Raw genomic sequence first — 144,179 nt, forward strand, 5'->3', positions numbered from 1 at the left:
GAGACTATTCCTACTACTTTAGTTCACAATCTCCCATGAGTGTGCTTCCCATCAAAAGTTAATTAAAAGACATAATTAGCTCTAAGAAAGACATTTAATAATATGATAAATAAAAAGAACAGTTACAAAATATTTCAGTTATAAAACTGAGATAAACTCTCCCAAAAATACATATATCATCTGTATTAAAAGTGAGCATAAAAAGAATGCCAACAGTAGTGAGGCAATTTGTAAAAAACAAACAAACAAAAAACAAAAACAAACATGTGGCTAAGGTTAATCCTCTTCTGGTAGCACAAGGCCTTGAAATTTTTTCTCTCTCTTTAAAGTCCTATCTTTAGTCCATCTTTGATTAATAGGGCTATTTATCTTTTGAGTCTATGAAAGGTAAGTTGTCTTTTAACAATTTTTGGAAGATCTTATTCCTTATACAATCCAAGTCATCTGCAATTGATAAATGGTTAAAGAATAAGAAGAGGAAGTTTTCAAATGGAGAAGTCTAAACTATGTAGACTCATACAAAAAAATGTTCCAAATTACTATTGACTGTGGAGTTCTGAGGCAGAGGTAAGATGGCAGTATGAAGCTAGGAAGCTGCTCCAGTTTTCCCAGTTTCCCTTAAAAACCATATGAAATAAAGCCTCTGAATAAAGTCTGAGGGAATTAAACCAATCTCCAGCTCAAAATAGATTGAGACGACTTCAAGAAAGGTCAGTCTCACTGGGATGAAAGGAATGGTCAGCCCAACTCAGACAGAGTCTGGGAAAGCCAGCAAAAGAATCTTAAACAAAGCAGATCAACAACTGAAACCCTTGGTCCTGGCTCAATAGTAAAGCAGACCAGGGGGTTAGCCTACAATCCCGGCTTAGAAGACAAATTCTGGGAAACTGGACTGTTTCCAGGAAAGAGCAAGTAAGCTAACTTCCTGGTGTGAGCAAAGTGCCAAACACAAAGAGGTGTGTGCTCAAAGCCAAGACTTAGAGCTTCATAGAAAGCTTGGGACAGTGTCCCCTTTATCCCAGGAGCTCAGCTCAACCATAAGTTATGAAAGAGGAAATACAAAAAGAAAAGGAAAGAAAATGAACAAGAAATAGGAAAGAACCTTAATCATAGAAAGCTACTATGATGACAGGGAAGACCTAAACACCAACCCAGATGAGAACAAAAAGCCCAAAGATGCTTTTTGGAAGTATTCATAAAGGATTTTAAAAGAGAAATAAGAGAGGTAGAAGAAAAATAAGAAAAGAAATGAGAGGTATGCAAGAGAATGTCAACAGCTTGGAAAAGGAAGGAAACAATTGGCCAAATGCAAAAAAAAAAAAAAAAAAAAAAAAATCCACTGAAGAAATCAATTACTTAAAAAACACAATAGACCAAAAGGAAAAAAAAATCAACTGAAGAAAACAACACCTTGAAAAGTAGAATTAACCAACTGGAAAAAGAGATACATAGAATTGAAGAAAATCAAACATTAAAAACTAGAATGGGCCAAATGGAAGCAAATTATCCTATAAGACATCAAGAATCAGTCAAACTAAAAAGAATGAAAAAATGGAAGAAAATGTATATTATCTCATTGGAAAAAACAGCTGATCTGTAAAACAGATCCAGTAGAGACAATTTAAAAATAATTGGTCTATCTGAAGGCCATGACCAAAAAAAAAGAACTTGGATAACATTCTTCAAGAGATCATCAAGGAAAACTACTCTGATATAGTAGAAGCAGAGGGAGAAATAGTAATTAAAAGAATCCATTAGTCACTTCCAGAAAGGGATCACATAAGGAAAACCCCAGGGAACATTGTTGCAAAACTCCAGAACTACAATCTCAATGGAAAAAAATCTCAAACTGCCATACAAAAATAATTCAAATATGAAGGAGCAATAGTCAGAATTATCCAGGATCTAGCATTATCTATAATAAAGGATCAGAGGACCTGGAATACCATATTCTAGAAAGCAAAAAACCTGGGATTACAACCAAGAATTAACTATTCAGCAAGACTGAACATTATTTTTCAAAAGGGGAGATAGGTTTTCAATGAAATAAGAGACTTTCAATTTTTTTTGTTGAAAAAACTAGAACTAAATCGTCAAACACAGGATTCAAGAAAAGCATAGAAAGATAAACAAGGGAAAATATATATTATTTAAAGGTTAAGCTGATTACATCCCTAGATGGGAAAATGATATCTGTAACTCTTGAGAACCATATCTGTTACTGAGGCAGATAAGAGGAGCATCAATGGAGAGAGTGTGTGATTATAAATGGACTTTGATGTGATGGTATTGAAAAAAAAAAGACAGTAAGGGGTGGAAAAATAATTGAAATGGGAGAAGAGGAAAGGGGAGGTATAACAGGACAAATTAGATAACATGAAGAGGCACATTAAGACCAATTGCAATTGAGGGAAAGAACAGAAGAGGATGAGCACTGTCTGAAGCTTAATCTCATTACTGTTGAATATAAAAATTTATAGAGGAAATTAATGAAAAAAATATGAAATATGGTGACCTGTCTATAAACTAGACATAAAACTACATTTTAAAGCAGCAGTCATCAAAACATTTGGGACTGGCTAAAAAAAATAGAATGGTCAATCAGCGGAATAGGTTAGATACACATGACACAATATCCAATAACTATAGTAATTTAGTATTTGATAAACCCCTAAACTCAAGCTTCTGGGATAAGAACTCACTATTTGACAATAATTTCTGGAAAAACTGGGAAAAAACTGCCAGAAACTCAGCATAAACCTAAATCTCACACCTTATACCAAAATATGGTCAAATTGAGTACATTCTTTGGGTATAAAGGGTGATACCATAAACAAATTGGGAGAACAAGGAATAATTTACCTATGAGATCTTTGGAGAAGGGAGGAATTTATGACTAAAGAACTTCAGAACATTATGAAATACAAAGTGAACAATTTTGATTATATTAAATTAAAAACTTTTATCACAAACAAAACCCATACAAACAAGATTAAGAAAGGAATTATAAAACTGGGGGGAAATTTTTACAGCCAGTGTTTCTGATAAAGGTCTAATTTCTAAAACATATAAAGAACTGTGTCAAATTTGTAAGAATACAAGTCATTCCCCAATTGCTAAATAGTCAAAGGATATGAACAGACCATTTTCAAATGATGAAATTAAAGCCATCTATAGTCATGAAAAAATGCTCTAAATCATTACTGATTAGAAAAATATAAATCAAAACAACTCTGAGGTACCACCTCACAACTCTCATATGGCTAAAATGGCAGGAAAAGATAATGATAAATGTTGGAGAGGACATGGGAAAACTAGGACACTAATGCATTGTTGGTGGAATTGTGACTTGATCCAACCATTCTGGAGAGAAACTTGGAACTATACCCAAAGGACTATAAAACTGTGCATACCTTTTGATTGAGCAATATCACTACTGGGCCTATATTTCAAGGAAATTATAAAGTAGGAAAAGAACCCACAAATTCAAAAATGTTTGTAACAACTCTTTTTGTGATAGCAAAGAATTGGAAAATGAGCAGATGTCCATCAATTGGGAAATGACTGAATAAGTTGTGATATATGAAGGTAATGAAATATTATTGTTCTGTAAAAAACGATAAACAAGCTGATTTTAGAAAGGCCTGGAAAGATTTGCATGAACTAATGATGATTGAAACAAGCAGAACCAGGAATATATTGTATACAGTAACTGAAAGATTGTGAGATAATAAACTTTGAAAGATTCAGTTCCTCTCAGTTATTCAGTGATTCAAGGTAATCTCAATAACTTTGTATGGAAAACATCACTTGCATTCAGAAAGAGAGCCATGGAGTTTGTATGTAAATCAACACATGCTATGTTAGCTTCTTTTTTCTGTTTTGTTTTTTCATGGTTTTTCCCTTTTCTTCTGAGTTTTCTCTCCCAACATAAATCATAAAGAAATGTGTATTAAAAAGGTTAATATACATGTATCATGAGAAAAAAAGTAAAACGATTATTTTTTAAAAAGAGAACTCCTCACCTCCTACCACCTATTCTATATTTGGATAACTCCAATTGTAAGGCAGATTTTCTTTGTGTCAAAATTATTTCTCAAATGCCTCCCACAGCACTTTGAATATGAGAGACACATAATAAATGTTTGTTGATTGATTGAAAAAATAAATAACTATTGACTAAAGAAAGGTAAATTAAAATGACTCTAAGGTACCACCTCACACCTATTAATTAGTTAATATTTTTTAAAAATGATAAGTGCTATAGAGGGTGTGGGGAAATTGGGGCACTGGTGCATTGTTAGTAAAGCTGTGAAATGATCCAACCATTCTGGAGAACAATTTGGAATTATGCCCAAAGAACTATAAAATTATGTATACCCTTTGATCCAACAACACATTACTAGGTTTGTATCCCAACAGATTAACACAGTGGGGCAGAGGAACTTATTTTTATAAAACATATTTATAGATAGATAGATAGATAGATAGATAATAAAGGATTAGAAATTGAGAGGATAACTATCAATTGGGGAATAGCTGAATAAGTTGTGGTATATGGTTGTAATGGAATACTATTCTTGTATAAGAAATGACATATAAGATACTGGAAAATTTGCAGAACTAGGAGAACTTTGTGTACAGTGATAGCAATATTGTACAATGATCGATTGTGAATGACGGCTATTCTCAGCAATATAATGATTCAAAACAGTTCTAAAAGTCTTAAGATGAAAAATGCTTCTCTCTACCAGAGAAAGAATTGATGCAATCTGAATGTAGATCAAAGCATTTTGGGGGGAGCTGAGGCAATTGGGGTTAAGTGACTTGCCCAGAGTCACACAGCTAGGAAGTGTTAAGTGTCTGAGGCCAAATTTGAATGCTAGTCCTCCTGACTTCAGGACTGGTGCTCTATTCACTATACCAACTAGCTGCCCCCACACCAACTAGCTCCCCCCAAAAGCATAATATTTTTCACTTCATTTTTTCATGTTATTTAGTTTGTAATTTCTTTTACAATATATCTTATATGAAAATAAGTTTATCATGGTTTACATGTATCAATTGATAATTGTCTAAGAGTAGGGGGAGGGAGGAAGAGAATTTGGAACTCAAAAAAATTAATACATATTAATTGATTTTATATACAATTGGGAAAAAGAAAAAAAAATAATAGCAATCCTCATTGTTCATGGTTATGGAAGATTCAAAGATAAGATTATTTTTAGATCTCTGAAGACATTTTCAGGATTAGGACTAACAGGCATATTTTCTTAGCACTCACAGTTTGGAAAGGAATGTCTATGAAATCATGAGGAAGTCTGGTCAAATTTCTAAAGTCAAATAGTTGAGTCAGATTAAAAGAGCATAATAGAGTTTCTCTAAATTATTTTTGTAGTCCTTTAAGTCAGTTAACAAATAAACATTTATTAGGTCCCTATTATACTGTGCTAAGCACTAAGAATGCACAAAATACTAAAATATAGTTCCTATCTCGAAGCTAATGAACACAGATATGGATCCCCTTTTTTCAGCTCTAAAAATTCTATGGGAATTCCAGAGGAAATAAAGAGACTAGCACATCTTCATGTCTTTTTATGCTAATCTTTTATCTTGCTCTTAATGGAAATAAGAATCATGATATTTTCAAGCCTTTGGAGACCTTAAAGACTGTCTACTTTATAACTCTTATCCCCTATGGCTCATGGAGAAAACTTCCCCCAAAAGGAGCTCTCACTCTGTATTTAAGCATACTTGAATTCAATACTGAAGGTACCCAACTCCAAAGACATGGATAAGACTTTTTTCAAACTCTCTGGCTCAATAATCCACATCATAGAAATTCCAGAGAAAATATCTCAAATAAACATAAGAATGCCTCATTTCTAGTTTCTTTCTTAAAAGATATTATGAGATTGATTACTCTAAAGGAATTTCATGTAAAAAGTAGTTATTACATATAGGATAGCTATTTATTTCTTCCATTACAAAAGCTTTGCTTAAAACACAAAAAAAGACTCATAAATGTGTAATAATAAGTATTTAAAACAGAAAATAATAATCTAATATTACTATTATACTTTCTCAGAAAGTAAAGACAACTTTGTAGAAAATTTCAACAGATATTTCACATTCACATCAAATGTGTGTGTATGAGAAAATTGGAAGTATAGATCTAGCCAGGTATGTCCTTTTAACTCCTAGTACACTTTTTTCCCCTAAAAAGTCATGCAAATGACCTACTGACACAAAACAGCAGAGGCAGTTAAGGTCCAGACTCAGGCTATCCCAAACAAACATATGTTCTTAATGCCATGTGTTTACATTTCTCATTGCTCTAGGGAGAAGAAGGGGTGAGAGGAAGAAGAGAAATCTCCTTCCTCTTTCTGGAAGTTCAAAAGTGAGCTGGTGTTAGCCTCGTCAAAAGAAAGAATCTGGAAGTTATCTTTACTCCTTATGGTCCATAAAGTGAATGACTTCTTTCTGGGTCAGTCACTAATGATGACCATTTAAGAGCAACTTGTCTTTTAGTAAGGACCCAGAACAAATATCTCAGCAAGTAGACTGAATACATGTCCAGCTTCATGAGAAATGTTCTAGTACTCATTCACAAGTGAGGAAAACTCAGCCAATATAATTTATTAAGTACATTAAGATTAATAATGCTAAAAGTTTTATGGAAATATAAAACATCGGCTACTTTTTCCCATTGACATTAAGAAGGTAGTGATAAGTACAGAGAGAAACCAATGGTAATATTCTCTCCTAGGAAAAAAAAGAAATTTGAATTTTGAGAGCAGAATTGTGGCAAGAAACTGTCTGTGGACAAGCAATATTATGCATGGAGTGAAAGGCAGCGTGATACAGCCTAGCAGAAAGACAACTAGCTTTGGAGCCTGGATTACCTGGATTTAAATCCTGCTTCAGCTACCTAATACCTGTAGAACCCAGACCATGCCATTTAAACTGTCTAAACCAGTTTCCTCATTAATAAATGAGAATGACAACAATAATAACAACAACAATAATCATAATGATAACAACACTGATCTCACAGAATCATTGTGAACATGAGGTAATGCAGTAAAGTGCTTTTGAAACTTGAAATCACTTTATAAATGCCAGATATTCTGATTAATTTGGAGAGGTATAAAGTTAAGTATGAATGAATGAAAGAACAGAGAACTTATACTATTACTACATGATTACTATATGTGATTACTATATGTAAATCACTGTGCTAAGCTTTGGTGATACAAAGACATAAAAAAGTAAAATAGCTTCTGCTATTCAAGGAATTCTCAATCTGAGGTGTGATGTCTGCCCTCAAGGAGCTTATAGAAAGAAGATTGTGTATAAAATAACTGAAATACAAAGTAGAATTTTATAAGAAAGGCACAGATGACTTTGTTGGGAAGGGAAAGAGAGAGATCACTTTCCAATTACAAAATTATAGAAACCTTTATGAATCAATCAATAATTAACTATCAAGCATTTAAATGTGCCTATGCTAAATACTATGGCTACAAAGAAAAAACAAAAATACACCCTGCTTTCAAAGAGTTTATAAAAACCATGTGAGAAAGGATTAGAAGAATGAATGATAAGGCAACATTTAGGTGCTTTCCTGTAACCGTTGGGTGGATCTTTAGTTCTATGCTACAATAGATTAAGAATAATATAACACCAATATAGTGAGCACCTTCTTCTCCAAGGAAGAGATAAGAGAACAGGAGACCAGGTTGCCTAAAGTAGAGTAAATTGACACAGGTCAGAAATGCAGAAATAGAGCACCTCAGAGTTGACATGCCTATCAACAGTGGAATTGGCCTGTAGGTTGCCACTGCTTTTCCAGTCTGGGTAAGATAATGAGCAAGTTGCAAAAATCAATAAATAAAAATAAAATATTAAGGACAAAAGAATTTTAGGCATTGGAAACATCATCAGCAAAAGCCTTGGGAAGAAAGGGCCCAATATTTGTATTCTCACAAACTAAATCCTACCCTAAACCTAACAGTGAGATTCAAGAAAAGTGAAAGAGTCATTCCTCAATTTTAAATGTATATACATTTTTCTCCCCTACCATAATGTGTATGCAAAATCTAAGACAACAACTCTACTTTCAACTCTTTCCTCACTTGGCACACAGGAAAAAAAAAAATCAATTCACTGATAACCAGTCATAATTTAACAGAGGAAAATAGTATCTGCCTTTCTACTACACCAATAGATTCAAATATAAAATCAACAGAAGATAATATTATTTAAAAATTACAAAGTAAAAGTGAAACAAGTAAGTCCTACAGGAATATTTTAGTATAACTCTGTGAGTCTTTCAAAATGAAATATGAATTATGCACTATCAAGAAAGTTCAAAGCCCTTCAACTGAGTTTGTTTGACCTGATTGGCAGAAAAATAAATATGTTGGGTGGTCTGTTTCAGGCTCCTATCCAAGTCCAATCACATTACATTTTCATAGTATCAACATTTGAAAACACCATAGCTGTTGCATCAACAAAAGTACTTGGGAACATCTCCAAAGCAGATGGCCACCAGCATGTTGTTAAAACATGAAGCTTGGCAAGTCATTGTCTATAAATGAAGGGCAATTATGTTCCCAGAAAAAAACACAAGGAACATTTGCATATCAAAACTCCTTGTCTGACTACTTGAAATACAATTCTCATGCAGTGGGAAAGTGACCAATTCCTTTAGTAATGTTAAATTGATCATCATGTAATTGAAAGACTAGAAATTAGAAGACCTTGGTTTTACTACTGATTCTACCACTACCACTAGAAAAATGACTTTAGTCTCCATTTCTTAATCTATAGAATGGGATTAATATCATAACTGTGTTTGTATAAAATATTTTGTATCAAATTATTATGATTAACAATGAGATGCTGAATGTGAACATATTTTGAAAACTTTAAAGCACTATATAAATGTAAGGTTTATTATTTATTATTTCCAATAAATATTTGTTAAAGGAGTAAATGAGTTAATGAATACCATTGAGTAATCATCAGGATTGATTTACATTCATGCTTCACCATCATATGCCCTGTTTATTTTCTTTGGCATAATATACTTGCTTAGAGAGTTAGTATTTACTATTTATAAAGATTGTGAGATCTTTAGAGAAATAATCAAAGCCCAGAGATATGTTGAGGGAAGAGGAATGCCTTGAGCATTGAAAGAGGTAGGAAATAATGATGTCTTCCACCATCTGCCTTGACAGAACTTTTCTTGTTACCATAGTGATCAGGATACTTCTTTTAGAGCGCTAATGGGGATGTATAACCAGCTTTTCTGAATGAGTTAGGCCAGAGAATACTCATTCCAACTAAATCTAAAGCCTATGGACCACAGGGGACAGGCATTTTTTTTCTTTGAAAATATACATTTATTTAAAAGTACTATTAACAAATTTTCACATCTTCATTGGATATTTCACCTGGGAAGCTATCTACTTTTCATACTTCCAGATCTGGTTATATTGCTGAAAAGTGGATAGCTGTTTGCCAGGACAATTATATAAGAAATGTGTGAATTAAGTAAGAGACTGTACTAAAAGACTCTAAGGTCTTTTCTAATGCTAGGATTGTAGAACAAAATGGATTCTGTAATTTTCCCAAAACAACAAAGGGAAATATTTTTAGCAAAAACTCTAGTTTATAAATATGTAATTAAAATGCTGCCATCAGACAATTATTTCTAGCAAATTTCTCATTACTTTTAGTTCCTACTGATCTGGTATGGTTCTAAGTCAATTACACAGTTAAACTCATTTAAAATTTTCATTAATCCACATTTTTTCCACTATCCAAAGTAAGTAGTTGTGATTTTTATTATTACTGGTAAAGTTTATGTAACATAAAATACTTTCTCTTGGACAGTTGTCTGGAGTGAATTTGGAAGATGTCCCATATTTTAATTCACTAGAAAATAAAATTATATTTAATACTTGCTTTTCAAAGATCTTGTCAGGCCACTATGGTAAGGACTATATATGAAAAGAAAAGCAAATTTTAGGGTTCTTTTCAATGTAGAGATTTTTAAAATGTATAATTACATCTGTGTGCATATACTTGTGTGTCTGTGTGTATTAGGTTTCTCTGTGACCTTCAGAAAGACAGTGAACTGTTTGTTTTAAATGAGTCACCCAATTTTTGACCTCTATGTAGCAGGATAAAGTGTCTGCTGCTATTGTTTTCCATTAGTATATAGCTAGGTCACATGGCAATTTTAATAATGGAAAACTGCATGATATTAATCCAGTTTGTGAGTTTGGGGGCAGTCTATTGTTTCAGAACACATTTGTTTTCCACATTATAAGTGCAAAATGCTTAAGCCACACTCAAGCAGAGCCTGTTGGGTGGTGTTAAACAAACAGAAATGCTTCATGGTCTTAGACTGGTTCATGCTGGCTCAATTTTCTACTTCCTAGCATCCCAATATCTGCTTGACCTAAGGGAAGTAAAACTAGATTTAGATCTTCCTTGGCTTCCATTATTTATTGATTAACTGCTTTTAATTGTCCTTTAAGCCAACCCTCCTAAAATCTTTCTGACTTGGTTAATGGATCAAGTTTCCAAATTTCTGGTGGGGATAGATTTGCATTGGTAAGGCCACAGTGATTCCCAACAGCTCTTTCAGTTCATTTCCAATTCTTATCTTCAACTACAGGGGCCTTGGGTTTAGAAAGTCATTTCTTTACAAGGGCCTTAAAGATTCCTCCTATGGATTTCAAGATGTTAACCTTCATTTTCTTCACCTTCACTGGTAGTACCAATGGTCTTGCCAAAGAAGAAAGTCTTTGTTATTATTGTTGTTGTTGTTTTTGACTCAATCCCAACAAAATCTGTCCCTATTAATTTCGTCATATATTGAAGAAAACCTAAGACCTGAGATGAGGTGCCTTAGAAAAGTGCTGAGTTTTACTTTAAAATTGACTCAGTCATTTACTATCAATGTGACTTTGCAAATCTCTTAAATCTCTGGGCCTTAAATCTATAAAATGAGGATTGAGCTTCATGATCTCTAAGATCTACCAACTCCATGTCCTATGATATAGCTGAAGGAGCCATACAGAAGAAGAAGAAGGAAGAAGAAGAAGAAGAAGAAGAAGAAGAAGAAGAAGAAGAAGAGAAAGAAGAAGAAGAAGGAAGAAGAAGAAGAAGAAGGAAGAAGAAGAAGAATGGTGTGACCCAGAAAAAAATTGCTCCCAGACAAAAATAGCCCTCTCCCCAATAAATTTCTCAATATTCCCAGCTTTAAAAAAAGGTTTCAAAACAACTCTGAGATATTACTTCAGATCTCTCAGACTGGGTAAGATGACAGGCAAAGATAATGATAAATCCTGGAGGGGATGTGGGAAAACTAATGCGGTGTTGGTGGAGTTATAAAATGATTCAACCATTTTGAAGAGCCATCTGGAACTATGCCCAAAGGCCTACAAAACTGTGCATATTCTTTGACCCAGAAGTACCATTACTATATTCCAAGGAAATCATAAAGGAAGGAAAAGGATTCACATGTGCAAAAATGTTTGTAGCAACTCTTTTTGTGGTAGCATTCATCAGTTGGGGAATGGCTGAATAAGTTGTAGTGTATGAATGTAATGAAATATTACTGTTCTAAAAAAATTGATGAACAAGCTGATTTTAGAAAGCCTAGAAGGATTTACATGAACTGATGCTGAGTAAAACAAGCAGAGTCAGGAATACATTGTACACAATAACAGCAAGAATGTTTAATGATCATCTGTGAGGGATTTCACAGTTCAGTGATTCAAAACAATCCCAATAGACTTTGGACAGAAAATGTCATTTGCATCCAGAAAAAGAACTAAGGAAACTGAATGTAAGTCAACACATCCTGTAGTCACTTTTTTTATCTCTTCGATGGTTTTTCCCTTTTGCTCTGATTTTTCTCTCCCAACATGATTCATAAAGCAATGTGTTAAACAAACAAACAAACAAAAAAGATTTCAGGATTTCAGTGCATGAGATAGTAAGGTACTGGTAGATCCAGGAGAATGTGGGGGCAAAGGTTGGGATCCAGTTGTCAGTACATCTGTAGGAAGCCAGGTCAGCCTAGTGGAAAGGTGAGAAGTATAATTATCCCAATTACCAAGCATCAAGGCTGATGACCAAAAGTGTTGATGATGATGATAATGATGATGATGAGTTGGTAAAGATGGCACAAATTGTATATACACTTGTATTTATATATACATATGTAAACATACACATAAGTAAAAGTATATATACAGTATATATGTTTATGTGTAGGTAGATACATATATTTACATAAATTTGAGAAGGATCTTTGATTTTATTGATATAGGAAACTCATTTTGGGGAGTAATTACCTACTATATATAACAGATAAAATCATAGAGTAATAAGAAAGCACTCTATCAGAATACTAACAGGGAGAAGTAATAAATCCTAATAATGGAATTCTGGATAAAGATGTGTTTTGAAAGGTCTCACATTTGAGAAATATTTCAAAGGTGAAATTAATAGAACTCAGAATCTTATATCAATTCTGTCCAAAATTCCTATCTATTATTCTTTTAAAGATGTTTCTTAGAGTTAGGAAACTTTCTCAGTCTTTTTTTTAATTATAGCTATTCTCTGCCATTCCACATCACTGCAAACTTGGATCCCATTCCTGAGCCTCTTGGCTCTTATAAGTGAGTTTTTAATCTTTTATTGGGGTCCAAGTTTCCATGACAATTTTCTTTGGTCTCCTCTCCATCTCTTTTTACAATAGACATCTTCCTCCCTCCTTTTTCAAAATTCTTTATGTGCTGTCTTTCTCCATTAGAATATAAAATCAATGAGAACAGAAACTGTCTTACTTGCTTATATGTATATCCTCAACACTTAGTATATGATACCTTGGCTAATAGTAAGCACTTAATAGGCACTTTATCTATCTATCTATCTTAGATTTATCCTTTTGTGTCTATTATTATGGCTACTACTATAATCCAGGCAGTCATCACTTCATGCCTGGATTATGGCAAAAATATTGTTTGTGTTGGTTTCACATATTCTAGGCTTTCCCCTTTCCATTCTAATCTACAAATCACCTAAAATTCCCTCATTTAGTAATTTTTGATGGCTCCTTATGGTCTACTTCAATAACTCAATAAATTCCTTGATCCCAGGATCGAGGTTCCCAATAAGCCATACATATCTAACTTTCTTTCCTGATATTTTTCAAGGGGAACTCATTGCTCCATCAGGCCAATCTCCTCACTCTTGCCTATACACTCCATTTCAATTCACTTTTCTATTACTTTGCTCATATTATATTCTCTCTGTATCTTTCTCTACCTATTCAACCAGTTGCCTTTTAAAATTCTAGTTAATTAAATTTAGAAAACAAATGTCATGTTAAAACTCAATGACTTCTGTTGTGCAAAGCTTTAAGATAGGCCCTGAGTACACAAAAACCAAACACCAATAACAATAACAGTACAACAGCAACAACAAAACAGTATCTATCCTTAAGTTGTTAAAATTTTACTAAGTTTAGGTAAGATCAATTTTCTTCCAGGAAAACCCATTTTGGTCTCTCTCTTCTCTAGACTTATTGTATTGTTTTGTATTGTTCTTTAATTTGATGTGTTTTACCTCTTGTTAAGTCAGAGACTATTAGGTTTATTTGTTTCAATCAACAATCAATCAGCAAATGACTTTCTGAATACTAAATGGTATTCTAGTAGCATCATTTGTATCAAAAGGCACCATTTTTGTGTAATTTAACTATAAAATTTGGCTAGCCGGACAAGTTTGTGTTTTTCTTCATATTTTGAAGAATATATTTACAAATCTACATGAGCATATACACATAAGTATAATATATGCATATATACATATTCCAGGGATTTATTAGAGCTGATTGTTCAATTTTCAGTATTATTATTTTCACTCCTAAAAATTGGTAAAAACTACAAAACATGGCTTTGATTGATTGTTTCTAGGCTTAAGAAACTAATGGAGAAAATGTTACTAATGAAGGCCGAACTTAAAAAAATATTGTGAGTACACTTTTTTTCAGAGAGCCAGTTCTTATATATTTACTAGCTTGCTTTTATGTGCGTGCATACATGTGTGAGAGTACAACAAAAACAAAAACATGACAATAAACATGAAGAACAAAGTTCTAGTGCCAGTCTTATCTTTTACAAACTGAATGACTTTGATCAAATATCTTTTCACTTTTAAAAAACTGGGATGATAATACTTGCACTAAAAATCTGAAAGGGTAATTATGAAGATGGGAGAAGATAATGTACATAAATACTTTTTAACCATAGGGTGCTTTATTATTGAATAATCAGAATCATTATTTGAAAGTCACACCATTTTCATATGTGGTTATGATGAATTATTGTTCTACAACAACTGCCTTTTTCTTTTCTTTCCTTTTTTTTTTTTTTTTTGCCATTCTAGTAGATGTTTATTGTGTCCATCACTGTTTGAAAATGTGACTATACACGATAGTATACAAATATGAAGCTTTGCTCAATTTAGCCTATAGGAGTTAATAGTCTTCTCAAAAAATCTTATTTATGCCCTGAGGATAGCTTTCTTTCCCTGGCAGGCTTTAGGTCTTTCTTGCAAAAGTAAAACTTTATATTGCTTATTTTAAAATTGCTTTTCAGGAGCCCAGTATCCTATCTTTGTGGGAGAAAGTTAAACTTTAGCTTTGGGATTTAAAAGAAAGCCACCTAAGAGGGGTTAACTTGAGATTTCTGAGATTATTATGAAACATATAATTGTGTATTTAAAGTCATCTCTAATTTACCTTGTCAGCACTGGATGGCACTTATTCACTATCAGTGCCAGCCTTGACTACATTCGTTTTGACTTGCAATTTTTTTCTTTAATGACTGGAGAAGTCTAGACATATTTTACAAGCCCTTATTATGATTCACATTCTCAAAGGATGCTCCTTTTCTCTACCTTATACCATGAATCCAGATATTGTTCAGTATAAGACAAAAAAACTTTTTTGGGGCTAACATCTAAGTCTTTCACACAAAATAAATAAAAGGAGCTTTATTTGAGTGTAATGGGCTGAGGTTTGAGTTGATGCACTGAGGTCCCAAGTATGTGAGGCTAAATAGTAATTGGGCTATACTCTATTAATATACATGATTGGATAAAGAATGGTCCCTGCCCACTCTCCGTGCAAGTCCTGATGTGTTGTATAGGAAATGATGATTTTGGTGGGTGGAGGCAGAGAGACAGGAAGAGAAGCTGAGAGAGGTTGGGCCTGGGTTTGATACTCCTAGCTGCTGGTTGTGTGGCTGCTGGTCTTGCTAGCGTCTTGACTCAGCTGCACACATTGCTACAGCCGATTCTCTTCCACCTCCGATCCTTCTTCACTGAGAATAAAGATAGACGATTTTTCCCCTAACCTGAATTCCTGACTCCTGCTGATTTAAAAATATGCGGTCTTCACATTTGAGTTCATTTGTGCTGATATAGTATGCACTTGGACAATCTCACTCAGGATGAGTCTTAAAATACTTGCAAGTTTCCCTCACTTGCTTGCTACATGTTAGGGTATATATAAAAGTAGGGGAAGAAAAGCCAAGGATTAAGTTTATCTTAAATCTTGCAAATCATTTCATTTTAACATGCCTCAACATGTATTGGTAATTGTTTTAACTCTTGTTCTGCTGGTTATTAAATAAGTATAAACCGATTCATTTTCAGCCAAGAGAAAACTCATCTCTTCATATCTATCAACCCAGACAAAAACAAATCAATCTGATATAGTATTTGGGCACCTATGTTAAGACTTCTACTACTTAGGATGAAGTGTGATATTGGTTTTAATTTTCCAGGCTTATTTCTATATCAATTAAGTTGCAAAACATTACATTATTACTATTCTTAACCAATTAATCACCAAATTTTCTTGACCCTATTTCCTTGATATCTCTCCTATTGATCTCTCTATATATGCTATAGTTGCTGAACTTCTAGTCTTTATTATTTCTTTCTTCATTGGTATCTCTGCATCCAATCTTTCCCCTTTCCTCCACATAGCTGCCAAACTAATGACCATTCCTAAAGTACAAATCTGAGCATATCAGTTATTCCCCACTGCTTTTAGGATAAAATACAACTACCTTGTTTGATAATTAAGGTCCTTCTTTGCAGCCTGTACTTTCAGGTTATCTACAAGTAATTCCCCATCAGGAACTCTGTACTCTAGCAAGACTAGTTAACTTGTTCTCCACACATTCTATTCCTACTTGTATTTCTGTATCTCTGCATTTCACACCATAAAATTTCTCCTTCTTTATCTATATCTTTCTCTGGGCATCAGCCATCTCTTCAGAGGATATCTAAGGTCCTTTACATCTCTAAGTCTGTTATATTCCACTGGGTGAATGCAGAGCACAAAGCCCATCTTACTTTTCTGTTTGTATTCCCTAATCTTGTACACTGTCGGACATATAGCATCCATTTAATAAGATCATGGAGGTGGAATTAGAAATAACTTCCCAATACTTCGAATCCAACCCTATCCTTTTACAAGTGAAAAAATTAAGGAACAAAGAGGTTAAACTGTGATTCAAGTATTAAATGGCAAAAGCTAGGTTTGAATTCTGGTCTTCAGACTTCAGCTCCAGTATTCCTTCCATTGTACATAGGGCATACCTTGTTGAGTCACTGGTTGATTGATTGATTAACTACCTCCTTACCTTACTTTTCTCAAGTATTCGCAAGTATTTCTTAAATATTCTCAAGTATTCTCTCTGTCTTTGTCCTGTCTCTGTCTGTCTCTCTCTCACACTCTATTTCTCTTTTTCTTCGTCTCAGCCTCTTGTAATCACTAACTCTTTTTCAGCCACAAGAATTTCATTCCCCCACTGAAATCTTTAAGTGCCCACAAGCTGTTTTTGTATTTACTTTGTGTATACTTTATATTATTTATTTATCAAACAGGATATATATGTATATTGTATATATGATATATATATACATATTTATATACACATATATAAATTTGAAGATAATCAACAGAAGGAAAGCTTCAACATTTAATAGGATTTTTTCATAAGTGTTTGCTGAACTTGAATTTATTGGATTATCTGGATGATTGTTCAACTTGCTCTTTCCAACAATCAGTGTTCCTTTAGGAAAGATAAATATTATGTATTGATTATCAGGGTATAAACTGTTCTCCACCCCCCAAATGCCAAGGTACTGTGGATTGAACTCAAAACTTGCAAGATTGCATTAAGTCCATAAAGAAAAAAATCTTTTTTTTTCCCTTCCTCACAAACGAAAAGCTATAAATTTAGGCCAATATAAACTTGTCAGAGTTATCCCTCTCAATTTCACACCAGGGTGTGGTGCTACACAGCTGGGGAGCTGAGCTAATAAGTGTTGAAAAATGAAAAATGCTGCTTTATGGCATCATATAAACTGGCAAAAAAAAAAACCAAAAAAAAAAACCATCCACCTCCACCCCAATTTTTGACAAACAAATGGCAAAATCTGGATGTCAGAAGAATGAAGCTTCTTGGGACTAGATACATAGAAGCAAACAGAATGGCCTGTATGGGCATATATTTTCCTAAAATACTATATGTATTATGAAGTAGCACACATTTGTAAAAACCTAACCACATTTGGTGCCTGTTTGATCCCCAAAGGGGCCATTTCCAGAAATGTTGGAAATACTGCATAATGATCTATTTATCCAGTAGTGAAGCTGGTTTATCCCCTTTATAAAGGAACTGAACTTTTCTTAACAATATAAATTATGTAGTATGAGTATCCAAATTGAGGTTTTTGAGGAATAGTAACAAATATTAAGTGATCATGAAATAGCATATGATACCATATGAAGTACTCTTGACTTATTTATAAGAAGTAACATCCTCCACACCAGAGGTTTCTGGGCTCTGTGAATTTGAGTAGATAATGGATTAATAGATAGGTAAACTATTTTCACATAATTGCTTGATAATATCCTATGTATTTCATTTTATGCCCTTAAAACAATCTAAGAAACAGTCAAAAAGCTTTATCAGAATGCTAAATGAATCCACTACACAAAAAAAAAAGTACTCCTGCTTTAGACTCAGCTGTGATACTGAGGCTAGTGTCCTAACTGCCACAGTTAGAGAGAAATAAATAGAAGAGTTGTCCCCTAAATGTTATTGAGAGGGATTTCATTTTAATTTTCTTCTGGCCCTTCTTCTTGGTGCTGGAATGAGATCTGGCTATCACTAAGACCCTAACTAGGACAAAGGAAGAGACATTGCTTTAGTCTTCTCACTGGGATTCCCTGAACACTGAGATAATGAGGGCATCTCAAAAAATGGGGAGCAATAGAGATAGAGTTTTAATGAAAGCAATCAACCTGAAAATCTATGCAAATTTAAGATCTATTGCTGAAAATTGTTTATAATTCTTAGATCTCTCTAGTTTTAATATTTAGTGAATATAATACATCATGTAATAATTTGTTTAGGCAATTGAGTTAACTAGTGCATAAGCAAATACTCAACATTTTAAAAATAATATTAATAGCACTGGTAAGTGAAGGAATTTACTATCATCACAAAATTATACTTTCTTTAGAGTTCAAAGGGAACAAAGAAAATATCTAGTACAACTTCTCACCCAGCATCAAAATTATCTTGTAGGTAGTCATCTAGCTTCTGCTATAATACTTCTAATAACAATGAGCCCATTATCTTATTAAAAAGATTATTTCATTTTTGGATAGTTCTTAGAGAAAGTTCTTGAGATTTACTTTGATGGATCCTGAATTTATCAGCATAAGTGTTTTCTCTACAATTGAAAATCAAAACTACTCTCACAGTATCTCATCTTGTCTGATTCTTGTCTACATATTTCTATAAATCTTCTACACAGATTCTATCCAATTAATCAGTTTTAGTTGTTTTAATGTCTAAAGAATACCAAGGTAGCACTCAAATTTTCTTTCAGTTCTCCTTCTTTCGTACTACATGTCAGTCTCACTTCCTGTATCTTACATTATATCTCAAAGGTCAGATTTTGCATGGAAATCATCATGTGTAGCTTGTAACTTAGCTTGGCTCAAACATACATCTTTCCATTTCATTGCCTTTGAGTTAATTATAATTTTGATTCTTGTGTGACCTATTCTTTTTTATAAACCAAAATTTTGTTTGTTTCTTCTATCCATGATTACTTTTGTCATTACTTTATGTCATGAGGAACATACAACAAAAAAAGGAGCAGTTAGGTCTCCAGACTCACTATTCAAAACTTGGGATTCTTCTGCCTCTTCCCCTCTCTGTAATGCTTTCTTTAATTTCTCAAAACTTGCAACCCAAAATTTGCATTTCCAAAGATAAAACTGACATTGTAGTCTTTCTAAAGTCCTTAGGAAAAGCAGGCAACTAGTTCTATCAGCCTTGTTACTCAAACCTCCTCAGTACCCTCTACCCTTCTAATTTGAGGGTAGAGTCATGAACTGCTTCAGTTAAGAAGGGACAAGACAAACATCTGGTTTCTAACCTTTCTGTATTTATCTTGGTCTTCTTTGACTTCTTTACCCTACTGGCTCCTAACAGGGTGTCTATTCTTCCTTCTTCTCAGTTTTCTTATGTGTGTTGTGTAAGATCCTTGACAATAAGGTTTGACTTTTTCATATTTGTATCCCCAAGCCTTAATACAATGCCTGGCACTTAATAGGCACTTACGATTTATTGACTATTGACTGATTTTTAAAAATGTGCTTCCCAGTTCCAAACACAATAGTATCATCTTGATTTGGCCATTATTCTTCTCTACATTTAATCTAAAATTGCATGTGTTTTTAAGCAATAAGACTTTTAGTTAACATTAAGCTTAGCAAGTCATTTATAATCACCCATGTATTTTTCACTTCTTTCCTACCAACACCATGAGGAGCAGTTGGGCCCCAAGTTTTTATTTTTATTTTTATTTTTATTTATTTATTTTTTTTTAAGAATACAAAATACTGCTGGGTTTATTGTTTGTTGATTATAAAAAAGCATTTGACTTGGAAGAACAAAAGGGAGCATTACAGACTGGCCTCTAGCAAAGTGTCTCACATACATATGTTCAGATCATACAAGATTCCTTAATGGAAGTAAGATGGGGAAGGACTTTCAATGTCAAACAGAGCACCAAATACAACACTGGGCCCGGAGTCAGAAAAATCTGAGTTTAAATCTAATCTCAGACACTTACTGGCTGTGTTACCCTGCTCATGTCATTTCTTTTTTTTTTTTTTTTTTTTTTTGTAATTCAATGTAATGGTTTATTAGTCATCTCCCAGAGTTCTTTTTCTGGGCATAGCTAGTTCAGTTCATTACTGCTCCATTAGAAATGATTTGGTTGATCTCGTTGCTGAGGATGGCCTGGTCCATCAGAACTGGGTCATCATATAGTATTGTTGTTGAAGTATATAATGATCTCCTGGTCCTGCTCATTTCACTCAGCATCAGTTCGTGTAAGTCTCTCCAGGCCTTTCTGAAATCATCCTGTTGGTCATTTCTTACAGAACAGTAATATTCCATAATATTCATATACCACAATTTATTCAGCCATTCTCCAACTGATGGACATCCATTCAGTTTCCAGTTTTTAGCCACTACAAAAAGGGCTGCCACAAACATTCGTGCACATACAGGTCCCTTTCCCTTCTTTATAATCTCTTTGGGATATAATCCCAGTAGTAACACTGCTGGATCAAAGGGTATGCACAGTTTGATAACTTTTTGAGCATAGTTCCAAACTACTCTCCAAAATGGTTGGATTCGTTCACAACTCCACCAACAATGCATCAATGTCCCAGTTTTCCCGCATCCCCTCCAACAATCATCATTATTTTTTCCTGTCATCTTAGCCAATCTGACAGGTGTGTAGTGGTATCTTAGAGTTGTCTTAATTTGCATTTCTCTGATTAATAATGACTTGGAGCATCTTTTCATATGACTAGAAATAGTTTCAATTTCTTCATCTGAGAATTGTCTGTTCATATCCTTTGACCATTTTTCAATTGGAGAATGGCTTGATTTTTTATAAATTAGAGTTAATTCTCTATATATTTTGGAAATGAGGCCTTTATCAGAACCTTTGACTGTAAAAATATTTTCCCAGTTTATTGCTTCCCTTCTAATCTTGTCTGCATTAGTTTTGTTTGTACAAAAACTTTTCAGTTTGGTATAATCGAAATTTTCTATTTTGTGATCAGTAATGATCTCTAGTTCTGCTTTGGTCATAAAGACCTTCCCCTTCCACAGGTCTGAGAGGTAAACTATCCTATGTTCCTCTAATTTATTAATAATTTCATTCTTTATGCCTAGGTCATGAACCCATTTTGACCTTATCTTGGTGTACGGCGTTAAGTATGGATCAATGCCTAGTTTCTGCCATATTAGTTTCCAATTTTCCCAGCAATTTTTATCAAACAGTAAGTTCTTATCCCAAAAGCTGGGATCTTTGGGTTTGTCAAAGACTAGGTTGCTATATTTGTTGACTGTTTTATCCCTTGAACCTAATCTATTCCACTGATCAACTAATCTATTCCTTAGCCAATACCAAATAGTTTTGGTAACTGCTGCTCTATAATATAATTTTAGATCTGGTACAGCTAAGCCACCATCATTTGATTTTTTTTTCATTAATTCCCTTGAAATTCTTGACCTTTTGTTTTTCCATATGAACTTTGTTGTTATTTTTTCTAGGTCATTAAAATAGTTTTTTGGGAGTCTGATTGGTATAGCGCTAAATAAATAGATTAGTTTAGGTAATATTGTCATCTTTATTATATTTGCTCGCCCTATCCAAGAGCATTTAATATTTTTCCAATTGGTTAGATCAGACTTAATTTGTGTGAAAAGTGGTCTGTAATTTTGCTCATAAAGTTTCTGATTTTCCCTTGGCAGATAGATTCCTAAATATTTTATATTATCAGTAGTTACTTTAAATGGAATTTCTCTTTGTAACTCTGACTGTTGGATTTTGTTAGTGATATATAAGAATGCTGATGACTTATGTGGGTTTATTTTATAACCAGCAACTTTGCTAAAGTTGTGGATTATTTCTAATAACTTTTTAGCAGAATCTCTGGGGTTCTCTAAGTATACCATCATGTCATCGGCAAAGAGTGATAATTTGGCTTCCTCATTGCCTATTCTTATTCCTTTAATCTCTTTCTCAGCTCTTATTGCTATAGCTAGCGTTTCTAATACAATATTAAATAGTAACGGTGATAGTGGGCAACCTTGTTTCACTCCAGATCTTATTGGGAATGGTTGCAGTTTGTCTCCATTACATATGATGCTTACTGATGGTTTTAAATAGATGCTGCTGATTATTTTAAGGAAAAGTCCATTTATTCCTATACTCTCAAGTGTTTTTAATAGGAATGGATGTTGGATTTTATCAAATGCTTTTTCTGCATCTATTGAGATGATCATATGGTTTTTGTTAATTTGGTTATTAACATGGCCAATTATATTGATAGTTTTCCTAATATTGAACCAGCCCTGCATTCCTGGTATAAATCCTACTTGATCATAGTGTATTATCTTGGAGATGATTTTCTGTAGTCTTTTTGCTAATATCTTATTTAAGATTTTAGCATCAATATTCATTAGGGAGATTGGTCTATAATTTTCTTTCTCTGTTTTCAGCCTACCTGGTTTAGGTATCAGTACCATGTCTGTGTCATAGAAGGAATTTGGTAGGACTCCTTCATTCCCTATTTTATCAAATAATTTATATAGCATTGGGGCCAATTGTTCTTTAAATGTTTGGTAAAATTCACATGTAAATCCATCTGGTCCTGGGGATTTTTTCTTAGGGAGTTGTTTAATTGCCTGTTCTATTTCTTTTTCTGAAATGGGACTATTCAAGCAATTTACTTCCTCCTCTGTTAGTCTGGGAAGTCTATATTTTTGGAGGTAGTCATCCATTTCACTTAGGTTATCAAATTTATTGGCATAAAGTTGAGCAAAATAACTCCTTATTATTTCTCTAATTTCCTCTTCATTGGTGGAAAGTTCTCCCTTTTCATTTTTAAGACTACTAATTTCATTTTCCTCCCTCCTTTTTCTAATCAGATTTACCAAAGGCTTATCTATTTTATTGGCTTTTTCATAGAACCAACTCTTAGTTTTATTAATTAGTTCAATAGTTTTTTTACTTTCAATATTTTTAATTTCTCCTTTTAATTTTAGAATTTCCAATTTAGTATTTGATTGGGGGTTTTTAATTTGGTCTTTTTTTAGTTTTTTTAGTTGCAAGCCCAATTCATTAATCTTTTCTTTCTCTGTTTTATTCAAGTAAGCCTCTAAGGATATAAAATTCCCTCTTATTACCGCTTTGGCTGCATCCCACAAATTTTGGTATGATGTCTCATCATTGTCATTATCTTGAGTGAAATTATTAATTGTATCTATAATTTGCTGCTTCACCCAATCATTCTTTAAGATGAGATTGTTTAGTTTCCAATTACTTTTTGGTCTATTTCCCCCTAACTTTTTGTTGAATGTAGTTTTTATTGCATCATGATCTGAAAAGAAAGCATTTACTATTTCTGCTTTCTTGCATTTAATTTTGAGGTCTTTATGTCCTAATATATGGTCAATTTTTGAATAGGTTCCATGAACTGCTGAGAAGAAAGTATATTCCCTTCTATCTCCATTCAATTTTCTCCAAAGATCCAACATACCTAATTTTTCTAATATTCTATTTACTTCTTTAATTTCTTTCTTATTTGTTTTGTGGTTTGATTTGTCTAATTCTGAGAGTGCAAGGTTGAGATCTCCTACTATTACAGTTTTGTTGTCTATTTCTTCTTGCAACTCTCTTAACTTCTCCTTTAGGAAGTTGAGTGCCATACCACTTGGTGCATATATGTTTAATATTGATATTGCTTCGTTGTTTATGCTACCCTTTAGCAGGATGTAGTTTCCTTCCTTATCTCTTTTAATTAGATCAATTTTTACTTTTGCTTGATCTGAGATAAGGATGGCTACCCCTGCTTTTTTGACTTCACCTGAAGCATAATAGATTTTGCTCCAGCCTTTTACCTTTACTCTATATGTATCCCCCTGCTTTAAATGTGTTTCTTGTAAACAACATATTGTAGGGTTCTGACTTTTGATCCAGTCTGCTATCTGCCTCCTCTTTATGGGGGAGTTCATCCCATTCACATTTACGGTTAGAATTACTAAATCTGTATTTCCTGCCATCCTAATAACCCCAGATTGTGCTTTACTTATTCTTGCCTCCCCCAACCCTCTTTCCCCCTTTTAAACTTATGTACCCCTCTTGTATCACGATACTTATCCTCTTTATAATCCCTCCCTCCCCCCCTTTGAGTCTTTCCCCCTTCCTTCCCTTATTACTCTTTTTCTTTTCCCTTTTCCTCTCCCCCGTTTTTAATGAGGCGAGAGAGAATTTTCTCTAAAACAAATGTCAATTATTTTTTCTTTGAGCCAACTCTGATGAGAGTAAGATTCACACAATGTTCCTCCCCCTCTCTAAATTCCCTCAGATATGATAAGTTTCCTTAGCCTCTTTGTGGGATGTGGTTTCCCTCTTTTTATCCCTCCTTCCCACCTTATTCTGCCATCATCCCTTTTCCATATCTACTTCCCTTTTTTATGTTATATCAGTACAATCAAATTATACATGTATTCTTTTTGTATATCCACAACAGAAATACAATTCTCAAGAGTTATTTTTACCTTTTCTGCATCTCTTGAGTTCTATTCTTGGAGATCAAATTTTTTGTTTAGTTCTGGTTTTTTCTTCAGAAACAAATGGAATTCATTTGTTTCATTAAATGTCCATCTTCTTCCCTGGAAGAAAATGCTCAGCTTAGCTGGGTAGTTTATTCTTGGCTGCATCCCAAGTTCTTGTGCCTTTCGGAATATCATATTCCAGGCCCTTCTTTCCTTTAATGTAGAGGCAGCCAGATCTTGGGTGATCCTTATTGTGGCACCTCGGTATTTAAATGGTTTTTTTTTGGCTGCTTGTAAAATTTTTTCCTTAATCTGATAGTTCTGAAATTTTGCCACAATATTCCTTGGGGTTTTTATTTTAGGGTTTCTTTCAGAAGGTGTTCGATGAATTCTTTCAATGCCTATTTTACCTTCTGATTCTATTACATCTGGGCAGTTCTCTTTGATGATTTCTTGTAAAATAGTATCTAGGCTCTTTTTTTCATCATAGTTTTCAGAAAGTCCAATAATCCTCAGATTATCTCTCCTAGATCTATTTTCCAAGTCTGTCGTTTTTGCAAGTAGATAATTCATGGTTTTTTCCAGTTTGTCATTTTTTTGTTTTTGCTTGACTGATTCTTGCTGTCTCAATGAATCATTAGTTTCTATTTGTTCAGTTCTAATTTTTAAAGAATTATTTTCTTCATTAGCTTTTTTTACTTCTTTCTGTATATGTCCAATTGAGTTTTTGAATGTATTGTTTTGGTCTGTGGAATTTTTTTCCATTTCACTAATTTTTTTTTTTAGTGAATTATTTTCTTTTTCCAATTCACAGATCCTACTTTCTTGCGTGTTCTTTGTCTTTTCCAATTCACGGATCCTACTTTCTTGCGAGTTCTTTGTCTTTTCCAATTCACAAATCCTACTTTCTAGTGAATTCTTTATTTTTTCCAATTCACAATTCTTACTTTCCTGAGATTTTTTTACTTTTTCCAATTCATATTTCAGGAAGTTGTTGCTCTCTTGTAAGGCTTCTCTTTCCTTTCCCCATTTATCTTCTAACTCTCTTTTGAGACTTTTAATGGTCTCTTCTATGAGAGCATCATGTAAAGGAGGACAGTCTGATGCATTTTTGCTGTTTGAGGTCTCTTCAGGTTTGCTGACCTGCTCTTTTTCTGCATAGAAGCTGTAGATGGTTCTTTTCATCTTTTTATTCATGTTTTAAAGCCTTTAGGGTATGTCTCCTAGGCAAGGGGGTTACCAGCTTCCTCTGCAGAGCAGGGAGAGATGTAAACTGATTTCTGGCTCCGAGGTTTGGGAGTGCTCTGAGTGAGAGTCTTCCCTTCCCCCAACAGGAAGTGGATTCAGCACTGGCCGAGCGATCAAAGTGCCCAGTTGGGCTGAGTGGGTTAGCGATTGCCCTCGGCTACAGACTAAGGTAAGGGATGAAAGTGTCACTGCCCCAGGCCGGAGCCTCTTGTGGGACTGTGAGTATTAGCAGCTGACCGCAGACCGCAGACCACGAACTCTGCCCCAGCGTCTCTACCTGATGCAAATCGGCCCTGGAAAAGCTCTCTGGCCCCAAGCCAAGCTCCCCACTGCGCAGATTGGAGGCTAACCCGGGCTGCGTCCTCCTGCCGTGGAGGATCACAACTGCCCCAAGGAAAAGCCCTGTACTGCGGGTTGGGGCTGCAAGCTTGTGCTGAGATCTGTGCTTTCACTTTCGGTTTGAGGCTCTCCTCAGAACCTAATTTCTCTCCCAGTCTGCGCTGATCTCCCCCCTGGCCCTGGAACCAACCTTTTTTTGGCGAGACTGCAGATTTTCTTCGGCCGGTGAGTTGTTCTACTTCTTATCTTTACGAATTGTAGCAGTCAAGACTATTTTTGAGGCTCGATATAATATTGATAAAGAGGGTAAGAGAAGAGCTTAGAAAGTCACGTGTGTCTTCTCCGCCATCTTGGCTCCGCCCCATCGGGCCCCAAGTTTTTAAGACTTGCAGTAGCCTACTTGAGTTTTATCTTCTTATTGTCACCTCAGATGTGAGTTTATTCTATTGCTAACAAAGCCAGCAGGACACATTTAAATAAAACTCTTGTCCTAGTCCCCAGTGAGTAATTTAGAATTGAGATCAATGCAAGAGCTGCCCAAAACTTTCAACAAGTTCACAGATTTGGCAGGGTATATCTAATTGGTACTTCATGTTTAGTTCAAGCACCAAAGGATATCTAGCTACATATCTCTTTAATAAAATCCTTAATACAATTTTTTATATTTAATTCAAAATTGGTAATATGCTGTAGCCTCTTTATGTTCATGCCTCTCTCCACAGTCTTTTATATAACTTGCCCTATAACATTATCAGAATACTATATTAAAAGATTAGCATTTAAAATCTAGTACAATATGGCTTTCATCTGCTTTTCTCGCCTTATCTCTTATTCTATTCCTTATAAAGCCTGTGTCTCAACAAATTGGAACATTTGCCATTGGTTATATTACATTCTAAAATACACAAATAATATTGTCATTTTCAGAGGGAAACTATCTCTCCACTTTGTCTTTAATTCTATTAAAATAGATTTATTTTGAACTATTAAAATAAAACAATGTTACTATTTGTGTTATTGATATATTATTTTGTATATGTGCCATGTAGTCTAGGATTCTCAAATATTTTATAGTGAGAGGAACTTTCATTTTAAGATAAACTTCAGTGGACATAGGAGTAATTACCTTCCATCTTGCTAAAGTTTATGAATTCTAAACATTGAAGTCAAAAGATATAAAGCTGGAAGAACTTCCTCCCTAGCTTAGACGTCACTTAGTAAAATCTCCTTAATTTTGTAGATGAGAAAACTGAGGACCATAGAGGTAAAATGAGTTGGTCAAGAACACATTGATGATAAGCTCCAGAAGTAAAGTTTAAACTAATGTCCTCTGACATCAAATCCAATCAATATTATGGTTCCTCTTGCCAGAAACATATGTTCTACATTTGAAACACTAAAACAGATTAGAAATGTGCTGGAAATACTATCAATATTGAAGATTTCCAAGAGTTTTGTTAATCAGTCAGTCACCAAACATTTATTAAGCTCTTACCAAATGCCAAACACTGTGATGAGTACACAAAGAGACTACAACAATAATAAAATCCTTCTCTCAATCCTACATGCTAAGGGGAGAGACAACATGTAAATAATTTGGTACACATAGTAGATGAAGATAATCTACAGGAGGAAGGTGTTACCACTGGGGGAATGGGAAATTTATCTGGAAAAAAAAAAGTGGAAGTTGAGCTGTTTTGAAAAGAAAAATAACTGAAAAGATCATTCTAGACAAGGGAGGGGGGCAGCCATTGAAAAGGTTCAGAGACAACATGATGGAGGGTCCTGTTTCAGGAATTAAAAAGAGCCTAATATAGCAGGAGTAAGTGATGGTGAAGTTAAGTGTAAGATCAGTAGAGAGGTAGAGAGGGGCCAGGTTATAAGGAGAATTATATGACAAACTGGAGTCTTTACATTTTATCTTGGAAATAATGGAATCAACTGGAATTCGTTAGTGAGAAAGATGGGGAGGGACATAAATTCACTTATTAGAAACGCTAGCTTGAAGGAAAAAATAATGATAAATAAAAGGAGGGGACAAACTGGCACACTAATGCATTGTTGGTGGAGTTGTGAAATGTTTCAAGCATTCTGGAGAGCAATTTGAAACTATGCCCAATGGGCTATCAAACTGTATATACCCTTTGATACAGCAATCTTACTACTGGGTCTGCATCTCAAAGAGATCATAAAAGAGGTGAAAGGACCTACTTGTGCAAAAATGTTTGTAGTATCCCTTTTTGTATTTGACAAGGAACTGGAAATTGAGTGGATGCCCATCAGTTAGAGAATGGCTGAATAAGTTATGGTATATGAATGTTATGGAATATTATTGTTCTATAAGAAATGATGAGCAGGCTATTTTAGAAAAGCCTGGTAAGACTTACATGAAATAATGCTGAATGCAGTGAGCAGAAACAAGAGAACATTGTACACAGTAATAACAAGATTATGTGATGATCAATTATGAGACTTAGCTCTTCTAAGCAATACAATGATCCAAGACAGTTCCACTAGACTTGGGATAGAAAATGCCATACCCATCCAGAGAAAAGACTATGGAAGGATTGAAGCATAGTATTTTCACTTTTTTCTTCCTTCCTTCCTTCCTTCTTTTTTTCCTTTCTTCCTTCTTTCCTTCCTTCCTTCCTTCCTTCCTTCCTTCCTTCCTTCCTTCCTTCCTTTCTTTCTTTCTTTCTTTCTTTCTTTTTTTCTTTCTTTCTTTCTTTCTTTCTTTCTTTCTTTCTTTCTCATCTCAAAAGCAAGCTAGTTTTCTTAATAAAGTAAATGAGTAGAGTGGTATTTTGTCCAAAGCAAGAATTATAAGGTAAATTTATGTCTTGTGTATTTATTCTCAGGAGAATGGACTAATACTGAATCTTATGTGAATTGGAATAATCAAAGCTTCATTATTAAGACATGTTTTTTATGTTTTAGAGGAGTTTGTTTTAAGACAACAAAAATATTTATTGATAACTAAATAATCTGATTCAATGATTGTTTTAAAGGGCATGGTAGATTTGAGAATGTGTATATCAAAAAAGAGACACTATTTCCCTTCTATACGTTCCATTCTGGTATGTCTGTTTCTGAATAAAGCAACAAATTGGAGGAAGATATTATCCAACTGGCCTGAGTGAATTCCAGATGTTAACCATATGACTGACCATACATTGACTAACAAAAAAGAAGTTAAGGGAGAGGAATTCTCAGCATACACGACGTTTTTAATAACCATGCAAAAATGACTCCTTATATCAACTCCACCTGCATGATGGAATGAACCTGCATAAATAAAAGTCTCTTTTTGGGGAGCAGGAGGGAGAGTACCAACTATGTAGCATCTGTGATCAAATTCTTTCATTAAAAAAATAAAACTGCTGAATCAATGCAAGCTGACTACAAGCTAGCTTTTTTTTTTTCTCCCCAATAAGTGGGGCCTCTGTATTTAAAATTAGATTTTTAAAAAAGCAAAAGAAGGGAAAATCTTAGATTCCATACTCAATTATAACAAGCTCCTCAGATGTTATACAAACCATGCATAAAAACACTATTATATTGTTTTCATCTGAAACTGAACATTAAAGACCTTTTCTTTTTAGAATATGGAAAAGAAACAACTCACATACTTAAAGGTGGATATAACTTTCTTGGCTTTCTTGAAATGGGATTATCGCCTACAGTAAACACCATCAAGCTTCATGGGTGGCATTTCTCACTCAGGAGCAAACCATGCATAAATATTTTCATTAGAATTTAAATTTCTAATCTTTATAAATAGAACATTAGTAACATTTATCCTTTAAGCAAGGCTGGATGGCCACTTGTTGATTATGTTGCAGAGATTCTTGCTCAGGAATGATTTGAATTGGATTGGATGGTCTCTGAATTTCCTTCCAGCTTTGAGATTTTTATGAGCCCATAACAATTCTGTATCAGAGAAAACTCCCTTCCCTGATGAGATTGACATTTTCAAAGTCTATGTCTCTACAGATATAAAAAAGTGAAGGTTTACAATTCAAGTTCAAAAAACATTCTAAGTTATCTAAATTGAGGGTCCATATTGTTTAAGCAACCTGGGGTGTATTGCTCTATCCTTATTAAAAAAAAAAAAAGGGGAGAGAAAGAAAATAAGGGAGGAAATTAAAATAACTTTAACATAATATTTGTAAATAAGCTGTTGAGGCAAAAAAAAAAAAAAAAAAGGATAAATCAAAAGATTTTAATATCAATTATCATCCCTTCCTATAGAACTTTGACCAGAAAATATGTAGCAGATATGTACAAGACCTGGATTCAAATCCTAGCTTTGTCCTTTATAATCTAGGTAACCTTTTGCAAATTATTTAATCTCTCTGGATCTTAATTTCCTTATCTGTAAAATTAAAGGATTAGATTATATGATATCCAGGGTATCTTGGTATTCTAAAACTGGATTCTTCTTATAATGAGCATGTCAGCCAGGGATCTATTGTGTTTAATACGTTTTATCAATATCTTGATTAAAGATATAGACGGCATATTCATCAAAATTTGTAAATGATACAAAGCTAAGAATAACTAAAACATTGAATGGCAAAATCAAAATACAATTAATTTTAACAGGCTAGAGAGTTGGAGTTTAATGAGATGAAATTCAATCAAGATAAATGTAAAATCTTTGGGCAGAAATATAAACTCAACAAGTATAAGAAAGGTGATTCAGTTATTCTGAACAAGGTACTGGGTATTTAGAGGATAGCAAGGACACATCTGCATCAAGATATGGTAGCCGAAAAAGCTTAATGCAGCTCAAGTGAGACAGAACTCTCAGTCTGTCAATAAAAACTTGTTAAATACCTAAAACATGATAGCCAGTGTACTACTAGGAATAGAAAGAAACATAAAATACAATCTCTGCTCTCAAGAAGTCTAAAGTCTAATGGGGGAGGTGACATGAAAATTGCTATGTACATACAAGATAAATTGGAATTGATAGAGAGAAAACACTACCATTAAGGGTAATCAGGAAAAGTTTCTTCTAGGAGACACATTCTTAGGTCTGACTTGGAAAAAAATCAGGGAAGCAGATGGCACAGAAGCAGCTAGGTGACACAGGGAATGGAATTCTTGGCTTGGAGCCAGGAAGAATTATCTTCCTGAGTTCAAATCTGGCCTTAGACACTTAAAATCTATGTGACTGCTCCACCTCAGTTAAATCCAATTCACTTGGCAAGTCAAGACATCATTCTCCTGAAGTTATTAGTCCTTAACAAACAATAACAACAGAAGCTTTGTGACTCAGTTTCCTCATTTGCAAAATAAGCTAGAAAAGGAAATGGCAAACCACCCCAGAATCTATGGCAAGGAAACCCCAAAAGGAGTAACAAAGAGTCAGACACAACTAAACATCACCATAATTTCCAGTTCCTTGCCGCCACAATTAAAGATGCTATAAATATTTTAGAACATATAAGTTCTTTTCAATTTTTCCCTATCATGTGGGAAACAACAAATTTTTATAGATTTCTCAGATGAAAGTATATAAAGAACTTTGTCAAATCTATAAGAATGAGTCATTTGTCAATCGATAAATATTTAAATGATATGAACAGGCAGTTTTCTTATGAACAAATAAATAAAACAATTTATTCTCATGAAAAATGCTCTAGGTAATTATTGATTAGAGAAATGGAAATCAAAACAATCTTGAGATACCATTTATCATTTATCAAATTGGCTAAATTTTTTGAATGGGAAAAAACAAATATTGTAGGGATGTGGAAGAACTGGGATAGTAATTCGTTAGTGGAACTGTGAACTAATCCAACCATTTTGGAGAGCAATCTGGAATTACTCCCAAAGAATTATTAAATTGCCTTTATACCCTTTAACTCAGCAATACCACTACTGTTTTCCAAGATGACTAGGGGTAAAGAGATGTTACAAAAGTAAAACTAACAGGATTTGGCAAGAGATTGGCTATGGGGGAGTGAGAAAAAATAAGAAGTCAAAGATGACACCTAGGTTGCAAGTCTGGTTGATTAGAAGGATAATGGTCTCTTGATATAATAAAGTAGCTCAGAAGAAGAAAAATATTGAAGGAAAAAATGATGAGTTCAATTTAAAACATATGAGTTTATGATGACTACAAGGATAGCCAGTTAAAAATGTCCAATAGACAATTGCATATATGAGTCTAGAGGTTAGGAAAAAGTAAGTATACCTAAAAGTTGCCATACTGTTGTAGTTGTTGAATTGGTTCATTTTTTTCTCACTTTTCCTGACCTCATTTGGAGTTTTCTTGCAAAGATACTAGAGATATTGCTTATTTTGCAGATGACTAAACTGAGTGAAAAAAAAAAAAAGATTGTGATTTAGGATCACATAGTTACAAAATGAATGAGGCTGAATTTGAACTCAGATATTCCTAGCCACTAAGCTGCCTAGCTGGACCATATGAGTTGATGAGTTCACCTAGTATAGAGGGGAAAAAAGCCTGAAGAGATAAAAGTGGGTCACCACTTCTAAGTGACATGTTTCAGGTAAAGATCTAGTAAAGGAAATTGAGGAGAGGTCAGAAAACTAGAGAGATGATTAGGATAGCATAAGAACCTTGAGAAAAAAGGGTAATTCACAGTATTAAAGGATGAAGAGAGGTTCAAAAGGATAAAGATTGAGAAAAGATCATTAGATCTAGAAATTAAGAGACTTTTTTTCCTTTTCATTTTATAAAATGTTTGTTTACAAAGCAATCACAAAATTACATTGGTAAGATCAAGCTATTTGCTTATCACATTTATGAGAAAACTTTCTACACCCAAATATTACTGCCTTTTTGATTTATGGGATTAAAGAAAAAACAAACTACTACCAAATTTTTTTTTTTTATTTTTTTAACCTTTAAAAATTCTTGTTTAAACAGATTTTTGAGTTGGTGGTTCATATCCATCAGTTGTTTCCACTTTTATACTTGTTTCATCTCTTAAAGATTTTTTTGGAGTCACCACCTTCACCATGCATTTCCCTTGATTTTCCTGATTCAAATCTGGGCTTCTTAAGAATCTTGACTTTTTGAATTGACAAGTTTTCAATTCTGTTTTGAATAAGTTTACTGATTCTTTAAAGTCATTTGTCTGCATCTCCTATATCATGATTTTTTTCATTTTTTTACATATTTGATGAATTTGTTGGTGTTGGGCATAATAAGAATTCTTTTGGATCTGCTTCTTGCACTTTTTGGTAAAAACAACCAAAAAAGCAGAGCAAATAACAATCAGTAGTTTTGATATAAACAAGAGATTCAATTATGGTTGACTGGAATATATTTTGTCCTGGGAAAGATAGAAATTAGTCAAATAATTTTTAACCTGAACATCATCAGTACTTATGAAAAGGAATCTCATCCTTCTGCAGATTCGTCAGGCTAACTTCAATATCTGAGACAACCAAAGGCAATTGCCATTTCTTTAGTCTTTGTAACCTGTGTTTTGCCAATGCTGACTATGTTCCACATAGCTGGTGTTTTGGCGTTATACCAATCTTTCTCCAAAAATGGATCAATCACTTTCTTCTTGGCTCCTTTTTTTGCTGCCTTTAGTGAGATGCTTATTCTTTTCCATTCTGAAAGTCAAAAGAAGCTAAGAGATCTTTACTAACTTTAAAGTGACTAATTTCCATTTAATCTTGAAATAGGAAGCCAAACTGTAAGTTGTTTAAAAGAATAAGAAGAAGGGAAGAGGAAGCATCAATTAAACATAACTTTCTAAGAAGCTCATTCACAAAAGGGAGATGAGATATGGAATAATAGCTAATGGTATAGATATCAAGTGAAGTTTTTGTGAGGATGGAGGAAACTTGACCATGTTTGTAGGCTGTAGATTAGAAGAATTTGAAGATGAGTAGGAACTTGGGGATAATGAGATAGGGAAAATCTATTGGAGAAGAAAATAGTTTTCACTAACAAAGAGATAATAGTTTCACTGTACTATACTCTCATTGGACCTTATTTTGAATACTGTGATCTATTTTAGGGACCACTGTTCAAGGACATTAATAAGCTAGAGAGAAGTACAACCAGAATAACAAAAGACCTTAAATCCATGCCATATAAAGATTGGTTGAAGGAAATGGACACATTTAGTTTGGAAAAAAGACAATTTGGTGGAATATTATCATGGTTGTGTTCAAGTATGTGAAGGGATGCCATGTGAGGGAGTAATTATACTCTTTTTTTGGGGCCCTAGATGGCAGAATTAGGAGTAGTGGATAAAAATCAGAGACCAATGTTGGGGGTTTCTTAACATTTAGAGTTGTCCAAAAGGGAAGGGCTGTATAGTGATGTGGTGGATTTCCCTTTTTGGAGCCATTAAGCAAAGAATAGACAGTCATTTGGTACATTATAGCAGCTATTCCTTTGCTGTAGGGATTGGACCAGAGGATTGTGCTGGTACCTTTCAACTCTCAAAATTTGTGTGATTGAAAGATATGGAAAAAGAGAAAGATGATTTGGTAGTTAATGGTATTTTCATAAGTGGTGAAGCTACTAGAAGAATTTAATAAAGTTGGGTGAATATTTTGCAACAATGGATAACAAATCAAAAATTAATTTTTAATCACCAAATATGCAAAATTTCCTTATTTATCCAATGGAAAAGTGGAAATTTAATATTTAACTTTCCTAGGAACCACAGGTCAGGATAATCAAGAGTAAGAAAAGCCACACTTAGGAAATAAAGCACACATATGAGAATCATATTGCCCATACTACCAATGCTGTTTCATTCATTTAATAAAAAATCATTTTCAAAGCACTAACATACTAATTTATAAGGCTAAGATTTCATGAGTTTTTTTTTTTTCTAAAGCCTACCAGGTGTGCCCTGAAGCACTGCCAAGCATTTTATGGCACTACAAAATCCTAAACATGCCATTCATTCTCTAGATCCCATCATAGCTTGGGAATAAAATAGTAAGTTTCTGTTTTCACTTGCTTTTCTTGATTTGCACCTAGACAACACCAAATAAACACAAGAGGAGGCAAAAAATTAAACTCTTCACATGGTTCCAGTGAAAGTAAGCATATAACAGTAACAAAGAAGTTAAGAGATGCATCAGAATGTTTAAATAAAATCCTGCCAAGAAGATTTTCCACGAGATCACCAGGTCAAGGCTACAAAACTCCAAACAACTATGGCGAGACAATTAAACTTGAACACTGAATGAAAAGTACTTTTTTTTTTTTTTTTTTTGTCAATTGCTCACTTCCCAGATGGCATTTCTCTAAATACAGCATAGTAATTGCAAAACCTTCACTTTATACTATGAATAGATTAAGATGAGAATACAGGCAACAAATAATCAAGCATCCAAGTCATCTGCAACAGATTCCCCTTGAAAAGGCCACATCCATGAATTAAAACAGAACTGGGAAAATCCAGTTCAGTTTTGAACACTCTATTCTATAAATGCTCCTAAATCTGGAAAAGCTCAAGTTCCAGCTGAAACTGAGAATTTACCACAATCCAGGGAGCTCTTGACACAGGTCCTCCTACTTCTTAGTTTGCTTGGACAGGTGCTCATTTGGTTATGATAGCAAATCGAGGAAGTGTTGAAGATGGAGTTGTCAGCTGGCAATTTCAAGTGAGGAACACAGAAAGTTCTGGGCAAAACTTCAAAAACTGGAAGTTGTGAGCCTTGGGAAAGGTAGTAGAAGAAGAAAAGAACTATATCAAGAGCACCGAGCTTAAAGCCTGTAATGTTTCTTGTGATTCTTTTAATAAAAATTGTTGGAGGTTATTTTCTAATCTTAGCTTTGGCATGTAAAGTGTTTAGGTTTACCCTCATTGACACTTATGTGAGATTTTTAGGAACATCCTGTACTTGAAAAATAATGGTGGTATTATGTATAAGGGGGGGTCATAATCAATAAATTAGTGATAATTTAAGATATACAAACTTACAACAGTCCTATGAAGTAGATGGCACAATTATTGATGTATTTTAATATGTCAATACATGCATCAATTTAAAAAACTTAACTCATTGGTAATTACAAGTCAAAGTTTTTGAGTTCAAGAATACTATACACTGGGTACTCTATAAAGAGATTTTCTGATATGTCCTGCTCCTTGGGAAAAATGAAGTTAGTCCACATCATTTTTGGTATGATATCATACTTGAAACACAAAACCAGATAAAGGTTCTTATTCCTTCTAAAAAGAAATGCTCTAATGAAAGATTTGAGCTGATCAAGAAATTTGAAGCATTTGGTTGATTGTCGTCTTTTGTCTTTGAAGACCAAAATGACATCCCTATTTTGTGGTCAAGTGTTGGATTGTGGTTGATCAGATCAATACAAGCTTGGAAAGCTCTATCACAGATCAGGCACTAATAGTCCATGTGAACCTTTGGAATGGAAATTTCTCTAATTTTGCATTTCATGTTTCTTTTGAGCTACTGCAGATCTTTTCTGATCGTAAAACATGGCAGCTTCTTTGATGTGGGGCACACCATGATGGGTAGTCCTGTGCAAATATCTCCCATGTCTGACAAACAATTTCAAAGTTTTTCAAAGAAACCTTAAGAATGTCTTTGTATTGCTTCTTCCAGCCTTCATTGAGCACTTGCTTTGTGTGAGTTCTCCATAAAATAGTCTTTAGGCAAACATATGTTTGACATTTGAACAATGGGGCCAGCCCATTGGAGTTGTGCTCTTTGCAGTAGAGTATGAATGCTTGGTAGTTTAGCTTTAAAAAGAATCTTAGTGTCTGGTACCTTATCTTCAGGATCTTCCTAAGACAATTCAGATGGAAGGAATTCTGTTTCCTGATATGGTATTGGCATACTATTCACATCTCACAGGTATACAACAATTAGAACAGCATGACAACTCCATAGATCTTCAGTCTGGTAAGCAGCCCACTCCTTCTTATGTTACATACTTAATTCAGAGCTTCTCAAACATTTAGCTAGCTCTGGCAATGTGCCAATCTCATCATCTCTAGACATACCTGGAAAGTAAGTGAACTTATCTACAAAATTCAAATTTTCTCCATTTGTTATAACCAGTGGTTCTATATATGGATAGTGTAATGCTGACTGGTAGAGAACCTTTGTTTTATTTGGGTAAATTGTTAAACCAAAATTAATACAAGTAGCACCTTAGCTTCAAAGGCTGCATTAAATGCATAATCAAAGACTAGAAAGTCAGACATCAAATCTCCCTCTACTTTAGTTTTGGTTTGTAGCTTTTTCAACTTAAATAAGTTCTGAAAAGCAGGACCTAGCTGCACTGGAAATTATCTTTCATCCAAGGACCAACAAAAACTTTTTGGATTAAGCTCAAGAATACCATAGTGCTAGAGCTAATGGGTCAGGAAGACTCATTTTGCTGAGTTCAAATAGTTTTCACTAACAGAGAGATAATACTTTCGCTGCACTATACTCTCATTGGACCTTATTTGGAATACTGTGATCTATTTTAGGGACCACTGTTCAAGGACATTGATAAGCTAGAGAGAAGTACAACCAGAATCGCAAAAGACAACAAATAGTTGTGTGACCATGGGCAAGTCACTTACCCATGTTTACTTTGGTTCCTTATCTGTAAAATAGCTGGATAAGAAAATGGAAAACTACTCCAGTATTTCTGATAAGAAAATCCCAAATAGGTCCCAAACTAAAAAAAAAAAAAAAAAAAAAAATACAAAACCAAAAACAAATACAAGATTTTTGTTTCCTAAGATTTTTGATCATGCCGTATATTTATTTCACCATGTGTATATTGAATCTTTTGTGGTTTCCTGTCCCTAAACCTTCTTCCCCCATGAGGGAATAATCTTTTTTTTTTTTTTTTTTTTTTAAATTTAATAGCCTTTTATTTACAGGACATATACATGGGTAACTTTACAGCATTAACAATTGCCAAACCTCTTGTTCCAATTTTTCACCTCTTACCCCCCACCCCTCCCTAGATGGGGATAAGTAGATGTTAAATATTTAAAATATAAAATAGATACACAATAAGTATATGACCAAAACTTATTTTGCTGTAGAGAAAAATCAGACTCTGAAATATTGTACAATTACTTGTGAAGGAAATCAAAAATGCGGGTGTGCAAAATATAGGGATTGGGAATTCAATGTAATGGTTTTAGTCATTCCCAGAGTTCTTTTTCTGGGCATAGCTAGTTCAGTTCATTACTGCTCCATTAGAAATGTTTGGTTCGTTTGAGGATGGCCTGATCCATCAGAACTGGTCATCATCTATATTGTTGTTGAATTATAAGATCTCCTGGTCCTGCTCATTTCACTCAGCATCAGTTCATTAAAGTCTCTCCAGGCCTTTCTGAAATTATCCTGTTGGTCATTTCTTACAGAACAGTAATATTCCTAATTTTTTTAACAATTTATTCAACCATTTCCAACTGATGGAACCATTCAGTTTCAGTTTCAACCATACAAAAGGGCCCCACAAACATTCGGACAACAGGTCCCTTTCCTTCTTTATAACCTTTGGGATATAATCCCAGTAGTAACACTGTGGATAAAGGGTATGCCATTGATAACTTTTGACATTTCCAAATACTCTCCAAAATGGTTGGATTGTTCCCCCAAACAATGCATCAATGTCCCGTTTTCCTCCCCAACAATTATTTTTTTCCTGTTCTTAGCCAATCGCAGGTGTGTATGGTATTTAGAGTTGTCTTAATTTGATTTCTCTGATTAAATTAATGACTTGGAGCATCTTTTCTTGACTAGAAATAGTTTCTTTCTTCATCTGAGTTGTCTGTTCATATCCGACCATTTTTCAATTGGAGAAACGATTTTTTATAAATTAGGAATTTCAATATTTTGGAAATGAGGCCTTTATCAGAACCGACTGTAAAATATTTTCCCAGTTTTTGCTTCCCTTCTAATCTTGTCTGCATTAGTTTTGTTTTGTACAAAAACTTTTTCAGTTTTATAATCGAAATTTTCATTTTGTGATCAGTAATGATCTCTTTCTGCTTTGGTCATAAAGACCTTCCCTTCCACAGGTCGAGGTAAACTTCCTGTGTTCCTCTAATTTATTAATAATTTCATTCTTTATGCCTAGGTCTGAACCCATTTTGACCTTATCTTGGTTGGGCGTTAATTGGATTAATGCCTAGTTTCTCCATATTAGTTTCCAATTTTCCCAGCAATTTTATCAAACAGTAAGTTCTTATCCCAAAAGTGGGATCTTTTGGGTTTGTCAAAGACTAGGTTGCTATTTTGTTGACTGTTTTATCCCTTGAACCTAATCTATTCCACTGATCAACTAATCTATTCCTTAGCCAATACCAAATAGTTTTGGTAACTGCTGCTCTATAATATAATTTTAGATCTGGTACAGCTAAGCCACCATCATTTGATTTTTTTTTCATTAATGAGGGAATAATCTTTGAGAGGAAGTAGTTTTTATTTGTTTGTCTATTTTGTATTTCCAGAACTGGGCCCAATACAAAGCATTGTGCTACGTGATAATCTAGTCAACAACAATACTGATATTCATTAATAAATGTATTACATTGACACACTCAATGGTCTGTGGAAATAGTACATTACATCTTATGGGCAGTAATAATCTGCCTCCAAATATGTAATATATTTCCCCCTCACATTTTCACAAGACAAAACATCTTCATATTTTTTAGTTAAGTATAAAACATTCAAACAAAAATATTATATACTCTATTTGAAGGGAGAACAGTTGTTTTTATTTTTAAATTTCTGCCATTTCTACTGTTTCTGGCTTGCGAGATCCCAAAGCTGCTACTACTTCTATGACCACTACCTGGTCCTCCTACCAGTAGGAAGATTATTTGAAGATAGTTGATTGATCTTGTGTTCATGTTCTCTACGCTCTATCAGATTGTGAGCCCCGCGAGGGCAGGTACACTCTGGCCTTTCTCTATATTCCGGGGCTTAGCACAGAAGAGGAGCTTAATAAATACTTCTTGACCCCATGAGGATTTGAAAATATCTGTTCCAAGTCTAGAGCTCATAGATCCGGGTCTTGTCAGAACCTTAGATAATCAAGTTCAACCTCTAGTTCCCAGATACGGAGAGGAGGTCTGGGCAAGTCAAAGTGAATTCCCCGGGGAAATGCAAACTGGTAGATTCGCGGCCCGGCCTTTCCTCCGGGATCTTCAGATCCCCCATTTCTCCGTTACACCCTAATCCTGAGTTAGAAGATTGCATTTCAAACACGAGCACCGGTATTTCCTACTCCTCCCTCTCCTCATCTACACAAGGAGGAGGTTGACCTTGAAAACTCCCTTAATACAGAAGATTAGCTTAAACCTAAGCCCTGAGCTCGCTCTGAACTGCGGGCGCGGGCTCGGACCTCCTCGCACGCGCTCCCGACGTCGGGAACGCGGCCCGCTGCTGTGCGTGCGTGCGCGAGACAGACGTAGACAAACGCGAAGTGGAGAAGGAAGGGAGAGGAGGAGATTGGATGATTATGGCGGCGGTGGCCGGGACCTCGGCGCGACTTCGGCGATATGTGGTGGCCCCGGCGGGGCAACACAGCGCCTCTCTGATCATGCTGCACGGTTCAGGTGGATTACGGATTTATGCGTCGTTTTTTTTGCGACGTGGGTGGAGGGGTCGTCTCCAGGATCCCCTCCCCTCCAAGCCTGAAAAGCGCGGGGCCTGCTGGCCGAGCTTCGGCTGGAGAGGCGCGTGCGGGTCACGGTCTGGGCCCCATGGCGCTAGGCCTCGTGCCCCCTTCCCCCACCCCTCATCGTCCTCCATCTCATTTCCCCTTCCCCAGCCTTCACTGTCATCACCCGTGGCAACCCCATCGGATTTAGGGTTCTAGGAAACAGGCACTAGTGCTTTGTCCAAGGTCGCAGTGGTAGCACAAGTTTCTCTTCAGCATCTATTGACTCTCCTGGGAAGCAGTAGAGTCTTGGCAATGAAATTTAGGAATACCAAACTTCGAGTCCAGCCGTTGATTTACATCAGCTGTGTGACCGTGACTAGCGCAAATGCTTTAGAATAATCATAACTAGCATTTATGTGCCATTTTAATCGAGGGATTTGAGATTAAATGACTTGCCTAGCAAGGATTTTCAAATGGGTAAATTTCTGGATCTGGATTTGAACTCTCTCCTTTGCAGCTCCGGTGCTCCATCTCTCTGAAAGCTTGGCAATTCTTTTGAAGATTTAAGTTGCAGAATATTTTCCCTTTGGTTTCATCCGATACAAAGTTTCCTCACCTTGTTCTCTCCTCTGACTTAAGAGCCTTCATCGGATACAAAGTTTCCTCACCTTGTTCTCTCCTCTGACTTAAGAGCCTGTCACCTCTTTTTAAAGGACAGGGACAATCTTTTACCTCTTTTTATATCCTGTGTTCATACAGTCCCTGGTACATAGTAGATGCTTAATAAGTGTTATTATTGATTGATTAATGCTGTCTTCCATCAACAGCTTTCACTTACAGTTTCAACCATATTTTGAAACTGATGGCATTGTTACCTTTATTTAAAACATTTTCATTTGCCTTTCAAGTTAAATATAAGGATTATTTGGACTTTTCAATGTTTTGGAGAAGCCGTATTGTACAAGGGAAAGGACAAATGAATTGGGGATGAAGAGAATTTTTAAAAAACTTATCATTTGCATGTGGTCTGAGGTCAAGCCTCTTGCATATATTTTCCATATATAAAACAAAAGGTTGAACTAAATGACTGTACCTTTAAGATTTTCTTGTAAGCAGAGTACTTTGTAAATCATGAAACAGAGAAATATAGAAATGAGTTATTATGTATTTTGGAAGTTTGCACAAAATGTAAAATAGAAAGTCACATTTGAAAAGGACATTTAAAATCATCTAGTCCATCATTTTGGATATGAAAAAAACTGAGGCCCAGTGAGGTTAATTGATCTACCCTAGATCTGGAACTTAGCTCTTAAAGGTTTCCCAAATTCAGACTACTTTTCAAGACCATTATGGTCTAGAGGGGGAAAAATCAATATGTAAAACTTATTATTGCATTTATCAAGGTCTTACGGTTGAAGATGACAACAAATTGTTGTTTTATAACGTGTTAATCATCATACAAAAGATGACATAGTGGGTTGAGTACTGGATCTAAAGTTGTAAAGCATAGATACAATTCCTGCTTCTGACTCTTATTGATCCTATTTCCAAGTATTCTAGAGTTGACAAAAGACATTCCCTTGCTGGTGAAATTAATATCAGATTCTTCTGGTACATATACATGATTATCAAATGAATGGATAATTAATTGCCATAGTTAAGAGACAAAAGAGTTGATTTTGTTGAAGTAGGAAATCCTTTTCAAAGAAACTGGGATTTATTCTGAATTTTAGGCAAACTTTAATGTATTTAATTTATAAACCCTAAATTTAATCTAGCCTAATCATTGTCTAATTAATCATTTAATCTAACCCTCTTTGTTTTACAGACAGGGAAAGGAAAGCCATAAAATTGGAGGGACTCTGAATCCAGTCTCATTTCTGTGCATGTCATTTCACATTGCTTCCTGTAGAAAACATCAAATTTTGCCTTGAATTATGATTTAGGGGATTTGAGACATTATCCTGTAGGCAGCAGGTATCCTTTGAAATTTTTTCAGTGGAGAAATTATGAGGGATGTTGGAAGATTAGTTTTTATGGCACATGTGGGATGAATTAGGGCTTTGGGAAAGGTAATAGGGAAAGATTAAAAGAGGAAATTGCAGGTAGACTATTGAAAGTCTTGAGATTATATGAACCTAAGTTGGTATCAAAGATATCAAAAGAATGGATAAGATGGATCATTTTAGGAAAAAAACTCATTGGATTTTGTGATTGGATGAGGGAACAAAATAAGAGGATAGAGCTGAAGATGATTCCATAGTTTTAAGCTTGTAAAAATAATGGTTAAAAATGTCATATCTAATTAGTTAGAAAAACTAAAATGATCATGTTTGGTTTAAAAAAAAAAACCTTTTAAAAGTACTCCAAGTCTTATTTTTCTCCTTTCCTACCTTTATTCAAATGACATTGCTCATGTGTAATTTTTTTTAAAATTTTAATAGCCTTTTATTTACAGGTTATATATATGGGTAACTTTACAGCATTGACAATTGCCAAACCTCTTATTCCAATTTTTCCCCTCCTTCCCACCCCCTCCCCCAGATGGCAGGATGACTAGTAGATGTTAAATATATTAAAATATAAATTAGATACACAATAAGTATATATGATCAAACCGTTATTTTGCTGTACAAAAAGAATCGGACTCTGAAATATTGTACAATTAGCCTGTGAAGGAAATTAAAAATGCAGGTGGGCAAAAATATAGGGATTGGGAATTCAATATAATGGTTTTTAATCATCTCCCAGAGTTCTTTCGCTGGGTGTAGCTGGTTCAGTTCATTACTGCTCCATTGGAACTGATTGGTTCATCTCATTGCTGAGGATAGCCAGGTCCATCAGAATTGGTTATCATATAGTATTGTTGTTGAGGTATATAATTATCTCCTGGCCCTACTCATTTCTCATGTGTAATTTTTAAAATTAATTTATTTAATATTTTTCCCAATTACATTCAAAACTTTGTTCAGAGAGGACTTTCCAGGTTTGTTTGTTTATTTGTTTGTTTGCTTTTCCCCCTGAGAGCATCCTGCTCATCATTTCCCTGATAATAATAATATCCCATCAGAGAAACTCACTTCTATTTTTTTTTACAATTATAATTGCTAATTTTATTCCCCCAATTTATTCTTTCCTTTCATCCTGTCCCTCCTCAAAAGTATTTTGCTGTAGACCACTCCCTTCCCCAAAGTATCCTCTCTTTTTTCATCCTCTCCTTCTTCCCATATCCATGTTTTCCTGCAAGTTAAGATAGATTTCTATACCCCTATTGAGTTTGTATGTTATTTTCTGTTTGAGCCAATTCTAATGAGCATAAAGTCCACTCACTTACTCTCTTTACACCCTTTTCCTTTCCATGTAAAAGCTATTTTTTTGCCTCTTTTTAAATGGCAGATAATTTGCATCATTCCATTTCTCCCTTTCCCTTTCTCCCGGTATACTCTTCTCTTAATTTCATCATTTTTTGAAAAGATTTTATCCCTTCATATTCAAATCAAACCTGTGCCCTTTGTCTATATATATTCTTTCTAACTATCATAATAATGAGTTATAGTAAATCCTCCCATGAAGGAAATGTAAACAGATACATTTTATTAAGCCACTTATGATATCACTTTCCTGATTACCTCCTTATGCTTCTCCAAAGTCATGTATTTGAAAATCAGACTTTGCATTCAACTCTGGCCTTTTCATCACAAATGCTTGAAAATCCTGTTTCATTGAATTGGCCATCTTTTCCTCTAAATGATTATATTCAGTTTTGCTGGGTAGGTGATTCCTGGTTGCAATCCTAGCTCTATTGCTTTCCAGAATGTCATATTCCTAGCCCTTTAAAGTTGAAGCTGCTAAATCTTGTGTTATCCTGACTGTGGCTCCATTATACTTGAATTGTTGCTTTCTGGATACTTGCAGTATTTTCTCCTTGACATGGGAGTTCTGGAATTTGGCTATCATATTTCTGGGAGTTTTTATTTTAGGATCTCTTTCAGGAAATGATGACTGGATTCTTTTAATTTCTATTTTATCCTCTAGTTCTAAAATATCAAGACAATTTTCCTTAATAATTTCTTGAAAGATGATGTCCAGGCTCTTTTTTTGATTGTGATTTTCAGGTAGATTAATAATTTTAAAATTATCTCTCCTTTATCTATTTTCCAGGTTAGTTGTTTTTCCAATGAGATATTTCACATTTTTTTTCTATTTTCTCTTTTTTTGGGGGGAGGGAGTTTGCTTTATTGTATCTTGATTTCTCATAGTCATTAGCTTCCATTTGCTCAATTCAATTTTTTAAGGAATTATTTTCCTCAGTGATTTTTTGTATTTCCTTTCCCAATTGACCAATTTTGCTTTTTAAGGCATTCTTTTCACTAGCTTTTTGTATTTCTTTTTGCATCTCTCTAAATTCTTTCCTGATTTTTTTCTCTATCTCTCTTCCTTGATTTTCAAAATCCCTTTCTGAGGAAATTGTTCTTTTTTTTTTTTTTTTTTTTTTTTTTTTTTTTTAATAAGAGGCTTTGGATGTAGGAGCTTTGACTTTGTTATATTCTGAGTGTGTTTTGATCCTTCTTGTCACCATAATAACTTTCAGTAGTCAGAAAATTTTTTGTTTTCTGTTCATTTTTCTTGGCTTTTAACTCTGTTTAACTCTGTTAAGAGAGTTTGTGCAGATGTTTTCAGAGATCCTTCCAGGAATCAGACCCCAAGCCTTCTTTTCTTCCCTGGAGATATTAGATGTGTCCCCGCCCCACAGTAGTGGTAAGATCTAGTGTGCTGGTGGGTTCCGCTGACCCAAGCTTTGCTGGGACCACACACCAGACTTCTACCTCCTTACCATAGACTCTCTCCACTGACTCTCTGAATCCTCTCTGATGTTCCCAGGGGAGAGGTCCAGAAGCCTCCAGCACTATTGCTAATTCAGAGCTACTACCTCACTGATGCTTGGGGCCAGACTGGTACTGTGCTGGGATTGGGCTCTGGCCTCCAATCCTGGACCCTAGCTACTCTTCCGTGTCTCTAGGCTGAGAGGTCTGGAAGCCACAACACTGCTGCTGATTCAGAGGTCGAGGCTGAACTGAGCTGGAACAGGAGCTAGAGGTGGGGCTACATTAGAGTGCCCTGCAGTGGGATTGTCTGTTGGATTCCCATCCCGTGTCACAGAGCTTTTCAGCTGAGCCTGAAAAGTTGCCTTTGGCTGGAAAATGTAGTCCTCCATCTTTTTGGGTGTTCTGATGCTCTAAAATTTGTTTAGAGTCATTATTTAAAGCAATTTGGAATAGTTTGGGGGAGAACTTGGGCAAGTTCCTACCTTTATTTCAACATCTTAGTTCTGCCCCTAGCTCATGTGTAATTTGAAAAAAAAAATTACATTTTTTATGACTTTGTAACATATTCTTGATTTTTATTATTTTTTTATGTTTGATAAAGGTAATTTTCCAAAGATTTTTTTTTCAATTCAATAGTAGAGCTCTTTTATACTAGATTTATAATAAATGCTTGTTGAATTGAATAATGCTACTTTTGGGGGAACAGGACTGACATCCATTTTAGAGACTAGTCATATTATATTAGGATTTTATTATACATAGTTAGGTTTGAAAAGCAAATGTTTGGCTCATAGTGTATCTGAATTTGTGTAAAAATGAGCCATTATAACAGGGTTCTATTTTACTGTTCAGTGATGGAGAATAATTCTTCCCAGGTGCACTTTGTGAATGTATAAGCATCTCTTCTTTGTAGCATTTTGTTTTTTTTTTTTCCAAAATGGAAAAGAGATTTTCATAGACACATTTTTGCTCGTTAAAAACTTGAAAGGTACCAGATACTGGGCCTCACTTGTCATCTGTAGGAAAACAGGTGGAAAGTAAGGTTTGATGCAGTTTCATTTGAGCTTTCCTACCACTAAGGCATGCATTGAAAACAAAATTAGAACTCTCTTTAAAGTGACATGGACATACATTATCATATATTTAACCTTTCTTAAATGGAAAACAATATATTTTACTGAGAATTTTTTTTAAATTCATTCAACTGGTTTTGGTTTGTTCTTACTGATTTTTGTCCTGATAGGATTTTGGTGTGTATAAACATAAGGAAATTAATGAGGCGTACTGTCTTTCTTATCTTTTAAAGTATTAATTTTAATTCTTTGAGGAAATAATTTTGAGTAGAAAAGAAAATTATAGCTGGAGGGAGACTCCAGCTATTATACAACTATTATGCAGTTTATTATTTTTATTGATTATATTTGGAATTCACCTAAAAGTATAATTCATGAAAAATTAATTTGTTTTAACCACTGCTGTTTCTGTTTTATTTTATTTTATATTTTATGAGTGTTCCTTAACAGTTAGGTAGACATTTTATTTAATACTTCATGTCTCTCCTTCCTAGGACTTTGACCAGTGTGGATCCAGTATACCAGAAGTGTTATAGATTCGAGAGGTGGGGGATAGAAAAGTGTGGTGCTCTTAGATAGAGTTTTTGTAATTAAACTCCTTCATTTTAAAGACAGGGAAACTAAGACTCAAAGAAATCATGTGACTGGCTGTTGGTCATATAAGTAGGTGACAGAATCAGGACTCGACCAGTATTCTGTCTTTAAAGCTAAATAGAAAATAATTATCATCATTTGTATCTTTTCAATGGAGTTTAGATGCAAACAGCCTTAAGGCAAGTCGCAAATTTACCATTCTCTTTAGAGACTGGGAGATTAGATGAAATAAGAGTATTGTCATATAAACCCATCTTCTGTAAAGTCACTGAATACAAGTTTAAGTCTTTTCCAGAAACTGACAGGATAAGAAGAATGATAATCCTCATCCTGTTTCCACATTTTCCTTATTTTATTTTTTTAATAACTTTTTATTGACAGAACCCATGCCAGGGTAATTTTTTACAACATTATCCCTTACACTCACTTCTGTTCCGATTTTTCCCATCCCTTCCTCCACCCCCTCCCCTAGATGGCAAGCAGTCCTATACATGTTAAATAGGTTACAGTAGATCTTAGATACAATATATGTGTACAGAACTGAACAGTTCTCTTGTTGCTCAGGGAGAATTGGATTTAGAATGTATAAATAACCCGGGAAAGAAGAACAAAAACGCAAGCAGTTTACATTCATTTCCTAGTGTTCTTTTTTTGGGTGTAGCTGCTTCTGTCCATCCTTGATCAATTGAAACTGAGCTAGATCTTCTCTTTGTCGAAGAAATCCATTTCCATCAGAATACATCCTCATACAGTATCGTTGTTGAGGTATATAATGATCTCCTGGTTCTGCTCATTCACTCAGCATCAGTTCATGTAAGTCTCGCCAATCCTCTCTGTATTCATCCTGCTGGTCGTTTCTTACAGAACAATAATATTCCATAACATTCATATACCACAATTTACTCAACCATTCTCCGATTGATGGGCATCCACTCAGTTTCCATTTTCTGGCCACTACAAAGAGGGCTGCCACAAACATTTTGGTACATACAGGTCCCTTTCCCTTCTTTAGTATCTCTTTGGGGTATAAGCCCAGTAGAAACACTGCTGGATCAAAGGGTATGCACAGTTTGATAACTTTTTGAACATAGTTCCAAATTGCTCTCCAGAATAGCTGGATGTGTTCACAATTCCACCAACAATGTGTCAGTGTCTCTGTTTTCCCACATCCCCTCCAACAGTCCGCGTTATCTTTCCCTGTCATTCTAGCCAATCTGACAGGTGTGTAGTGATATCTCAGAGTTGTCTTAATTTGCATTTCTCTGATCAATAGTGATTTGGAACACTCTTTCATCTGAGTGGTAATAGTTTCAATTTCATCATCTGAAAATTGTCTTTTCATATCCTTTGACCATTTATAAATTGGAGAATGGCTTGATTTCTTATAAATTAGAGTCAATTCTCTATATATTTTGGAAATGAGGCCTTTATCAGAACCTTTGACTGTAAAAATGTTTTCCCAGTTTATTGTTTCCCTTCTAATCTTACCTGCATTAGTTATGTTTGTACAAAAACTTTTCAATTTGATATAATCAAAATTTTCTATTTTGTAGTCAATAGTGATCTCTAGTTCTTCTTTGGTCATAAATTCCTTCCTTTTCCACAGGTCTGAGAGGTAAACTATCCTCACATTATCCTTATTGTTGTTATTGTTGTTTGTTTTTCTGTTAGATCTCTATACTTTTAAAAGCTTTTGTTTAAAAGTTTGGAGATTGAGTGTTTGACAGTGACATCTATAAAAGATGTTTTTAAATTTTTATGTGTGAATGATTTTTAGCTACAATTCTGTGATAATGATCTGATTCTAGAACAGGTAACTGAATTCTCAAGAGTATTTTGAGATTTCTCTTTTGGAGGTCAGTTATCTTTTAATTTATGAGATACTGGGTTTCTGATGTATAATTCTAGTCATCAAGTAGAACCTTGCTAGGTTATTCAGTAGGGACTAAATTTTTATAGCTTGTTGTGATGCTTTACATAGTTTCTACTGTTTCCTTGTACAAATCATATTAATCAATAAATATGGGTTCCTTAAGAATAACTTTTCTTTAATTTCTAGTAAGCTGATCATTAATTACAATCATAAACTACTCTTTCTATAAACAAATCCTTCATAGAGCGATGTAGTATATCTATTTGCTAGATATATTGAAATTTATTATCAAAAGGTCTTTAGGAGAGGAAGAAGTCTATTTAAGAATAGACTCCAAATTATGTACCATCGAAAGCTATGAAGAAGGATTATGAATTATAGCTAAGAAACTCATAAGTCCATATCTTAGAAAAATCCAAGAAAAGACAGTAGTAAAAACCATAAACAATTATCTACACACATATGCCCCAAACTCTGGCAATCAATGAGGAGTTATAGATATTAAGATAAGGAGGCAATTTTATTCTTATTGGTATAACTGAAACTACCTCACAGTGTGGTTGTGAGGATCAAATGATACAATATTTATAAAGTACCCAGAACATAGTATTTACTTAAAAAAAAACCTTATACCCTTTCCTGCTCCCTTCTTAGATTTTACTGAGTTTCTCATCAGTATCTCATACTATTCTTGGGAAGAAGCTGGAGATAAGTGGATAAAATTATAATACAGGTAGATGGATTCACAACTAGTTGGATGGCTAGACTTACTAATTAGTAGTGTTTTATTGGCACCATGGGAGGATGTCTTTAGTGGAGTGCCCCCAGGAATTGTTCTTGATCCTTTACTATTTAACATTTCTCAGTAACTTGGTAAAATGATACATGTAATGCTGATTGAATTTTCATACAACATAAAGTTAAGATGTGGGATTCAAAAATGAATTCACAAATACAGAATGGAAGAGACCTGGCTAGACAGCAGTCCTGAAATAGATCTGTGGGGTTTAGTGGACTGTAAGTTCATCATGAGTCAGCAATGTGATGAATTAACCAAAAAAATGCCATTGGGCTGCATTAAGAGAGGCACAGCTTCCGGGGATAGGAATGAAGTAAGCTTAGTGTAGTATTCCCTTACAAGATTTCATCTGGAATATTAGATTCCGTTCTGGGTTCCATAGTTTAAAAACATTGATAAACTGGAAAGTGTCCACATTCTAGGATGATGAAGTTCTGAGTCCTTGCTGAAGATGGGTTGAAGAAACTGAACATGTTCTAAATGGCTGTGCTGAGAGGCAACATAATATACATAGTGAATAGCGTTCTAGAGCAAGGGAGCTGGAGTGAAAGGACTTAGGGAAATGAGAGCCCAGATCATCTGGAGCCAGAGGCTAGAGAAATGGGGCCACATTCCCTGTCCCTCAACCCCCCTTGGCTCTGCCAGTTCCTATGTATGTGAACTTGGGCAAATCAATTCACAGTATTCATTTTCCTCATCTATACAATGATAGATTTTATTAAGTGACCTAAAATCCCTTTCAGCTCTTAAGTCTGTGATGGTAATTTTATTATAGTTGTCTTTAATTACTTGAAAGTCTGTCATGTGGAAAAGAGATTGGACTTTTTCTATTTAATCCCAAATGAAAGACAATAGATTGAAATTGCAAAGAAGTACATTGGGGCTTGATATCAGAAAAAACAAAAATCACAATCTTTCTAACATTTAGAAGTATCAAGAAGTGGAATGCAAGTTACTAGTACCACTCTTAGAGAAGGTCTTTAAACAGAATTAAAATGCCCATTTGTTATATGTTATAATAGATATTCTTTTCATACATGGATTACTTTTGAAGTCAATTGATCAATAAACATTTAATAAGCAGCTACTGTGTACCAAGTACTATGTTTCTAACTCCACATTCTGTGATTTTGTGAAATTTTCATAAATTAGCCTTTGATTGATAACTTTTTGTATATTGTTGGTTGAGTTCATCTTGATGCTGCTCATGGAGAGATTTTTGAGATTATGATGATGATGATAGTAATAGTCTTCTAAAATTAGAACTTTAGGTGTGGCTATAATTGAATGTCTAGTACAGTTAATGTTTTTAATGTTGCACTGAGTTATACTTATGTTCCATAACTTATGTAATATAAAAAAACATGACTAATTAAAAATAGATTTAACTAGACAGTGTAAGTAGCTCTTTGAAAAATATAATTTGATTTTTAAAGCAATAGTTGGACATAAACTTAAGCAAGTAATAGTGATCACATGATTCATGGACTTAATTGTCTAATACTATTTCTTCTTTATTGAGTTTATAGTTCATATATATCACCATGTCAACTATTAAGATTTGCTGTTGTTATTGTTTTTTAATTCTTACTGACTTATTTAAAACTACCATCTAAATATCATGAAACATTTAAAATATGATTCTTTAAATTTTTTTTTTTTAATTCATCTGAAATATGTGTAAAGAATTATTTTACTTACTAGTTTGGAAAGTTTACTATGATATATATTTTAACTTTGATATGTATCTGTGTCTATAAAGAAATGTCATTAGTTGACTTTGAAATTCATTTGAGGGGATGCCATTTTTAGCTGCCAATGTAATACTAATATGATGATATCACATTGTTGTGAGTCATAGATGATAAAACCCCAGTTCTAAGTCTTTGATTTAATAAAACCATCCTATGCCTAAAGTTATTGCATTTGTTTTAGTCCTATTCCAACAATATAGATAAAAATCAGTGATTTAGCACTCATATATTTGACATACTTAAAATCCTGTTTTTTAGTTAAGAATCATAGATCATAGATATAAAGCTGGAAGAGACCTTAGAGATTATCTAGTTCAATTATTTTTCATCTATTCCTAGTCCCCCTGGATTGTAGTTAATTAAGTCTTAAGCTCTGCTTGCAAATACCTACTGTGAGAATTAAGATAATTTTTAATTGATTTTTTTACACCCCAGAGTGCATATTAATTGTTTTATAGTCTATAACAAATTTATCAAAACAAAATTTATGTTTCTGTAAATGAATAAATCAAAATATGCCATAGAATTGTTTTGGGAAAAAAGTCAAGTAATGAAACTAAGTGATAACTAAGTGGTTTCACAAATTTTAGTTACTCTTAAGAATTTTTTTGCCAGTCTGAGGAATGATTTTTTTTTTTAAATTTTAACTTGAGCAAATAGAAAATCAATTTTTTTTAGTTTATATTTTTGGAGAAATTTTCTTTTAATATATTTGCTAAGATAAATTTAGCAAATGAGAAATCCACAATTTCATAATCAAACCATGAAAAAAATCATGGTATTTTCTGGTCATTACTAATTAAGACTAGCAGTTCTGTTTGTTTTTGTTATTTAGTCTCCACTAGTATAACATGAAAATTTTGAAAATGTTTAAATAATATAAATCTACCTTTTAAAATAAATACATTTTCCTGCTTATTGAAGAACGTTTGTAATATGTCACTTTTAATGTGAATATAATCTTGTAAGGATTGCTCTAATAATTAATGATTTTATAAAGTATTTAGTAGGGAAATTCATGTTCAAGAAATATTTATTCATTTCAGTAGAACAATTTTGGTTTCCAGCCTTTATATTTAAAATCTTCCCCTTTGTGTATCTTTAGGTGATTCTGGCCAAAGATTCAGAGGATGGATCAACCAAGTTTTAAATCACGATTTAGTTTTTCAGCACATAAAAATTATTTATCCAACAGCTCCTTCCAGGTATGTGGTAATTAGACTCATTGACCAATATAACTTTTTAATATAAAATGCAGTGATATTGGAAATCTGTAAAAATTAATTCCTTATGCTTTAACTTTTTAATAAGCACCATTATTTAAAATTTTTGTTACTTAAATTTGATCCCAAAGTTGGGATAAACATCTCAGATTCTTTAAATTTGTTTCATGATGTTCAGTCATTTAAGAATAGTAATTTTTCCTCAAAGAAATTCTTACTTGAAATATCATTTTTAGACCATTTATTATAAGAAAATTGCTGTGTCAAGGAGAAAAAGAAGCAAGATATTAATACTAATGTAAGTCAGTAAAATAAGAAAGTAGTAGACTTTTTATTTTCATTCTTCAGTAAAATCTAGTGGGGATAGAATTGGGCAAGCTTAGGACATAGGAAAAGAACTAGGAAAGATCAGTTAAGTGGTTAGTGGTATTACAAAGTATAGAAAAATAGGATAAGAACTGGAAATAAATGATCGATTAGCAGTTAATACCATTGGTGATCTTAGAGGAAGCTAGCTGAACAGTTGTTAGAATTCTTACAAGGTACTAAGACAGTGGAATTGATAGAGATAATAGTTATTTAATTTAGCATGGTTCAGTATGATTGATCTGATCCTGCAAGGAGATGTTATGGGCTAGAACTTGAAACAAGGTACTAAGTGGAATTGAGATGACAATGGTTAAATCTAATTTAGCATTGATTTAATCCTACAACAAATAATGATTTTCTAGTGATATAATGATCGGGGTATTTTTGTAGTGGGGAGAAACTGAAAATTGTATGGTTGCCAAACAGTTGAGGAATGGCTGAATAAGTTATAGTATATGAATGTAATGGAATAGTATTGTTCTATAAGAAATGATGAGAATGATGAGTAGGCTGATTTCAGAAAAGGTAGAAAGACTTAATCTAATGTTGAATGAAGTAAGCAGAACCAAAAGAACATTGTACATAGTAACAACAAAATTACATGATGATCAACTATGATATATTTAGCTCTTCTCAGCAATGTGGTGATCCAAGACAGTTTCAGTAGACTGGGGATGAAAAATGCCATCCACATCTACTGAGAGTACATCGGAGTATAGTATTTTCACCTTTTTGTTTATTTCTTTTTTTTCTTGTGTACTTTTTCCCCTTTGGTCTGATTTTTCTTGCACAACATGAAAAATATGGAAATATTTTTAAAAGAATTGCACATATTTAACTGATAGTAGTTTGCTTTCTGTTTTAAGAAGAGGGAAGGGAAGAGAGGGAAGGAGAAAAATTTGGAACACAAAGTCTTCCAAAAATGAATGTTGAAAACTATCTTTACATGTACTTGGAAAATAAAATGCTGTTGAGTATTAAAATAACAAATGAAAATTGAAAACATTCTTAATAGTCAGTACCTAAAAAGATCTTGATAGGTTAGAATAATAAGTCGTCTTCTTACCTTAATAGTCATCTAGGTAGGTAATAGATAAGAATAGGTAAGAAGGTAAGAATAGGTAAGAAGAAGATGAAACTTAAAAGAGATAAAGATAAAATCTTATTTAGGTCCAAAAATTCAATTTCATAAATATAAGATGGGTTATTAATGGATAGTCACCAGTTTGTATGAAGATCTAGGATTTGGCAGATGCAGTATGAGTCATTAGTGTGACAGAGCCGCCAGAAAAACTAACAGGATCTTGGGCTTCATTAAAAGAAGAACAACTTCCAGAAATAAGAAAGTGATAGTTTTTCTGTACTCTGCCTTGGTTACACCATATATATAGTACTGTATTCAGATCGGCCTGTCCCCCTTATGACAAAATGACACCAATAAGGTAGAGTATACTTTTGATGGAATTACCATCATATTAATAGCTTCTGTTTCTATAACGATTCAAGATTTGCCAAATAAAAACTGATTGAAGGAACTGAGGCTAATAACCAAGAGAATAGAAGGATCAATGGGAATAGGATAACCTTCTTCAAGTATTTGAAATGCAGTCAAATGGCACAGGGCACAGACTTGTTCTGTTGGGTCAGGGTAATTGCAGAATAGTGTAATAGATGAACGTTTTAAGTTAGGGAGTTTGAATGTGACATAAAGAAAAACTTGCTAATAACTATCTTAAAGTAGAATCAGTTTCCCTGGGGGTGGGAAGGTCTTTCTCATTGCTGGTATTCAAGTGAAGGCTGGATGAATTCCTATCTGTCATACTGTTTCTACAGTTTAAGATTCTTTTTTCAGCTATCAATTGGACTAGAACATAGTTTTTATTCTCTCTCTCCCCCTGTCTCTTTCTTTTTCTCTCCCTTTCTCTTTCTCTCTTCCCCTCCTTCCCTTCTTCCCTCTTTCTGTATGTCTTTTGTACTCTTGATAGTCTGGTGAAGAGTAAAACTTTTAAATATATAGAAAAGCCTATACAGAATTATAAAGGAAATGAAAAGTTAATAATGATGAAGATGTAGGCTTTTTATTTGTGGACCTTGAAATCTATTTAAAGACCACAGGCTAATTTCTTTGATTCTGTATTAATAAGTTAAGGAAATGAGATAATCAAGTGAAAGCCTTTAAGCATGGAAGAAACCTTGGCATGTTTATAAGTACCAGGGAGAGAGCCTTTGAATAACAAATAATATATAAAAGTGAAGTAATAATCAAAGGGGCAGAATAAGTGACAGGACCAATATTGTAGACATCTGCCTAATTGAACCTAGCTCACCTCTCACATAGCTACTCAAGTAAAACCCTGAAAACCATACACGATTTAACAGTAATCAAGAAAATCCAGTGAATAACTAAAAACAGTGACATATTTCATCAGTCAAAAACAAAAAGTTAGCCAAAAATGCACAGTGGAAGGGGGTTATCAGCACTGGCAAACAAGTCCAGCCTCTCAGCTAGACCACAGACAATAGCCTGGAAGCAGTGAGAGCACAGGACCCCCATGAGGAAAACCCAGAAGGGACAGAAACCCAAATGAAATATTTGGAAACCACTGATAGTAGTAGTGACCAGTGTGGGTGTGGGTATTCTCAGACAGGAACAATCCACTTTTTGAGGTTCCCCAGATTTTTGAAATGTCATAAAGGATTGTAAAGATTTGTTTCTCTGAATATCAAAAATATAGGAAGAGCTAAACCCAAGAAGGAAGGTGTTAACACTGGAAGCTGGATTACTGAATGATATTCCTTAGTTTTCTTTGCTGGCCTCAGAAAGCAGGTATGAAAACCCTCCAAAAAGCACAGAGTTGGAATCTGGCCTTGCTGCAAAGCTCCAAATTGGGAACTGAGGATGTATAGATTAGTAAAATGAAAAAGACTCCAATCTCAATAAAAAATTATTGTACATCCAGAGATGTCCAAAAAGAGAAGTTAACTCTTTAACAACTGCAAGCAAAGACTCAAAGAATGATCAATAGATTTTTGCAAGGTCTGTATGAATAATTAATTGAAGTGAGGAATTACAAAAATAATAAAATGCTCTTGAACAAAGGATAGAAAGGAAAATAAATTGATTAAGGAGGACAGAAGGGAAGGAAATAAGCATTTATATAGTACTCACTCTGTGCCAGATATGCTAAGCACTTTAATAAAGTTCATTTCATTTGATCTTAGAAGAGAAAGTGGTAAACTTATTTTTCAAATAATAGATGGCTTTCCAGCCAAAATAGACTAAACTGAATTCAGTAACCTCATGAAATAGCAGGAAGTATTAGAACAATCAAAAGATTGAAAGAAAAAAAAATAGAAGAAAATGCAGCTATCTGATAATAAAAGCAATTAAATTTGGAAAGCAGATCAAAGAAAGATAATATAGGAATCAGACTCCCTGAAAGCTATGATTCTTAAAAAAAAAAAATAATAATAACTGAATCATGATAATTATAGAGCAAAGTTGGAAAGACTCCATCATTCATCTCTGGAAAGAAATCTCAAAAGGAAAATTCTCAGTAATATCATAGCCAAAATCCAGAGCTTCATGTTAAAAAAAAAATACTGCAAAAATTTAAAAGGAATTACACTACCAAGTAACCACATTTTTCCTGTTTCCTTTTCATCAGAATTTTGTGTGTGTATGTGTGTGTGTATACATCTTCACAATTTTATTCTTGAGCTTTCCAGAACTCCTTAGTTAAGTTCCCTTTCAGAATGGTAGTCCATAAGATTTTTCCTCTTGTTTATTTAAATTTTGAATCTGTTCTCTGCAAAATTTAGATTGAATATGAAATGATGTCCCAATTCCTTCTTTTCTGTCACAATTTCTAGAGTCATAAGATAGATTCTAAATTGCAAGGAACCTTTAGATCATCTTATCAAACCCACATAGGTTAGAAGTGAGGATGCCAAAACCCAGATTACATGACTCCCTTATAGTCACAGGCACCTAGCAGAGACAGTTTCAATTGTTAATTCAAGTTGTTCAGATTTGAAGTGTCAAGGTTTCTGACTCCTCTTTTTACTACTTCATTTTTCTGTAATAATTTCTCTTTGTGGTTCCCATCATTTCCAAATAAGCAATCACTTTTTTATGGGTGAAAATTAAAGTAGAAAATTCACTTGGTTCTTCTACCTTCTAAAGAATGAAATTGTAATTAAGGTAAGCAGAAGTTTTTTTGGCTCAGCTTTTGCAATGTGTGAACTTCAACAGAGGTTTAAATCATTCAAGTTCCCCATTATTACCTCCTCACTAAGTTCATGATCTGTTTCCCAGAATTCATCTTTTTCTTCTTTTTGAAGTTTGATACACTTTTAACAATACCTTTTATATTTCTACTTCTAATTATCTTCATCCCAAAAATGTTCACTAGGCTTTCCTAGGTTTACTGACTTGAATATATTCTGTATATTCACAAAGTTACTCTCTTTCTTCCTCTTCTCCCTACCTTCCCCACTTTTTAACCTATCTTGTTCTTTTTTAAACGAAATATCTAAAAATTATACTCTAGTAATGGCTCTTATCCATCCAAATCTCATTGAAATCTATCAGGCCAAAATTGCCTCCTTGAATTAGGGTATGATCTCTTAATTTATGTATTATTGGATATTATTTTGGATCTTACATGAAATGATTTTCTAGGAATTTCTTGTGCCTTTTTTTTTTTTTCTGCAAACTATAGCCATAAAGACATAGAAGTCTTTAACTTACTGGATATACTTAAGCAGTTTCTTCCTTTTCTCTTACTCTAAGTTAAAACCTTTTTAGAATTAGATTTGCTATACTGTAAGCAAGTATATTCTAAGTGAACTTCATCCTTATTCAGGAGTCTTTTATTTCATTATTTAAAAACATGATCCAGAAATCATTATCTCATTCTCAAACACTAAATTTATTATTAGTCATTTACTTCCCAGATCTGCCTCTCTCTTTGGAAGGTGATGTCTTTGAGCTTTAGCAGTGATGAAATTACTATCTTTGTTTCTCTTATCTACGTTTTCTTTCCCAAGTCTTCATAATCTTCAGCAATATCCTCTTGACTTCTTTCTTGGGCCTTCATGAATCACTGAAGTTTGTGATGACTAAAAGTCAAACATCCAATTTATTCTTTCATTTAAAAAATGTTTTTAAATGCTTTGGTCTGTCAGATAATGAGGAGAGTAGAGAAGCATACTTTTATTCTTTTTTATCTTTCTTTCTAGTAGGAAGACTAGTCTGTGTTTTGAACATAGATAATTATTATCTCTTTGTGACAGGAGAGCAAACATCACCAGTTATTTTTTCATTACACTCTACTTAGGTTCTATAAAATTTGACATACTTTCTAGAAACAAAATTCTTAATCTTTTATAGTTCTTGATAATACCTTCTGTGGCCAGCTCCCCTGGAAGAACTCATATATGACTTGGAGTCCTACTTTACTTGTTTTGGTTCATACAGTTAGTAAGTATCAGAGGTAGGACTCAGTCCCAGATTTTGCAACTCCAATCTTAGCAGTCTCTCTGCTATGCCATGTTGTTTTACTTTCAGGTTAGAAAAACTGAGAAAGTCACTTTTAAGTATCATTTTCATCTTTTATAAAACATTAGACTGCATTAAATGATCTGTAAGATGCCTTTTAATCTTATGTTCCATATCATAAACACAGTTTTTACCCTCAGTTTTTAACTTAGTGGCTTTCCTATCTTGGAATAGGTTAAAGATTGAATTAATAACTGTAAGTAATTTTCCCCCCTAAAATATAAAATAATCTACATTTCTAAACACCTTAAGATAAATGCTATTAATATTATTATTCCTATCTTATGGATAAGAAAGCTAAAATTCAGAGAAGGTAAATGAATTGCCTTTGACCACATGGTTATTTAAAGCCAGTGATTATAACCCAGATTTCCTAACTTTTAACTCTGACACCCTCTGCATTGTACCATTAGTCTAATGAACAATGTTCTTAACTTTAAGTTAAGAAGATTTGAGTTTGAATCTTGTTTTAGATACTCACTAGCTGTGTGACCTGGCACAATTCATATACTCTGCGCCTCAATTTCCTCATCTGAAAATTAGGGAATTAGACTTTCCAAGTGGACTTGAAGGTATCTTCGAGCTCTGAATTGGTGCATGATTCTGTGATCTCTTTGGAATGTAGTTCTTTTCATTTAGTGGGTTCTTAGACATTTAAGAAAAAACAAAATGAACCAATGAAGAGATGAACAGTAAAATCTTTGAATCTTAAATAAACTTAATTACAAATTCACATAGAAATAGAGTTTTTTAAGTACTAGACTCCTTTTATTTTAAGACCTAATTACTCACAGCCAGAAGCTTTAAACATTTTTCCATTTCCCCAGAAATGGGGACTAGTTGCTTTTCCTTACTCCTTGAGTTTAAAATTTTTTGCCTCTTTTCCTTAGGGAATGGCTAAAGTTAATTTTGGGATATAGCACTCACAAATGTTAAATTTGTTAAATGTTTGTTGAATTAACTTTTGATTTCTAAGAAATTTACTAACATTCATTGAACCAAACATAACTGTGAAAGCAAATTTTGTTGCATTTTTAAAATATTTTAGATAAAACCAGTTTCTTATATTGAAAAAGTTTTTAGAAAAATGAGGATATTTTCATTTTGAAACTCATAAGCATAGCACAGTTAAAGAAAAAATAGGGGAAAATAAGTAGTACATTTAAAGAAAACTGTTTCATTTCTTTTTCTGTGTTGTTAATGCTTTTTTTCAAAGCATCTATAAAAATTGAAAATATGGAAATTTTTCCTTTAAATAAGAAATAGACCAATTTGTAGTCATATATCCCTCAACACTATAGCTTTTCATAATATTGTTATATACTCTTTTTATGAAAGGATGTATCAAAAGAAAAATACCTGAATTTCATTTGTTTTTGTGTTTTTTTTATTACAAGAAGTGAATTACATTATGGAATATTATGTTTCAGGCCCCTGTGTCTGATAAGAACCATTAAATGAAACAGTGAAATAAAACAGATGCATTTAAGTACTGTAATGCTTGCCACAGTTTGGTACCAATATACAAACAAAGTAAGTTTGTAAAGTTACGCTTATTGGCTGAAACCTAAATGCCAGAAGCCTGTACTAACCTAAGTCAAAATATTTGAATGTTTAAATATACAGCATTATACATTTTTAAAGATTATATTTCATTGGTCTTTTTCTATAACAGTTATCAAGTATATTGGTGAAAATATAATAGATTATAAAACTAATTATTAAAAATGCACTTAAAGCATCCAAAATTTAAAAACTTGATTTTTTTTTTAGTTCCCATAATTTCTAAGAGCTCTTCTAAATAAACAAAAATATATAGACAGAGAGAATAATGCAATAATACTTGCTTCAGTGTTTTAATCAAGTTTAAAATTGTATTTCAAAGTTATTCTTCTGTCCCAAGCTGTAAATAATTTTTTATTTGTTTTATGTATAAGGTGGGGGTTACCAAGTTTTGTTTCCATATATCTCTTACAGAACATTTGAAAAGTAGTTGACAATGTCAGGTTTTTATAAAATCTAAAATAATAAGACTATGGATATTTACATTTTCAAATATAAATCAATTTTGTGTTGATTAAGAAATAAGATATCGTAGGTTAAGGGTTTGGTCATTCCATCTTATCTCCTCTCTCACATTTCTAGTAACCATATAAAATTAAACAGAAAGTTCATTGCAGTTATATTATCTCTTTGTACTTTCTTTGTGGATTGATCCAAATTTTTGTCTATCAGATTATAATGATGTTTAGTGTTCCTTTTACTTCTTAGATTTCAAACAGTCCAATAGTGTTATAAACTGAAAAATAATCAAATGAAGTAATATATACAAGGTATTTTGCAAACCTAAATCTATGTAAAATGTAGATATCATTGCTATGAGTTTTAGTATTAGTATTCCTATAGCTTTTATTTTTTAAACGAGTCATGGTGATTGATGTTGGTAGATATTAGTCATAATATTTTTTTAATCTAATTTTATATTATTTTCATTTCCCAATTTGTTCCTTTCATCTTCTCCCTTCCCCTTTGAGAAAGTGAGAAAAACAAAACTTGTTATAAATATGTATAGTCGCGCAAAACAAATTTCCATCTTAGTTAGGTCATGCATAAAATCTCATAGTCTCATTCTAGTGAATACAGTTCTTTACAGATATGTGAGTTAATTTTTTTTCCTAATTCATTAACATTCTGTTCAACAAAATGATAATTCTGTTTTTTCTTTCAATTTATGCAAATATGTTATGGGCCATACTCAGAAAACAGTTTATTTATAGAGGTATGTGATTATGTTGAGATAAATCAATTATTCATGCCTAAATGCAGAGAAATATTTAGGGCTATTCAGTACTATTAGGATTATTAGAGGTGACTGCAGATTATCAAATGAAACAATTTTTTTTCTAGGTGATAACTAGTTTTTCTGTCTTTTTTTTTTTTGCTTCTGATTAAGTAAAACAAAAGACTACTAGTACAAAGACCACAAGACTAGTAAATAGAATGTTTTACTTCTTCCCCTTGAATTTACCTTTTAATAATTACTTGACCTTTGGCAAATCACCTAACCTCTCTGATCTTCCTCAGCTTCCTCAGCTTCATCAGCCATAAAGTAAGGGAATTGAATTAGATGATCTCTGAGATCCTTCCCAATTCTACCATTACCTATTGGAAATTGTTACAGGTCTGTGTAATTTCATATTTATTTTTCTAGCAAATTACTGTCAGTCTGACTTTTCAGATGGTCTTGAGTAGTTTTTAATGTTTATAAGTGTTTGGGCATATGTTTTGCTTACAGTTTCACAATATAGGCCACAACCAAAACATATACTATGTCCAGTTTTTTTTAAGTGCCTATTGTTACATTATCTGATTATTTGCACTTCATTTAGAACATTTAGAGAGAATTAGACTAGATGATAATACACTTAGATACAATCAAAACAGACTGCATGAGTAGGCTCAGAGAAAAGTTGAGAAGAGTTTGTGTGAAGGGTTTGTGTCCTTTTGTCCAGGGCTTCCTCAAGTAGAGCTCCCTCAGAGATCTCTGGGCCTTGTGCTCCTTAATATTTTTATAAGTGACTTAGAAGAAGGGATTTGATGCTCTGTGAATCAAATTTTCAGTTGATGCAACCTTGCAAGGGTTACCTAATTAACCCTTCAAAGAGATTTTGAATAACACAACATTACACTACATCTAACAAGATGAAACAGTAAAAGTAAATACAAAGTTTTATACATAGGTTCAGTAAAAATCTTAACAAGTACAGGATAGGGGAAGGCATGATTGCCTGAAAAAGATAGAAGGGTTTTATAGTACTATTGTGAATAAAGGTTGCATTAAGAGAATCATAATTTTCAGGTATTAGGAGATGTTAGAATCTTTGTATTCTGTCCTAGTTAGATCATATGTGTTCGGTTCTAGATAATAATGTTTGAGACAGATATTGATAACATATTGTCTAGAGTAGGACAGCTAGTACCATAAAGTTAAGTTACGTTAATCTGTGGCATGTAAGAGTTAATTGAAATAAGTGAATACATTTAAAGTGGAAGCTATTAGGTCCTGGGTCATCCTGATTGATAAATGGGTGTATTTAGTCAGGAGAAGAAAAGACTCCAGGGAGACATGATGGTTTTCTCTCTTCAAATATTTGGACTTACTGTTTTACTCTAGAGGCTGTAATGAAGATCAGAAGATAGAAAGTTCAAAGAGATAAATTTAAACTTGCTGTAAAGAAAATCTGATAGAAAATGGTCAAAAATTGCAGTTGGTAGGAGGAATTCCCCACCTGTAGGTTTCCAAGCAGAAATTGGCTACAGACATACACATACATACATACATATAGACTTGTCATATATGTTAAAATGGTGGATTCCATTTAGGTATGATTCAGACTGTTCTCCCAACTCTGAAATTCTATAAAGTGCATATAAAATAGCATCTATATACCTTTTTTCAAGTGGACAGAAGAGGCAAAATTAATTTTTAATGTTTTTTATCTGAGACCAATTTTTCCTAAAATTTTACACACTGTAAAGTTAATTTGGTGACTTAATTTTGTTTTGCTAAATGCTAAAATATTTAAGAAACTAGTAATAAATATTTGAGAGACAGTCTACCATAGTTGAAAGAAAATTGAATTCAATCTATATTTAGTAGTAATTAATTTAATGGATTTAGGCAAGTTACCTTCTTTGGAGATCTCAGTTTTTTATGGTGAGATTTGGACTAGATAAACAAGTCCCATTCAACTCTGAACGTCTATGAGTTGTACTAAAAATGTAAATTTGTTATTGCTATCTACCTGGATGTATTTACTGTGTTATATTAAATAGTCTTTCATATATATATATATATATATATATATATATATATATATATATATATATACACTAACTTTTGTAAACTTCTTGAAAGCTTTTTATGTTTTTGACAAAAATACACAATTTTGTTTTTTCAGAATTTAGAGCATGAGGGATATTTGCTTTAAAAAAAATTTTTTTAAGTAGGGGGAGGTGAAGAGATAGAGTACAAGAGGGAGAAGAAATTTGACATATTGAAGAAAGCTTATCTGAGAGATGTTTTTAAATACTTGCAAAACCTTAAGCTTAATTTAAAATTGTAAATAAAAATCTTGGAAATCCAGTTAAAGTATTCCAATCATTTAAAAAATTTAATGAACTACCCAGATCTAGTCTCAGTATCAGATATAAGAATAATGTTAATTGTCTGTAAATTGTATGTAAATATAACTTTCTTATTAATATAACTCTAAGCTTATTGGTATCCTTTTATGTGAGATGACAGAACTAAGCATATAATGTTTTGTTGACCAAATGATCAAAGTTCCATACTTTAGGGGACTTGGACTAATTTCTTCTTTTTTGTCTTCTTTGGTTCTAATAATGCCAATTTTCCTTTTAAAAAGTGTGTGGGGAAAGGGGGGGTATATGCTATTTTAAAAGTTTCCCATTATTGACATGCTTTTGGCTAACGTCTTTAATTAAATTTTTAAAGCACTACTTAGTTAAATTTGAATTCTTCCTAGTCTGATTTTTATGGTATCATTAAAAAACAGGAGTTAAAATTAGATCTGTAAGAACTGATGCAGCTCTTTAATCCATATCTACACAGCATTTTTTTTTTTTTTTTTTTTGCTGAGACAGTTGGGGTTAAGTGACTTGCCCAGGGTCACACAGGAGGTATTAAGTGTCTGGGTCAGATTTGAACTCAGGTCTTCCTGACTAAAGGGCTGGTGCTCTTATCCACTGCACCACCTAGCTGCCCCCAAAGTATTTTAAAGAAAAAGAAAATTCTTTTTACTAAGCATAGTAATAGTTTTAAATAAATTTCTCTTTTAATTACTTTGTTGCTACAATACATCAAAATATTGAAATAATTGTGATGCAAATTATATTTAGTATAACATTTATTTCTGTTTACTTACTTTTCTATTTTATAATGATTTTGAATCTAAATCAGAAATTTATTTCTAATTTCCTCGTATGATCTTCATTTTTGGTAACCCTTTGGAAGTAGAATTTAAATTCTTAGTGAACTTCTCATACTAGGTGCAGCTTTTAGGAATATTGTTTGAAAAATTCAGCTATAGAATATACAGTTTGTAGTGGACATTTATATATTGTTCTTAGCAATGTAATGCCTTAAATCTTAGTGGAATTTTTAACTGTAGTAACTTACTATTTTTGACATCAAGAATTTGGGGAATTGTGATAATTTTATACTTTGTATTGTTTGATGATATAATGTTCGGACTCCAAAATAAAGTAAGTTAAGTAGTCCTAATGCCCATAAAAGTATATAGGAAAAGACAAATCATTTGTACTTCTTTTGTGTTAATTCTCTGACAGGTAGTAAGGCTCCCAGTTTTTGACTGGATAAACTGTAGCTAGTTCTCTCTTCTGCTGCCTTTGATAGTTATTATTAGATCCTTTCCTTATTTTTGGGGTCCTGATAAAGGAACTCCCTATACCTAAGTCTCACTTAAATTTGGTGATTCCAGAGTAAAACCCCAAAATCTTCTCCACCACATCTGGGTCTGATTAAGAATACCCCTTCCCACATCTGGCACCAATTACATATTTTCAACTAAGCCCATTCTTAGGGTATATAATTTTGTCACCTGAACTCCAACTTGGAGCATGTTTCCTCTCTGACATGTTTTTCTCCCCTTTATGCTGGATGATTTTCTTGTATCCTTGGGAACAACCTCTGTCTATTTATATTGCCATCTTGTGTGCATGAGCATATGCTCCTGCACACTTTTGTTTGCCTGCTTGCTGTGCCACATAATAATAAAGCTCTTACTTGGGTCACCTTTTCAAGTGCAAATTTCCTGGAAATTCCTAAATACAGAACTTTGCTTTAATGCCAAATAAAGCAGACATATCTTGGCTCAAGATTTATCTAGTAGCAAAGGTGTGTCAATGCGATTACTAGCAAACAGATAGGAAGGGCTAAATAAATTATTAATACCATCGCTAGGTGTAAAAGCCTTAACTAAAAATATGCTATTGAGTAATTTAAAATTCTTAGCTTTGTTTTTAAAAGACTAGTGGTATTTTGTTAGACAATTCTATATATTCTAGATAAACTATTCTCATTGACATTCTATAATTACACTCAGATCCTTAGTTTAGTGTTTAAGAAAAGCTCACTTTTCCCAAGTAGGTAATTTTCAGTCATCATTAGTCTTGATGTTGGCAGAATAACATGATGACACCTGTGACTGGTTGCCATATTCTTTCAGTTTGTCAGATATGAAAAAAATTGTACAGTGTAGCCCAATATGCTCCCTTTCAGGTAATACTAGATGATGTGATTAACTTTGTGCAGGACCTAAACATAGTAAGCATTTAATAATACTTGTTGAATGAAAGGATCCAAATCAGTTCCAATTGATCAGTAATGAGCAGAACCAGCTACACCCAGTGAAAGAACACTGGGAAATGAGTGTGGACCACAACATAGCATTTACACTCTTTCTGTTATTGTTTGCTTGCATTTCTGTTTTTCTTCCCACATTATTTTTACCTTCTAAATCTAATTTTTCTTCTGCAGCAAGATAACTGTATAAATATGTATACATATGTTGTATTTGACATATACTTTAACATATTTAACATGTATGGGACTACCCGCCATTTGGGGAGGAGTGGAGGGAAGGAGGGGAAAAGTTGGAACAGAAGTTTTTGCAAGAGTCAGTGTTGAAAAATTACTCATGCATATATTTTGTCAATAAAAAGTTATAATAAAAAAAATAATACTTGTTGATTGAAGTATTTTCATTTTCATGACTAAGACACCATAAACTTTCATGTGGATATACATATTCATATACACATATCTGTATATGTTATACATAATAGTGTATACAGAGTGCAAAGTGCTTTACAGGCCTAAAAAGCCTGTGTCTAGTATTTTGTTATATGTTAGGTATTATGTATAAATTAAAATGTTAGTCATAGGTTTTTATTTAGGCCTTGTAAAGTGCTTTGTATTTATTCATTTTTTTCATTGATCGTTGCCCTAGATAATTCTCTTCTTTTTTCCCCTAAAATCTAAGATACAAATTAGAATCTGAGAATACAAGGCATCGCATAATTTCTCAATGAAGCCACTCTGGGACATAGTCCTCAGAGAAAAGTAGACAAGTTCTGACAGCTATATATTTTTACTAAGGCCCCTCCACCTACGGTGGAGGAGTACAGCTGAACCTATGACTCTTCTGGGAACTCTTCTACTTTGCTGATTATAGATTCTCCAGGATGGTTTGTGCTGGTATATAATTAGTTGGGGAGGTAAACTCAAGACTTATAACTCCAGGAGATAATATAAACATAAAAAAGAAAGGTAAAATTTTAAAAGTGGGTTCATTACTATTATTTAGACAGCCAAATAACAAAGCATTTATTTATTAAGTGTGTATTTTTTGGCAAGCACTGTGCTGAACACTGGAGATCCAAGAAAGGCAAAAGCCAGTCTGCTCTCAAGGAGCTCACAATCTAATATGTGTGCATGTAAGGCAGGAATAATGGGGGAGACAAGCAAACAGAAAAAAAAAGGGGGGGGGAGGAGGTGAGCAAGAGACTTTTGAACCAACTTAAATGTGTGTGTGTGTGTTCAATGCTTTCCTCTAAATTTATCTTGAGTTGTTTTGAGATAATTTCTTTGTAAAGAAATAATTTTCAATGTGAGTTATTATCAGTCTGTAACTATATGGAATAACTGGGACTGTCAGTTCACAGACCTCCTGAAATCTATCAACTGACTGCAGGTTGAGAACTGCTGTTAGCCTGTAGACATTGACTTACCTGCTGCCTTCATTCCTTCTTCCTCCCCAATCCCCGCCCCCTCCCCCAGTTCCCTCAGTAGTCATTTTATTTAGAAGAATGGCTCATTATGTTCTAGGGTTATAGATAGAAAAGGAAAAAGCACCCTTTAATTGGCAGACTATATCAAGAGAACAGTCTCTACATTACAATTTTAATAAAGCCTTTGATCTTAATGAGAATTCTTAATAAAAGAATTCTTTCAGTACTTGTGTTATCATACCACACTCACATTTTGTTCTTTTTGTGACTGTATCTGGTATACATATAACTGAGATTAAACCTGTTTTCCTCTTCTTTGCAACTTAAGCATGCCTCTTATTGATTTTCTGTGAGAACAATTAAGTACTATACAATGTGAAAATAAGCTTATGGAATATATCTAATAACTTTTGATAAGGAAAATTTTCAAACTTGATGTTTTTTGACTAAATGCTCTGAAATATATATAATCTTTTCAGTATTTCATTTAGGTGGCAAAAGTTCTCTAGTGTATATTTCATTGACTTGGTTGATATTATATTAGTGTGTGATGCATCATAATGCTCAGATTTCAAAATGTGTTTTGTTTTCACTTAGCCTTTAGTAGAAATCACACATGTGGGAAATACTATTTGAAAGCCAGAATTACCTTCTTTGAATTTTAGATAATGTCTTCCTCCAGATCATAAACACATAATATAATACAATAGAAACATTTTTTGTCATTGCTGTGGTGTTTCCCATTATAAATTAACATTAAAATGCTGGGGCATAAACAAATTCAAAGATATATTCAGATTCTCCAAGCATTTTGTCAGTTCATATTTCTGGGAGTTTCTTTTGACACATATCTAATGTGCTAAATATTGCTGCTGACTTGAATCATTGAACTAGAGTGTTAATTATTTTACCAGTATACTATATGGTCAGTGTTTCCAGAATAAGTCTCATCTTGAAAAGTTTATTATTTAGTCAGAATGTCAGTTAAGGATAGTAAGGTAGTATTATGAGGGAAAGGGGTTGCTATTCTCTGTTCAAAAGTGTTTTAAGTTAATTTTATGTACTTTTATTTTAATGAGCCTTCACAATTGTGATATTATATAAATTAAGAGAAAAACATGGGACTTTTTCTTAGCCATTCTGTAGATGTAACAAAATAATTTTTTTAGTAATATATATACAGTGAAAGATTATGGTTTTAAAAACTTGAACAGAATCTTTTTTTTTTTTTTTTTTGACTAAGTAGAACCTCTGATAGAAATCCCTGCCAGCAAAATATAATAGTACTGCAGCAGCACTATAGGTTGCTGTCAGCAATGAAAAAAAAAAAGATGTTAAAATGCTATCAGTATAAGCATATATCTGGGACAAATTTATATGAGGTTAATATTTATACAGAGCAATATCTGACAAACTAGTTACTGCAGGACAAAACTACCTATGACTCAGCAGGGGTTGGGAAGGGAAGTTATTGGGGAACTTGCCTAGTGATGGATTTTCTGGGATGGATCCTAGACTTATGAGACAGCAGAAGACCATAAATCAAGACCTTAAGAAGCATTCCCTCACTTGGAAGAAAGTATATTGGGAAAGAAAAGTACCTTCATTGTCAGCACCCAGGGACAAAACCCTTGCTTCTCTATACTAGTTTATGGCTCTTTTACTTCATATGTATACAGGTTCTTCCCAATATTGTATTTCAAGTCTTAACCTATGTTCCAATTCTAATACTTCATCTTAGTTTAGGATATGTAGTAGAATATCCTCTTACATCTCAAATTCATCTTATCCTTAACTAAATTTAATCACTTTTCCCAAAATCCCAGTCCTTTTTTTTTGCGATAAAAAATTTGTCAAAATTCACAAATTCAAAAAGATTAGTGTTAATTTTGAATTCTGCTTTAATTATATCTGATCAGTTACTAAATCACATAGATTTAATCTCTACAATCCATTACATCTGATACCTCCTATATGTACATATCTCTGAGATATTTTTTCCCAACAGTAATTGAATACAAATCTCCTTTCCAACATTATTGTGAGTTGAACTAATTATTACCATCTTCAAAGACAACCTATTTCTTTTTGGACAGTTCTTATTGCTAGGAAGTTTTCTTTATATCGATTCTGAAACTTATCTTTTTGCATCTTTAATATAATACTTTTGCTTTCTAGTCCTTCTTCCCCAAGATGACCCTTCAAATTTTACTTCATTTTTATCTTTACCAGGCTAAACATTCTTAGTACTTTCACCATCATATTAACCTTTTGCTGGATATGATCAAGTTTATCATTAACTTTACAAAAATATTCAACAGATAGTCTGATTAGTGTAGAATGACAAAATTATATTATCCTTCATTCTATATGTTTTTCCTAATGCACTCTAAGAACTCTAGGTTTGTGTGTGTGTGTGTGTGTGTGTCAGTGATGTCATATATATGCTTCATTTGTTAATCCTTTAGTTGTTGAAATTCTCTCTAGTTCATTTTCATATGCTGTATTGTTTGAGTCATGTCCTTTATTCTATATTAGTGTACAGTTATTTTTTTTTAATTCAAGTGTAAGACATGAAATTTATTTTATCATTTTAAAATTCAGAGCTTTTTTTTTTAGATTCAACCCACAGTTAATATCCTTTTGAGATCTTTGGATCCTCACTTTTTAATATATTTTACTTGCAATCAGAATTCTGTCATCCAGAGGTGTCCTCATGTCCTCAATGCCACCATATTAACATTAATTGGAATAAAGCCAAGGACAAAAGCTGGTTTTACTCCATGAGTGAACTCCTCAAAGTTTACATCAAACATTTTACTTAAGTTCATTTAATCAACTCATTAAATCAGTCTAAATTATTTTGTCCATGCTTGCAAGAACGTATATTAAATTCTTTAGTATACTTTGTATATCCTTCTTTTTAGATTATAAAGTTTCTAAAAAGGAGCATGTGATTTTATATTCCCACTGTGTAAAAGTGTCTTTCACATTGTAGGTATTTAATATATGTTTGTTGAACTGAGTGCACAGTTATAAACAATTCACTTCTTTATATAAAAACCTTCTGGTTTCTCATTATCAAACTCATATTTCTTCCAGATTACCTCTCCATTGTTATTTCATGGTATTTTCTTTAATATACTTTATACTTAGCAAAACTGGACTGTTATTTGTTCTAGTATCTCATTGAGACATCTTGTATATCTGTGCCTTTAGATATCCTACCCCCATGACTGAATCAGTCTCTTTTCTTTTGTCATTTCTATACTAGATTAAAAATACCCATTCCATTAATGGAAAATAGGTCATAAATACCGGTAGTATAAGGAAGAATGTAATAAGTGCAAAGTAGATGTTCAGACAAAGTGCTAAGAGAAATTTGAGGAAGAAAACATTTTAAACTGAGAGGATCAAAAAGGATTTCATGGTGGAGTTGTCTTTTACAGTTTTAATGGGATGGTGTAAGTAAAGGCACAGTAATGTAAGGGATCCCAAAATGAATAGGTGATAGAAAATAATGTTGTTTGTCTAGAATTAGATTATGTAAACCAAAGTAATTTGAAATAAAATTGGAAAGTAGTTTGGAATCATATTTTAGAAGGCTTTTGAGTTCTAGTTTTTTATTGTTGACTGCACAGTAGAGACACACTGAAGATTTTTAAGGAGTGATATGATTAGGGAAAACTTAGAAATAAGTGTAGTAGCTCCACTGAGAAGAGAAAGATTGAAATCAGGAATTCTTTATAAGAGAGTAGTAGTTTAGTAGTTTAGGTCAGGCATACATGTTGAAAGCTTTCAGCTAGGGTAGTTGAAATGAAATTTGAAATATGCGCTTTGCCTACTAATTGGACAGTGGGAGTGAGGAAAGGAATAGAGTCAAAGATTACTTCAAAATTTTGTGCCTGAGTGACTCAGAGAATGGTGGTATCATTTACTGAAACAAATTCGGGAGAAAGGTTGTTTTTGGATAAAAATTATGTTTTGTGGGGGAGCTAGGTGGCACAGTGGATAGAGCACTAGCCCTGAAGTCAGGAGGACTTGAGTTCAAATCTCACTTCAGACACTTAATACTTCCTAGCTATGTGACCCTAGGCAAGTCACTTAACTCCAACTGCCTCAGGGGGAAAAAAAAAAGTTTTGTTTTAGAAACATTAAACTTCGGTGCTAGATAGATATCCAGGTAAAAATTCCAGTAAGATTGGAAATTGTTAATTTGGAACTCAGCAGAAATAGTTAGGTTGTGGCCAGGACTTTGGGAGTTTTTTATTTCATTGGATGAGATTGCTAAAGAAAAAGCTTTGAAAGAAAAGAAAGCTGAAGAAAGAGCTTTAGGGAATACCTATATTAAGGTGGCTCAATGAAAAGGTTCCAGAAAAAATATTAAGTGCTCTTGGATAGGCCGAGCAAATATAATAAAGATGACAACACTCCCTAAACTAATCTATTTATTTAGCGCTATACCAATCAGACTCCCAAAAAACTATTTTAATGACCTAGAAAAAATAACAACAAAGTTCATATGGAAAAACAAAAGGTCAAGAATTTCAAGGGAATTAATGAAAAAAAAATCAAATGATGGTGGCTTAGCTGTACCAGATCTAAAATTATATTATAGAGAAGCAGTTACCAAAACTATTTGGTATTGGCTAAGGAATAGATTAGTTGATCAGTGGAATAGATTAGGTTCAAGGGATAAAACAGTCAACAAATATAGCAACCTAGTCTTTGACAAACCCAAAGATCCCAGCTTTTGGGATAAGAACTTACTGTTTGATAAAAATTGCTGGGAAAATTGGAAACTAATATGGCAGAAACTAGGCATTGATCCATACTTAACGCCGTACACCAAGATAAGGTCAAAATGGGTTCATGACCTAGGCATAAAGAATGAAATTATTAATAAATTAGAGGAACATAGGATAGTTTACCTCTCAGACTTGTGGAGGAGGAAGAAATTTGTGACCAAAGATGAACTAGAGATCATTATTGATCACAAACTAGGAAATTTTGATTACATCAAATTAAAAAGCCTTTGTACAAACAAAACTAATGCAAACAAAATTAGAAGGGAAGCAACAAACTGGGCAAACATTTTTACAGTTAAAGGTTCTGATAAAGGCCTCATTTCCAAAATATATGGAGAATTGACTCTATAAGAAATCAAGCCATTCTCCTATTGATAAATGGTCAAAGGATACGAACAGACAATTTTCATATGATGAAATTAAAGCTATTACTACTCACATGAAAGAGTGTTCCAAATCACTATTGATCAGAGAAATGCAAATTAAGATAGCTCTGAGATACCACTACACACCTGTCAGATTGGCTAAAATGACAGGAAAAAATAATGATGAACGTTGGAGGGGATGTGGGAAAACTGGGACACTGATGCATTGTTGGTGGAGCTGTGAACGAATCCAACCATTCTGGAGAGCAATCTGGAATTATGCCCCAAAAGTTATCAAACTGTGCATACCCTTTGATCCAGCAGTGCTACTACTGGGCTTATACCTCAAAATATACTAAAGAAGGGAAAGGGACCTGTATGTGCCAAAATGTTTGTGGCAGCCCTTTTTGTGGTGGCTAGAAACTGGAAAATGAATGGATGCCTATCAATTGGAGAATGGTTGGGTAAATTGTGGTATATGAATGTTACAGAATATTATTGTTCTGTAACAAATGACCAGCAGGATGAATACAGAGAGGCTTGGAGAGACTTACATGAACTGATGCTAAGTAAAATGAGCAGAACCAAGAGATCATTATATACTTCAACAACGTTACTGTATGAGGATGCATTCTGATGGAAGTGGATTTCTTCGACAAAGAGAAGATCTAACTCAGTTTCACTTGATCAGTGATGGACAGAAGCAGCTACACCCAAAGAAAGAACACTGGGAAATTAATGTAAACTGTTTGCATTTTTGTTTTTCTTCCTGGGTTATTTTTACCTTCTGAATCCAATTCGTCCTGTGCAACAAGAGAACTGTTCAGTTCTGCACACATATATTATATCTAGGATATACTGTGACATATTTAACATGTATACAACTGCTTGCCATCTGGGGGAGTGGGTGGAGGGAGGAAGGGGAAAAGTCGGAACAGAAAATAAATTCATATAAAACTTTTATAGCCTTAATTAAATATCTCTTTCCCTTAATTTTTATAGGCCATATACACCAATGAATGGAGGACTCTCCAATGTGTGGTTTGATAGATATAAAATATCAAATGATTGCCCAGAACACCTTGAATCTATTGACTCAATGTGCCAAGTTCTTGAAAATTTGATCGATGAAGAAGTAAAGAATGGTATAAAGAAGAATAGAATACTAGTCGGTAAGACACTCTAGTGTTGGTAATATATTAAAGATATGTTCATATGTATCTACATACATGCATTAGACAATATTTGAAGTATTGTATTTAAGCAGTTTATATATTTTTAACAATATGAATAATGCATAAATAATGTTGAAATATATATATAGTTTCAGCCTGTACTATGTGCTGGAAATTATCATGGCTTTTCTGTGAGGAAAGAATAAGCATTGGTGATATCCTCTCTGCTCTCTTATTCAGTTACATTTACACATTTTATTAAACTTCTATTGTGTGCCATCCATTCAGTTTCCTAGAATGGGATATATCTTCATAGAAAACTATAATTCAGGGACATCACTCTGGCTCATATTGATTGATCAACAGTAGGTCCCAGGTCAAGTCCCATATTGACAATAATATAATATTATGTGATATAATATATAATTATATAATATAATGACAATAGTTATTGTTTGGGTCCTGTTTGACTCACAGTAAATGTAATTACCTTTTTTGTTTGTTTGGTTTTTTTTTCTTCTGTTTTGACTAGAAACTCTGAGGGTTTCAGAGTTTCTAGAATGTGTACAGATTTTGATATGTGGCCCTTCTTTGCCTTATTTCTTACCTGACCTTAATCATTGACTGGGTGTTGTTATGTCTTTAGCTTAAACAAGTTCCTAGCTTAAAAAGGCCAGAGTCTTCCCCTGATGGCATCCAAGGCCATGTTCAGTCATCCTTCTATATCTGGCCATTGGACACTCATGTGTCATGGTCCTCTTTGAGAACAGAGGACAAACCATAGCAACAACAATTCAGGTAAGATTGATAATGTGCCTAAGAGAGGTCTGGGGATATTTAGAACATAGAATGATAGATTCCAACCAAGGACATACATAAAAGTTAGCCATCCCAGAGATGGTATTTGCATTGGACCATGAAGAAAGATTTTGACTATCTGATATGAAGGCAAAAGAGGGAATTTTATTCAGAGGGAACAGCAAGAGCAAAACACAGAGGGAGTCTTAGAAGACAGTGCATACTCTAGAATTATGAAGGAGAGTAATGAGAATATTAGTTTGAAAGGGTTAGTTGTAGTCAGATGGTATTGATTGTTCGGTCTAAAAGAAAATTGCTTTTTCTATAGGTGATGGGAACCAATGTGGAGACAGAAGTGATAGAAGTTAATCACTCTTAGAATGTGAGAAAATGCATAAGGATGAAAAGTTAAATCTTGGTTGACTTAATATTTCAAGAACCTGTGATTTCATTGGTGTGGATTAGCTCCTTCCCTAATACAGATAAAGTTGCTATAGTTAAAAATTTATAAAAATTCAATATCTCATAACCAATGATAATGAAACTCTTAGACATAATCCTTGTAAAACATCATTGAGCTTCCTAAGAAAAAAATCCCCTGAAACAGGGTATTTTTTTCTCTTTCCCTTCCTGCTGCACTTTGTTGGTAATATACAGAGGTTCTGCCAGATTGACTAATATGATAGAAAAAGGAAAATGACAAATATTGAAAGGGATTTTTGAAAATTGGTACTTTGATTCACTGTTGGTGGAGTTGTGAACTGGTCTAACCATTCTGGAGAGCAATTTGAAATTAAATTGTGCATATCCTTTGACGTAGTACTAGATCTATATCCCATAGAAATCAGAGAAGAAGGAAACCAAATAGGAGCAGGTCCTTTTAAATGCAAATTGAATGAACAAAAGAATTTTACAAAGTTTAGCAAATTCTTATAAAATTAAAAAACCAAAATATTCCTTCAAGGTTTACATGCTGTTTGGAGGAGGCAAATAATATACTTTATGTAATGGGTCAGAACTTTGGAGAAAGGTGTCAACTCAGTGGAATTGATAAGACAATCTAGTTTAGCATGTGCCTCGGGCCTGCGAGGCAGAGTGTGTGGACCCTGGAAGAAAAGAGCTAAGGGCAAGAGAGAGGGGACAAGCAAAATGGAGGCAAGTCAAATCATTCTGATCAAGCCTCATTTTAATGGGTGCAATAATACAGATATATATAGCAGTAGAAAAGAAGGCAGGGTTGTTCAAACACAGCACAGGGTGGGGGTCCTAGACAAAGGGTTGGTATCCCGCCCAAGGATGAGCTGCTCAGATGTTTCTGGTGGCAGGAAGCTCTATGATGTGATTAGGGGATGCCTAGATATTTGCCTATTCAAAGTTAGGATGTGATTAGGAGATTCCTATTCAGGAAGTCTTTGGTATAATGTGATTAGGAGATTCAACCTATTCAAGGTTGGCCTTATGTGGCTGTAGATTAGTGCCGGCTCCCCACAAGCATGGTGATTAATAATTCGCTAGTTCAGTATGATAGAATTAATGTTACAACAAATAATGGTTCCCTAGTGATATAATGATTGGCTAATACTCAGTATGATGAATGGCTTTAATAATAATAGAGTATTTAAGAAGCCAAAGTCAGACCTAGAGGGGAACTGGAACAGACTCGGGGAAGACAGAGGACTGGAGGCTGGAGCACAAGCTCCCAGACATTCAGGGAGATTTCAAGACAGAGACCATTGTGTGGTCCTCCTGCCTCCCCCACAGAAACCAAGACACATTCCAGAGGACCTCCAGAAAGCTAAGCCCAGGCCCCAGGAAGGAGACAATAAAGATTTTTGGACTTTATCTCTGGTTATTCTTGTGGCGATTACTCTGCTGAAATGAAACTGGTTCAGAGATCTCCAGAAAACTAACCAGAACATTACATTTTGGCATCCAATGTGGGGCAAGAATTATAAAACGAATCAGAGTTGTTTGTGAGAAGGATCCTTCCAGAGTTAAGGAAGAAGAGCCCCGGTAAGACTTTTTTTGTTGGGATAATTAAGTAGGCCAACACATCAAAAGAGCCAGGAGACTGATGAGAGACTTAAATGCCTGTTCTGATACAGTCCTCTTCTCCTTTTGAAAGTTTGCCTCGATCAATACCTGCTACAATCATCCAGAAGTGATAGTGCTGCTTGTATTCCTCAGTGTGCGGACCATGCTGTGAGGGGAAAATAACAGCAAAAAAACAAAAAACCGGGAATTGTTAAGAGACAGGCCAATTCACTGAGAACCTCCATAGCTGTGGATCATAACATCTGAAGGAGTTGCAGAGCAGCCTTTGCTGACACAGGTGTTACGGACTGGGAATGAGATAAATTGGAGACAAAGAGAAGAGGAGAGAGGTTAGACAACACAACAGCCTCTCAGAGAGGTCAGAGAACAGCAACTGCCTCTCAGTCTCCTTGTATCATTCTCTCACAAGAGAAGATCCATTCTGGGTTGGATCTCCAGCAGCCACTGTCAGGTGGCTTTCGTGTCTTCCAACAACGTTAGGTGCTCGGTATTTGGAGTCAGGAAAGGGCTTTGAACACAGGCTTGCAGAGATGCTGGTGGGAATGAATTAATTCAGCCATCACAAAGAACAATTTTGAATTATATAAGATAAAATTACTAAGTTGTTTATACCCTTTTGCCTTAAAGGTTCTACTACTGAGATTATAACTTGAGTAAATTATCAATAGCAAGAAAAGAATCATGACTACAAACTATTTGTGATTAATTATAATTAATTTCATAATAAATAACTTATAATGTACTTTCTATTCATTGAAACTTTGCAAAATTCTGTTGATTGAAAAATTGCAAAATTTAGGAGAATATTCTTTGTTTTGGGGGGATACTTGTTGCATCAACAGAGAAAATATCAATAAATGTACTTTTAAAATAAGCCAAATAATAAAGTTTGAGAGGTACTTAATTCATTCTGATTTTTGCCACAGTGTATTGTTGAAAACTGTTGACAGAAAGCAGAATGATTAAAGATGCATCATTTCCTCTACTCCCACTACCACCAGGACCACCTCTCTGCCCCCCCCCACACACACACACACACTTCATTCCCCCAGAATTAGTGTTTAAAAATGTGCTACTTAAATTTTTAATTACTGCATTTGACCACTAGGTGTCAACCATGCATGTTTGAGATAAGTTCTTAATTAGTATTAAGAATATTTTTTGCTGCCAGACTAGATAGTATGTGGTACCTTGGAAAGATCACTATTCCCTTCAGTCAAATGACACCTCTGAACTATAGTTCTTGTGTTACCTTAGACCATTCATTTAACCTCCTTGGGCCTCAGTTTCCTTGACCAAAAAATAAGGAGGTGTTAGACTAGCTGATCTCTGAGACTCCTTCTGGTTCTATATCATGATACTGTGAATCCATTAAGGAACTGAAGTATTAAAGAGTTAAGTTGATATTTTGATATTACATATTAAATGTGCTTTTTTCCTGAAGTGTGGTTTGTGTAAAAATCTTTATAAAAATAATGAAACTGAAGAAAGCAGTACTGATAAATAGAATAAAATACCTATTTTAATAGAAATGAGTTTTTAAAAGTTGGTCAGTATATTTTTATGGTTATTATCTTTTTTTCAGCATATGTAGTAAGGGCAACAGAACTTTAGATTTGGAGTAAGATAATCTAGATTCAAATTCCCGCTCTTATATGAGTCAAACCATTTATTCCTTCTAGGACTCCCTTTTCCCATTTATAAAATGAGCTTTATTCTTTCCTGGTAACACCATATCTAGAATGTTGTACTCAATTTAATTGTGTAGACAGGTCTCATTCTGATGTTTTGCTTTGCATCAGTCATTTAAAAATTATTTATTAAATGCTTAGGCTGAGCCACGTATTTTGCTATGCACTGAGCAGAAAGGCTTCTCTCAAAGAGCATATATGAAAATAATCAGAAAGGAAATGTCATTATTAATACATCTCCTTGACTATTCCATGTTTCCTTATAAACTTCATGTTTTATGCCATTATAATATTCAATAGAATATATAATATTGCATTAATATAATTTGTAATAACTGTTATCTATCAAACATTGGGTTAGGCATTGGGAAAACAAAGAATACTATGCTCCTTTACAATGATTCTTCATTCTGTTGAATGGACAAGGCCAGTTACAATCATTTGTAGAATAAAGATGAAAAAATAACTACAAATAATTGTACACTAGATTAATAAAAAGTTGTTTGGGGGGAAGAGATATAAAGATGTGAGGAAATTAGTAAAAAGCTTCATGTAGAAGAAGATGCTTGAACTCTGTCTTGAAGGAAAAAAGAAATTCTTTGATTGGCATTCCAAGGGAAGATGCTTTGCAAGCATAGAGGATGCCAGTAAGCATAGGCATCAAAGACCCCTGGTAGCATGTGGTAAATAGAGGATTGCAGAGTGGAAGAGGAAAAACAATGTCCAGTGAGGAAGAGTAATAGTGTTCAGTGGAAAGGTTGCTTGGGACTGGGTTATAAAGGGCTTTTGAAGGGCCAAACAGAAGAGTTAATAGTTTATCTTAGAGTCAAGAGAAAGCCATTGGAGTTACCTGAATAGGGTACTAATTTGGTTAAGCTGTTTTTAAGGAAAATCTTTGAACACAGTGGAAAGACACTTGCACTAGAGAAACTAATTTGGAGACTTGCAATAATTTAAGTAGGAGATAGTGATATCTTGAATAAAAATGGTAGCTATGTGAATAGCATAAAAGTTGGATTCAGTGAATATTTTGAGGTCAAAATGGTATGGTTTGGCAGCTGATTGGATGTATAGAAGGAAGGGAGAGTGAGAAGTCAATAATATTGAGTCAGAAACTTGAGTCATTGAAAAGAATGTTATGGCTTTTTTGAAATTGTTTAGAAGAGTGAATTTTTATAGGAAGACATGTATTTCATATACCTCAAGGTTTTCCCATTCTGAAATGTAAAACAGGCAATTAGTGATACAGACTGAACCTAGGTCAAAAGGTACTATTAGTTTTGCAATTTATTCTATACTGTATCTTGCCTTCCAAAATATTTATACCACAGTGCAGTCCCCTGAACAATGAATAAGAATGATTGTTTTCCCAATAGCCATGCAAAATGAATTATATCCCTCCCCCTCCCCCTTTTTTTGGCTATATTTTGCCAATCTAGTGGGTGTAAAGTGTTAACTTAACGTTTTCCTAATTTGCTTTTTTTTTTTTTTTTTTTTTTTAGATTATTATGGAACTTAATACACTCTCATTGAATATCATTAGAATAATGGACACTTAAAACTTGCCCATTGTTATCTCTCCCAAATATTTTGGGGCACATATATTGTATCTCATTCAAAGCAAGGTCTAAATATTCAGGGAATACAGGCAGGAAAAGGAAAACAGTAGGCGTCTCCTATCTGGGATAGGAAGTGAGATGGGCCTGAGCTAGAACAGCTTAGTCTAGCTAGATGGTGTTTCTTGAAAGGGACAGTGATCTTTCTCCAATATACTTATTTGCCAGTTCTGTGATTTATTCTCAATCTACTTAATCTTTTTGATCTTTTCTTTATTTCCTTGACTGAGTAAAATTAATATTCATTCTAGTTCATAAAGGATGAATTTAATGTTTTCAATCATTTCTTAAATGAAGTCTAAATGTACATTGTGTATCTTTATTTTGATTATTTTATTTAGCATTTAAGCTACTATGAATGTTCTTACACTTCTCATTTCTAGAAATTTAGTTATTATTATAGATTCCTTTCTTCTACAGTATTCTCCTAATTTTTAAAAAAATCCAAATAAATTTATGAAAGAAAAATTTCATGTAAATGTGATTTTTTTAATAACAAAATCATAAATTCATTCAAATCTTACAAGTTGCAGATATATTTACTGGCACGCTAAATTTTGCTTAGCCCAATTTCATATAAAAAGAATATAGCTTATCTCATTGGCTGATCAACCATTCATTAAACACTTATCTTCTTACTGTATTTTAGATACTATGCTACAGACTAAAGATAGAGAAAAAAAAAAACTGCCCCAGTCTTCTACATGTTTACATTGTGATTTAGGAAGTACACATGAGAAAACATGAAATAAAGAGTTAATGGAAGGCAGTAACAAATCAGGAAATATCTTTTGATGGAGGTTGAGTTCATCTTTGAAGTGTGCATAGGGTTTCCAAGAAGTGGAAGTGAGAAGGAAATAAGCACTCAATGCAGAGGCATATGGGTTGGAGATAGAATGTTATCTCCAGACCTGGTAAACCACTTTGGCAATATAGAAAGAAATATGGAAATAATCAGGAAAAATTGTTTGGATCTAGCTTATGAAGGATTTTTAAAAAATCATACTTTATCCCAAAGATCATGGGACATTGTTTCTTTGTAAGCAGGAGAGTATCATGGTCAGACCTGAGCTTTAGAAATACCAAGTTTGTCACTATGTAGAGGAAGAATTGGTGGGGGAAATGGGGGTAAAGGAGAGGAGAAAAAAGTAGCTGGAAGAACAATTAGTAGACTATTAAAATAGTCAATAATAGAGGCACTAAAGTCTTGACTTAGAGTCGAAGAATAAAAAGAAAGGAATGGGGAAGTCAAGGAAGAAGAAGGAATAGTTGAGATTGACTCTTAATTTGTAAACCTGTATGAATGGAAAGATGATGGGGTACCATCAGGAAGAGAGGTGATTTTAGGAGAAAAGATAATGAGACCTGTTATATAAATGAATATTAAAATCCTAAAGAAATTTGACACTAATGCTGAAGCTCATTTTGAATTTGTTTTGCCATCAGGATTTCTTTTTTCCTTGACCTAGCTGCTTTTAGACCAGTTTTATAATTTCTCTATATGGTAAATTTCATTTAATCACGATTGTGTAACAAAGGTTATGTTGTTATTATGTGATAGTCCCCATTTGGCAAAGGATTTCAGATGAATTCATAACAATCTAGAAGTTCTTTAATGCCTTGTTTGACAATACTTAGTGAATTGCTTGCTCTTTCAGGACAGGGACTATTTTATTTTTGTGTTTGTGTCCTTAGTGCTAACATCTGCCACATAGCAGGTGCTTAATAAGTGCTTATTGATTGAGTTTTAGGCTACTCACATCAGCTATGTGAGTAGGTATGAAGCATGGAAAACCTGAATTTGGATTCTTGACCTAATTTTTAATTTATAAGGGTAACATTTTCAGTTTGGGACTTAATTCCCCTTTCTTTCTGATGATGATATCATTTATCATTTAAAGTGTATTCCATTATAAATTCTGATTCTGTTTATTACCATCTTCATAGTATCAGTAATATTGAACCTCATCATTTTTATTTTAGTGCTGAAAGTTAAGTAAATAAATAGTTCTAACTTGGCTGAGAAACTAAATATCCTTGACTTTCAGTTTAATGTCTTATTTGAACACTGATTGAAAATTTTAGTAAAGGTTCAAAAATTAGCTGGGCTTTGAAATAAATAGCCCTTCTCTTTGTAGATTTTGTCCCTAGAGAACAGAATGTTTTGGCAATTTTAGATAAAGCTTACCATCTAATCCTAATGATATATTCTTTCCATATCCAGTTTACCAAATAGTGCCTGCCAATTCACTAAAAAGAAAGTGGCATAGAGTTTTTTCTTAATGAGTTTTTTCCAAATTATATAAGGAGCCAAACAATTAACAGACAAGTCATTACAGTAAATTAATTTTACAGAGGGTGAGGTCAGTAGAACAGATTAACTTCTATTTGATAAGATTTGACTAAAACCTATATTGAGTTTTGAGATATTTTTTAGCTCTAAGTTCTTTAAAGCCTTTAAACATATACAAGTAAAAGGACAAGTACTGTTCTAATATTTTATATAAGTAAGTATGACTGTTGGTTTAATTACTACTTAGGCTAATATGGTTTGTTTCCTCTAGGAGGATTTTCAATGGGGGGCTGCATGGCACTACATTTAGCATTTAGGAAGCATCGTGATCTGGCTGGAGTATTCGCACTTTCTAGTTTTCTCAATAAAACTTCTGCTGTTTATCAGGTAAGTTGTAAACTTTAAAAATACTGTATACAGCATATATAAATTGTTACTCAAAAGGAAAATGATCATTTAACAACAATAACAATAATAACTGAGCTACCCAGCATTTTCTGAGGATTAATGACAAAGTATAAGGTGGTCAATTGATGATAAAAAATAATAAAAGCATTATTATGTAAAGCATTTAAGGGAAAAGATTTTCAAACCTACATATGCTCTCTGTGACAAAGTATATGTAGAACATATTGTACATAACATTGTTATGTCAAATTTTGTACATTATGTTATGAAAAAAACAGTGACTAGTCATTTCTAATAGATTTTATAGAGAAGTATTTTTTTTTTCTTTCAAAGTAGACTGTGTTTTTAAAGGAGTAGTTCATTAGGAGAGACTTCATTATCAAGAGGAGATACTGTATAGGAGACATAGGGATTCATTCTAGCATATAAATTCTCTTTATCTTTTATCCTTTATCTTTTATCTTATATCTTGGTCAGGCAACCCTTTTTCCTTCCTGCTTCAAACTTCTGAAGGAGGCACTACATCTTGTCTTCCCAATTCCATTTGAGCCCATAAGTCATTTCCCCAACTTCTAGGTGATTGACCTTATGATCCTTAGGAGCTCTGCTAATGCCTCAGCTCAGCCCTGGGTCTGTCTGGTCCTTGTCCTCTAATGAGAAACCTGAATCTTAAGCAGTTTCCCTGCATCTGTTTTCCCTCAACTATTTTCCCACTGATGTAGCTTTATGCCAACCCCTCCATTTCTAAGCCATTTTTGTCCTGTTCATGTAATAGCTAATTAAATTATTGGTTTTTGTTTTGTTTTCCTTTCTCATTAGGCTCTCCAGAAGAATGAAGATGCACTTCCTGAATTATTTCAGTGTCATGGCACTACTGATGAGTTAGTTCTTCATTCATGGGGTGAAGAGACAAATTCAATTTTGAAATCACTGGGAGTAAGCACAACATTTCATAGTTTTCCAAATCTTTATCATGAGTTAAACAGAACTGAGCTAGAGAAATTAAAATCTTGGATTCTTGAGAAACTACCAAAAGAAATAGAAACACCAAGTGAATAAATCAAGTGTTTGTGTTTCCAAATCATATGTGTTTGTAATGTCTTTATTATGAGAAGTGAAATTTGCTGTCAAGATATTATATAATCAGTGATGATTCCAGTTAAATGAAACTGATATCATGTGCTTACTTGTATATAATCATTCTTTGTTTTGGCTTTTGTACTTTTTGTACTTTTCCCTCTATTGTCAGTAGTTACTTAGTGCCTCAGAGTAGTTGATCTATAGATTATAGAATTATACAGTTTCACAAAATTATCTTAAAGTTCTCTATAATATCCCTATGTGCAGTTTGCACGTAACAGCGTTAAATGGGACAAGATAGTCTGAAGTTGATCATTTCTATTCATAGATTACCTTGCAAGCTTTATTTAACTCATTCTTATATTTAATTTCATCATAAATTTTATGGCAATCTAGAGGTATATTTGGATTTTTCCTTATTAATTAATATAAGTTTTAAATCTCTCAATCAACTAAACTCAAATTCCTCATTCTCTTAATTTCTAACCAGATATTAAAGTTGTCAAATATATTATTTACTAATAATAGAAAGTACACCAAAGACATAATTATTGACAGTGTCTTAGATGTGAGAATGATCTCAGAGTTATCTTTAAGCACTATTGGTGGAATTATAATCTTTTTTAATCACTCTAGAAAGCAATTTATAATTAATAACGCCTAAAAAGTTATTAAACTGTGCACACCCTTTGACCCAACAATATAGCTTTTAACTTTATGCCCCAAAGAGATCAAAGAAAGAGAAAGTTATCCATCTGCATAGGATTTATAAGTAGCAATGAATTGGAAACTGAGGAGATACTCATTTCTTGGAAAATGGCTGAATAAGTTATGGTATATGATCATGATGGAAAACTTTTTTGCTTTAAGAAATGATTGAGGATTAGTTTCAGGAAAAATCTGGGAACACTATGAATGTGAAATGATTGGATCTGGGAGAATAATTTATATAACAACAATATCATAAACAATCATTTCTGAAAGTCTTTGGAAGTTTAAAATGGTGGTTGATCATTGCTATCGAAGAACTCATGATAAAATATGCTCTCTACCTCTCAATAGAGAGGTTATGGATTCAGAGTGTCTGTCTCTTTCTTTCTCTTCTTTTTTTTCTTTCATTCCTTCTTTTTTTTTTTTTTTCTCTTTCCTAGACAAGGCCACTGCAGGAATTTGTTTTTCAAAACTATGCATATTTGTAAAGGGCTTTGTTTTTCTTGCCTTCAAAATAGGTAAGAAGTGGGAGGGAGAATTTGGGAGTGAGAATAAAAGAAAATTGAATTGGAATTTCCTCTAAATATTATTATAACTGAAGATAACTTCATTTTCATTCAAGATATGAAACAGAGTCTTTTCTCAAGAATTCTTTTCACAATATTAAATTTTAAAAGTTTCGTCAGGAAAAAAATATCCTATTGTGTTCTTTTTCTCTGTTTTTATCTCTTCTTTTTAGCCACAAAAAGAAAACAGCTTCTTCAGCAATTCTCAGCTCATCATTTGTCTCTTTATAGATGCCACCCCCATAAAATTATCTTTATAACGTTTGTTCAGTAAATTACTTCTCCAGCTTCCTTACTTCTTAAAGAAATATTAACAATTACTATGTAGAATAAGCTTTTGAAACAGGTTTTAGATCCTAGCAAAAGAAAGCATAATAGTTAAATAGAATACATATATACATATGTGTGTGTGTGTGTGTGTATAATTAAATATATAATGAAACACTATATATATATTATATATATAAAACATCAGTAATGATAGTTCAATAGAATAGCAATAGTAAATGCATAATACATCAAACACATAACATCTCTATGTAAATAAGTCACTTCTAATCAATTGTTTCCTAACAACATCATTATTTAGCCTATAGGTTGAATAATTTATTTAACCTGTTTCTAATTGTATTTTGACCCATTAATCTTTCTATATATATATAGGTTGATAGCACAAATAAAAAAATTAGAAAAAAACTAAATTGATTTTTCTTTGCTTGATTACACATTTGTTACAAGAGTTTTGTTTTTGTTTGTTTATTGAGGGAGTGGGGAAGAAGGGAGAGAAAATTAGTGTCATAAAATAAAGGCATCTAAATAAAATTTAAAACAAAATGAAATATTTGGGGAAATGGCATTCCTACAAGGGCATACTCTTCAAATATGTTAGTGGACTGGCTTTAGTTTGTTAACTTTTGTTATATTGTGCTTTTTAGTTCAATTAATTGTGATATTTTTTATTTTAAATTTGGATGGAATTAATAGTACAAAATTAATTCTGAACATTCTATTTTAAAGAAATACTGTTTGAGTCAGATTTCTCTGTTTTTAGTCAACAATTCACTTTTTTTTAAAAATACGTTTTCATTTTTAAAAAGTAATGAGGGGGGGTTGAAATTTTGAATGAAATGAAAATTTGCAAAATCTCTTATTACTTCCTTTTTATGGTATTCAATTTTTTGTTATTTTATTTAATAAATTATCTATTCTTGTGGGCATAATATTACACATGTTAAAAATCACTATTTTCATTTTTTATCTCCTATTCCCTGTCTCTCCTCTCTGTTCTTTTCTCTTCAACTACTGGTTGTACCATTTGTAATTATAGTTATATTCCAACAACCACATAGTTCTTAACATTAATTTTTGGCAGCTTTCATAGCTTTTTTTGTCAATAAAATTATTGAAAATGACAAATCAAATAAGCTTTTCTTAAAAGACAGAAAAAATATTTCCCCCTTTTCATTATTAAAACAATTTATGCATAGCAAGGGATAAAGGCTTACTTAAAACACAAGGTTAAGCTACAATACTTTTTAAATTAATTTTATAAATGAGATTTTAAGTGGCAAATGAAAAATATATCTTTTTCACACAGTGACTGAAGCATTTTTTGATTAAACTTTATAGTTACACTCATATGAGATAGTTGTAGGTATACTTCAGTGTGAAGTAGTTAAACATGTAAAAGCAGATTTTTCATATTCTCTTAGCAAAACCCTAGAATCATATAGAATTTTTTGGAACTAGAAAAAGCTTTATTTAGGGTTGGGATTAGGATTTCAGAGAAGTTAAATGACTAATTTATAGTCTATACCTTTTCACAAGGCCAGGGTGAAGCTCACAGGATCATAGCTCTTCCCCCTTTTCCCCTTTGGACATTGATAATGTGGGAATTTGTTTTGCTCAACTATATGTATGTGATGACCGCATATTGTAAAATCAGCCAGAGTCAGGAATTCAGGTTAGGGGAAAATCGTCAATCTTTATTCTCAGTGAAGAAAGATCGGAGGTGGAAGAGAATGGGCAATAGCAATGTGTGTAGCTGAGTCAAGAAGCTAGCTAGATCAGCAGCCACACGACCAGCAGCTACCAGCATAGAACCCAGGCCCAATCTCTCCCAGCCTCTCTTCCTGTCTCTCTGCCTCCATCCACCAAAATCGTCATTTCCTATACAACACATCAGGACTTGCACAGAGAGTGGGCAGAGGCCATTCTTTATCCAAGCATGTTTATTAATAGAGTGTAGTCCAATTACTATTTAGCCTCATGTGCTTGGGACCTCAGTGCATCAACTCAAGCCTCAGCCCATTACACACACGCACACACACACACACACACATACATATATATATATATATATATATATATATATATACGTTTATGATGGGTTTTGTTTTTCTTCCCTTAGTAATGGGTAGAGAGAGGGAGAAAAGAATTCAGAATTGAAAGTTAAAAATTTTCCTTGATTTTATTTGATTTTTTTTTTTTACTTTCTTGCATTAGATGTAGAGAATTCTCTCTTCCTCTAATATACTTTTCATCTCTCCCTGTGTAATCCTCTTCTTCCCTAAGACCCAACTCAAGTGATAGCTCATCCATGAGCTATCTTGCTGCTAAATCTTCTTTACAGCTAGAAATGGTTTCCGACTTAAGTCTCTCTCTACCCCCATCTAGAAGTAATTCTGTCCCCTATTTTTGACAGTTCCTTGAACTATATGTCTTACAACTCTATTGTAAACTTGAAGGCTAAGAATGATATTATATTTCCTCTTTGTATTTTTCATGCTAGCATGGTACCCTACTGTACACATAAATATGTGTGTCTGTGTGTGTGTATAAAGAGATTGCATATGTATATATATATATATATATATATATATATATATATATATATACAACAAACATGTATTCACATGTATATATGCTTTGTAATTTAGAAGAGTTGCAAACACTTTTCAATTTTCCCATCTATGAAGTGGGGAGTAATAATATACTATCTGCGTCAAGTTTTTGTTTTTTGTGAAAAATAACAATGTTTGTAATTATACATAACAATGTAGATATCAGTTATCATTATAATTCAGTGGCCAAAGAAAAAGATTGACTTCAATTTATATTTTCCTGTGCACAAGAAATCTTTTTCATATTGTTTAAAACCAAATAAAAAGTCACGTTTGTGAATATAATAATTACATCTTATCATACACTTACTTAAAGTTGTAGAATTAAATAATAGTTTGAATTTTTAAATGATAGTTCAATAGTGAATTATAATTTCTAATTTAAAGTTTTGAAATTCATATATACTTCATTCAGCATTTTAAAAACATAAGAATATAATTTATGAAAATGTAAATTTCTTTTTTTTTTATTATAGCTTTTTATTTACAAGCTATATGCATGGGTAGTTTTACAGCATTGACAATTGCCAAACCTTTTGTTCCAATTTTTCCCCCTCCTTCCCTCCACCCACTCCCCCAGATGGCAGGTTGACCAGTACATGTTAAATATGTTAAAATATATGTTAAATACTGTAGAGGGCTGAAACTATTGAGTCGATGCACTGAGTTCAGGACTGCTGAGCACTTGAGGCTAATTATCGATTGGACAATACTCTATGGGTATATGCTTGGAAAATGGTCCTTTCCACTATCCTGTGCTGGCTCCATGATTCCTGTATACAGAGGATTGTAGGAGGGACTAGGGGGTAGAGTAAAACTAGCCAGAATCACTCTTTGGCAGTTGACGAGGGAGAAGGCGATTGTGGAGATTCTGCTTCCGTCCTGTCCAATCCTGCATCTAAGACTGAGAATAAAGACCAAGGACTTTTGCTAATCCTGATTCCAGCTGATTCTGGGGTGTCTGGGGTGCTAGCATGGTCATCACAAAATACAATATATGTATACATATCCATACAGTTATTTTATAAAACTGCACAAGAAGAATTGATCTTTGAAATACTGTAAAATTAACCTGAGAAGGAAATAAATAATGCAAGTGGATAAAAACAGAGGGATTGAGAATTCTATGTAGTGGTTCACACTCATTTCCCAGAGTTCTTTTGCTGGGTGTAGCTAGTTCTATTCATTATTGAATAAATGGAACTGATTTGGTTCATCTCATTGTTGAAGAGAGTCACGTCCATCAGAATTGATCATCATATTTCCAAATTGCTGTCCAGAATGGCTGGATGTATCACAATTCCACCAACAATGTATCAGTGTCCCAGTTTTCTCACATCCCCTCCAGCATTCATTGTTATCTTTCCCTGTCATTCTAGCCAATCTGAGAGGTGTGTAGTGGTATCTCAGAGTTGTCTTAATTTGCGTTTATCTGATTAATAATCATTTGGAGCATCTTTTCATATGCCTAGAAATAGTTTCAGTTTCTTCATCTGAAAATTGTCTATTCATATTCTTTGACCATTTATCAATTGGAGAATGGCTTGATTTCTTACAAATTAGAGTCAATTCTCTATATATTTTAGAAATGAGCCCTTTATTAGATTCTTTGAATATAATAATGGTTTTTTTTACTTTTTTTAATTATTTATTTAATAGCCTTTTATTTACAGGTTATATGCATGGGTAACTTTATAGCATTAACAATTGCCAAACCTCTTTTTCCAATTTTTCACCCCTTACCCCCCACCCTCTCCCCCAGATGGCAGGATTACCAGTAGATGTTAAATATATTAAAATATAAATTAGATACACAATAAGTATACATGACCAAAATGTTATTTTGCTGTACAAAAAGAATCAGACTCTGAAATATTGTACAATTAGCTTGTGAAGGAAATCAAAAATGCAGGTGGGCATAAATATAGGGATTGGGAGTTCAATGTAATGGTTTTTAGTCATCACCCAGAGTTCTTTCTCTGGGCATAGCTAGTTCAGTTCATTACTGCTCCATTAGAAATGATTTGGTTGATCTCGTTGCTGAGGATGGCCTGATCCATCAGAACTGGTCATCATCTAGTATTGTTGTTGAAGTATATAATGATCTCCTGGTCCTGCTCATTTCACTCAGCATCAGTTCATGTAAGTCTCTCCAGGCCTTTCTGAAATCATCCTGTTGGTCATTTCTTACAGAACAATAATATTCCATAATATTCATATACCACAATTTATTCAGCCATTCTCCAACTGATGGCATCCACTCAGTTTCCAGTTTCTAGCCACTTCAAAGAGGGCTGCCACAAAGTGAATATAATAATGTTTTCCCAGTTTATTGCTTCCCTTCTAATCTTGTCTGCATTAGTTTTGTTTGTACAAAATCTTTTTAACTTAATATAATCAAAATTATCTATTATTGATCAATAATGATCTCTAGTTCTTCTTTGGTCACAAATTCCTTCCTCCTCCACAGGTCTGAGAGGTAAACTATACTATGTTCTTCTAATTCATTTATAATCTCATTCTTTATGCCTAGATCATGAAGCATTTTGACCTTATCTTGGTGTACAGTGTTAAGTGTGGGTCAATGCCTAGTTTCTGCCATACTAATTTCCAATTTTCCCAGAAGTTTTTGTCAAACAGTGAATTCTTATCCCAGCTGAAATCTTTGGGTTTGTCAAACACTAGATTATTAAAATTATTGACTGTTTTGACCTGTGAACTTAACCTGTTCCATTGATCAACTAGTCTATTTCTTAGCCAATACCAAATGGTTTTGGTGACCATTGCTTTATAATATACTTTTAGATCTGGTATACCTAGGCTACCTTCATTTGATTTGAAAATGTAAATTTCAAAACTTTAAATTAGAAATTATAATTCATTATTAAACTATCATTTAAAAATTTTAACTAATATTTGAACTCAGCAATTCAGCCAACTACTTCTGCCTCTGCTTGTACATTCTCTTGTTCCTCTTATTATAATGCCTGAATAGACTTATAGTCTAATTTAATCTGAAAGCATGTGTTTCTAAAAGCAGAGAAAATATCTTAACCTCAATGTGAAAATACTCAAAGTGTATAATGTCTGTTTATAACATCTACAAATGTTGTCACAAGAATTACAAATTTTTCTTTTGCAGCTCCAGTCATCTCTTTAGTGTGATTTTCACCTACTTTTGTCTTACAAAATCCCCCAGGTACTCACTCAAGTAGTAACTTAACTACTTGGAAAAGCTATTTGTAGGTCATGGCTACTAGATGCTTTCTTTAGAATTAGATCTCAATACCTAATTACACGGATACTAGAAAACAGCTAATCAACCCATTAAAAAATGACAGCTAACATAAGTTAGGCATATCTCTAAAATATAAAGTTCTGCCTTCACATTAATCCCTCTTACTGGTATATAAAAACAATTGGAATTTTAAGTAAATCATCTTTAAAACCATTTAACAGTCTTGTGCAGATGGAAAGAGAGCCAAGTGGGTGAATATCTTGGATGCATGGAGATGAGATCCAGATGACTACAAAGAGGGAGAGAGTCTTTTGAAATATGTTAAATGAGAAAAAAGAAAAAGAAATGAGAACTGAATAGTTACAAATAAATTGAAACAATTTTTTCTAAATTCTTAGAGGCAGCTTGGCATAATGCGTAGAAAACTAGCCTCAGAATCAAGAAGACCTATGTTCAAATTCCATGTGCTGGCTGTGTGTTCTTGGGCAAATTACTTACTCTCAATGCTTGAGGTACATCTCTGACCATAAGTTGCAAAAAAAAAAAAAAAAAAAAAAAAAATGCTCGTCTGTATTGATAGAGGAAATTTCCTTTTGAGAGCTCTTTATATTGATGTAATCATAAGTCCAGTTAAAAAAAAGAGAAGAAAATAAAACATTGTGCTGGCATAGGCCCCTGGTCTGAAAATATTTCATCTATATTTTATGCTTTCCTTTCATATTAGACATTTATTTAACCTATAATTTACATACTTACATATACACATTGTATGTGTGCATATGTAATATATAAGCAGATATAGATATACACACATATCACAGGATAATCTATTATTCAAGTCTTATCACTAGAAAATTAATTCTTCTTTGGGTCCCAACATCTAAGAATCTAAAAGTTGTTTCTCTAGAGTATTTTTATATTGCCCTGTATATTTGAAGATGCATTTTTTATAGTCAGGTATGTGCATAAACATATTGTTGAAAAGAACAACAATACCATAATTCACAAATGAAGATTCTCACTTTGTTCCTCACTAATATTGTGACATAACAATTCTCAAAAACCATTGGGGGGGGGGGTTGGGAAAACCCTTGCAGGGTGTCTGAGAGGTCAAAACTTTTCATAAGAATACTAAGACATAATATATCAATTAAAATACTCCTCCCTTTTCCAATTACATATTCCAGTGAATCTGGTGGGGAAGGGGCTATTTGTTTTTTATATATCAAGCCAAAGCAATATATCACAAAACAACCTACTGCAACAAATTGAATGCAGAAGTAGATTGTATGAATCCAGGTGTTATCTATTAAGTTAGACATGATGAAAATTTGTAAAAATATGTAAAACAATGCTACTTTTTACTATATTTTTTTGCTTTGGAAATTTTTTTTTATAAATGTGTTATTTACCATGCAATAAGTTCATTCCTAGCTTAAAATAAATTAATACATATTATCAATTTTGGTTTCTAACAGCAAATATCAAATATACATAAAAAAATTCTGGACTCTGCAATAATTTTTGAAAGTGTAAAGGAATCTTCAAGAAAAAATAAAGTTTAAAAAATAGTGTAAAGGGCTCCTAGAAAGAACAACAACAACCAAAAAAAAAAAAAACAAACCTTGAGTCATTGATGCAACATGGTCATGTTTATGACCAAATATTATGAAGGTTTTATAATTCTTCCTTCTTTTAGGGAGCTACATTTCTCTTCCAACTCCAAAAGACCATCTTAAAGTCACTTAGATTTTAGTGATATGTATGTCACAACAAACATTTATTAGGCACTTAGTACGTGCAAAGCAATGCACTAAGCACTGTTCTTTGTCCTTCTCCAAGAGGACCAAGGCATCAGGGAGGTGATGCCATGGCATGTAAGTGAATTGGATTTAATTGAGGGAAGGATTTTTACTTTTTTTTTTTTAATTAAAACTAAGCACTAGTGATAGAATGAAAAACAAAATCAACCCCTGTCCTAAAGGAACCTACCTTCTAAGGGAGAAGACAAAACATAAGTAAATATATACAAGTTTTATTGAGAGCCTATGAAAACTAATCTCAAAGATGAAAGCACTAATAAATAGCTGTAAGGAAAGGCCTCCTCTAGGACATATTATGTTGATTTATTATATTCATGTCAACGTAGTTGCTTTTTTTCAACCCAAACTTGGTTATTACTTATAGTTAATGCTGTTTTTTCAATAATAATTAGTGGTGTTTTTTCAACAGATTAATTTTTCTTTTCCAAGAGATTTCATCTTAGGAATGAAATACATATTTGGGGAATGGACAGTATTTTAAAATATTTAATCTTGTCAGTTTTATGCCACATGACTTAGGTTCTCTGCATTTAAAAAATAATAATAATACTTAAATTGTTTGGCCCCACTTTGGCATTTTACCCCTTTGTAGCAATAGTTGACCAGTATATGAATCCCCAAGTATAAATATAAATCAGACGTCTCACCCATATGTCAGTAATACCCTTTTCAAAATAGACAATAATGATGCAAGTCTAAATTTAAGGAATTATAAAGCCAAAAATACATGAAGAACAATTCAGATTTAAAAAGTCAATCAACACTTAATTAACACCTACTATGCAGGCACTGAGAAGGTACTGAGTCATCCATAATTTAAAAGGTCATCCATAAATAGATATGATACTAAAAATCACTAATGATTTTCAACAGGAAGTCAAATTAAAAGCAAATTATTGCTTTGCTAGTTAATTAGTTAACTTTGATTTTTCTGGATTTCTGTATCCTTTTTCTTTCTTTGGTTAAATAAAGATTCTTGAATAGATAATCATAGGATTGTTAGGATAAGTTTTTCTTGAAATACTTAGTCTTTCACTCAGTTTCTTAAAAATGTGAATTTTACTTGCTAATTTAATTATTATTTGTCAACAATGGATATTGAGATTGCATAGTTTCTGGACTATTTGAAATTGGGGCAGCTAGGTGGCACATTGAATAGAACACTGGGTCTGATATCAAGAAGACTTCTTGAGTTTAAATCTGGCCTCAAAACTTTGCAAGTCACTTAACTCTCTGCCTCAGTTTCTTCATATGTCAAATAAGCTAGAGAAGGAAACAGTCAACCACTCCAGTATCTTTGCCAAGAAAACACCAAATGATGTCACAAAGAATGAGACACAACTGAAAACAATTGAACAACTGGCCATATATTACTCAAGCACACATATATATCCTAAATTATTATAGGATCATTGATTTAGATCTGAAATGGGTATAGGCAGCCAATAAGTTTAACTTTTGATTTTTAGATAAGGAAATTGAGGCGCGCCTATTTTCAAATGATTTGTCCAGGATTTGTCCAGCTAATAAGTCTATGAGGTGGGAGGGTTGAATCCATATATTTCAGACTCCAAGTTCATAGCTTCATACATTTATTTTATACTTCAGTTTCATCTAGAAAAAATTAGTTTCCTTTTGCTTCATACTGTGCAGTTAGGGTAAGAATTAAATCATTTATTCTTTTATCCTGGTACTTGAGAAATATAGCAAGGATGTGGTAAATTAACAGGGCCACTTAATGTGCAAAAAATATTTATTTCAAACATTTGGATCATATACATTTCTTGCTTAAGTTGTACAGTCCAAGATCTCATTTGTGTCTATAATTCATTTTGACTTTAAGGAAAAAGGCAGAGAGGGCTTTCATGATGAAAGGAAAAGATTAAGGTAATCTTACAAGATTATTAGGAATGCTGGGCTACATTTGTATATAGAAAACTGACAAGACAGTGTGCAGATATTGCAATAATTGTACCATTAAATCACACTCGATGCCCTCACCAATGTGTTTTTTAGATACTTCTGTCAGTAAAAATGTAAACATCTGAAATACTAAGGTGACTTTCTTGAAATGGCAGATTTTTTTTTTTCCCACCAAGGACATAAACTTTCTAAAATTGACACAGAAGTAGCTTTGATTACTACCAGACCTTGCTGAATTATAAAGGGAAATTGTCAAGCCACACTATTGTTTGCAGGACACAATCCAACCACATATGTATCAGCATGAGGAATCAAAGCTGGATCTGACTTGGCATTACCACAGGGGAGTTTAATAGTGTTTGTGCATTTGTCTTTAATATCTGAGACAGGGTTTTTAATGCTCACACTAGAGTGTATGACAATGGCCAAAGTAGTTTCTGCGTAGTGTCAGAATAGTCAAGGTAGCCATTTCTGCTGTTCATGATTATGTGCTGTGGGCCATAGAAAATACCCTACTTGTTTTATTTTAGAATTATTCATGAAATGAGCCCTAGAATTAGAATGTAAGTCTTACTGGCACCAGTAAGACTTCTCAATGCCAATGTGGAGATTAGGTATACCACGTCTGCTTTATATACCAATTCCCAATGTATAATAATGTTCCTGATGACTTTTGGCATGTGTTGTATTGAGGGCTGCAAAGATAAGTTGACATTCTGAGTACCCCTTCTTGGATCAGAGCCCAAACACGTGGCTTTAAGGCTCAGTATTCATTCATAGCTCTACAAATATTGTTTTCATTATGGTGGGCTTAAATAAGCATTAGCAGCCTTCCTATCAAATAAATTAGTCTTTATGTGAAAGGCCTGTAAATAAAATTGTTGCATAGTGGAATAATAGGAGCATGTAATGAAACTTGGTTTTTAGCCAAACAAACATATGGACATTTTTTTTTAAGTAACTTTTAAAAGTTGTTTTAAATCTACCAATGCAGATTTGCAACTGCTCTGTAATATACAGTCTTACAGAGTTGACTAGGATGATAACTGGTTAAGTGCTTTGTCCAGAGTCAAGAAATCATTATATTTAAGAGACTCCAAGACCATCTTTCTATTCACTGGGTTAGCTGCCTCTTAATTTATATTACCATGTGATATTGTCTTGTAGTAATTAGACCTTTTCTTGAGATACCTTTTTCTGCAAATCAGGTTGCTTTCAAAGGATCTAATGTTGTTAGCTAATTGTTTTATTTACTCAACATATTCCCCCAGCCTCTTTGACATGCAAAGTTCTAGCTGTGAAGAGTACTAAATACGTGTCTGTACTTGTGTGACACCAAAACACGCTATCAATTTAGCAATAAAAAAATTTAACTATGTCTTCTGTTTTAATATGAAGTTCTAAAATAGTGGAATATACTGTTGGGTAAGAGATTTTCATTTGAACTTCTATACACTGTATAATTTACAAAAAGCCAATTTTATAAAAAAATTAAAAGCATCTTTTAGATCTCCCTTTGAAGTATTATTAAGGAGACTGAATTTTCCCCACATATGACATTCCATTTCTGCTTTAATGGTTTTCATAATTTGTCCTCCATACTTGGAATCTTATCTCCTCCTCACTTCTCCCTCTTGGAACCCTTAGCTGTTGTCAAAATTTTTTTCAAGTGTCATATTCTCTAAAATAACTTTCTTGATGTTCCCAATTGCTAACCCTTAAAATTACTATGCGTTTATGTTGTCTTGATCTCATATTTATTTATCAATGTATTGTGTGTCCTATCTCCCTACTCCTCCTTAGAATATACTGTCATAAAGATAGGGATCCTCTCATTTTTACAGTTTTATACCAAGTGCCTCCAAATAGTTCAAACTTTAAAATGATCCTTAATTGATTAAATGAATGATTAAAATGTTAAAAGCTATAGTTTTATCTGAAAAATGAAAAAAAGATATGAATGTTAGAATAAACTATAAGCTATTTTATTTTCTACAGAATTCTTGAATGTTCTGATTTTATAGTCTTTAAAACAATATATTCTCATCATGTTAACCACAATACAGCAAGAGCTACTACTAAGTCTATTAAAAATCTTTAAAGTATTCCTCTAATGCCTTATTGTTGTGTGAAAATATTTTGCTATGAAATTGTTAGTGAAATTTTGAGATTGCTTACTGTTAATGCCTTTCTGCCAATGTGACAATACAGAGAGGATATATTATATAATAGCTTTGAACTCTTTCTCCTGGTAGGAATTACTCTTGAAATGTACTTATGTCTTTACAAAGTCTAAATACAGATGAGAATTATGAGACAACCTAATACTATCACCCCCCACTTCTATATTTATTGTTTAAATATTTTATTTATCACAATAAGCACATTATTTTATTTCATCCTCTCTCATTTTCCATGAAAAAATATGCAAATTTGTATTTTAAAACCCAATCACAGAGTTTGTTTTCTTTAGTTTCTAAATAAACTTCAGATAAGATGGTACTCAGGGGGAACTTCAGTCTTTCTTTCATTATTTAAGCACTGCATTATCATAAAGTCTCTCAAGGTATTCAAATTTGTTTACCTTTCTGAAAGTTTTTTTTTTTTTATTCTGAAAGTACTTTTCCACTTTGAAAATGGAAAGACTCTGCCCAAATAGTTTTCTCAAAATAAATGCTTTGAAGTCTATAGTTCTGTTACCCTTCTCCAACCAGGATTAAGTTTTACTTTGTATGATTACAATATTAAATTAAAGTCTCTTTTCTTTTGCTTTCATTGTATCTCACCCCAATTTTTCTTCATTCATTGATAGATTAAAATAGTCTTCTTTGATTCTGACTGAAATTACTTGGTATTTTATCTTTCTCTTGTAATATATTTCCATTATTTTCTCATAGGCTGTGGAGTGCTTGTCAAGCATACTTTAGAGTGAATTAGCATTGAAGTATTTTTCTAGCAATGTCCTACAGATTCTTTGCTCTCTGCTTGTAACACTTTCAGGAATTTTTTAAATTATTATTTGTAGATATATAAAACTCAAAGGCTTTTTATCATGTTTCTATAGAAAATTAGGAATTCTTAGCTTGTTTCTTCAAATTCTATTTCTTAAGTGTAATTTGATGTAGATATCTGAGATACATTTCCATGTCTTCTGTTTTGTCTTGACACTAAAATTTCTCACTTAGTCACTGAAATTCTGTAGTTACATTTTCTCGATGATGCTGCTGCTTTCCCAGGTTTTGATCCTCAATTTGCTCTTAGAGTTTTTTCATTAAGAGATCTAATTTCAGTTCTAAACTTATCCTTCAATTATTGTCTTTAAATAATTCTTAAGGTTTTTATAGTCATTCTGTTCTCTACTTATGGTTTTAATTGTAGTCACTATGAAATGTTTTCTTATTGAATTTTTCTTGGGCATGCTCTTATCACATGGTATTTCTTCATTGTATGGATTCTTCATTTCTTCAATATCTGTGCTTTTTATCTCACTCTTTGGGAATTTCTTTCTGAGAATTTCTTTTGCTCTTTTCAATTGTCATCACTTTAGTTTGTTGAGCATATTTTTTACTGTTTTCAGGTAATGCAGGTTAAATTGGATTTGTATACAGTCTTGAAGATATCTTGGCAAAAGAGCCCTTTGCTTGTATTTTTAACCAATCTTTTTTCCCCTTTTAACACTTTATAAATGCTTGCAGACTGATTGAATTAGAAACTCTGCTGCAACCATTGTTGCTGATGCATGGTACAAAGTTTATTACCATCTTTTTTCTTAAGCATTGTAAGGATTGTTAAGAATATGCTAACGACCAGCCGTCTCTAGGCAAAACCAGAAAACATTCTTCTGCCCGCCCCCCTCCCCCACTTTTGGTTTTCACTGCTGCTTTAACATTTCTTTAACAAAAAAAATAATAATATTTTAATTCATAAAGAATTGTAAAATAAATATAGAAAAAATTCTATTTTTACATGTGATATTACTAACAGTAATAACAGATACTTGATTAAAAGAATAATCTTTGAGTGGAAAATTTTTACAAGTTTGCTAATAAATACATAATTATATAATAGAAAAATTTTCAAAGCTATATTTAAGGTAATTACAAGTGAAAGGATGTAAATAAGTTATAATGAACTTTTTTAGTACATTAATCTAGATTATATATATGCAGAAAACAAAAGTGAAGACAGATAATGGAGAATCAATACAAATATAACATGCATCTGTTTAAAAAGTGTCAGAAATATTAATGCTTTAAGTAAGCTCAATCCCATATAGAAACCAAAAGAAGATTCTGAAAATTAACAATATTTAGGAAAAGAAATTGACCAAAAAAAAACTATAGGATTTCTTCTTAGTAGATGGAAAGATAACTTATAATCGACAAAAGAGAGCTGCTCATATTTTTTTTTTGTTTCATTTTCTCTATTCCAAAGAATGAAATTTCAATAGGCAAATATGGAACAAAATTATCTAACAAGGAGATGGTTTCTAAGATCAATAAGCGATAACAATAAGCATTTAACCTTCCTTAATGAGCTACTCTGAACGAGAATGAATATATCCAAGAGAAATGGAAGAATTCATGATTGTTGAGCCATTATCAGTGATTTCTAAAATAGCATGCAGAACAAGACTAGAATAGTAATATAAGAATAATGCAAATATTATGAATTTTCAAGAAAGGGGTTATGAATTTAATCTTGAAGCTATAGGATGATGAGCTTAATTCATCTTCCTGGCATATTTCTAGGATGTATTATGAAATGATAATCAGTAAGTACAGTCAATTCTCAACTTTTGTGAATTTGACACAATTCACATTGTGAATAACTTTCTTGGGAAACATCATAAAAGTAAAAAAATGTGAATGTTGAAACAATAATCCTATAGGACATAAGGAATTATATCGCCACAACCATAAAAACCTGTAATATTGTCTAAGATTATTTAAAATATCCTTTCCTTCATACAATTTTATTAAAAAATAAATTATGATCATATCTTAACACAGTAATCATGGAAAATCATACAATACAGTACATAAAATAAGATTGGTTAGCATGTAAAACATTTTTTCCTAATGACTCTAGAATTTGATGACCTTTTGTGATAACAGTACAATTACAAATATATATACATACACACACATACATATAGCAAATACAATTTTTAAGACTTAAACTTCATTTCTGGGGATGGAGCCAACATGGTGGAGTGAAGCCAGGAAGCTGCTCCAGCTCTCCCAATTTCCCTCAAAAATCACATGAAACCAAGCCTCCAAACAGATTCTGACAGAATGAAACCACTCTCCAGCTCAAGATTAATTGGAAAAATTTCAAGAAAGCTCAATCTCACTGGAATGAAAAAGATGTTTATCCCAGCACAGACAGAATCTGGGAAAGCCAATGAGAAGGGCTTAATCACAGAAGAGCAGTAACTGAGCCCCTTGATCCTGGCTCGGAAGCAGAGCAAACCAATAGGACTATCCATAGTTGTAATGGGCTGAGGCTTGAATTGATGCAGTGAGGTCCCAAGCATGTGAGGCTAAATTGTAGTTGGACCATACTCTATTAATATATATGCCTGGAGAAAGAATGGCCCCCGCCCACTCTCTGTGCAAGTGCTGATGTGTTGTATAGGAAATGACGATTTTGGTGGGTGGAGGCAGAGGGGCAGGAAGAGAGGTGGAGAGATACAGCTGGCTGGTTTCTGCTCTGGTGGCTTCTGGTCTGGCTGGTTTCTTGACGCAGCAGCTGACATTGCTAATCTCCTTTTACCTCCAATCCCTCTTTACCTCTGATCCTTCTTCACCTCCACTGAGAATAAAGATTGAAGATTTTCCCTTAACCTGAATTCCTGATTCAGGCTGATTTTAAAATACACAGTCATCACACCTAGTCCTAGTTCAGAAGGCAAATTCTGGGAAACCAGGTGGTTTCCTGAAAAGAACAGATAAAGCTGTCCCCTGCAAACACAAGGGGCTCCTGTGCTCAAAGTTAAGGCTCAGAGCTATACAGGAAGCTTGAGGCAGCACATACTTTACACCAGAAGCAGAGCTTGACCTTAAAAGTATAAAAAAGAAAAAGAAGAAATACAAAAACAAAAGGAAAATGAGCAAGAAACAGAAAAGAACTTTTGACCATTAAAAGCTACTATGGTGACAGGGAAGACCAAAACACCAATCAGATAAGGGGCAAAATGTCCACAGAGGAAATCTCAAAAAGTGATATGAATTGGTCTCAAACCCAAAAAGGCTTATTGGAAGCACTTTTAAAAGATTTTAAAAGGCGAATTTTAAAAATGAAAAAAAAAATGCGAGTTATATAAGAGAGAGTTAACAGCTTAGAAAAGGAAAGTAATTCCTTAAACAATACATTTGGTCAAATGTAAAAAAAAATTCCACTGAAGAAAACAATACCTTCAAAAGTAGAATTAACCAAAAGGAAAAAGAAATGCAAAAGCTGCTGAAGAAGATCATACATTAAAAACTAGAACTGGACAAATAGAAGTTAATGATTCTATGAGAGATCAAGAATCAAGCAAACTAAAAAGAATGAAAAAATGGAAGAAAAGGTCAAAGATCTCGTTGGAAAAACAGCCTATCTGGTCAATAGATCCAGAAGAGACAACTTAAAAATTATTGGTCTATTTGAAGGCCATGATCAAAATAAAGGCAAGAGATCATAAAGGAAAACTTCCCTGATATTCTGGAAACAAAGGGGGAAATAGTCATCCATTGATCCATTCATCACCTTCAGAAAGAGATTCCAACAAGGAAAACCCCCAAGGGACATTGTTGCTTAACTCCAGAACTACAATCTTGGCATAGACCTACATTCATATACCATAGCAAGATAGGGTCAAAATGGGTTCATGATTTGGGTATAAAGGGTGATATTATAAACAAATCAAGAGAGCAAGGGATAATTTATCTATCAGATCTTTGGAGAAGGGAGGAATTTATGACCAAAGAAGAATTAGAGAACACATGAAAGGCAAAATGGACAACTTTGATTACATTAAATTAAAAGTTTCTGCACAAACAAAACCAAGAGAAACCAAATTAAAAGGAAAGTACAAAGCTGGGGGAAAATGTTTACATCAGTGCTTCTGATATATTTCTAAAATATATAAAGAACTGTGTCAAATTTATAAGAATACAATTCATTGCCCAGTTGATAAATAGGCAAAAATGTGAACAGACAATTTTCAGATGATGAAATTAAAGCCATCTGTAATCATATGAAAAAAAAATGCTTTAAATCACTATTGATTAGAGAAATACAGATTAAAACTACTCTGAGGTACCTCTCAAATGGCTAAGATGCCAGGAAAAGATAATGATAAATGTTGGAGGGGATGTGGGAAAATTGGGACACTAACACATTATTGTTGGAGTTGTGACAGGTTCCAACCATTCTGGAGCAATCTAGAGCTATGTTAAAAGTGCTATATAACTGTGCATACCCTTTGACTCAGCAGTACCACTATTGGGTCTGTATTCCAAGGAAATCATAAAGGAGGGAAAAGGACCCACATGTGCAAAAATGTTTGTAGCAGCCTTTTTGTAGTGGCAAGGAACAGGAAACTGAGTGGATACCCATCAATTGGGGAATGGTTGAAAAATTATGGTATATAACAGTAAGGGAATATTTGTATTCTATAAAAAATGTTGACCTAGCTGATTTGAGAAAGGCCTAGAAAGATTTACACAAATTGATGCTAAGCAAATCAACCATAAACAAGAATACATTGTACACAACAATAGGATCTAAGGCAATCCCAATAGATCTTGGATAGAAAATGCTATCTGCATCCAGAAAAAAAACCTATGGGAATTAAATATAAATCAGAACATGCTATGTTCACTTTTTTTTTCTCTTTGTTTTTTTCTCTCTCCCATGGTCTCTTTTTGTTCTGATTTCTCTTTCCCAATATGATTCATAAAGCAATGTATGTTGCAAATAAATACATTTTTTTTAATTTTAAAAAAATTTAAAAAACTAAAACTTTTCCTGCATCTTATTTCCCACTCTGTTAGATGGTGGTATGAAAGCATTGTACTTTAGATATACTGCTATAAATCTCTCCAACTTGATCATCCTTTGAAAAACCAAGGGAGAGATCGCTGGGACTTTTGTCACTGCTATCAGAAGATACTGAGACTGGTGAGGTCTCAACATCACCTGTGACACTGACTTATACATTTGAAAGATTTCACTGGAGATCTCAAAAGATGCACCAGCTTGAAAAATCCATCAGCAATGTCTACTTCATGTGCTGTTTGAAATGCTTCAGGGTCTTAGAATATGGGAAATAGCAGAGGAAAATTGACATTTAACCTTGAGAGTTGATGAAATTGGCAACTTTGATGTCTTTAGCCAGCTCATCAATCAGACCAACCCATAACTATAAATATTATTACATGAAGTTTGTCTAACACATTTATGTTCTCAATAAGCTATATCACTGTCTTTGTATGTTTGGGCTTAGAACCCAAAGGATTTGCAACATGCTTTGGGTAAATAATTACAACCCAAAACTTAAATTTTCAAGGCAAACAATGAAAACATGCAACAAATGTACAGAGAGCTCTTTTTTCTAAAATGGCAGAATAAATAAGACCAGCGAAGTACCAGTAAGATACTGACCTCTCCACAAACTTGACCATATTGCACCTCTCATTTTTTCTCAATGAGCTTACTAATTAATTAGTAAAGTAGTTAACTATAAAGCTAAAATCACCCTGTCACAGAATTTATAAAGCTTGAATATTGAGCATTGAGTGAATCAAGAAAAGAAAAAGTCAGCATGCTTTCATCAAGAACAAATTATTTTAAATTAGCCACATTTTTATATTTTTGATAGTTTTACTGTACTTTTCAGATGTGATAGAATTACAATTTTATCTTTATTTAAGGAAAAAAAAAACAGAGAAAGTCTCCATTCCACTGGTATGGAAAAGCTGAAAAACTGTGGCCTATATGATTATACAGTAGATGAACTTGGGATTGAGTAATTAGGCCCACTGAGCAATTTAATTATTTGACATCAGCTTGGAGGATGCCAATCAGCAGAATGCCCCTGGGGTTTATGGTCGGTTCTATGATGTCTAACATTTTTATCAGTTACTTGGATAAAACCAATGATGGCATGCATATTAAATTTGAAAATGGCTCAAGGCTGAGGAGAGGAATAGCTAACAAGCCAGATGAAAGAATAAAGATTCCAATAGTTCTTGACAAGCTAGGATGTTGAGTATAATAAGATGAAATTTAATCGACATAAACATAAACTTTTATATTTGGTTTCTAAAAAGTACTTTCTCAAGTATGAAATAGAAGAGGTGTGATTAGTTTTTTAAAGAAAAAATCTGAGGTTTTAGTAAAATTCAGGCTTTATAGTGATATAAGGCAACCAATGAGACTGAATTGAGAGAGGAATGGTTTTGAAGGTGATAACTCAGTTATATTCTGCCTTTGTCAAAATGGGTACCACATTTTAAGAATATTAAGACACTTGAAAACTTCCAGAGAATGGCAAACAGAATAGTAAAAATTATTGAGTTCATAACATTCAAAGATTAGTCAAAAGAAAAGGGCATATTTAGCCTGAAAAAGAAAATTCTCAGTAGATACTCAATAGTCATCTTCAGCCTTAAAGACTGTGATATGTGAGAGGAAACAGATTTGTTCTGCTTATCTCCAGAGAACAGGACTAATTGAAATGGGTGGCAGTTAAATTCAGTTTTTACATAAGGAAAAAATTCCTTAATAATTATTATTATGCAGTCATTTTTAATGACTCTTCATGAGACCCTTTACAATTTTCTTGACAGAGACACTAGAGTGATTTTCCATTTCCTTCCCTAGCTCATTTTATAGAAGGAGAAACTGAGGCAGAGTGAAGTGACTTGCCCAGGGTCACACAGTTACAGGGTCACACAAGCTTCACAGCGTGTGATGCTGAATCTGAATTCATATCCTTCTTACACCAGCTCTGATGCTCTATCCACATTCCCATGTAGCCTTTCCTAGTAATTAGACCTACCATAAAATAGCTGCCTCTGGAATAAATGGGTTTCCCCTTTTTAGAAGACTTCAAGCAAAAGCTGGATGGGTAAAAATTTATCAGGCATTTCCTAAAAGGTATTCTTCTTTACAATAAATTTGATTAAATGAACTTAAGTCTAGCGAGTCTGAAAATCATAAATTTAATGAAAAACACACATTATGATATATACACCAAATCATAAACTGCATCATCATAACAAAAAGGAGGAAATTACAATTAATAGATAAGGAAAACTGGAAGAATCTATTATTCTCAGCAACTTATTGACAAAATCTAAATGAAACATGTACAAAAATATGAAAATTTAAATGAAATTTATAAATATATATAAAATATGAACTACCCAGATTTGCAAAGCAAGAAATATATAGCCTAAATAAAATCACTTCAGAAAGAGGAAATAAAAAAAGTATCATTGAAGATATACCTAGACCAGATAGATTCATAAGTGAATTTTAACCAACATTGAAAAAAAAAAAAACAACCCTATATTATGTAAATTTGAGAAATAAAGAAGGTACTCTTGGTATTTCTTTCAGTGAGAGAAATATAGTCCTAATAACTAGCTGTGGAAGGTTAAGGCAGAAAAAGTGAGCTATACTCGAAATCACCATAAATATTAATACACAGAATCACAAATTTCAGAATTAGAAGTGACCATTTCCAGCCCAAACCTGAAACTTATTTTCTCTCAGAAACCTGATATTTGGTTATCTGCATTATTTTGAAGACCTCTACTGAGAAGTTCACAGCAAGACTTAATATTTCAATTTTATATAACTACAATTGTTAGAAAGTCTTTCTATAAAATCTAAAGCTAGCTCTTTGAAAGCCCATCTTTATTCTTCTCATTCTATCCTCTGGGGCCAAACATAATCTAATTCTGCTTCCTCCATGACATGCCTTCAGATCTTTAAAGATAGCCATAATGCTCTACAAGAGTCATCTATTCTCCAAATTAAAAATGCCTAGTTGTTTCAAATGATCCTCACAAGGTATGGACAATATAAAATACTGGGAAAGGGAATCTTTATTACATTCCCCAAACCTTCATGCTGAAAACTCATTCTAATCCTGAAATTCATACAGTGGAAAAACTTTCTGCACCTGCAGCCTCTACCTCTGATTCAATGGTTTCTACATTTAAGGAGGTTAGCACCCTAACCTCCCAACTATGGCTTATTCTTCTCCAGGCTGCATGCCAGACTTTTTTTCTTATACCCCCATAAAGGATACTTCCATCATCCCGATCTCTCCTTCCACCACCTTTTAGCTTCCTTTGACTGTTTTCTTCCCCCATGAGAACAGAAGTCCATTAAGGAGTTTTCTACTTTTATTTATATTTCCAGTGCTTAGCACAGTGCCTGGTACACACAGTAAATGCTTGATAAGTGCTTATTGATTGACTCAGTATTACATTTAATGAATCTGAGAATGATTCAATATTAAGAAAATAGAAAGGAAGAAAGGAAGGAAGGAAGGAAGGAAGGAAGGAAGGAAGGAAGGAAGGAAGGAAGGAAGGAAGGAAGGAAGGAAGGAAGGAAGGAAACTGGTGGTTTTATATGTCTATATAAAAATGGATAAAGTATAAGTAACAAAGAAAAACCACAGATTCTAACACAAGGACATGCACTTGACTTTGGCAGGATCATTGTGATTTACCTTGATGGGAATTATGAATTTTAGTTCTGACTAGGTACTGTACAGGAGCAAAAGATGAGAAGGGGCTGCTGAACAGAATTTTATGTTAAGACCTACTCATGTGAGGGATTTAGGAAACAGAAGATGGGAAGTGGAGTAAAAAGTATTTATTGATGATCAACAGAGTCAGAAACAAAAGCAGACCACTTAGACAACAGACCACTTAGAAAGAGGAAACAGGTGAGGAGACTGAGAAACAGATCATAGATTTACCCTAAAGGTCTAGTAATGGCATACTTTTATATAATCCACACATCTTGCTGGATCATTCTTTTTTACCTAGTAAGAACTACTAATAATTTCCTGACTTTCCTTAAGAGAATTTCATTTTTTAAAAGTTGGACAGTAATAGCTAGTATTTATTTACATAGAATTTTAAGATTTGCAAAACGCTTTACAAATAGTGTCTAATTTTATTCTCATATCCCATAGGTAAGTGCTATTATTAATCTCATTTTACAGATGGGGAAACTGTAAAATTAATTGTCTGATGGCACAAAGCTAGCAAATATCTGAAGTCATACTTCAGATTTAAACACATATTTATACCGAGACATAGAACTGTATCCAAAAAACCATCTAATTTTACCATTGGTTAAGGAATCATTTAGAGAAGCTTTTACTATGACTTGATTCTTACTAACAAGGAGAAATTGGTTGTTAGGTTGTAAACCTTATGCTAAAAGAATGGAACTACAAGAGAATTGCACTTTATATTATAGAGTCCAAAAACAAATGTTCTTTCCATTATTATCCTGCTTATAATAGTTAATGAACTGAGCCAAATGCTAAATAGTGTCATAAACTGGGCTGATCTTTGCTTTCTTCCAATGCTTTTTGTGATTTATAAAATTACTGGTAACCAATAAAAACAGTAAAGTGCTAGATAAACAACTCATTTCAACTGAATTATAAAATATGTAAGATTATTAAAAAGTGACAATGATTTGCAATTTAGGATGCTTCATCAGTTTCAAAAACAGAACTTCTCAGTATTTGTTAAAAGATATATCCATCGAGATACCTGGCATTTACTTTCTGGTTATGAAGAGTTTTTTGTTTTGTTTTGCTTTGCTTTTAAATAACAAATCAAGAGACCAATACTAGAGGTTTTTCATGGAGTCTGAGTCAGTCATATGGACTCTATCCAAATCTTATGAAGAAATCTATGAGAAGTGTAAGGAAGCCAAGAGGGATTTCAAGGGGAGTGGGGGTGGCGGTGGGGGAGATTTACAAAGGTTAACTAAGAAGAGGGAAAAAGTCCTTTTAAAGTAAAAAATCAGCTTTTTTGGATTCTTATTCTAAAAGAGAATATTGCTGGACCAAATTCTCTTTGTAAAGAGAATACCAGTCCTATATACCAGAACTACCACTTCTCAAAGTATTTCTTAATACACATCTAAGGTTTCATTGTTAAAGAGTCAAATTTTCCAAATCAGAGAGGAATATTACTTCATGGTTCCCAAGTTTCCAATCACTTAACATATGAAACACTGAAGTTTAAAAGTCAAATGCTCCAAGTGAAATGCATCTGTTTGATGTATATAAGGTCTCAGACAAATTCAGTGTTAAAAACCTCTTTGTGCTGCTTTTTGAAAACATATCACTTAATAATGATTCTCTGGGCTCTGACACACTCAGTGATCAGACTTTTTTATGGACTTATGCGAAAGGATATGTTTGCAACACCTGGTTTTCTCCAGTATGGGAGTCTCAGATTTTAAAATCCAAATTGCTTCAAGTTCATTTTTAAGGTGATGACCTAAGTGCTCTTTTTATTTTCTTCATAATCAGATGTTTGCAAGACAGGTCATTTTCTTTCGCTTTTCATTCTCTGATTTTTCTACCTTCAGAGAATAAAATGCCAACACCAATGAGTATACAAAAGAAAAAAGAAACTCAAGTCAATAAGAGTATGATGCAGACACAGAGAGCCTTTAAATTTCAATTATTTTCATAGCTGCTCATCTCAATAAATGCTTGTTGACTTAAATTTTTGTTCTAAACTAAACATCTGTAATGGTGGTTCATTTAAAATAACAGTTCATCACTGTATTGTTTTAAGTTAGCTAAGTGTTTTCTTTACAACAACTAAGTGAAGTAGCTAATAGACATATTATTATTATCTCCTTTCTATAAAGTGAGAGGCTCAATGATTGAAGCCCAGAGAGAGACTGAAGTCTTGTTGAGGTTCATAGTTATTAGGTGTTTGAGACAGGAGTTGATTGATTATAAGCTTTCTGACTTAGGTTCAATGTTTTATTTATTGGTCTCTGGTGGATAGTTGTGGATGTAGCTTTAGAAGATAGATCTCTCTTGTTCCCTACATCCCCCTTGTGGAGCTTTGTAGCTATGGAAACAGCATTAATTTGTAGGAGAAAATTTTTTTTTTCCACTTCTACCTCTAGAACTCCATGTTAGTCATGTGTTCTTTATAGGGAGTCCTACTTCCTCACTGAAGTCAGGAGGATCTTTGGGAGTTTTATAATTACACTTATCTGAAACATTGCCTTCTAGCCCAAGAATGTTGAAATGAAAAGAACATTTGAAGATAAATCTGGCAGCTCTCTATCTTATCACTGTTTGTAGAGTTTTTCATCAGCAAATTATTGAGTGTTAGTACCATCTTGTCAAAGGTGCTATTATATTTGGAGATTAATATAGCTTTTACCTTGATAACCAATGTTTTCATTCCATTTGCTTCACTCTAGCAAGGTAAGACATCAAGATATAAAGAATTCTTAATTTCTTTCTTGAAAGCGAGATAGTTGCATTATGAACTAAGCAAATAAAGGAGAGCAGCCTAAAATTTCATTGATACTGGTGATTGCATTTCATGTCCTTGAATTTTGATTTGCATAAAGACATTTTCAAAATTCAAGAGAAGTATTAATTTGGCAATGTGGGAAATTGAAATTTTCTGTTAATTCCCAGAGTATAATGTATTTACTTGTCCTTGACATATTATTATCATCCAATATCAATTAAATGAGACCTCTCTGGGAAATTGAAAGAAAGTTCAATTCTTTAAACTAGATGTTTCAAAGATTAATGTTTTCCATGAATCAAAAGTTGCCATACATTGAATTATCTACTGAAATCCCACACTGATATCTTGTTATGGCATGGAGATGACTTGAGTGAGTACAAGTTAAGGTCACAATTTATGGTTGTTGTCTGAGGACAAACCTAGATCCATTATTATCAGGTTGGCCAAAGCAGTTCATGAGGATTCATCCCATGCAAGACATGGTGTACGTATATTGTCTTTGGAAAAGAGAATGCACTCATACCTGCAGTATACAAATAGTAGACAATTTATTTGTAGGATCATACTTGAGGAATTTGAAGGGACCAGAGACAATTTAATCCAACCCCTTCTTTTAATAGATGATGAAATTGAGACTTAGGAAAATGAAGTGATTTGGCTTTTGATAACATGATGGAGTGAGGAAGGAAATCTACAAAGCCTTCCCAAACTCCTCTCCAAACAACCAGAAAACCACCTCAGAATTGATCTAGAGATCTAAGAGAAGCAGCAACAGCAGCCAGCCTCATAGCAGAGGACCTGCAACAAGGCTCCAAGCCTGGGCCATTCTACCTCCAAGGACCCACCCTTCTGCAAAACCATCCTTAGGTAAGTGAGCAGTAAGTGCAGTATAGCAAGCTCACAGCCCCATGACTCTACCCCAGGACAAATGATCAGAAAGGCCTTAATTCCATTGCTTACCAGAAGGGAAGTCCCATCCTGGGGCTGGCCAACAGGGAGACCCCATCCCGGGGCCTGTAGAAGAGAGAGACCATGGTTCAATAGCTAACCAGCAGAAAGGTCCCAGGGCTGAGACAGGCCAGCAGCTAAAGCCTGTCACAGGACAAGCCAAAAAGGAGGCCTTCCCCCCAGTGAAAGTAAGCAGCTAAGTCCTAAAGTCCAGCAAAAGTAGTAAGACCCTGAGTCCCAACATAAAATCCTTGAGACAAAGCCCAACTTTCACATGAAAACAAGATACAGAAAAGGCAGTAAAAAAAGGCAGAACTTGACTATAGAAAGTTACTATATTGACAGGGAGGATAGAGACATAAACTTAGAAAAGGACAACAGGCAAAATGGCTATATCTGAAGCCTCAAAGAAAAAAGTGTAAATTAATCTCAGGACCAAAAAGAATTCCCGGAAGAATTTTAAAAGGATTTTTAAAATATTTTATATTTAAAATATTTTTTAAAATATATTAAATTTCTCATTGGAAAAACAATTGACTTAGAAAATAATTCTAGAAGAGATAATAAAATTATTGGACTAACTGGAAGCTCTAACTTAAAAAAAAATCCCAGGCAACATTTTTCAAGAAAATATCAAAGAAAACTGCCCTGATATATTACAACCAGAGGGGGTGGAGGAATTGAAAGTATCCACTGATAACTCCTTGAAAGAGATTTCAAAATGAAAATTCCCTAGGTACATCATAGCCCACTACTAGATCACAAATCAAGGAAAAAATATTACAAACAGCTAAAAATAAAAAATTCAAATATGACAATGCTACTATCAGGATTAAATAGGATTTGACAGCTTCCACATTAAAGAATGGAGGACTTGGAATAAAATATACCAGAAGGCAAAAATATACAACCAAGAATCATCTACCCAGCAAGATTAAATATAATCTTTCAGAATAACAAAATAGACATTTAACAAAATAGAGGACAATTAAATATTCCTAATTTTTTAAAAATTGACTTCCAAATACGAGACTCGAGGATAACATAAAAAAGTTAAAAAAAAAAAAAAACAAGAAACAAGAAAGAGAAAATATAAGAAATTCAACAAAATTAAACTGCTTATATTTATATGTAGGAAGGTTATATTTATATTAAAACAACTCTGGGATACCACAACATATCTCTCAGAGTGGCTAAAATGACAGGAAAAAATAATGATCGATATTGGAAGGGATGTAGGAAAACTGGGACATTAATACATTGCTGGTGGAGTTGTGAACTGATTCAACCATTCTGGAGAGCAATTTGGAACTATGCTCAAAGAGCTGTCAAATGAGCTGGTATTCTAAAGATATCATAAAGGAGAGAAAGAGACCCACATGTGCAAAAAATGTTTGTGGCTGCCCTTTTTGTAGTGACAAGAAATTAGAAACTGAGTAGATGCCTATGAATTGGAGAATGGCTGAAGAAGTTATGGTATATGAATGTTATGGAATATTACTGTTCTATAAGAAATAATCAGCAGGATGATTTCAGAAAGGCCTGGAGAGACTTACATGAACTGTTGCGAAGTGAAGTGAGCAGAACCAGGAGATCATTGTATACAACAACAGCAAGATCATACAATGATCAGTTCTGATGAACATGGCTCTCACGAATAATGAGGTGATTCAGACCAGCTCCAATGGTCTTGTGAAAAAAGCCATCTGCACCCAAAGAGAAGACAGTGGGAACTGAATGTGAACCACAACATAGTATTTTTATTCTTTTTGTTGTTGTTTTCATTTTGTTTTCTTTCTCATTTTCCCTTTTTGATCTGATTTTTCTTGTTCAGCATGATATTTGTGGAAATGTAGAGGGAATTGCACGTTTAACATATATTGAATCACTTATAGACTGGGGGAAGAGGGGAAGGGAGGAAAAAATTGGAACATGGCTTCATAAGAGTGAATGTCAAAAATTATCCATGTATATATTTTGAAAATAAAAAGCTACAATAAAAAAGAATATTCCAAAAACAAATATATTTGTAACTCTTAAGAACTTTATTACTCTAAGAGCAATTAGGAGAATATATAGAAACAGAGAGACATAGAGACAGAGACAGAGAAGGTGTACATATAAGATGATTCTGATGGCAAAGTACCCCCAAAACAAGATTAAGGAGTGAGAAAGGGAAAAAATATATACTAGAAGAAGGAGGAAGATTGAATGTGGTAAATTATTCCACAAAAAAGAGGCATGAAAGAATTATTAAAATAGAAACCAAGATAGTAGGGTGGTGAACAAAACTTAAATCTTATTCTCATCAAAACTGGTTCAAAGAGAGAATAACATACCCACTCATTTATAGAAATCTATCTTATCCTACAAGGAAATAAAAAAGGGATGAATCATGACTTCAAAAGACTGATAACTATATACCTTTCACTTCTTATCAAATTGGTGAATGGGCTACAGCAGGATTGAGCTGGAGTCATTTTTAACCTCCTCTTAATACTGATCAATTAATTGAATTTTCATAGTGAGCATTCAGACTTCAATTTTTTTTGGTTTTATTGTCCATATTTAAAATGGTGAATAAAATAATAATAATGCAAATTAAAATTTAAAATGTATCATGTAGCTAATAGCTAAGCCTTTTTTTCCTAGCATGTGTTTGGACTAGAGGCATCATTCTAGGAGGGCTGATATATTGTCTTTTTTTTTTTTTTTTTTAGCATAACTACACGTACTGATTTTGAAAAAAAAGGTTTTGCTTCAAGGATGGATAGATTATGTAGTGGGAAATCATTGACATGAACTCCCCCACCCAAATCGCAGAGGAAATAACTTGAAACAGAAGATACCTTGAGGTGACTAAAGTAGGATCCCAGATTTAGAGATTTAGAGTTAGAAGAGAATTTGGAGATAAGCTAGTCCAAACTCTATTTTTCTTCTTTCCTTTTCTCCTTTTCCTTTTTTCTTTGCTTTTAAAAATTCAATTTCATTATATTTTCAAGAAATAATTCTCTTAGGACTATGGGGACTGAATATGGATCACAAAAGTATTTTCATCTTTGCTGTTGCTGTTTGCTTGCTTCTTGGTTTTATTTTTTCTTTCTTTTTTTTCCCCTTTTGATCTGATTTTTCTTGTACAGCATGATAAATCTAGAAATATAATTAGAAGAATTACACATGTTTAACATATTGGATTACTTGCTATACAGAGGAGTAGGGAGGTGGGGAAAGAGGGAGAAAAATAAGAAAACAAGGTTTTGTGAGGGATTTTTGAAAAATAAAATGCTATGATTAAAAAAAGAAATAATTCTCTTCCTTTTACCCCTCCCTCTTCTACTCATTGTGCTTGGGACTAAATTATACTGTTGTTCTGTAGACTGACTTTGGTATAAAATAAATTACATAACTTGATGTGTGGGGTTTTGTTTAGCATTATATTTTTTAAAATTTTTATTAAAACTTTTTATTTACAAAGCATATGCATGGGTAATTTTTCCAACATCGACCCTTGCAAAACTTTTTGTTCCAAATTTTCCCCTCCTTGCCTCCACCCCCTCCTCTAGCTGGCAGGTAGTCCAATACATAGCATTACATTTTTAATAATAACACCAAATCAGGCTGAGAAGAGGTAGAAGGAATATATCTCTGAATATGGAAAAATTAGATTCAATAAACATTTTCCACTTTTGTTTTTTGTTTGTTTGTTTTTGCTGAGATAGTTGGGGTTAAGTGACAGCTAGGAAGTGTTAAGTGTCTGAGGCCAAATTTGAACTTCCTGACTTCAGGACTGGTGCTCTATCCACTACACTATCTAGTTGCCCTCCATTTTCTATTTTTTATAAACTGTGAGTATGCTTTCTTTTTTCCTTATGTTAGAACCATAGTTTTACATAAGAAATAGACTATGTGATGATGTGTCTTCAAATTCTGTCATAAACAAGCTTTTTGAAATTATTATTATGATTGTTATATAATTCCAATGCCAAAACGATTCTGGTCTATTTCACACATTATCAGCCAGCTCTGTTCTAGGGGCAGAATATTTATTACTAGTGATGATATAAGAGACAGAAAGAAAACAGCTGGACTTTTAGAATATTGGTTGGGTTAAACACCTCATCTTTTGCTCTGGGCACATTTCTCATGAAGGTAAACTCACATATGAACTATTGCTTTCACAAGACCCTTTCTGCCTGAGGTAGGAAAGATTTGTTTTGTTTTGTTTTGTTTTTGTTAACTCATAGGATATTTTTCACAATAAAATAAATTTAGTTTGGGAAATGGTCATTGAAAAGTTCATTTTCAGACACCTACATGGACAAAGTTAGTTCTAAAATGTAACAAAGAGATGATACCTTTCAAATTGATTTAAAGGTCTAAATAAATGGTTGGAAGGATGAATGAATGAATGAAAAGTTTCTATTAAGAACTTACAAATTACTAAACTTGAGAATCAAAGAGATAAAGCGAAACAGTTAGATTGCTTTTTTTAAAAAAATCACACTAGAGATGGGGAAGACAACAGATAACAACGTTGTGTCCTAGAAGCTGCCTTTTGGAAAGGTGACTTTCTTATCACTGAGGTCTTTTCCAACTTTCACAGCCTGAAACTATGTTTGATAATATGATGGATGATGAGGTAGCGGGGGCAGGGGAGGCCAGATGAGAGCAGCCTATGAATCTAGAATTGTTCAGTAGGTCTTTTCTTCTCTTGGGGTTTTAAAAGGTCCTGGTGTGAACCACTTCAATGCCTTCTACTGTTTTCTTTTGCATTTTATAGAGCCTGTGAGGGCTCAGGAGGGAGCACATTTATTACATGAGTCCTTCAATTTAGAGTCTACTGGAGCACGTGATTACAGGGACTCTGAGGAAAGACTGGAAAATAAGTCCCTGATGTCAAACTAGCCATGGAGCCAAAACAGTAGTGCCAATTATGATTTCAGTGCCTTACACACATTACGAATTTGCCTTTCTGTGGATTGGTAGTTTTTTTGTGCACCTTTTTAAAATTATTTATTGGTAGGTTTGGGTATATTAATTTTTTTCTCTAATAGTTGTCTTTGTATTAAAAGTTTATGTTAAAGTCACCAGTTCACATTGACTTCTTCATTTTTTAAATGAGGGGTGTTTATGGTGGGCTTGTAGGGAGAAGGGGAAGAGCATAGAATGGGTATAGTGGCAGTGCTTATATTGATCTTTACTCTGTCTTTCCAGCTAATATTCTTTTAACTAAGGTAAGAACTGTTAGATTATGATATCCAGTAGATTAATCAATAAACAAATGTTGATGGACCTCAGAGCTCAGTTATGTGGTATACATAACTGAGACCCAATCACATAGAGACTCAATCAGCTTACAATTTGATGTCACAGAGCATAGAGAGACTGACCCAGAGTTGAAGAAGCCTGAGTTCAAGTAACTTCTCTAATACTTTGTATGACCCTTAGCAAGTCATTTAAGCTTTCATTGTCCCAGGCAGTTCTGTAAGAGGTCTACACATATATTCATTCATATGCTAAAGAGTCTGTGGACAGATACAGATGTGCTTGTGCACACATTCACGCACAACAGTATAAAAAGAAGATGAAAAGAAACTGGGGGAAAAGGAGGAAGAGGAGGAGGAAATAAGAGGAAGAAGTGGAGGAGGAAGAGGAAAAGATGGAGGATGAAGAAGAGGAGGAGGAGGAGAGGAGGAGGAGGAAGAAGAAGAAGAAGAGGAGGAGAGGAGGAGGAGGAAGAAGAAGAAGAAGAAGAAGAAGAAGAAGAAGAAGAAGAAGAAGAAGAAGAAGAAGAAGAAGAAGAAGAAGAAGAAGAAGAAGAAAAAGAAAGAAAGAAAGAAAGAAAGAAAGAAAGAAAGAAAGAAAGAAAGAAAGAAAGAAAGAAAGAAAGAAAGAAAGAAGGAAAGAAAGAAAGGAAGGAAGGAAGGAAGGAAGGAAGGAAGGAAGGAAGAAGGAAGGAAGGAAGGAAGGAAGGAAGAAAGGAAGGAAGGAAGGAAGAAAGAAAGGAAGGAAGGAAGGAAGGAAGGAAGGAAGGAAGGAAGGAAGGAAGGAAGGAAGGAAGGAAGGAAGAGGAGGAGGATACAGTATGACATATTGGATAAACAGTTGACTTTGTAATCAGGAAGACCTGGGTTCAGATCCTGTCAGTAATGTTTGTGGGCAAGTTACTTAACTTTTTAAAGCTCCAGGAAATTCTCTTAAGACTAGAAGTTACAGAGGAGTTTCTGAGCTTCATGAAAGGAGTTTGTTTCCATGCCAGGGAGTTCCTGACACTGATGAAATCACCCACAAAAAGTCAAGAAGTATAAAATTAAATTTATGGAAAAAACTGTTGAAAATGAAAAATTATGAAATAGTGTAAGTTTTAGGAAACCTGCAACTCAGCTGTGTGGATTCCCTCCCAGAATTCCTAAACTCTAGCCCTTTTACCAAGTGTATGAATTTAGCTTCTGTATTCACCCAAACCCCAGGGAAAACCTTCTGGTGACACAATCAGTGAGTCAAGAGAACATGGGATCAGTTCAAGTATGACCACTCATCCATTCCCCATGGCAAAATATTACTCATTTGTTTATATTTTAGATGTTTTAAAAGAACCCATCATATAAACTTGGGACACTTTTCCAAGTAGTTAATAACCCTGAAATTCAGGCCAAAGTCAATAACAACAACACAATAACTCACTAGACTCAGCCAACACCTGTACCAATTCCAACTACAGGGATTAAATAGATCAGGCCTGGACAAAACCCCAGTCAACTAAGGTTTTGCCAAACCAAAGTGAGTTGCAAAATGTAGATAAGACATACCTAGCTATCAACTATCAGCAGAGGACAAAGGACAATTCTTAACCTAATGGCTGTTAAGATTCATAGAATTCCTAAGCTAAAGGTGAAGTTTGAAACAACTAATGGGCACCCCTGGCTCAAAGGGTAATTAAATTTCCCCATGGAAGAAAGTGCTGGGCATTTGGAAAAGTGGTGATTCTGTGCAGTATTAAAATCTCATTTCTGATGCTCACTGTGTGATCTTGAGCAAGTTCACTTAACTGTTTTAGACCTCAGTTTTCTCATCTGTAGCATGAGGATTTGGATTGCTAGTCTTCAAGGTATCTATGGAAGCAACTAGGGGTCTCAGTGGATAGAGGAGTAGGCCTGGAATCAGGAAGTCCTAAGGTCAAATCTGGACTCAGACACTTACTATCTGTGTGACCCTGGCCAAGTCATTTAACCTTGTTTGCTTTTATCCACTGGAGAAGAAATGGCAAACCATTCCAGTATCTTTGCCAAGAAAATCCCATGGACAATATGGTCTATAGGGTCATGAAAACTTTGACATGGCTGCACTTCTTCTATAGGTCCCTATATTCTCTGACCTATCTGTCCAGTGTTATTTTCCATTATTTCAATCCCAATGTGTTGCAGTCTAGCCCCAAACTGGACTTTGCTTTGTCCCTCAAGCATATCATACCATCTTCCACTTCTTTGTCTTTATAGTGAATGGTCTCTTCAACTGGAATCTTCTACCTCTTCAAATCTGTTCTTAAATCTCTTAATTCTTTTCAAAATTCACCTCAAGTGCTACTTCTTATATATATATACTTTCCTAATCTAATTCCTCTCACCAACTGCTAGTACCATCTCCCTCTAAGTATCTTGTGTCAATTTTTTACTTAGTCTATATATACTTATATGCATATACACATATATGTATGAATATGTAGATATATAAGTACATACCTAGAGAGAATATAATCTCCTTGAGTGTAGGGATTGTTTTGTTTTAACTTTGTATGTACTCGGTGCTTAGTCTACAACAGGGCTTACTGACAGATTATTGACTGACTAATCCTATAATATTTCTCATTATTCAGTATTTATAGTAAAGATCTTGCAACCCATTCCTATAATCATTTATTCAACATACTTGTATTGAGTGATTACTAAGATACATTCCTAGATATTGAAAGAGAATAAAGGAAAAGAGGTCATTTGAAGTTTTGGAAGACATGGTCTTGCATTCCAGGAGTGCATCCTCATAGTCCAGCTTGTTTGTGGACATGCTTCTTTGTCACAGTTAAAGCCCTATTCTTTAATTGATTATTTCTTTTTTGTTAAAGATGTAAATTAGGTAAGGACTAGACTCTGCAATTTGACTAGATAGTGGGCATATCTTTTCCTTAAAATACACTGAAAGGGAAGAATGACTGGTTCTTGTTTGTAGTTGTGTGTATTTTTGTGCATTGTTAGATACCACAAAACAGAGATAGATAAATACACAGAGACAGAGAAACCAAGAGCTGACCTGTATTCTTATCTGAACAATAGGGAAAGGTGATGATGGGTAGACTGAAATGAGCAGCAGAAAAGCTTGATGCTCTAAGAGTTAGCAGCTGAGACAAAAATAATTCTCTTCCTCAAACTCTGTAACCTGAGGGGACTCCTCAGGACTAGTTGGGGGGGGGGGGGAATCTGAGTCAAAACAAGATGTTTTCAGTTATGTACTGTATATTTCTTAGCTCCTTTTATTGCTGTTGAAAAGAAAAATGCTTTAAAGCAACTGCAATGCAGGGAATGGAGCCATATGCTTAAAAAAATAAGAAATGTTCAGCATAGTGACTAATTCTTTTTAAATGATTCAGTTTACAGACTTCACAGGTAGTGGAAACAGTGTGCTAATGCACAACATAAGAGAATAATAGTCATTTCAGTTTTCTCACTCAAGAGGGGTAAATATGCAGGGACTAAAAAAATTTGAGTAATATCTTAAATATGCATTAGTATGACTGAGGATATTTTCAGTAGCTGCACTTAGAAGAGTGTGTTCAATGCTTTGCCGCCAGGTCAAACATCATAATTTAACTATGATGCATAGTTAATTTTTTGTCTAAATATGTGAGTCAGGGAGATGTGGAATTCAGTCTGCCTGTTCCTTAATTTTTGATTCCCATAGAGTTCTTGTTTCATACTTGATCATTATTATCCAATTCAGTTTCAGTTGGAATATTTATTAACCCTTACTATGTTCCAGCACTGTTTGGTGCTAAAAATATGAAATAGTCCTGCCCTCAAGCAGGTTATCTTTGAATGTGAGGGAAAAAAAAACATGTATACAGAAAGGGGCAAGGTATATACCTTCTATCCTTAAGTTTGTCTGTCTCTGAGTCTTTCTAAAATGTGTCTGTGATTCTGTCTCTCTGTCTACACACACACACACACACACCCTTAATAGATAGTTATGTTCTAAAATAAACAAGCTATTCTCTGAGGACAATTTTCTTGAAAGTGTTTCTTCACTTATATTTACAAAGCTTATTGTAGCAGCTCTCTTTGTAAAGGCAAAGAAGTGGAAACTAAAGGGGTGTTCATTATTTGGGGAACTTCTGAATAAAACATAGCATATATATGTATATATATATATATATATTATTGGATAACATTGTGTCATAAGAAATAATAAAGAATAAGGTTTCAAAGAAACCTATAAAGGTTTGTATGAACAGATGCAAGGTAAAATAACCAGAAGCAGGGGAACAATTTATACAGTAACAACAATATTATAAAGACAAACAAATCAAAAAAAAAAAAATCTCTGATGAATTTCCTTATTAAACCTAAGAGAAAGAAGAAATGATTTGTTATTTCTAGTTGATATACAGACAAACATATATATGTATATATAGTTCTATACATAGTTACAACAAATCCAACCTCCTTATTTTGTAAGTGAGGGAACTGAGACCAGATATAGTTAAGTGACTATAGTCACTATATTAACTATAGTTGAATGACTGAAGCAAATTCAAATATTATATAATGGTTATTCAAACAGAATGACAAATTTTAATTAATCTCTCAAAAATATGGCAAATAACTACTAAGTGTTTACAAAAAGAAAGCAAAAATATAGCTCAATAGCAAGGGATGGAAAAGTACAATGATTTGCAGGCTACACAGAAGGTCCATATGCGTGTGTGTGTGTGCACATGAATGCACATACACATAAACATATATACATATATATATATTTAATACATATGTGTTTGTGGTATATGTGTATATATATTATGAATAATTTCTTTGAGAAGATAATTATATACAGCGATAACTGAAAAATATCACCATAAAATCATTGTACTTTGACATACATGAAACTATTCGTTATTTAGAGGCATTTCTAAGTCCATTGTCTGTATGTGCATCACCAACTTGTAAAAAATTGAAATTAATATAAATTTAGATGTTAACAATTTTAAAAATATGGATTATAAATAAAATACCTCATCATTACTTGTTTAAAGAAGTTACTAAAAGGGACGGGGAGGTGGGGCAGGGAGTGGGAGATTAATAGAAGAAATAACCTTAGCCCCATTTATCACAATTTCAAACAAAAGCTTGAGTTACATAAATTAATCATTATAACAAACCAAAAGAGACTGGAGTAGCAAATTCTTAACAAACAGAAGGCATGCAAGTATTAAAATTTCAAAATTTGGAAAGGAGGAAACTATAATTTAAATAAGCTTAGTAAGGAGACCTAACAAGCAAAGTAATTTCCAAGAGTATGTAAGGAAGAAAATAAAATGACAATAGACAAAATTTTTTTAACAAATTATTTTCATTATTAGGGACTGCAAAATCATAAAAAAGTAACCTCAGATCTTATCACAAAAAGGGGACATTGGGGGCAGCTATATGGTACAATGGATAGAGCACCTACTCTTGAGTCAGGAGGGCCTGAGTTCAAAATTGGCCTCAGACACTTAAAAGTTACTAGCTGTGTGACCCTGGGCAATTCACTTAACTTCAATTGCTTTGCAAAAAAAAAAAAAAAAAATGGCTTTGAGAAAATACTGAAAACTATTTTCCTCCATGTCTACTTAACTACTTATTTAACTGTACAATAAATAGACATTTGCATCAAGGGCATCCTCAATAAGGGAATTACAAAAGAACAGATAGGCTTTTACAAACATTTCCCAGCAGATTATAATAATCAAAACAATTAATTAAGAGATGTAGAGAACACAGGAACACATATTAATTCCTATTTGTCAAATAAAGAAAAACTCTTTGATTTGGTAGAACAAAATTTCTCCTTAAAGGTTATCTACCAAAGATGAGTGACCCATGCATATGTCAGTTACATAAGATTTCCTAGAAGATATAACAACATAGATTGTTTCACAAACTTCTGTGTTTTTTTTTTATTTCAATGAAGCATAAAATGGAATACATGTAGCTAATGAGCACTCAAATCCTACTTCTATAACACTGGACAAATCATTTGATTTCTCTAGACTTAAATTCTAGCTCTAAATCTATATTCTTGTAATTGTACATATTATCATTCTAGTAGGCTGTGAGCATATTGAAAAGAAATAATGTTTTAATTTTTTTTGCATCCCCAATATTTATTTCCTGGGGACATGATAACAATAATAATAAAATATGCAAACATTTATATAATAATTATATTATATATTGATATATTACTATAAAATATATAAGTATAATAATAATAAAAATAATTAAATAACTAATAAAAGCTTGTTAATTGACTTGACTTATATGATATCGTGTAAAACCAAGAGATAGAGGGATTGAATCTGTTATGTTCCTAATATAGGGAAATTCTAGGGTGAGGCAATTCCCTCAACAATTTTATTTTAGAATCTTCTCAACAACATAAAGTCTTAAGAAAATTTCCTAGAACACTGAGGATGAGTTGGCCAGGGTTACACAGTAGTATGTCAGAGGCAGGGCTCCACAGCTCCGTGGCTAGCTCTCCAATTATACTGACTCTCATAATATAAACAAAACTAACATTAAAATGCCACTGACCTCATAAGAATTTCAACAAGAAATCTTAGTCCCTGAAAGAATAAGAAACATATGCTGCCTTATCTCAATAGAGAGATAGTAGGTTAATAGTGAAGAGTATTACAGATTTATTCAGTTGCATATATTTTGCTGGTTGAGTTTTTCTTAAATTCTACTTTTTTATAAGAAATAATTTGATGGAGGAGGGGGTCACATTGGAAAATAATTCTCCTATAACTTTTAGAAATCATAATAAAAGGGTTTTTTAAAAAATGAAAATGTGAGGGACAAAAACATTTTTTTATTATTTTTTTAAATTTAATAGCCTTTTATTTACAGGTTATATGCATGGATAACTTTACAGCGTTAACAATTGCCAAACCTCTTGTTCCAAATTTTTCACCTCTTACCTCCCACCCCCTCCCCTAGATGGCAGGATGACCAGTAGATGTTAAATACATTAAAATATAAATTAGATACACAATAAGTATATATGACCAAAACATTATTTTGCTGTATAAAAAGAATCAGACTCTGAAATATTGTACAATTAGCTTGTGAAGGAAATCAAAAATGCAGGTGGGCATAAATACAGGGATTGGGAATTCAATGTAATGGTTTTTAGTCATCTCCCAGAGTTCTTTCTCTGGGCGTAGTTGGTTCAGTTCATTACTGCTCCATTGGAAATGATTTGGTTGATCTCGTTGCTGAGGATGGCCAGGTCCATCAGAACTGGTCATCATATAGTATTGTTGTTGAAGTATATAATGATCTCCTGGTCCTGCTCATTTCACTCAGCATCAGTTCATGTAAGTCTCTCCATGCCTTTCTGAAATCATCCTGTTGGTCATTTCTTACAGAACAGTAATATTCCATAATATTCATATACCACAATTTATTCAGCCATTCTCCAACTGATGGACATCCATTCAGTTTCCAGTTTCTAGCCACTACAAAAAGGGCTGCCACAAACATTCGTGTTCTCTACATACATTTCCCTTCTTTATAATCTCTTTGGGATATAAGCCCAGTAGTAACACTGTTGGATCAAAGGGTATGCACAGTTTGATAACTTTTTGAGCATAGTTCCAAACTACTCTCCAAAATGGTTGGATTCGTTCACAACTCCACCAACAATGCATCAATGTCCCAGTTTTCCCACATCCCCTTCAACAATCATCATTATTTTTTCCTGTCATCTTAGCCAATCTGACAGGTGTGTAGTGGTATCTTAGAGTTGTCTTAATTTGCATTTCTCTGATTAATAATGACTTGGAGCATCTTTTCATATGACTAGAAATAGTTTCAATTTCTTCATCTGAGAATTGTCTGTTCATATCCTTTGACCATTTTTCAATTGGAGAATGGCTTGATTTTTTATAAATTAGAGTTAATTCTCTATATATTTTGGAAATGAGGCCTTTATCAGAACCTTTGACTGTAAAAATATTTTCCCAGTTTATTGCTTCCCTTCTAATCTTGTCTGCATTAGTTTTGTTTGTACAAAAACATTTAAGAGCTAACATGTGCAAGTGGAAATCAATAATAGGGACAGGATTTGGAGAGGACTCTGGGAGGAGAAGGAGGAAATCTATGAAACTTAGTTGGTAGGTCAAAACTAGAGGGGAAGGGAACATAAGACCAGAGGATGAGAAAAGCAAGGAAGCCCTAGTGACAGTGGAGATGTTATTTCTCATTTTTTGTACTTTAATTTCCTCATCTGTAAGAAGAATGGTTGGGACCAGATGATCTCTTAAATTACTTCTGATTTTAAATTTTATGAACAAAAGTGAACCCACAGACCTAATCGGGAGATTTTGATTCAATCTCACCATGATCCCTGAAGAAATGTTGCTAGCTTCCGTAATTGCATAGGCATGAAGATCTGCCATTTCTTCCCAGTTCACACCTTGTCCCTGGACAATTTTACAGTCTCTAAGGGAGGTAGCCAAGGTCACCAGACCTTCAGTGAGATAAGTCAGTTGACTAAATTCTAATTGATAAAAGGAAATTTGGGAAAGCAAGGACTGGAAGAGGAGACAAACATTGATAGTAATCAGAGTGCTGAAGAAATCTAGTACAACCCTTCCTTCTTAGCCCCACAGAGTATTTTATAAAAACAAAACAAAACAAAAAAACAAACCCCAGAGAGTTGCATTGCTTGCTCATGGTAATGTGATTAATGTCAGAATCAGGCCTGTAAACTAATTATTTCCTTTAGATGGTACTGAGCCTGAAGTCTAGAACACTTAAATTCAATACTTACTAGCTGTTTGACTCTAGGAAAGTCGCTTAACTCCTGTCTGGCTTCAGTTTCCTCATCTATAAGATAGGGACAATATTGGCACCAGCTTTGCAGGATTATTTTAAATATCAAATTAAATACTATTCATAAAATGCTTAGCCTAGGGCCTGACACACAGTAGGCACTTAACAAATGCATGCTTTTTTCCCTTTCATCCAATATTCTTTCCAAAAGACAGCAGAATATGGTGAAAATAGAGTAGAATTTAGAGTATAAAATTTAGAATTCCATCTTGAGCATTAGTTTTATGACCCTGGATAAATCATTTAACTTGTCTACCTTGGTTTCCTTATCTGTTAAATGGTGATAATATAAAATGCTACATTATTGGGAATTATCATTGTTACTATTATTATTATTTCTACTGTACCCTGCTGTAGTAAGAAAGGTAATCTATGAATGAGATCCACATGGAGGAAGAATAGTTGCTAACTTGTAAGCTTAATATAAGAATAGAGACAGAACAAATTTCAGCATATCTTATGAGTTGTTTATTCATATAAATAAATATTTGTTAGATCTCTCACCTAAAAATACATCCTTATTATATTTTCTGAGAGAAAGTCAATTAAGTTTTGTTAGATCTGGTTGAATGACCATTAACCAATGTCCTTCCCCACTCCTCCACCTTTTATTTTTATGGGATAAATGGACTTTCTTTTTGAAAGTGAAATTAGTTTTTAATAAGGTCACATTGCAGTGGTATCCCTAGCATAAGGAATAGAGTTCTGGCCTTGAAATTAAGACAGACCTAGGTATCATGTAGGCCTTTGAAGCTAGATGTATAACACTGAGCAAGGTATACAGCCACTCACTGACTATGTGAGGAAACTTCCACACACTTTACCTACTAGCAAGGTAGTTCAGTGGATAGAGTTCTGGGGCCTTGAGTCTGGAAGTATTGAAAACAAATTCAACCTCAGATATGCAAATCATTTAATCTATATGTCTCAGTTTTCTTAATTGTAAAATAGGGATAATTATAGCACTTACCCTGCAGTGTTACCCTGTGGATCAAAAGAGATAATATTTGGGAAAAGAGCATCAGCACAGTACCTAGCACAAGACAGGTGTTTTATAAATGCTTGTCCCTTTGTTCAGTTTCCTATCTAAATCATAAATGGCTGGTATCTGCTAGTGGTGAGAGTGCCCACACCATGAATTCCACATTTTAATCTAGTTGATTGGTTGTTGTCCTTCATTTTCAGAAAGGACCAAAATGACATTAGTATGTTAGTTATATCTAACTGGGGCTGATCAGACCAACATGAGCTCAGAAGGCTCTACCACAGGATTGGTACAAATTGTCCACATTTGGAGTGAGAATGTCTCACTCCATTTTTCTTTTTTTTTTTTTTTATTTAATAGCCTTTTATTTACAGGATATATGCATGGGTAACTTTACAGCATTAACAATTGCCAAACCTCTTGTTCCAATTTTTTACCTCTTACCTCCACCCCTCCCTAGATGGCAGGATGACCAGTAGATGTTAAATATATTAAAATATAAATTAGATACACAATAAGTATACATGACCAAAACGTTATTTTGCTGTACAAAAAGAATCAGACTCTGAAATATTGTACAATTAGCTTGTGAAGGAAATCAAAAATGCAGGTGGGCAAAAATATAGGGATTGGGAATTCAATGTAATGGTTTTTAGTCATCTCCCAGAGTTCTTTTTCTGGGCATAGCTGGTTCAGTTCATTACTGCTCCATTGGAAATGATTTGGTTGATCTCATTGCTGAGGATGGCCTGGTCCATCAGAACTGGTCATCATATAGTATTGTTGTTGAAGTATATAATGATCTCCTGATCCTGCTCATTTCACTCAGCATCAGTTCATGTAAGTCTCTCCAGGCCTTTCTGAAATCATCCTGTTGGTCATTTCTTACAGAACAGTAATATTCCATAATATTCATATACCACAATTTATTCAGCCATTCTCCAACTGATGGACATCCATTCAGTTTCCAGTTTCTAGCCACTACAAAAAGGGCTGCCACAAACATTCGTGCACATACAGGTCCCTTTCCCTTCTTTATAATCTCTTTGGGATATAATCCCAGTAATAACACTGCTGGATCAAAGGGTATGCACATTTTGATAACTTTTTGAGCATAGTTCCAAACTACTCTCCAAAATGGTTGGATTCGTTCACAACTCCACCAATAATGCATCAATGTCCCAGTTTTCCCGCATCCCCTCCAACAATCATCATTATTTTTTCCTGTCATCTTAGCCAATCTGACAGGTGTGTAGTGGTATCTTAGAGTTGTCTTAATTTGCATTTCTCTGATTAATAATGACTTGGAGCATCTTTTCATATGACTAGAAATAGTTTGAATTTCTTCATCTAAGAATTGTCTGTTCATATCCTTTGACCATTTTTCAATTGGTCACTCCATTTTTCTTAAGCTACTGCAATTCTGCTTCATTTACAGCACTTTCTTTGATGTGGGCACACAATGCAGATGGTCCTATTCCAGTGTCTCCCATGCCTTGACAGTGTCCTTGTACCGCTTCTTCTGACTTGGTGTGAGTGTTTTACCTTGTGTGTGAGTTCTCCATAAAATAGTCTTTTAGGCAAAGGTACTTTCAGCATTCAAACAATGGGGCTAGCCTATCAGAGTTGTGCTCTTTGCAATGGAATTTGAATGTTTGGCAATTCAGTTTGAGAAAGCACCTCATTGTCTGGGACCTTATCTTGCCTTAATCTTCAGAATCTTCCTAAGATGGTTCAAATTGAAGTGATTCAATTCCCTGGCATGGAACTGGTAGATAGTCCATGTTTCATAGATATACAATAATGAGGTCAGCTCAACAATTTTATAGACCTTTAGTTTGATAGGCAGTCTAATACCTTAATTCATTCATAATGAGAAATATCATGATATCACTTTTTCCTTGAGTGCCAAAAAAGAAATAAAAGTTTGCTTGCCTTTGATTTATTAATGTTTTTGTTAGGTACCTGATGAAGGTCTTGTTTGTTGGCAGGAAGAGACTAAATGACTCAGAAGAATGGGGCTCTGGAGTTTTTTTTTAGTTTTCAGCCCCTAGTCCTAATTCCCTAGGATTAAGGCTCTTGGTTTTTATTCTGTCTGTGAGCAGTGATAAATTGCAGTACAAGTATCCTATAGACATTTGCATCTGTATACTCTCCATCTTCCCAAATAGATCATCTTCTCCTTGTGATCCAGTATTCTGTTTCACTTAGAGACTCCCATCCATCAGGATTGTTTCATTAAACTTCTGATGAGGGTTACTGATTGACTGAAATAAAAAAAAAACAAAACAAAAAGTCAAACCAAAATCCAAAGTTAAAACAACCACCTAATCCTCAGATTTCTCCAATGATCTTGTCAAAATGATTATGATTCATGCAGATTATTATTCTAAAAAGTAAAAACACAGCAGGGATCATTAAGAATTTGCTTGGCTTACTAGATGAGGATACATTTATAGAACTCAGCATGTGTGCTGGTCTCTTGTTCTTCAGCAATAAGCCACATAGCATGTCCCTTGGGTAGAAATCAGGATGCATGTTCATCTCTATTGAAAGTGCCTAACAGGCTTGTGATGGAAAGTGCCATCCACATCTAAAGAGAGAACTATAGAGACTGAATATGGATCAAAGGGTAGTATTTTCACCTTTTGTCATTGTTGTTTGTTGCCTTTTTTTTTCCTTTTTTGTGTTTTTTTCCCTTTTGATCTGATTTTTTTTTGGGGGGGCGGGGTGGAAGTAGCATGATGGATATGGAAGTATGTTTAGAAGAATTGTACATGTTTAACTTTTATATTGGATTGGTTGCTGTTTTGGGAAGGGAGAAGTAGGGATGAGAGAGAAATATTTGGAACATAAGATTTTGCAAAGTTGAATGTTGAGAGCTATCTTTGCATGTATTTGGATAAATAAAATATTTTTTTAAAACAAAGTATCTAAAGAGCTTCAAATAAAAAACTACCTTTAATATTAAAAGTACATAATATGTCAATTTTTATAGTATGTGTCTGAGAAAAAAAATAACATTGTAAACAGCCTATTATATATATATATATATATATTTTTTTTTTTACTAGACTTGTGATTTAATTTTGCAATTCCAATTTTCCCCCTCCTTCCCCTCATCCCCTCCCCCAGATGGCAGGTTGATCAATACATGTTAAATATGTTAAAGTATATGTTAAATACAATATATGTATACATGTCCATACAGTTATTTTGCTGCAATACTAGATTTTATGAGGAATACAAAAATAAAATAAAATAAAACAAAATAAAAGGGAAAGGTAGCCCTTGTCTCTCCAAATAAGAAATTTTCAACTTAGACATGCCTCAGTATAAGTTGCAGACACATTTCAAATAGGCATTGATGAAGGGACCTTACATGAACGGAGCTCCTGTCATTAATGAAATTACCTTTCCTTCTTACCACAAAAGTTGAAAAGTCATAATCCCAATTTTTCTTAATTTTTTATAGTCACATTGTAAGCAGATTTCACAAAGTAACTGAAAAATACCCAAGTATATTTGAGAGCACTTGTCCTCCTTAAGCCAATGTGTAAATCTTTCCTAAATTTTAATAAAACTCCTGTCATGTAGATTGATAATATATTACCTGTTTTACTTTGAGGTGAACCAAGGTGCGCCTTTTACCCTACATTATTAACAACCCTGTTCATAAGACTGAGGATTCTTGACTCTCCCTTCAACCCTGACCCTGAAACAATTCTCCAACTAAACATGGCTGAAATGAAATCTTTCCCCCCTTTTCTAGACTTGCCTTAATATTACTTTTTTAAAAAACTTTTAATAGAGCACAATGAAGGAAACCTAAGAATTTCCTTTCAAGGGATCAGTCATTGAAGGCAAGGAGATTTGTCTAAGGCCTTTTGCCTAGTCTTACAGAGACAAATAATCCTTAGGTAATTTTTTGGAGACATCAATAATATGAGATAGACAAAATAAACTCTCTTTATCCTACCCCACCAACTCCCAGTCCCCAACCCCTTTAGGAACTGGGTGATTTCCTACTCAATTGCCCTACTACTCGATAGTTTTATCTTTCAGCTACTCACACACTGAAATGCAACATTAATTGGATTCGCCATTGGGTCAAATTATTTTTGGTGACTATTTTCTGTGACATGGAAAAAAGTTGCTAATTCATTACTCCAGGAAATGAGGGCATAATGGCTTCATGTCTATTAAATTATGGTCTCCCTGCTCTGTGAGGCCGCAGCAGTATCCATGGTATTATTTGGAATTAAGAGAAAGCAGCTAAGGACATCAATTTTTACATTTGCTGTGGCCTCTTTTTTTTTAATAGATTTACAAGCCAGGAATGTTAGCTACATGAAAGCCTTCATTGTCTATAAGACATGGATTCAAGTCAGCCAGAGGATAAATTGATCCAAAAAAAAATTTAAAAAAAAAAAAACAATCTTACTAGTGTCTTAATGGAAAACTCTGAAAGGTCATTTCTAAGTTAGGATAAGTGGCACAGTTTCTTGTCCCTGGGGATTCTATGTGTAAATTACCATATTTGCTCACATGTAATGATACAGTCTTCTGGGCCTCCAGGGCAAATGACAAATAAAGATTGATTTTGCTTTGAATGAGGCTCACATTGCATATTAAATGGGAAATCTTACACAACTCCACTTTTCTATGATGCTCAGACAGCTCAGTTTGCAGCAGTAGTCAGGAGTGGGAGCTGGGGAGAGAAAAGCCCCACAGAGCCCATGCAGGATGTGCCAGCATTCATTATAAAAAATTATAAGAGTTGAGCTATTGAAATGGAGATGTCCTGACCTGGCTATCCCTTTTCGATTTAACATTGTATGGCTTATATCCAGATCAGTGACAAGTTACAAGAGTGCCTTCAGAAATCAGCCTATTGATGTTCACTCCTGTGCTGAGCAAACTGACTCCCTGGGAATAATGAACTGTAATGGGGGATTGTGCCCTCTGCAAGTCCTTGGTGGCAGGGACCTAAGGTTTCTGAGCCTAAAATCTGTGAAGGCCATTAGTACTTTGAAAATGGACCTTTTTGTATTGCTGCAGGACAGTAACTGGGACACCCATGGCAAAGGCTTCAACCCACTTTTAATCTGATTTAATCCTCAATTGGAATAATTAATTTTACAAGTATCCTGCTCCTTTACTTTAACTTGAGAGCTCTGGGATGAGGACAGTTGTCTTTTATGATACATTTTAATAGCTCTTTTCACCTAGAGCTGAGAAAATCCACTGAATCTTCATAGATTTTGGTGTTGCTTTAAATGGAACATGGTTGAAGTTTCCTTGATGATGATGATGATGATGATGATGATGATGATGATGATGTGTGTGTGTGTGTGTGTTTGTGTACAGGGAAACAGATACTGGGTGAAGACATAGAGAGGAGGAAAGAGGGTAGAGAGATGAGGAAGAATAGGAGGAGAAGAGATTGAGGACAAAGACAAACAGAAATGGAGAGAGAGACTAACATAATAGGACAGAACCTCTTAAAAACACTCAGACAAATAAAGCCTTACTGGTGAAAAATATGATCCTTATTCTTAGTAAAATGAAACAAATGGGAAAGAAGGTTGTAACATAAGAGATAAAAATTAAACTTTGATTTTTTTTGAGCATCCTGGTGGATGCTCCCAGGGGGATAGAGCATTAGAACTGTAGTCACAAAAACAGAATTCAAATCAAGTCTCAGCCCCTACTTACTAGTTGTGTGACTCTGGATAAGTCAATTAACTTCAGTCTCTTTTTCCACAAAATAGGGTGATAGTACCTATCACCCAGTGTTGTAGTGAGGACTAAATGAGATATATTTGTAAAGCAATTGCTTTATCCCAAATGGGGTCCTGAAAAGGTGAACAGGACTGACTGAAATGACTCAACAACAACCACCAATAATAAGAGCCTGTAAGAGTAGAGGGTACTATCAAAGTGTGAAATCTAAGGATGTAATAAGTTTTTAGGGTAATTAAAGTTCCAGAGTGAAGAAATTTCTAAGGCATCATAGAGAAAAATTGGGAGGGGCAGGATTGCATTCCTTTTCCATAGATCATTAGCACTTTTATTTTCTCAATTTGATTGTGGATTTATTCATATCAAGTTCAAGTTCATTCTTGAATGAATCAAACTTTCTGGACCTTTCATGAATTACACTAACAGAAGTTAAGTCTATAACTGGAAGTTCCATATTCTAGCTTCATTGGCTGAAAACAGATTGAACTGAATAAATAAATAAATAGCCAACAGAAGTAATTCTGCCTGATGGCTTTAAACATTTAATGAAATGGTATCAAATTCAAATAAGAGATCACTAAACTATACATAAAGACGTCTACAGATCACATATTGACTTAATTTTAAAATATAATTTTATGTTTAACATATTTTTTATTTATTTTGTAAAATATTTCCCAATTACATTTTAATCTGGTTCAGACCACATCTGTATATATTATAAGTTACAGAAGCATATGTGTTTGATATCTGTTATTATGTCATCTTTGGGGATCTCTCCTCTTATACCTGAACCAGACTCCCAAACATGCCTCTCATGTCCATCCTACTTGCTTCTCTGCAGTTAAATTTTATTTGTATTATTGCTACCCATTGTCCCCAAATCTAGTAGATAAAATTATTTATTCTTCCTTTCTCACTAAACTGTATTCTGGATGTCATATCATTCCTCTCATTAGTAGCTCTCTTTCTCCACTTTTACTTCCTTTCATGTGTTGTCTTCTCCATTAGAATGTGAGATTCTTGAGGTAAGGGACTATCTTTTTTACTGTTTGAATTTCCAGCACTTCATAAATGTTTGTTGACTAAATAAAGTACTTAATGTTTCTAAGCCTCAGTTCTCTTAGTGGCAAAGTACTAAAGTTGGAATAACTCATCTCCAAGATCCCTTCTAATTTGAGCTATATTATTATAATGTACTATAATAAGATAAGCTAACATTTTATAGCATTTTAAGGTTTGCAAGGCATTTTTCATATTTCTTACTTGATACTCATAAAACTGAGAAGTAGATACTACTATTACTCCTTTCTTTACAGATGAGGAGTGAGACAGAGTTTAACTGACCTATCAAGAGTTATACAGCTAATAAATTTCTGTGTAGGACTTGAATTCAGGTCTACTATACTCTTATTCATAACACCACCTGGTAAGGACAAGTAATCACCTTGGTGTTTCAGTTATTCTTTATTAGCTTGTACTTTTTCACACTTAAATAAACAGGAATGATATGACTTACATTACAAAGTTATTTACAAAAAATCACTTTGTACTTTATCAAATATTTTATCATTGTTGTTGATATTTACCAATACATTGCCAATTGATGAAAGTGTAGGACTAAAAAGAAAATAGTCTATGGAAAAATGACAGTTGAAGGAACATGGGACTTTTAGCACTAGTAGCAGGCAGCATGACAGTAGGGAAAGTACTGAGCTTGGATGGAGAGATGTGGGCTGAGAGTTGGAAAGAAAACAATTCTGACTCAATGTAAGGAAAAACTTTCTAACCACTAGACAAGTCCAAAAGTAGAATTGGATGTCTTGGTGAAGGAGAGAGGTTATCACTCTCTAGAGCACTTCAAGTCAAGACTGTATGACCACTTGTTGGATGTTGAAGAGATTTCTACAAAAAGTTCACTTGGCTGAAGTAACCTCTGAAAGGACATATAACTTGATCTTAGACTTCAGGATTCTACTTCTGATCCTGACTGAGTGTGTAAGGAGAGAGTGAGAGAGAAAGAGAGAAACCCAGGAGAATTCGAATAATTTTTCCAGTGTTTTGTATGTGTATGTGTGTAAAAGACAGAGAGAATCAGAGACAAAGTCAGAGACACAGAGAGAGAGAGAGAGAAATAGAAACACAGAGATAAAGAGAGACATACAGAGACAGAGAGAGAGAAAGAGTAACAAAAGCACATAGAGACACACAAGAGACAGAGAGATAGAGACAAAGACAGAGAAACAGATAGAGACAGAGAGACAAACAGAAAGAGAGTCACATAAAAAGAGAGAGAGACAGAAACAGACAGAAAAAGACCGAGAGAAGGTGGGATGGGGAGGAGGAAAGGGGAAAGGGAAATATAAAGGGAGGGAGGGAAAGGGAGAGAATCCAACAGACAGACCCAAAACTTGTAATATCATTGATAGGGAGCTCCTGAATGAGGAAAGTCCCTTTACCAATACATATCTGTATATTCTCTTTTTTTTTTTTTTTTTTTATTTAATAGCCTTTAATTTACAGGATATATATACATGGGTAACTTTACAGCATTAACAATTGCCAAACCTCTTGTTCCAATTTTTCACCTCTTACCCCCCCCACCCCCTCCCCTAAATGGCAGGATGACCAGTAGATGTTAAATATATTAAAATATAACTTAGATACACAATAAGTATACATGACCACAACATTATTTTGCTGTACAAAAAGAATCAGACTCTGAATTATTGTACAATTAGCTTGTGAAGGAAATCAAAGATGCAGGTGTGCATAAATATAGGGACTGGGAATTCAATGTAATGGTTTTTAGTCATCTCCCAGAGTTCTTTTTCTGGGTATAGCTAGTTCAGTTCATTACTGCTCCATTAGAAATGATTTGGTTGATCTCGTTGCTGAGGATGGCCTGATCCATCAGGACTGGTCATATCTGTATATTCTCTTCCCCATACAATCCTTGAGACTTGCCTAGAATCATGAGGGATTTAATGGCTTGCTCAGGGCTACTAGTCAGAGGTTAGTTAATCAAATCACCTAATTTCTCTAAACCTTAGTTTTTTTCATACTGAAAATTGAGTTCTTATAGCACTTACTTCAATTAATTAATTGATTTGATGGGGTGAAAGTACATTTATTAAATAAATAATCCTGATGAAAACATGAGATAATGCTTGTCAAGTACTTTGTAAACTTTAAGATTCTTTTGTGCAATTGAAGCTCTGATTATTCTTCCTTAGGTCAGTGGCCTCACATAGATCACTTTAGAAAGCTCTTGAGGTATTTTTTGCAAATTGGCAAATATTTTGGGAGATTGCTTTTTTTTTTTAATCAACTGTTTCCACCTCACCACCACCACCCATGCCTGCTAGCCTATCATCTAGGCATTTCTCATTAGAGTATCTTCAGAGAAATGATTGAATGTTTTATTTTCCATCCATAAAGGGATTGTAGAAATTCAGAGAAAATCAAAGTATTCCAAGGTGAAACTATATCTGTTCCATCCAAATTCAGTCACTCGATCCTTGTAACTCAATAAAATAACAAGGTCATCAAGATATTTTGCAAAATGCCTTAATAACAATTTTGTTATTTTCTAGCACAGACCCTTACACACAAGAAATACTGAACAAATGATTATTGAGGTGAGTTTTATCTTCACAGCAACCTGTACAAATATTTTGCAGATGAGAAAAACAGAGGCCCACAGAATATAATATGATGTGTCCAGACTCATACAGAAAGTTAGTGAGAGTCAGAAGTCAAAAAGAATTTATGTTGAGACTATGTGCAAGGCACTTTGATAATCCCTAGGGATCAAAGAAAGGTAAAGTCTCTGCTCTCAAAAAGTTCATAGCCTGATGGAAGAGAAACATTCAAACAACTATGTACAAATAAAACATGTATATATAATATATATCTCAGAGGGAAAGGAAAAAAGTTAAGAAGGATCAGAAAAAACTTCTGGAAGAAGACTTCTGGGATTTTAGCTAAGACTTGAGAGAAGTCAGGGCAGCCAGTAGGTAGAGAAGAGTAGGGAGAGATTTCCATACAAAGGGGACAACCAGCATAAAACTCACTGTCAGTAGATGGAGTGTCTTGTTCAAGAAATAGCCAGGAGGTTACTGTCACTAAGTGCAGAGTAAATGGATGGTAATAAGCTATTAGAAAACTGAAAAAGTAGAAAGATATACAATATATGAAAAGATATGAATATATGAAGGGCTATAAAAGTCATAGAGAAGATTTCAAATCTGAATCTAAAGGTTAATGAGGGTCACTGAACTTTATTAAAAGTACCATGTTGAGACTTGTACTTTTTAAAGATAGATTTGACAACTGGTTGAAGAATGGATTGGAACAAGGATATGAACAGACAATTTTCAAATATTTATATATAGTCATGAAAAAATGTTCTAAATCATTATTGATCAGAGAGATGCAAATTAAGACATTTGCAGGTCCCCTCTGCAAGACTCTGAGATACTCTTATATACCTCTCAAATTGGCTAAGATGACAGGAAAAGATAATGATGAATGTTGGAGAGGATGGAGCAAAACTGGGACACTAATACATTGTTGGTGGAATTGTGAAACTGATCCAACCATTCTGGAGAGCAATTTGGAATTATTCCCAAAGGGCTATCAAACTGTTTGTACCCTTTGATCCAGCAGTGTCTCTATTAATCTGTATCCCAAAAAGATCATAAAAAAGGGAAAAGGACTTATGTGGGCAAAATTGTTTGTAGCCCTTTTTATTGTGGCAAGGAACTGGAAACTGAGTAGATGCCCATCAGTTGGAGAATGACTAAGTTATGGCATATGAATGTTATGGAATATTACTGTTCTGTAAGAAACAATCAGCAGGATGATTTCAGAGAAGCCTGGAGAGATTTAAATGAACTGATGCTAAATGAAATGAGTAGAACCAAGAGAACATTGTACACAGCAACAAGAAGATTATGTGATGATCAGTTCTGATGGACGTGGCTCTTTTCAACAATAAGTTGATTCAGGCCATTTCAAAGGTTTTGTACTGAAGAGAGCCATCTCTAACCAGGGAAAGGACTGGGGGGACTGAGTGTGGATCACAACATAGTATTTTCATTTTTTTATTGTTGTTTACTTGGGGTTTTCCTTGTTTTCTTTCTCATTTTTTTCCTTTTTGAGCTGATTTTTCTTCTATATCATGATAATTGTGGAAATATGTCTAGAAGAATTTCACATGTTTAACATATATTGGATAACTTGCTATCTAGGGGAAAAGATGAGGGGGAAAGGGAAAATTTTGGAATACAAGGTTTTGCAAGAGTAAATGTTGAAAATTATTTATTCATATGTATTGAAAATAAAAAAAGTTAAGCAAAAGAGAGAAAGAGAGAGACAGACAGACAGAAAGAGTTAGAGAGAAATGGAGCTCAGAGAAGCTTGAGTCAGGAAAACCAACCAGAAGCTATTGCAAGGGTCCAGATCTCAGATGTACAGGGTCTGCACCAGAATGATGGAGACATCAGAAGAGAGAAAGTAAAATCAATGGAACTTGGCAACAAATAGTACATAGAGGGTGAGAAAGAGTGAAGAATTGAGGACAATTTCTAGGTTATAAGCCTGCATGACTGGGGGGAGGGGATATTAGTAGATAAGTTTGGGAAAGGAATCAGTTTGGGGAAGAGAATATCATAAGTTCAGTTTGGATATGTTGAAGTTGTCAGTCTGATAGGCAAGTTAGAGATGTAAAATTGAAGGTCACCAGATTAGGGTTAGACCTATAAATCCAAGAGTCATATGCAAAGAGGTGATATGAATCCATGGGTATTGAAGAGATCCCCAAGAGAAATAGTATAAAGGGAGAAGAAAAGAGAACCCAACATAAAGACTTGGGGGGATACCATGATTAGCACATATGACCAGATAAAAATCCAGCAAAGGAGGTTGGGAAGAAGTGGTCAGATAAGTTAGGAAAAGCAAAATAGGAGATGAATGTAATAAAAACCTGAAGAGGAAAGAATATAAAAAAGAGTATACGAGATGATGGATAATGTTAAAAGCTATAGAGAGGTAAAGAAGAATGAGAATTTTTTAAAAAAAGAATTAGATTAATCTATTAAAATTATATTGATAACTTTGGGGAAAGAAGTTGCAATTGAATTATGAAGTCAGGAGCCAGATTGTAGAAAGTTAAGAGGAAGATGAGAAGCATTGATTGCACTTTGCCTTCTCAAGGATGAGAGACAGACAATGATAACTAGCATAGATTCATAAATCAAATCAGGGTTTTAGTGGGTTAAAGAAAATGTAGGTGTGTTTGTGGGCACCAGTAGGAACTGATGGTAAATAATAGTATGAAAACAATAAAGAGTGTGACCAGCCTACTTAAAAAACAGGATAGAAGGGAATTATTTGTTTGAGTAGAGGGCTTTGCCTTAGGAGAAAAAGGGCAACCTCTTCATGTGGCTCATGGAAAGGTAGAAATGTAGCAAAAAGCATCTGGATGATGTGAAATTAGGAGAGGAGAAAAAAAAGACCACAATGGATGGCCTCAATTTTTTTCCTGTGAAATAAGAGGCAAAATTCTCAGCTGAAAAGATGGTAAAATAAGAGGTTTGAGAAGTGATGAAAAGATTTGGAGTAACCACTTATGTGAGTAGGTTAGTGAATCAATTAAGCAGGTATGAAAGCATTGTTTTGTTAGAACCAGAACTCAATTGCAGATTACTGATCCAGTATTCTTTATACTATAACACATCACTAATCCTTCTCTTATATGTGACTGGGGCGCCTACTGTTTTGCTGATCTGTCAGAATGCTTTATGTGTCTATATTCTTAAAACCTACTTTAGGGCAGGACTCAAATCTGATTATTCTTCATCTCCACATTCCACATCAATGTCTTAGGCAGTACTAAACATGGAGACATCAACAATACTTGATTGATTTATTAATTGGAGAATGAAATAATAACACCATGGACTCTACCATTCTGCTTCCTGTCATTAGGCATGGCATATATAGAAGATGTGTGGCTGAGTCAGTCTGATAAGCAAGAATTAAGAGTTTCTCTCAATCAGCTTTCATTTTCCCAGTCTAGCCCTAGAAGGGACATATGGGCTTTACATATTTTTTCTCCTTTTTCAGTAGCCAACTAACCAGAAAATTAAATGCTTTTTAAAAATAATTATTCCCTGCTACATACAGGATGTGCTTTAAGGGAGTAGTTACATGGGACAGATAGAAGGAAAAATATTTTTTCAAATAGAGGGTGATATATTGGATCCTCCATGTGATAGGACAGGATGTCATTAGCTAATTCCTGTTGGGAAAGGGAAGAATGTGTTTCATTTCTTGGTGGCAGGGGGTGATGCTCAAGATAAACTAAATGAGATGGCAGGCAGTCACCCCCATTTCTATCCCTTAACAGGTAAGAAAAAAGATCTGGAAAGATATTGCTTTGACATGTAGCTGAGAGGGATGCTGGATGGAGAAACTCCAGAGCCCTGTTGATCTTTCAACACAGAGAGAAGTTTGTGTGTTTTTTAAGTCATCTGACACACAGAGTGTAGGACTTTCCTGATGGATAAGGAAACTTGATGTACTCGTTTGTTATAACAATGAGGTCATTGGAAGACCTATAAAACTGCAGTTTGTTATCCAAGGTTAAGATCAAATTTGTTACAAGGATAATGGCTCCAGCCTCATTTAACAAGCCAGGTTTGACAAGTTGAATGATTCTTTAAAGAATATTTATTTAATTGTAGCATTTCTGGGCTATTATAAACACATTTCTGATTGTAAAGTGAACACTGAAGCTCAAAAGAGATTTTTCCACAGAAAAGGAATGTATCCTTCTTTTTGAGGGAATCTTTCTGAGTCAGAATGACAACTGTGACATGAGAAAGAGTACCCCTTTTCCCATTTCAAGGAACTTTTCTTCAAATCATCACTGAAAAATGAAAAATTTAGGAGAAGAAAGGATATACATACCCCCATTTCAATGCATGCCCAATTATTGAAACTCTCAATTCAAAATAAAAAGAAATTGGGGAATGACCTCAAACATCTGAATTCACTGATTCCCTGACCTACACTATCTGTCCCCTCCTCCCTACTTTGGCAATATAGACTGGATATTTTGGCATGATGTAGATAGCCTGTATCAGCTGACTCTCACCAGGAAGCCACCATAAACTCATTCAAAAAATTTATTGTTTTAAAGGGAGTTTTTCATTATTCCCACTGTGTTATGAAGAAAATGGTCAAAAGAAATTTGGTCCCATTCACTTAATAACATAGCTCATTTGATTTGGGAAATAACTTTTGATCAGGGAAGAGAACACTATTTCTACCCCTCTCCCAAATTAAGAAACTGCCTATTCTGTATACAGATGTTCAGACAGGGTGTGTATGTGTATGTGTGGGTGTGTGGGGAGCAGATGGTGGGCAGGAGGTTGGGGTGGAAGATCATTATTTTTATTTGTTTTTCACAGTTATTGGAAGCATTTTAACAAATTCTTCAACACCACATGTTGGAATACAGTATATGTTTAGTCTAGGGAAAAAATACCCTACGAGAGGACCACAAATATCACACCAGGCAAAACCATTGGGCTCGATTCATTTGGACATTCACTAATCTCTAGCCAACTACCAAGAGGGAGAAAAAAAGTCAATCCCCTGGTTTGGAGTTTGACTGTAACCTTTCCCTTCTCCTACCCCCCCCCCCAAATAGTGTACCTTAAATAAAAGGCAAAAGGGAAGGACAACTTGAGTTAGTGCATTTGACTTTATTGAACCATTTTATAAGGAAACAACTTACCCTGAGTGTGATGACATCCTGCTGGGTTCTTCTGGAGCGAACTGTGACTTCTCTGCTCCAGGGAAGTCTTTCTTGACTTATAGCCTTCAAGGCTTCATTTGCTTGGCAATTTAATCTGTAGGAATGCCAGTGGGGAGTCTCACCTGTCTCAGGGCAGCAGATGGATATCATTATGTAAAGAGGTGGGGAGACTACCCAAAACAAGGTTGGTGAGTAGCTTCTCAGCCTTTTGGAATGCAGCCTTTAAACAGAGTACGTTCCTTGTTCAGGGATAGGGTGGAGGGAATAAAAGAGTAGGTGATTTGCAAAGCCATTGGTTAGAGAAATGGTAGAACACATATGTTCTGAGGGAGAAGATGGAATAAACTGTCAGAATAATCCACGTGTATATTTTTATCTCGGTATCAAATGAAGTTTACATTTACTCATTCAATCACCATTTGGTCACTGCTGATATGTAGAATGTACTATGTCAGGTTTTGAAGGAGTTTGAAAGATAATTAAGATATATAGTCTGTTCTTTTGGGGCTTGGGCTTACAATCTAGCAATCCTTTATTTGTGTGAATTTCTGAATAATATTTCATTCTTCAGCATTGTCTAAGATCTTAGATTCTCTCCCAATTGAGGCAGTTAGGTGATACAATGACCAGAGCAGAGAACTTTGAGTCAGTTAGTCCCGAGTTCAAATCCTAGTTTTATGACCTTTAATAATCTTTTTGACAGCTCTCATTTTCTTTCCTCATCTATAAAGTAGGGATAATAAATATGCCTCTCCCCCAGAGACTCAATGTGAGGATCAAATGAGGTATATATATATATATATATATATATATGTGTGTGTGTGTGTGTGTGTGTGTGTGTGTGTGTATGCATATATATATTATTTTGTAAATCTATAAGTTGTAAAAAAATATTAAACTGCCCAATATTACATCTTTCGTCCAAAATATCAAAAGATTGAGTGTGACTTATATTAGGAGCATGGTTTTGGAAACAGTTTAGTAGGTGCAGGCTAAAAATGAAATGATTTATATAGATATTATTTCTTTTGACCCATATAACAACTTGGGGATGTGTTATTATTATCCTGTTTATTCAGAGAAGAAAACTGAGAAAGGTTAATTGTTTGCATAAGATTAGTGTCTGGAATAGAGATTAGTAAATAAACATTTATTAAGCACCTACTTGGTGCCAGGCACCATACTAAGCCCTGGACAAAGAAAAACAAAAAGTCTCTATCAGCATGATGGTCATAATTTAATGGGAATGGAAAATACATAAAAAGAAGCTAAAAAGGAAAGATTGGGGAATACACTGATGAAATCTTATTAAAAGGGTTGGGAAATGATAGTAAATGTTTCCCAGGATGATTGTGAGGATAACATGAGACACTAATAGTAAATTGCTTAGCATAATCCCTAGCATATAAGCAAGTGTTATATGATTTTTGGCTATTATTATTATTTTATAGATCCTACAAGTTGGATATTTACTTAGAAAACTACAAATTAACATTATCTATGTTGGCTTTTTATTTATTTATTCATTTATTTATTTGCTGAGGCAATTGGGGTTAAATGACTTGCCTGGAGTCACACAATTAGAAAGTGTCTAAGCTCAGATTTGAACTCTGGTCTTCCTGACTTCAGGGCTAGTGCTCTAGTCACTACACCACCTAGCTGCCACTATTTATACTTAAAAATCTTTTTAAAAATTATATTTACTAAGTTGTTATAATAATATTGTAATTATTAAACACATAAGGAAGACAACTTAGGAAGGCCAGCAGGCAAATCTTACCCTTAGAGATCTGACTTCTTTAAGTATCTCACAATAAGGCAAACAGTCTATCTAAGAGCAAAAGAAATATTTGAACATATAAACTAGACACTAGCATTTTAATGATATAAAATTCATCTTTCACATATTTGCCTCAATATCAGTACTTGTATAGGATTCAGCAAGTATCAATATTTAAATATGCAAGAGCAGCAAATGAAAAACTGTAAAAATAATTCGAAAAAGAAGTGATCTGATTTGTAAGGGAAACACCTATTGTACACATCCACCCAACTTTTTTTTTTTAAATGTCTTATCTATAAAGGTTCTCTGATAGTTTCAGTTATGAGCACAGTGATTTCTTGAGCATTTCTCTGATTCAGAAGGCAATTTGAACATCTTAGGCTGGTACTGGGATTTTTCAGCATACTCCTTGCCTGAATAAATCAACCAACCTGAGCTATAACTGAGTCACTGTCATTATAGACTCACCCTTCTGGGAAATTGATCCCTACTGTGAGGAGGGTACCAAGTACAACCACAGCGCTCAAGATGGCTGGGGAGAGAGACGGAGGCACACCACAATTGCCACCTCAGTTTCCTTTCCATGAGTCAATGTCCTGGGAAAGAACATAGCAAATGCCCACGTAAGAGGACATTCCTTGCAAGACCCACACAGAGCAGCCACATTCTTCCCTGAGATTGGAAGGCTTTCTCAGGACACTTCTCAATGATTATCCAGCGTTACCTCAAGGCAATCTTACAAATTGCTGTCAGTAGCAATTGCTCTGTTTCTCCTTAAATGCCCCAGTTAAATACCCATGTCACTCTTCAGTATAATTAACCAAGATAAGGATATATTCTACCTTCTCTTTGTGGCTCAGCTAGCTAGGTTTCTTAAAACACAGTGCTAATATAAGTGCTATATCTACATTAATCTGAGACTTCAGAGATGAAAGAGTGATGTTATGATTTTTGTCATAATTCATTTTCTATTGTATGGAAACATGATAAAACCTCATTTTAGTTCAACTGAAAATAAATATTTCTTCATTCTAAATCTACTTCTAGGCTTACCTGAAGGAAGGAAAATTAAACTGTTCTTGATCAGGAATGAAACAGTGTCTTCCTTTCCTCTCTCTTTGTCTTAATCTTCTCCTCCTCCTTTGTTTTAGGAAAACATATAAAAAGGTAATGAAAGAAAGCTAAGACTCTGGAAAATGAATTGAGGGTATATTCTATTGGGCCTTGAGAATCAAGTTAAAGCTAAGAATTTATAGGAAATTGATAGCTGAGAATCAAACATGAGCTTTATTACTATTGTCTCATCAAATGGAAAAAAAAATAAACACAATGTATGGCAGTACAAACAGACAGCAATTCAACGTCACAGAGCTAGAATTGTTCACATGAGATTGTACAGTGGCAAAATTTCAGTGAGAGTACATGTTCAGAGGGGAATCACAACAGGAAAGTTTTATACCTTAAAGATGGATTTGGTAAGGAACAGGTAATCAGTGCCAGATATAGGAGAGGACTTTCCCAATCAAACCCAGATGTGATGGGGAGATTCTCTGGGTCCCTTATCAATACCAGATTTAGATTGGGCAGTTACCTAATCTGGACCAGAAATTGAGTGAGAGTCCTAATCCTTAATCAGGAATCCTAAAAATGGGTGTTGTTGTATAGTTGGTATAGTTGGCTGTGCAACTTTACCCATGTGATTTAGTCTCTATGTACCTCAGTTTCTAGCTTAGACGAGCTAATCTCTACAAGTCTATGACTTTATAAGTTAGAATCCAATCATGAGCTTAGATTGTTTATATGTTTGACATAGGTCAGAATGAATCAAGCTGTTAGAAATGTGCAAGCAGTCATAGTTT

At 33.8% G+C, this 144,179-nt stretch overlaps 1 protein-coding gene and 1 pseudogene across 1 annotated transcript; one reads left to right on the forward strand and one right to left on the reverse strand.

Moving 5' to 3' along the window:
• Positions 1–33,256: 33,256 nt before the first annotated feature.
• Positions 33,257–33,961, reverse strand: LOC111720435 (annotated as a pseudogene).
• A 6,826-nt stretch (positions 33,962–40,787) lies between these two features.
• Positions 40,788–84,173, forward strand: LYPLAL1 (lysophospholipase like 1). The gene is made up of 5 exons (XM_003767716.4): positions 40,788–40,924; positions 52,996–53,095; positions 74,056–74,225; positions 82,953–83,068; positions 83,909–84,173. The coding sequence occupies exons 1-5, from the start codon at positions 40,822–40,824 to the stop codon at positions 84,146–84,148; spliced, it is 729 nt and encodes a 242-aa protein (XP_003767764.2). The 5' UTR covers positions 40,788–40,821; the 3' UTR covers positions 84,149–84,173.
• Positions 84,174–144,179: the final 60,006 nt, after the last annotated feature.

Source organism: Sarcophilus harrisii, chromosome 4 (assembly GCF_902635505.1).
Source record: "Sarcophilus harrisii chromosome 4, mSarHar1.11, whole genome shotgun sequence".
NCBI lineage: Eukaryota > Metazoa > Chordata > Mammalia > Dasyuromorphia > Dasyuridae > Sarcophilus > Sarcophilus harrisii.

Bases quoted from the DNA above. Each gene is read 5' to 3' on its own strand.
- LYPLAL1 (XM_003767716.4), top strand. From the start codon at position 40,822: ATGATTATGGCGGCGGTGGCCGGGACCTCGGCGCGACTTCGGCGATAT. The intron at 74,226-82,952 runs GTAAGACACTCT...TGTTTCCTCTAG, and splicing joins GAAGAATAGAATACTAGTCG to GAGGATTTTCAATGGGGGGC. The intron at 83,069-83,908 runs GTAAGTTGTAAA...CTTTCTCATTAG, and splicing joins AAACTTCTGCTGTTTATCAG to GCTCTCCAGAAGAATGAAGA.